We start from the raw sequence: 144179 nt of genomic DNA on the forward strand, positions 1-144179 counted from the left end.
GCAGTTTTTGGCAGGGACGAACGATTTTGAGGGTTTCAGTTTGGCCGTGGTTACCAGCAGGGCCCTCAGAGGGGTTTCTATCAACAACAGCGTGGGGGGCAGCAGGATCCTAACAACCCCACCTTCTACCCCTCTTGATGTGCCAACCCAGACCGCTTCAGGAAGGGCCACTATGGAGGACCCCAAAGAGCCATTCAGGATTCAGGGTCCACAGGTGAGACTGATTCTGTGTTCGTAAGTGGTTTTGGGGGGCAGGATTCAGTTTCTTCTGCAGGCTTGGCAAGCAATCACGCAGGATGCTTGTGTTCTAGAGACAGTGCAGGGCTACAAACTAGAACTTTACAGCTCTCCCAGACAGTTCTCCGTTACCCCTGTAATGTCTTTTTCCCATCAAGAGCAAGATTTTACCTCCTTTGAGATTCACGCCTTCCTGGAAAAAGGGGCTTTAGTCATCCTCTTGGGTTTCTCAGTTGTGTCTTCCTGGTGGAGAAGAAAGGGGGCAACTCTCGACTTGTACTAAATCTCAAAGAATTCAATGGCTAAGTGGTATACCGTCACGTCAAGATGGAAGTCATCCATCTGTTGTGAGATCGTCTCCGAAATGGAGATTGGATGGTCTGACTGGATTTAAAGGACGCTTTTCTTTCCGTACCCATTTTCCCGCTTTACCAACGCTTTCTGCAATTCATGTGGCAAGACATCTGCTACGAGTAAAAAGTCCTCCCCTTTGGCCTTTCCTCTGCTCCTCGGTGCTTCACAAAGCTCCCACGACTGGTAGTAGAGTCATTGAGGTGCTCGGGTGTCCGGCTGATTGTTTACCTGGATGACATCATTATCATGGTGCAATGCCTCGTCTGGTTGACACTCACCTGGAATGGTCGCTCTCCCTGTTCCAGGAGTTGGGATTCATTGTGAACTCACAAAAGGCGATTCTGATGCCTTCCCAAAGCATAGAGTTTCTGGGATTTCAGAACAATTCTCTCAGCAGCCAACTGATTCTCCCACCTCAGAAGGTCAAGAATATCAAGAAGGAGTTGAGATAGATTCTGAACAGGCAGACAATAACCTTGTGATCGTTTGCCCGAGTAGTGGGTTTGCTAGCCTCATCGATACAGGCCATCTTTCCTGGCCTCCTGCACTACTGTGCGCTGCAGAGACTCAAAATTCATGCTTGTTTCTGGTTCAAGGAAGAACTGGCTTGGCAGTTTGGGCTGGACTGTTCCCATGAGGCACAGAGTCAAGACTGATTTGCATATAGCTGGGTCTGAACTGAGGTGGCAAAGTGAGCTAAAGAACAATGATGGATTCAACCCAGATCTGTGACTGGGGGTGAGTGTCTGAAATGTTTCAGCGCTCCGTCCATCATCTCCTTGTGTTTGCTTTGAGACTCAAAATTCAGCATCTGCAGAAAGCCCTCAGCTATGCCGAACAGATTTTCCTCTCAGAGGAAGCGATGTCAGAGATGTCGTGGTGGTTGGATCACATGGAGGCCTGGAACGGCAGTGTGATCTTTGGCTCAACTCCGGAAATTGTGATCAAGTCGGATGCCAGCCGTTGGGGATGGGGAGCCAGGTGCGGCTCACTTTCCACAGGGGGCCGCTGGTTTCAGGATGAACTCTCCCTGCACATCAAATGCTTGGAGCTCCTGGCAGGCTCCTTTGCACTTCACAGTCTCTCACTGGTGAAGACGGATTGCTGCATCTTGCTGCGCATGGACAATGTCTCAGCGGTTTGCTATGTGAACCAGCTGGGTGGGACAAAATCTCACATTCTGGTGGAGATTGCCAAGGATTTTGGGCACTTTTGCCTTCAGCACCGAATCTCAGTGGTGGCAGAATATCTCCGGGGCCAGAGCAACACAGTTGCAGATTGGCAGTCCCGACATCTTCTGGATTTCAGTGACTGGAGGCTACAATCCAGAGTTGACCATGCATTGAATCGTCTCTGGGGCCCTTGCATGATAGACCTGATCATCAGATTTAAACATTCTTCAGTTGGTGCACAGATCCAGAAACCCTGGCCATGGATGCATTTCTTCAGGACTGGACTACCAGTCTGTGTTATGGGTTTCCTCCGGTTGGCATATGTGCCATCAACGAATGGAACTGGTGTTGGTGACGTCCTTTTGGAGAGCACAGGCCTGGTTCCCAGTTCTCCTGGAATTGACTTCTGCTTGTCCGATCCTGATTCCACTTCATTGGAATCTCCTTCTGGATCTAGGGAGATCTCCACATTCGTTGATCTTGTCACGACACCTCTCCCTGGTGGCTTGGAGGGTTTCTGGGACAGATGGAGTGTCCCAGGGTGTTAGAAGGCGACCTCAGAGGAGCCCGGAGGGGGCCCTGACTATCCTGAGACCAACCCTCGAGGTATCGTAGCCGGGCACTGGCGGGAGACTCCTCAGGGGAGGAATCTTGTATCTAGGATCGTACATTCGGCACCACACGACAAAGCGACACCACACCGTGAGTTCTTAAGAACAAATCTTTATCAGATCGGAGTCGTAGGATCTTTATGATCAGCAAGGCAAATATATACAAGTAGAGCACGGGCTCACAGAGTCTCGGGGGGGTAGGAGGTAGCGGGACAGTCTTTGGGGATATGGATCAAATGCAGCGGCGTACCCGGCGCGCAGCTCACAATCCTCGAGCTGGGGGATACGCTGTCGTCGTCGGGGTCCGGCGGGACCAGGAGAGTCTGTGGGAGCCGCGAGTCACTCAGCAGGGCTCAAGCACAAGTTCGGAGGTCTTACGATCTTTCGGGGAGCCGCGAGTCACTCAGCAGGGCTCAAGCACAAGTTCGGAGGTCTTACGATCTTCAGGGAGCCGCGAGTCACTCAGCAGGGCTCAAGCACAAGTTCGGAGGTCTTACGATCTTCAGGGAGCCGCGAGTCACTCAGCAGGGCTCAAGCACAAGTTCGAAGGTTTTACGATCTTCAGGGAGCCGCGAGTCACTCAGCAGGGCTCAGGTGTTTCCAAAGGCGAATCTGCCGGATAGTCCCAGAGCACCCCTTGTTATAGGACGACTCCTCTTTGATGTCCGGAGTCTGTGGAGGCAGGGGTCTTGTCACCTGGGGGTCGCTTGTCGGGGTTTCCTGCCATTGTCTTTTGATCCTTTCAGGGCCGGGAGGAGTCCCAGACACCCAGCAGGCGTGGAGCCAGCCCTCGGGGAGGCCGGAGGGCCGATCGAAACCCACCTTCCCAGGGGAGCTCAGAGGTGCGATGGAAACTGCTCCTCCCTCTCTCATCCCAATGGGAGCGCGATGTCCTCCAGCCGGAGTGGCGCCTCTAGGCCAGGGTCGCGCTGGGGCCAGGCGGCCATCATGGTGCATGAAGTGGGCACGCGGGCCCGGTGTGGCCGAAAGGAGGAAGGCCACGGACAGGGAAGTCCGGGTCGGGTGTGTGTGTTCTGGTGGGAAGGATCGGCTAGGCCGTGTGCTCGGGGGCTGCATGAGGTGCGTGGGTCAGGTTATGTGGCGCGGGGACAGGGATGGCCATGCCACGAGGCCGGGTCTAACACGCGTCCCCCCCAGCTGAAAGCCGGAGAGAACTACCCATCTTCATGGGGGTTCTCTTCGCTGAGGCGGAAGAACCGGGAGAGGCCATCGGCGTTGGCGTGGTCAGTACCAGGGCGATGTTCCACGGTGAAATCCATCCCCTGGAGGGAGATTGACCACCGCAGTAGTTTGGGGTTTTCTCCTCGCATCTGCATGAGCCATCGCAAGGGGCGATGGTCAGTTTGGACTTTGAAATGGGTGCCGAACAGATAGGGGCGTAACTTCTTGAGGGCCCAGACTACGGCGAACGCCTCGCGCTCGATGGTGCTCCATCTCTGTTCTCTGGGCAACAGCCTTCGGCTGAGGAAGGCTACGGGCTGGTCTAGGCCTTGGTCATTCACCTGGGACAGGACGGCCCCAATTCCATGCTCAGAGGCGTCCGTTTGTACCACAAACTCCTTGATGTAGTCGGGGGCCTGGAGGACGGGGGCAGTGCACATGGCCGCTTTCAGGGCATCGAACGCCTCTTGGCAGGCAGAGGTCCACTGCACTCTCTTGGGTTGTTTCTTGGACGTGAGTTCCGTGAGGGGACTGACTAGGCTGCCGTACCCCCGGATGAATCTCCGGTAGTAGCCCGTGAGGCCCAGAAAGGCTCGGACCTCCGTTTGGTTAGTGGGGGGGTTCCCAGGCTAGGATGGCGTCGATCTTGGGCTGTAGAGGGGCGACCTGGCCTCTTCCGACCTGGTGCCCCAGGTAGACTACCGAACCTTGCCCAATCTGGCACTTGCTGGCTTTCACGGTGAGGCCTGCCTGGCGCAGGGCGGTTAGCACCCTCCGGAGGTGCTGAAGGTGCTCACTCCATTCGGAACTGAAAACTGCGATATCGTCTAGATAGGCAGCGCTGAACTTTTCCAGCCCGGCCAGGACTCTATTTACCAGTCGCTGGAAGGTGGCCGGGGCATTTTTCATCCCGAAGGGCATCACGCGAAAGCGATAGTGCCCATCCGGGGTGGAGAAGGCGGACCGCTCCTTGGCTCCTTCTGTGAGCGCAATTTGCCAGTAGCCGCAGGTGAGATCGAAGGTGCTGAGGAACCGAGCAGCCCCGAGTCGGTCAATGAGCTCGTCGGCTCGGGGAATGGGGTGGGCATCGGCTCGGGTGACTTCATTGAGTCCCCGGTAGTCCACGCAGAAGCGGAGTTCTGGGGCGACACCGGGGGCAGCTGCTTTCGGGACCAGGACCACGGGGCTGGCCCAGGGACTGTCTGAGGGTTCAATCACTCCCAAGGTCAACATCTTCGAGACCTCGGCTTGAATGCAGGACCGGACCCGATCAGGGACTCGGTAGGCTCGGTGTTTCACCGGTGGGCTGTCTCCGGTGTCCACGTCATGGACCCACCAGTCGGTGACTTGGGGGACCAGAGAGAATAGGTCGGAAAACTGCCCTAGGAGCTGGCGGCAATCCTCACGTTGATGGGAAGTGAGGGATGGGGAGAGGTTCACTCCCTCTACGGAACCATCCTTCTCTTTGGTACACAGGAGATCAGGGAGGGGATCCGACTCCTCTTCGGCCCCGTCATCGGTGGCCAGCAGGAGGCTCAGTTCCGTCCGCACAAAGTGAGGCTTGAGGCGGTTCACGTGGAGGACCCGGAGGGGGTCCCGTGGTGACTGGACGTCCACCAAGTACGTGACCTGGCTCTTCCGCTCAATCACTTTGAAGGGCCCGGTCCATTTATCCTGGAGGGCGCAAGGTTTCACGGGGGCCATGACCCATACCTGCTGGCCCGGCTGGAACTCGACCAGAGTGGCATTCTGGTCGTACCAGCGCTTCATCTCTTCCTGGCTCCCCTCCAGGTTGGCCTCGGCCAGCTCTCGGAACTTCCTAGTCTGGTTTCAGAGGGTCAGGACGTATCGGAACACATCTCGGGGGGGGGCCTTGGGGCACCGCCTCCCACCCTTCCTTGACCAGGCTGAGGGGCCCCCGGACGGGGTGCCCGTAGAGTAACTCAAAGGGGCTGAACCCCAAGGATTTCTGGGGAACTTCCCGGTAGGCGAACAGGAGGCAGGGGAGCAGGACGTCCCACTTACGCCGGAGGGGCTCTTCCAGGCCCGCGATCATCCCCTTCAGAGTCCGGTTAAACCGCTCTACCAGGCCATTTCCTTGGGGGTGGTACGGGGTGGTGAACTTATAGGACACTCCACATTGTTGCCACAGGGACGTCATGTATCTGGAGATGAAGCTCGTACCGCGATCGCTCACGACCTCGCGGGGAAAACCCATACGGGAAAAAATTCCCATCAACGCCCGGCCCACCACGGGGGCTGTGACGGTGCGCAGGGGTATGGCTTCAGGGTATCGGGTGGCATGATCCACCAGGACGAGGATAAAGCGGTGACCATGGGAGGTTGGGGGGTCCAGGGGCCCCACGATGTCGATCCCGACCCGTTCAAAAGGGGTACTGACGACAGGGAAGGGTTGGAGGGGAGCCTTGCGCTTTCCTCCGCTCTTCCCACTAGCCTGGCACGTGGGACAGGACTTGCAGTGGGCTTCTACATCCGCTTTCATTCTGGGCCAGTAGAAGTGAGTCACGAGGCGACTGTAGGTTTTGTCCTGACCCAAGTGGCCTGCGAGGGGGACGTCGTGGGCCAAGCCCAGGAGGAGGTCTCGGAAGCGTAGGGGTACCACCAGCACCCGGGCAGATCCTAGCTCCACCGACTTCTGCTCGCTGTACAAAAGGTCATTCTCCCAATACACCCGGTGCGTTCCAGTTTGGTCGCCCGCGGCCTGGGCCTCTGCTTGTTGCCAGGGCCCGACCAGGGAAGGACAGGTAGCCTGCTCCCGGCAGAACTCCTCTCGGGAGGGGCCCCCCTCGTGGCGCCACTGGGCCAACTCGGGCAGATCGCCTAACTCGGTGACCTGTGCGGAGTCGGAAGGTGGGGGTTCGTCGCTGGCGACCGACCCTCCTTGTGGGGGGATGTGGGGACCCTCGGCGGGGACCATCCTGTCTTCTGTGGTCGGGGCGTCTTCGACTTCCCCAAGGGGGGTCAGTCGGGCTGCCATAGATCGGGTGGTGGCGCACACCCACTCAGGGAGACCCATCATCCCTAGGTGGGTCTTGCGCTCGACTTGTTTCCAGGGGGAACTTTCCAGGTCGTTCCCCAGGAGACAGTCGACTGGCTGGGAGGTTCTCACTGCGACTTTCAGTTTACCGACCACCCCTCCCCATTCAAAAGGCACCAGGGCTACCTTACACAGACTTTCCGTATTGTCAGCGGAAATTACCGGGCAAAAGACGTTGGGGAGGACCTGGTCTTCGTTGACTAAATGACTGAGGACACCGGTGATGCTGGCCCCGGTGTCACGAAGGGCCTCTACTTGGTGGCCATTGATCGTTACGAGCTGCCCATATTTCTTCGTGTTGGAGGGCAGGAGGCTTCCAGGGACCATTTCTCTATCTCCTAATGATACTAGGGCCATGGCTGCGGGTTCCCACTCTACGGTCTCCTCAACCTCCTCCCCCAGGGCTACATTGGCTATCTGTCTAGTGGGGGGTGCTGTCGGGGTGATGTGTGGGGCCATGGGGCATTCAGGGTCGTTGGCGTAATGCCCGGGCTTCTGACAACGGAAACAAGTGATGGTCACCCGGTGCCCCCGTCTCACGGGGGGGCCGGATACAGCTGGTGGGGGTGCCGGGAAAGGCGGAGGTTGGGTTTTCGGGGGACTGGACTGGGACTCTCTCTGCCCTCCCTGGTTCCCCCCCCCTCTCTGGTGGGGTGGTCCCTGACTGGCTCGGGGGTACTCTCCTACAGGGCCCCGGGAGACCCGGGTGTTGGTCCAGCGATCCGCCACGACAGCCAGCTTTCTCGGATCCGTGAGCTTGCTGTCGAGCAGATGCTGGCGCAGTTCCACAAAGCAGTTCGCAGCCAGGTGTTCCCACAACATGAGGTCGGTTAGTTCTTCTAGGGTGGTTACCTTGCTGCCCTTGATCCTCCCATCGAATGCACGGCTGAAGAAGTTTACATACTCCACCCAGGTGGTGCCCGGGATCTTCCTGCAGTCCCGGAACCGCTGGCGGTACATCTCCGGGGTGAGGCCGTACCTTGTGAGGAGGGCCTCTTTCATGTGGTTGTAGGAGGTCTGCATGGAGGTTGGTAGGTCGAGCAGGGTGTCTCTCCCTTCGCTCAGAAATCGTCCCCACAACCCGGCCCCCCAATCCTTCTGCGGGACCCGATGGGAGGTCATGGCGACCTCGTATGCCCTGAACCACTGTTGGATGTCATCGTTTTTGTAATATTCTTTGACCACATCCTTGGGAATGTGGACCTTCTGCTCCACCGGGGAGGCCGCCTCTCGGTTTCCCGGGGGCCGCGCTTCTTCGCTTTTTGCTTTTAACTCGATTTCCTTCAAGCTGCGTTCGTGCTCCAGTTGAAGTCTCCTTCCTTCGTGTTCCCGTTGGAGTTTCTTCTCTTCTAGTTCTCCTTGCACTCGCATCTGTTCCACTGCTAACTTTTTCTCGGCTAATTTCAACTCGCCCTCGATTTTAAGTTTGGCCAATTCGAGTTCGTGATGGCGACTTCTTTCTCTGTCTGCGAGTTCCTCCGGGGATAGGCCCCCGTCTGATACGAAGCTTCGCACCTGGTTGCTGCTGCGTTCTCCTTGGGAGGGTCCAGCTTCGTCGTGGGTCTCCACCGCTCCTTCTGGGCGGGGGGCTCCAGAATCCACCCAAGCTTTCAGTGCCTTCTGCATATCTTCTTTGGTGTTGAGACCAGTGGTAGCGATTTTGAGTTCTTTGCAGAATTGCTTCAGTTCTCTGTGTGTGTACTCTTCCAGTTGTTCCGCCTGGAACACGGTACTGGTGTAGTTTTCTGTGAGAATCACGGCGTTTCCTTCTGCCATCTTTGTCGGTAGTGCGTCAGCAGTTCACGGTACGATCTCTAGATTATGGGCCCGAATCCCGTCGCTTGCCACCAATGTTAGAAGGCGACCTCAGAGGAGCCCGGAGGGGGCCCTGACTATCCTGAGACCAACCCTCGAGGTATCGTAGCCGGGCACTGGCGGGAGACTCCTCAGGGGAGGAATCTTGTATCTAGGATCGTACACTCGGCACCACACGACAAAGCGATACCTCACCGTGAGTTCTTAAGAACAAATCTTTATCAGATCGGAGTCGTAGGATCTTTATGATCAGCAAGGCAAATATATACAAGTAGAGCACGGGCTCACAGAGTCTCGGGGGGGTAGGAGGTAGCGGGACAGTCTTTGGGGATATGGATCAAATGCAGGGGCGTACCCGGCGCGCAGCTCACAATCCTCGAGCTGGGGGATATGCTGTCGTCGTCGGGGTCCGGCGGGACCAGGAGAGTCTGTGGGAGCCGCGAGTCACTCAGCAGGGCTCAAGCACAAGTTCGGAGGTCTTACGATCTTTCGGGGAGCCGCGAGTCACTCAGCAGGGCTCAAGCACAAGTTCGGAGGTCTTACGATCTTCAGGGAGCCGCGAGTCACTTAGCAGGGCTCAAGCACAAGTTCGGAGGTCTTACGATCTTCAGGGAGCCGTGAGTCACTCAGCAGGGCTCAAGCACAAGTTCGGAGGTTTTACGATCTTCAGGGAGCCGCGAGTCACTCAGCAGGGCTCAGGTGTTTCCAAAGGCGAATCTGCCGGATAGTCCCAGAGCACCCCTTGTTATAGGACGACTCCTCTTTGATGTCCGAAGTCTGTGCAGGCAGGGGTCTTGTCACCTGGGGGTCGCTTGTCGGGGTTTCCTGCCATTGTCTTTTGATCCTTTCAGGGCCGGGTCGAGAGGAGTCCCAGACACCCAGCAGGCGTGGAGCCAGCCCTCGGGGAGGCCGGAGGGCCGATCGAAACCCACCTTCCCAGGGGAGCTCAGAGGTGCGATGGAAACTGCTCCTCCCTCTCTCATCCCAATGGGAGCGCGATGTCCTCCAGCCGGAGTGGCGCCTCTAGGCCAGGGTCGCGCTGGGGCCAGGCGGCCATCATGGTGCATGAAGTGGGCACGCGGGCCCGGTGTGGCCGAAAGGAGGAAGGCCACGGACGGGGAAGTCCGGGTCGGGTGTGTGTGTTCTGGTGGGAAGGATCGGCTAGGCCGTGTGCTCGGGGGCTGCATGAGGTGCGTGAGTCAGGTTATATGGCGCGGGGACAGGGATGGCCATGCCACGAGGCCGGGTCTAACACAGGGCTTTTGCAAGAAGCTAACAACTTCATCAGTCAGGCCTGGTCTGCCAACACCCACAAACGATATTCCTCCGCTTGGAAACACTGGTGAAGTTGGTGCCGTGAACGGGATGCTGATGCTGTTGGAGCAGATAACTCTTTGGCGATTAATTTTCTGTCTTCCCTCATCTCTGCAGGTATAGCATACAGGACGGTTAAAACTTAGGGTCAACCATTTCGGCAGGTCGTGTTCCGGTTGATGGTAAACCAATAAGGGAACATCCCATAGTGTGCAAGCTTTTGAGGGGCATCCGTACGGTCAGTCCGCCTCGTCCTAAGTACTCGGTGTTGTGGGATGTGTCCATTATCCTATGCTTTTTAGAGTTGTGACCGGACAGTAAGCATCTGTCACAGGAGCAGCTGTTAGCCAAGCTTACTATGCTGCTCTGACTCGTTTCATGTAAAAGAGTGTCTCACGTCTGAGCCTTGGATTTGGCGGGCAGCACTTTCTCCCCTGAAGCGGTCACCTTCTCCATTTCTAGACGCACCAAATGCAATACTTATTCCGTTTTTTATCCTAATTTTCCGGATAATCCCAAAAAGTGTGTGGTACAATGTTTGAAGGTGTATAAGGGGAGTACTACTGAGTTTCGTTCTGACATGTAGGGGCAATAGTTGATCACCTTGCAGAAACCCTTTTTCCCGGTGACCACAGTCACGCTTGACGAGATGGGTGCGTTGGCTTGTGGGTGAAGCAGGCATTGATGTGTCCATGTTTGGGTCCATTCAGCACAAAAATATTTTGACTTAAGCTCTACCCTCTCTGACATTCTGAAAGCGGCCGACTGGCTGGCAGAGTTGATTTTTAAAACATTCTATTGTAAACCTATTGTTGATGTGGCTTCTGCTGTGGTGTCTAAGATTTAAACAAGCAAAATCGGAGCCTCCGGTCCTGACATAGAATTCAAAATTTTTCCATTTTCTTAAGGACACGAAGGCGAGGATTCTCCCATCCAAACTATATGTTTTACAGTTCATTTATCTAATGGATCTGTTTCCTAATAGTCCCTCCCTGATTTACTGTCCTGGCATTGTGCGCTGTGTTGTGAGGTTAGTTTTACTGCTTTCTTTTTTCCTTTCTCAGGTTCTGATTGTAAATGATCTCTGGGGTGGCAGAGGTTCTTGGGCTATTGGATCCCTGGTTTGGCGAAGAGCTGTCCGCCGTGGAGATGTTCAGATCAATTTGCGGATGTTCATCGGTTCCCGCTAGACGGAGTTACGAAGTGGACCTAGGTTGGGTCTCAAGTTTGCTGTACCTAAGAAGGGATTCCCTGTCGTTACAAGATCCTGATTTTGGATGTTTCCACCGTTGGCTAGTTTCGAATTGCATTAACTGTTTCTTCCGAGATCTTTACAAAGAAAAAGGATACTATGATGTGGTGAAGATGTTATATAGGGCACTGGCTCTTTGGATGGTCACATGATAGTAGAGTATCATGGAATATGTAGTATTTTACAAAATGTTATTGTGATTGGCTGCTGTAATAAAGTAGCAAAGAAAAGAGAAGCATAATCCTTGCCTCCTTGTCCTTAACAGAATTGAAAATTCTTGTCACAAATGTTTGCAAATTTTGAATTGAGCAGCATGACTGGCGTTGGGCACAGGCCGGATGCGGACGAGCACAGATGGGCTTGCATTTGGCGCACCCACTGCGTGAGTGCGGTGCACATCTGTGGTGCTGTTTCTAAGGGTAGAATACATCCCGTCCCATGCAACTAGACTACTGCCTTCCAAGATGGTGGGGCTTGGTGGCGTAGAAATGGCTGATCCAAGAAAACACTTCCCCACTAAAAACCCACTTATAGGCTAGACCAGGTTCATGCAAGTCAGATTCGAGCAATTCATTAAACAAATGCAGTTAAGTTAAAAACGTGTGCAGTTCAGTTAATAACTTGTGCGAAAATGCAAAATTAGGGTCTAAGGGCCAGATGTGTCAACATTGTATTTTGCGAGTCCTTAATAGCGAATTTTACCGCTTCGCTATTATGGACTCGCGCAATGTATGTAATTTCGCAAATAAAATTGCGATTCCCTATTTTGTGATTGCCTTTCGGGATGATACATCCCAAAAGGCTTTTTTCCCGTTTGCAAACAGCCGATTCTTTGGGAAAACGCTTAACAGCCCTGTGAATGGAGAGAGTGCAGGCAGTGTATAAAGAAGTCCTTCGACAATGAACTTTAAAAACAGGGCCTAAGTCTTCCAGCTGAGCATTGCATGAACCTGTCAATGAGCAGGTTAAGCTTTGCGGCTGCCTGTATATAGTGCTTGTCGGATTAGGGCGCTTACTACAAGAGTGTAGGCATCTGTTTAGTTTGTGCGCTTGCCAAAACCCAAGCAACGTGTCCTTCAGCAAGAACTGAACCTGCATTACAGATTCTATCAGCTGTCAAACACACAGCTCCACAGCCTGAAACAATATGTGCTGCGGTTCACGTGAGCAAACATGGCCCGAATGTACATGAAATCTGTGATAACAAAGATCTCGAGTCAATATTTTATTAACCATAGGAAATTGGCTGCTTCAGCCCCATAGTAATCTTTCCTGGGAAAGTGAAGCTTCTACAAAGCGTTAGAGGCAGAGGATGAAAGTGAAATAAGTGGAAGTACAAACATAGCTTTGCAAGGAGGACACTAGTGAGCCAGAAAGGCATTTGCCACACGTGTCAGAATTATTCCACTGATGTTTTAAGAAGCAGAGCGCACGATGTGATGTTACATCTTTATCCAAAATAGCTGGAAGGTTACCAAGACTAGACTATAATCTTTTCTATTTTTAATAACCCAGTCATGAATATTCATTATTCATTTGCATAACTCTAATAATTATAAACTGTAGAAGCATGTGGTGCTTATGTGATGTTGGTGGAAATATACGTTCCTTAAGAAAAATTGTTAATTTAATTTCCCTTATTTTGAAATGATGGTATCAAGACAATTCAAAGAGTAAACCAAACATATCAGACTGCACCAGATGAATATGACTCGTTACAACGCGAGTCATCACAATGCGTACCATAAAAACACGGTCGTTACAACGACCGCGTTGTTACCACGCTAAGCCATTACTATGCAAGTCATTATATCGACTTTCAGTTGATGGCGTGCTGGCATTAGAAATGTATAATTTACTATTCCAACTCCAGCCTACGTAACAGTAGGGAAGGTGTTGGAATAGTAAACTGTACTTTTTCTAATGTTAGCACGCCAGCTACTTCAAGTCGATGTAATGACTTGCGTAGTAATGGCAGTGAGTGGTAACAACGCGGTCGTTGTAACGACCGTGTTGTGAGGGCATCGCGATGTGATGCCCACGTTGCAGTGGCTGTTTCCCACACCAGACAGATCACTGAACATTTCTCCTTTCAGTTAAGGACTTTTAGTTGATGCTCTTGGCAGCTGGGAAAGAATCAGGTTAATTGCCACCCATGCTTTACAGTCCAAAATGCCCACACCTCCCATTGTTTTACACACTGCATTCATTTCTTTTGTCTGCATCATTGCGGATTCACCAACTGACCAGTAAACCTGGAACTAAATTTTAGATTTCCTTAATAGAACTTTCCAGTTGAAAGGACTTTAGCTGTGTGAATTAATAACTGGGATAGCAGTCCATAAAAACCCATAGAGTTCACCACTGGGCCAATGGTGAAATTTAAATTTGGCGGACAACCAATCACAATAAATTGATGGACAAAAAGTAAAGATAGGGTGACCGATGTAAAGTCCTCCGCCAACCTGAATGCCTGTACTTTGTCGGCCGAACTCTAAATCGGGGCCATAGTTCTTGACAGCGTAAACTCAAATGAGCCCCCATTTTACTGCCATGTTGGTGTCTGTTTGAAGAGGCAATTTATTTATTAGTTTTCTTTAGCACAAACAAGACTCTGGAACATTAGAGTGCTTTACATATGAAAGTAGATGGACAACAGGTGTATGTAGAAAAAGCAAACAAATGCCCATTAGACCCTAATAAAATGGGATTTGCAGTAAACTTCCTACTTAAGGTTTTAAGCGTACAGCAAATGTTTAAACAAAGATTAATGTACAATCAGGTTCAAAATAAAATGATTGAGGTTAGCCCAGCCTACAAAGATACAGAAGTCATGGGATGTGGGAGATGGACATTAGGGTAGCAAAGCCTTTGAGTGTGGATTGTAAAGGCTAATCAGCATATCCAGATTGAGGGTCAGTTGATTAGAGTGTTAGGTGGCATTTGAACATAAGGTTTTTTTGGTGTGTTTTGAGTCAATGTAGGTATCTCTGGGGAAATGGAGTTCCACAGTCTGGGGGCTTTCACCAAAGAAGGATTGCTCAGCAGAGTTTCCTTGCTTCATCTTCAGAATTTCAAGGTGGAGGGAATCCATACTCCTCAGTCATCTCTGACCTTCTGAGACGGGTGGTTCCCTGGTAAGGTAGTTGGGGGCCATCATGCATTGCCTTGTGCATATTGCAAGCCAGATTGAAACTGGATCTTACCTTTGCAGGAAAGCAGATTAATGAGAGCAGGAGGGGGAAATGTGTTCCCATGTCCTGGTGCCCAAGACAATCTGGCGGCATCATGCATTGCTGCTTTGATGGGGGCCAATTGGATTTCTGAAATTCTAGCTAGGGTGTAGTTACTGCAATCCAATCTTGAAGGGATAAGGATCCGTGTGATTTGTTTGAAATCTTGATCTGGGATGTATTGTGTCATCACTCTAGAAAGTCTATCTATTAGGATAGTCAGAAGGGAGTCATAATTTACTGTGTCTAAGGCAGCTGACATGTCTAGGAGGACCAGATGGAAGGGCCCTCTTTCGTCTAAAATTTGGACAATGTAGTCAATTATCTTCAGAGTGGTATTTCACTGCATCAACGAGTTTGGAACCCTGACTGGAGCTCATCTACTAGTTAGTTTTCATATAAGAAGTGTTTAGTTTGGGAAACTGCCTTTACTACGTGGGCTGAGCCATGCGTGCCGTTTCCCCGCAAGCTAAACAACGCTTGCCTTAACCACGGATATGCCTTAACCACGGCTAAGGCAGTGCTCTGTCTAGCTTTCCAGATGGGCGGGGAGACTGAGAGGATGCATCAGGACAGGAAACATCAGAACGGGCAGCAGACAGGAACAGAACAGGTAAGTGGGGCTGGGGCGGGTCAGTTTTAAAGGGTTGGGGGTCACTTTTAGGGCTCAGGGCGGGGGAGGCGGACTGATTTTTGGAAGGGGTCGGAGTTTTCGGTTTTAGGGCTCAGGGTTGGGCTAGTTTTGAGGGCTGGGGCTGGGGCTGGATTGGGGGGGGGGTTTAGGGGTGAGGGTAGGTTTTAGTGCTCAGGGTGAGGGGTGTTGGGGTAGTCCTAAAGGCTGGGGCTGGGTTTTGGGGGTTTAGGGGTGAGGGTATGTTTTAGGGCTCAGGGTGAGGGGGTCAGGTTCGTTTTTTAAAAGTGTTAAAGGCCCCAGGGTGGGGGAAGGGGTAGCGGCAGTTTTACAGGCAGCGCAGGGGTAATTTTAGGCCTCAGGGTGGAGGGAGGGTCAGGTTAGTTTCTTTTAAAGGGGGCAGGGTTTAAGACATCAGGGCGGTGGGAGGGGAAGGGGTAGTTTTAAGGGCAGGACGAGGAAGGTTTTAGGACTCAGTGCGGGGTGGGGGATCGAGGTAGGTGTGATAATATTTTAAGGCTTAGGGCAGGAGGGGTTCAGGGTAGTGGCAAACTGAACCACGCATATCCCCTTACCAAACATGCATTTACAACAAAATTGTGTAGTAAAGGCATGCATGCATGATAAAGGACTGTGTGGTTAAGACGCATTCTTGGTTTGGGCTGTGTTGTAGAGGCACGCGTGGTTTAGCCATGCATGCCTCTGTCATACAACCGTTTAGGTTGCATTTTAACACAGCACTCTAGTAACTTGGGTAAGAAGGGGACAGTGGTTACAGGGCTGGAGTTGTTTAGGTATTCAGTATCAGAGCTATGATTTTAATACGAGAGCGACTTGATACATTTTAAGCAAATCTGGGACAGTTCCTTGGCTTGAAGATGAGTTGATGATGCTCAGCCCAGTAGGAGCTGTTGATACTCTGAATTCTTTCAGAAAGGTGGAAGAATTGGGTTCCCAATGGTGTGAGCAAGGTTTGACTTTGTTGATGATGTTTATAAAGGTCTAGGAAGTCCACATTCTTGAAAGATATTATGCTCTGTTTCGTATGTTGTGGTTAGTATAAAGTTGTTTTGGGCAAGCTATGAGTTGATCCCAGAGCATTCTATCAGTTTTATTGTTTCGTGTAAGAATTTTGAGGCATTGTTTATCATTAGTTTTGATGGTGATATGGCATTTTTCATTATCTCGAAAAGGTTTCTGTGGCAGTTCTTTGCTCCATTGAGTTCTTTTCTGATGACCTGGGATTTGTCTTTGACAATGAGTTGTTCATAGTTTTTACTAGCTGATCTCACTGTAGTAAAGGCATTGAAAAAAGGGGTTTGCTGCAATTTTCTTTTAGTGTGCTAAAGCGCTCTCATTTTTTCTTTCGTTATGCTCATTTGCAGATTTTTTGGTCAGTATAAAGTTGTTTTGGGCATGCTATGAGTTGATCCCAGAGTGTTCTATCAGTTTTATTTTTCCTGGAAAGCTTTTCAGAAATCTGAGGCAGGGCTGCCCTCGAGGCCACTCCTCAACCTCTCCTCCTCTTCCTCGCTTCATCGTCTGGCCAAGCTCTAAACAACCCCGATTAAAAGAAAGAGAATACACACCAACCAGTGCACGTAGCACAACGCAACATGCACTAGGGCGGGCGACTAAAGAATTGTGGCGGAGTCTGTGACATCGGCGACTGCGGAGGTCATCTTGTGCAGCTCATTCCTGCTACAGCCTGAGGACACCAGGCGAGTCCCTGGAGTGTGCGGCATCGGAGACGTGATCCCCACTCCCCCTGGGTCAGCAAAGTGATTGGCTAAGCACAAAGGTGCTTCGCACCAGCAGCAGGATGTGCCTTGTGGGAGCTCGAGATCCTGAACACAGCTGCTATGCGGAGCCCAGAGGATCAGACGGCTGGCGTTGGAGCAGCCATCAGCCCGGTGAGTGAATCTCCAATCCCTATAACAGTGCCCTCATTGCAGGCCGAGGGCCTCTGGACAGAGGAGAGCGGATTCACGCGGGCACTCAAAAACTTAAGTCTGCCAGCTGAGTGAAGCTCCCGGTGGTCCTCCCGGCTCAAGAAACGCTGAGAGAGGGAACCTGGCGGCTGTGTGGAACCAGGCCTTTGAATCGGCCCCATACGAAGAGCGATCGGAAAGCAAAACAGAGGCACTGCGGCCCACAATGTGCGGGAGAGGTCCTCCGGAATAACGCTGCCCCCGGCTCTACCCCTGGGGGTGGATAAGAGGTCTCTGCATGGATTTGCCTGACCCTAAAATGGCGGAGGTCAGGCGGACTCGGGCTTAGAAGACGGCCTCGTGGCTGAGCATGGAACCGAGCTGATTACCTCTGTTTGCTGTGTGGGCATCACTTTCCCTAAGGTCTATTCTGGTGCATGGCCACGCCCAGGAATTCTGCCGATTTTCTGTGCTTTTTGCAGTAGACCATCCAGGCACCTACTGGCTCCCATGGTCAAGATGGCCGACATGTGAGGATCTCCGGCCCGGAGTCCCCTGGTGAGGGAATACCTTTCCGGCTCTCAACCCCCGTGTCTTACCCTCTCCCTTGAAGAACCAGAACCTATTGGGTCTGGCGGCGCAGGGCACGCCCTAGTCTCCGGAGTTCTCCTGCTTAGCTACACAGAGACACAGGACACTCTGTCGGCGTTAGAAGATCAGATTTATTTAGCTGCAGCCAGTACAGTTATCCTAGAAGTACACAAAGTAGGTTCTCAGGAGACTGCCACTTCACTCTGTGGCGCATCAGGTTAAATACCATACAATGTTCATAATCATTAATAAAATGTACTCCCAGAGTATACAAGAAGGAGCCAATAAGGAAAGTTGGAAAACAAGGTGGAACCAATAAGAAAGGTTTGAAAACAGAAGTGTCGGATAACTCGAAAAGACCTCTCCTCCAACTGTGTTTGTCACCCCTCCCTCAAGCTAATTTATTAACAGATTCATAACTAACTTGCAGGTGGCGAGATACGTTTGTGTGTGTGGGAGGACAGTTGTGAAACAAGAGAATGCTAGCAGGAGACAGTGAAGGCCAGTCGATAAGATAAGGTCAGGAAAGAATAGTGTGAGCCAACAGATAGTTGAGACGCGGATTAGAAAAGCCAGACAGGGATTAGTGTACTCGGCTAGTTCCAACACCAACTTTGCAAATAGAGGCCGAAGGAGTATTTTGACACCAGGCTACAGAAAAAGGCAGAATAGACTTTGTTCGCCGTGCTTCCTGAGTGATGGCAACACAAAATGGCGGCGGACCACAAAATGGCGGGTCGATTTGATCGTGATCGAAAATCGAAGTTCCTCAGACCCTCCTTTTGCCAAAACTCAGGCAAGGATAGACTCATGTTAATCTGAGTCCACGTCAATAGCCATGAGGTCGTCGAGCTGTTGCTGTAACATCATTCGGATGTTCTCGGTTACTTGTGGCTTGGGTTTTGGGATGCACATAGTAGCACAGAGATCACAGATAGCGGGACCACAGTGCATACAAAGGCAACAGGAGAAAATAATGGTCAAGATTATACTAAGAAACGTCAATGCTTTCCAACCCCATTTAGACAGTAGTCCCCAAAACCATTCCGTTAAAGACCAATCTCCTTCTTCCTGATGAATAGACTCAGAGATTATGTGCAATTTAGAAATGGCTTGGTATACTGTCGGAGCGTCATTAGGTATGAAAATACAGCAACTTGATCCGATCAATTTGCATACTCCACCACGGTCGGCAAGAACAAAGTCTAAGGCAACTCGATTTTTTAATGTCATAAGACGATCAGCCTGTAGTTCTGCCGTGATGTTACTCAAGGCTCCTACAGTGATGCCTATCGTAGTCTCTACGATACGAACCAATTGCCTTATATTTCTGCTGTTAGCCATTGGACCCCAGAAGGGAAGAAATCCCTTCAGGAAATCTCCTCCCTCTTGTCCTGCAGTGTCCTTTGAGTCGATAATCCCTCTGCCGTATCTGGTTCGGTGATAACTTGCGGAGGCGGTGTAAGTAGGGGGAAGAAGGAAGGCTATGTAACAAGTACCAGAGAAACCTGTGGGTAACCAGGTATAAGCTCTATTATAGCAGATGAAATAGGTGCCCTGAGACGGAACTAGAGGAGGCGAGTTCTGAGAGGAATAAACGTACGTGTAGGAGCAGTTATTCCTTGGTGTAGTGTCAGGAGAGTGATCATTTATCTGTAAGCAGAAGTTACCCTGATGTGGTATGGTCCAAATCGGCGAGGACTTTCCTTTCTTAACTTTATCACTAAGACTGGACATATATTGGGTGATATTCCAGTTAGTGTATGCCTTTCTTTCATCAATGGCGATTTTACTATTTTCCATGATTTTAGCCATAACTACCATACCTTTAATCAAAGAACTATGACTAAAATCCGGATAATTGATATGTGAACTAACAGATCGTCTGAACTTACTTTGATAAGCATTAGAGAAAATGACGAAGTAAGCCCAAGCTGAACCCTCATAAGAAAAAGGGAGAACTAGATATGGCATTCCTTTCTCTGTGGTGTGTGGCATAAGTCCACACACCCAACAATCAGTTGTATTAACCACTAATTGGTGCTGGTGTAATAGTTGGATAAAGGAATTGTTATAATACTCAGTTCTTCTAACAAGTTCATGTGAAGGAAGAGTATGGAAGAGGTGTGGAGAGACAGTAGAAGAAGGCAAAGAGGAAGAAGGGGAGACATTTTTTGGTTGCAAAGCATAAATCATCCAACTAACAAATGCCAAAATAATACACAATAATATAGTAACACATAAAGTTATGCTGAAACGACTGTACATTATTTTACAGGATGCTTTCTTCATTTCATCTTTTCTTTCTTTGTTACCTAGTGTAGTTTCCATCTTACTAAAGGATGCTCACGGCATTCTTCCTCAATCACTTAAGTCACGATGTACTACCGTCCTATGACACTGAAGATCCTGCAGGCCTATTGCCACTTACTCAGGTCGTGACTCAGACTCCTACCGTGACCCTGCAACCGGGACAGAATACTACACAAGAGAAAAGAGTTTAAATGTTCTTTGATCTAGGTCTCAAGTAATAACGTTCTTTTCCTGGAACATTCTGGTCTTGGAACAATGTTCGTGGTTCAGTCGTATCCAAGCGACGATGTGATGGAATGGCTTCCTGTAAAATGTCGTCGTCCTTTTTTTCAGACAGTGTCCCACTCAGGTGTGCATCGCTGAAGGGTACAAATCGTGGAACCTTTTCGTTTTCACAGTCACCAACACCTCTGCGTACCCATTGATCGTAGGGCAAAGGCAAAGGCACTTTCTTACAATGCACACCGTGAATCCAATTCTTCTTTCCTTCGACCTTAACTGCTGTCCTCGTGGTCAACAGGACCATCCGGGGCTCCCGCCATCTGGGTTCCAAATTGCTGGACCTTCTGGAAATTCTTCACGCAGACCCAGTCACCTGGACGGATGGAGTGACCTGGTTCTGTGGAAGCCTCCGGCAGAGTACTCTGAACCTGTTGATGAAGAACACGCAATTTAGTCGTAAGGTCATGCAGATAGTCAATTAACATTGGATATGGCAAGTCTGAGTATTTCTTGGGACGAGGGATTCCCCATGCGTTAGCCGGACGGCCAAACACCACTTCGTATGGGCTAATTCCCAAACGAGAGTGTACAGCAGTTCTGGTGGATAGCAGAGCTAATGGCAAAGCATCGGGCCAATTGAGTTCTGTACTTGCTTGAACTTTTGCCAATTTCAATTTCAAAGTTCCATTGTAGCATTCTACTAAACCTGCTGACTGTGGATGATTTGCCGCATGGAACTTTTGCTTGATACCAAGACCTGCACAAACTTTCTGCATAACTTGGCCAACAAATTCGCTCCCATTGTCACTCCAGACAATGCGTGGCAAACCAAACCTAGGGAAGAATTCTTTCAAAAGGATTTTAGCTGTGGATAGGGCTGTATTATCCTTTAGAGGGTATGCTTCTATTCATCTTGAAAAGGTGCATACTACCACCAGAACATATTTGAGGTTATTGCATCGTTCCATATGAATATAATCGATTTGCAACACCTCAAATGGATATGTCGGAGGAGCAAAGTGACCTGCCGGAGTTGGGGTTTCCTTTCCCGGGTTGTACATTAAACAAATAATACAGTGCTTCACTACATTATCTGCACATTTTGGGATACCCTCATTTTGCCATACTGGGGCCAGAAGCTTACAGATGCCTTTTGCACTTAAGTGGGCTGGACCATGTGCCATAGTAACCACTGGGAGGACATAGGCATCTGGTAACAGCCAACGTTGATGTTCGGATAATTCCACCCAACCACCCATCTCATCTAACATTCCCGTACTTTCTTTCCACTTGCTCATTTCCCTCTCTGAAGCCTCTTTCTGAATCTCTTTCACGCTTTCTATTGTATTCTCATACATTCCTCTTTCTTTAACCGAACTCGCAGGTCCAGCCACATACATTCGACTTGTTGAATCTCTCGCTGTCCTCTTTGCTATTTCGTCTGCAAACGCATTTCCTCGACCAACATCATCCTTTTTGTGTGCACTACACTTCACGATCGCTATTTGAGTGGGTAAGGCAAGGGAATCGAGGAGATCAGTCACTAACTGACCATGTTGGAGTTTGGTGCCATGTGAGGTGAGAAAACCCCTCTCCCTCCAGAGTCGCCCAAAGTTGAACGCTACACCGAAAGCGTATTGGCTGTCAGTGTACACGTTCACTCTCTTTCCTTTTGACAATACACAGGCTCTTGTTAAAGCTATCAGTTCTGCTGCTTGTGCTGAATTATGTCTAATACGTGCAGTTTCCACTATTGTGTGCAAAGTAGTCACAGCATAGGCTGAAACTGTATCTCCATTAGGCATTTTAAAACAAGAACCGTCTACCCATAGAGTTCCATCCGGATTCTCTAGCGGTGTGTCTCTCAAGTCAATTCTTCCTTTTGTCTCTTCCTCAGTACGGAAGAAACAGTCATGCTGGTCCTGAACACTTTCCTCATTTGGAAGGGGCAACAAAGTAGCTGGATTTAGGGTATTGCATCGTTTAATGTGTATGTGACTAGCCAACAGCGTCAGCTCATATCCCGTTAAACGTGCACTCGTAAGATGCTGTGTTTTAGTTCTGTTTAGTAAGGTATCCACTGCATGTGGCACCATGACAATAAGAGTGTTATCTAACACTATTCCAGCCGACTGTCGGATAGAAATTGCTGCTGCTGCTGTCGCTTTGAGACAACTGGGCAATGCTTTAGCTACAGGATCTAGCGTAGCCGAAAAATAGGCACATGGCCACTGTTTGTCTCCAAATTGCTGTGTTAGAACTGACAATGCACAACCTTCTCTCTCATGAACATAGAGCATAAATGGCTTAGTGTAATCGGGGGTACCCAATACAGGAGCAGAACACAGAACGGTACGTAAGTCAGTGAAACTCTTTTGGCACTCATCAGTCCATGGAAGGGGCTGAGGCGTATCCTTTAAAGTGAGTGCCAACAAAGGTTTGGCAATTAGTGAGAAGTTAGAGATCCACTGTCTACAATAAGAAGTGATACCCAGAAAGGCACGTACCTCCCTCTGTGTGGTTGGTACAGACATTCGCACAATCGCCTGAATTCGTTCTGGTGTCAATCGTCGTCCCTCCTTTGATAGGAGATGACCCAAATAGGTAACCTCTCGACAGACATATTGTAATTTGGAAGGTGAAATCTTGTGTTTCAGTTTAAACATATGGTGTAACAATGCAACAGTGACATTTTTACAAATTTCTGCTGAATCAGCGGCTACCAGTAGGTCGTCCATATACTGGATGAGAGCAGCACCTGACAGCAAATGAAAAGTATCAAGATGACATTTTAGAGCTTGGCTGTAAATAGAGGGACTTTCACAATAGCCTTGGGGTGCGCGCTTAAACCGGAAGCTTCGGCCTCCAAGAGAAAAGCCAAAAATATCCCTACTCTCTTCTGCAATGGGGATGCTAAAGAAGGCATTCTTCAGATCAATAACAGGGAACTAGGTCGCTGTGGAAGGTATCATTGTCAACAAAGCAGTGATATCTGGAACAATAGGAAACTGTGGGACAACAATTTTGTTTACCTCCTGCAGATCAATTACAAAACGGTACACAGGAGGCTGAGAAGGATCGGTGCGTTTGAGAACAGGAAGAATAGGACTATTGCATGTGTTACCTCTTGTTTCTTCAACCACACCCTTCCGAATCAAGTCATGAATTATTTCCAAAAGCGCTTTCTCACCTTCAGCAGAAATTCTATATTGTGGGATGCGTGGTAATTCAACATTAGGCTTGAGAGTGATAACATAAGGCGGAATCTCAAGACAACCCACATCATTCGGACCCGTGGCCCAAAGCGCTGTTGGAAGAGAAAGTAATTTAGGTGGAAATTGATCTTTAGACAAATACATTGGAGAGACCAATTTCTGTCCCAAAGTAAGATGTACACCAGAAGGAGAACAATATATCGTGGCATGCATTCTTTTCAATAGATCTAGACCCAACAGATTCTCACCGCAACCATTCGTTAACAGAAGTGGAGCTTCTAAATCATAGGGACCAACTGAAATAGGCAAAGGACAAGAAATTGGATTGCGGACAGGGGCGCCAGAAAATCCTACAGAAACATTTGTTAAGCCAGACAAAGGTGCCCCAGGGAGTTTAGAATGAATGATAGAACTTCTCATTGCCCCAGTATCTAGGAGAAATGGCTCTGAAACACCCATCGTAGTGACGTTAACATAAGGTCCATTCTGATCCACTGGGATTGGCACAACTCCCTTACTTTGTCCATGGCTGTCCTAGTTGGCAAGAAGACTCTCATTTCCATTTTCAACATAATAATCTTCATTATAATTTTGCGTAGACCTAACATTCTGTTGATCAAAACAGTTCGCGGAATTGGGAGAAGGAAGGGCACGCTGTTCTTGAGTCAACACACCTCGACCTCTACCTCTGTTTGCTGACTGGAGGCCAGCACGACCTCGTGGAGCAGATAACGCTCCATTGCGCTGCAATAAAACCGGACAACTATTCTTAAAATGACCTTCCTCTCTACAATAGGCACATTGATTAGGACCTAACAAAGGTCGCGGAATGTATGGCTCAGGTTTTTGATATAACCTCTGAAACTGTGGGGGCTGCTGAATTTGAGGCTGAACATAACGTGGCGGATAGGCTTGTTGCAAAAGAACCTTTGTTTTTAATTCTTTCGTCTTTTTCTCTTGCTTTTCTTTTTCTTCTTTATCTCTATTCTCATAATATTGTGCAGTAGCCAATATCTGGGCCGAAGAAGAAACAGCCCATGAAGTTTCAGAATCTTTTAATTTGTGTGACAGCTCGGGAAGCAAATTGAATACAAATTTGTCCACAAACAATCGCTGTCCACCCTCTGTAGCCATGTCTTGACCACTGTGGTCAATAAAGGTCTCTTCAAAACGAGTGAAGACATCAGAAACACTTTCATCTTTCTTTTGCTTGCATGCTGCTAATTTATCCCAATTAACTCTCAGTGCAGGCATCATAGTTTTCATTAACGTAATAATCCTACCAGGGAGTTCCGAAATCAGAACGTCAGGCTTTGCGCCACCCACTTGGTCTCTATCCGTATCAGTTATAACATTCCAAGTAGCACCTAGTTCCTGCGCATGATCCTCTCTTCGAATTTTAGCCCATATTGTCTGTGGGACTACATTTCCCATTAGCATGTCAATATCTGCTAGATTCATGATGCAGGCGTCAACTGTCTGCGTTAGTTCTTTATAATAACCTGCAGGGTTCTTACGGGGATCTGGTAGAGTTTGCTTAAGGGCCAAGACTTCAGATCTTTTCCAAGGGACATGTACCCATATACGCTGGAAATGAGCAGGAATGGGTGGATTACCACCTACTCCCGCAACCTCTTCTTTCCATATGGGAGGAACCTCTCTCATAGGATAATTTTTCGACGTTAGTTTAACCGACAGATCGGAATCAGGGAAAATTTGAGAAAACAATAGGGATCTATTAGAGATGAGCGTCCTCATAGCTTCCTCAACCTTGGAACCCACAATAAGACCTTTTTCAAAATCAATCTGAACATTTAACAGATCTTGTGGAATCGGTCTCAAACTCACATCTTCCCATTCTTTAATAAGAATGTCGCACATTACATTGAAAGCATATCTTTGCGTAGGCGCATTCCATTGCAAAAGGGTAGGCATAATATCAAGCACACTGTATTGTGGACCCTTCTTAATCCATTTTCGTGCCAAAGAGTCTAACTTCTCTCGTTCCTCAAAATCTGGGAACTGACTACGAGACTGTCTTCGAGCAAAAGCCAGAGACACACTTAAAGCTCCAAAGAAAGGAGATAGAATACCAGTGACCGTGTCCGTGAGACGCTTACGCACAGACGGAGAATGAGACATAAGAATTGGGGATAAAGTATTAGGGAAACTGACAGAGGAAGAATCGATAGTTGCAGGAGGAGCTGAAGGCAAAGGAGATCTAGGATCAGGAGATGAGGGTAAAGAAGTTGAGACTAACGGTGAAACCGGCAAAGGCGGTAATACTGGAGGAAGCAAATGCAGAGGAGCCGGAACAGGCGGAAGTACCACTGGAGGCTGAACAGGCTGTAATAGCTGAGGTACATTGGCATTTTGCACATAAGGCGGAGGCAATCTTAATAAATGGGACATTAGGGGATCTTCTTCTATATCTTTCTTATTATCAGAAGGAGAAACAGGCAACACAGGATAGCATTTATCTATCGCCATACGATGCTGTCTTTCTGAAATCTCAGTCGCATTATCAATTTCATTGTCTTTGAACTGTTGGGCAGCCTGTATAATCGTCATACCCTGTGCCTTCCTATCTCGTTTTGCTTGTTTAATTTCTTTCTGTTTGGCTTCCTTTTGCCAAAGGGTCCATGTCTCGTTAAAGGCAATGGGGCCGATACCATGTTTTGAATAGAGCTCATATGTGGGAGTTCCGACCGAAGGAATCGGACAAGAGTCCTCAAGTCGGGAATCCCTATTACAACCAAGACAACAAATTCCTCCAAACTTAGTCAGACCAGGCATCTCACGATCTTTCCTGTCTGTTCACAAACTTCAAGGGAGTAAAACTCAGTTTACGCAGCACAAATGCACTTACCCTCGGCTTTGGCTGTTGCAACAGTCAAAGACTAAGGTCTACAAATACTAAGAAAACAAAGGACAAAAATTGTGGGCGCGACCCACGAAGATACTTAACTAAGGACGTCTTCTCACACCAACAGAGGCCCGTCTATCGTCTCGCCTTACCATACATCATCAAAGGAAGGGCCAAAGCAGGGCGGCAATCAGGGCAGCGGTCGTCAGTAGCCGTCAGGAAGGAGTAACTACGCTGCAAAAGACCTTCGGACCACTTTCGACATACAGGGGTCGCTTAATGTGGCTCGCGAACCCTCCGGAATTTTCTTGCGGGGTTCCTCACGACCTTCAGGCAGAACCGGTACCACTGAAGCCGCCCCACGTTGGGCGCCAGTTGAAGAACCAGAAACTTTTGGGTCTGGCGGCGCAGGGCACGCCCTAGTCTCCGGAGTTCTCCTGCTTAGCTACACAGAGACACAGGACACTCTGTCGGCGTTAGAAGATCAGATTTATTTAGCTGCAGCCAGTACAGTTATCCTAGAAGTACACAAAGTAGGTTCTCAGGAGACTGCCACTTCACTCTGTGGCGCATCAGGTTAAATACCATACAATGTTCATAGTCATTAATAAAATGTACTCCCAGAGTATACAAGAAGGAGCCAATAAGGAAAGTTGGAAAACAAGGTGGAACCAATAAGAAAGGTTTGAAAACAGAAGTGTCGGATAACTCGAAAAGACCTCTCCTCCAACTGTGTTTGTCACCCCTCCCTCAAGCTAATTTATTAACAGATTCATAACTAACTCGCAGGTGGCGAGATACGTTTGTGTGTGTGGGAGGACAGTTGTGAAACAAGAGAATGCTAGCAGGAGACAGTGAAGGCCAGTCGATAAGATAAGGTCAGGAAAGAATAGTGTGAGCCAACAGATAGTTGAGACGCGTATTAGAAAAGCCAGACAGGGATTAGTGTACTCGGCTAGTTCCAACACCAGCTTTGCAAATAGAGGCCGAAGGAGTATTTTGACACCAGGCTACAGAAAAAGACAGAATAGACTTTGGTCGCCGTGCTGCCTGAGTGATGGCAACACAAAATGGCGGCGGACCACAAAATGGCGGGTTGATTCGATCGTGATCGAAAATCGAAGTTCCTCACTCTGAAGCTTTGGACTCACCTGAGGCTATTTGTTGATGGTGGCCCTTCAACTCTCCTTTTCCCGCGATTTTTGGTTCATGATCTGCAAAGCCATGCAATGTTTGTTACCCTATCGCCCGATGCCCGGTGGAGCTGTCCTATGCAGCTATAGAGGAGTCTGGCTCAGGTTCTCCCCCTCGGCCGTCACCTACCCAGCCGAACATCTGACATTGTTTTCCCCATCTCCCTGTGGTGTTTCCTTCCTTCCCCCTCCTCCTCCTTCCTTGATTCTTAGGCTCTCCGCCGGATTCAATCTGTATCCCTCCCTCCTGTTTACCTATTCCCCCTCTACCCTCCATAACCCTTAAGACATGTTCTCCTGGCTATTTTACACAATAATAACTCGTATTATTGTATAACCTCATGTTTTCTCTCATATGTCTATACTTGGAACTTGTTACTATTGTAACAATGTAACCTCATGTAAAGCGCTCTGATACTGCCAGGTCTAGCCAGCGCTATATAAAACTTATCAAATAAAATAAAATAAAAAATAAAATAAATTAGTTATGATGGTGATGTGACATTTTTCATTATCCCGAACAGGTTTCTGGCCAGTTCTTTACTCCATTTAGTTCTTTTCTGATGAGCTGGGGTTTGCCTTTGATGATGAGTTGTTTATAGTTCCTTCTAGCTGATCTCACAGTAGCAAGGACATTGATCAGAGGGTTTTGCTACAATTTTCTTTTAGTGTGCTAAAATACTCTACTTTTTTCTTTCAGTTCTCTCGAGAACCAAGAATCTGAAGATCTATTTTTGTCTCCTCAGGAGACAGGATGAGGTTCTCCTTAACAAAGCTTCCTCTTTACCGTGAGGTTGTTTCTCATAGCAAGTTCATAGTAAGCATTATGGGTGACTAAGGGTTTTGGAAAATTATTTTATTAATGCAGTGAGGTGTCTCAGTTTGGAGTCCGTTTCTAATGTGCTAATGAGATGTTGTTCAGGAGGTGTAGAGGGTGAAAGGGGCGAAGAGGGAAGAATTTGTGGGAGAAGAATACTTTTTCATAGAGGGTACAATAGGGATAAAAATATGTGTGTGTACAATTTGAGTAAAAGTGGATGTTGTGAATTTGAGTAAGAGTGGATGTTGATGAACTTGAAGCATTACTTGAGAATAGGCTCTTTGAAGTGTGATGGGATTTTGAAGATTAGTGTGTAAGTGCTGGGATGATGATAAGAGAGTGGGAGTTGGGTGCTTTGGGTGGGGAGTCCCATGACTTTAGAGAGGGGACAGTGACCAAAGGTGCTGTTGTATTAGGAAGTAAGAGAAATAGTGAGTACTTAGAGACTGTGTGTGTTTGGGATAATGAGTTCTGGGGTGTATGAGACTCTGATGTAGGGGATACTGAGTGGAGTGCAGTGTGAAGAGAGGTACAGAGATGTGGAAGAGGTGGGTTGAGAACTTAGAAGAGTATAGTGGAATGTTAGAATGGGAGAATCATAGTACAAATACCGTGACAGTATGCTATGGGATTCTGAGTGATTAGGAGGTTCTCTCACGATGACTCTGTGAATGAGTAATTCCTAATTCCTGAATTTTTCCTGATGTTCAGAAACATTTTAAAGTGTGAGTTAGAGAATTTCAGTATATTGTCCGAAGCCTGAATCAAGGATTTCCTGTTGCTGTAGATTAATATGTTAAGAACTGAATTAGGCTTGGGCAAGGAGGGATGTTTTTTTTCTACCATATGAGATTTTCCTGTATTGTATTGTATTGTATTGTTAAGAGTGTAGGAAGATTCCTAGCCATAGAGGGGTGTTGTGGGTGAAGAAAAGGAGATAATGTTATTAAGCCACATTTAATGCAGTGACATGGATCAAATCTCAGGAAATTCCATCAGAGTGTGGTGGTTAAAGGACTTGTTGCTATTTTTCATCATGTTCATGGGGAATAGGATTTTATATGAGTTTGCTCTCCATATTTTGAGTTCATCTGATTGTGCCATGATAGATGGTGATAGTGGTAGTTTTTGTATGGGAGATCGTCGAGTAGATAGGCTGAGGTGCAAAAGACCTAGAGATTCAGTGGTTGTAGAGATCATATCAAAACCTTGTGGCTAAAGCAACTAATTGCTGGGAACTGCAGTGGTGCAAGAGACCACCATGACGAAAGCCTTGTCTTCTGCTGCATGATCTGCCTGCCGCTTACCGCAAGATACTTTTACCGGTTGACATTGGCAGTAGGGCTGAGGCAGCGGCACAAGTATTGGGGCTTTTGGAGGGGGCTCTGCATTCTTTCTCCTCCCCTGGCGCTGATCCAGGAAACAATTGTCATTCGCTGAAGCTCAGTTAATGGAGTGCAACATGTGACCCTCTTTATGCTTCCCTTATCTATTGGGGGCTGCCTGCCCTCTTATATTGCCACATCGCTGTTGGGTGGATGCAGCCCATGGCCTGAACTGGTGCCCAATTGGCTCACCTGATAAGAGGCTGCGTGCGCAGTGGAGGGGCAATCTTGATGTTCCTGTCCTGGTCATTTCACCAACTGCTACCCGCATTATCTGGTTGCCGCACTACTCCAGCTCTGCTGCTTCCTCCTACCTACTCGTGCTGCAACTCCTCATATGGAGGTAGGATCCCTGGGACCTGGACGGGTGCTTCTCAGCTTCTTACTGGTGCATGCAGTAGAGGGGGTTGATGCTGAGGCGGCACCTGGTCTTCCTCATGGCTGCGGGCCCCTGCCTCTTAGGACTGCTGAACTGCATGAGCCCCAACACATACTCTGTCTCCTGACTGCTCGAGCAGCCATGCCTCCTAGGGGGTAAGCGAGTTGGGTGATGTGGCACTGAGTGTCTCCTCCTAAGGAAATTGCTGATTGGAACACAGGGAAGGATAAGACCAACTAGGCCCACCCGGCCCAAACCTGTATTGACAAATTCAGCACAGGGCCAGTAGGTGGTCCTGTACAATCTGGAGAGGGTTTGTGGTCAGGCCCAGAATCTGGAGATTTGTCCACTATCCTGCAGGCTATTCAAGTGTCACAAACAGCAGTGGAAAATCAACTTTCCGGGTCTGATGGCTCAGTGGACTAATTCATTCGCTGCAGGGGCGTGTGTTTAACTTCATGGTCACAGATTCAAATCTTGGTGGATCCACTCAGCCTTTCATCCTTTCTGAGGTTGTTAAAATGAGTACCATTCAGTTGGGTAACAATAAACATCTGTTATTCAGTGCCAAGATGCCCCTTGGGGGGTGAACGTGCGCTTTACAAATACACGTTATGTTTTGTTAAATTGTAGAGGTTCTCGTCAATGTAGCGCTATTGTGCCAGGATTTGCTCAATGTCCCTGGAAGAGTCAGGGAGGTGGAGAATCGAATATTGGTGGCTGAGGATGATATTGCGGGACTGAAGAAAGAGGTCTCCAAACTAATGAATCAGACAACAGAACTACAGGACTGGGCCAAAGATGGCAAAAACCGATCCAGACATAACAATCTTCGGTTTATTGGCTTCTAGGAAAACTCTGAAGTGTCAGGCCCAACGATGTTCCTGGAAGAGTGGCTAAAATCCTAAATACCATTGGCTAAGCTTTCAACCTGGTTTGTGGGGGAGCGAGTGCACAGTACGCTGATGCATAAACCACCTCCATGGGGCCCGAACATACCTATGTTCATACCTACCACAACCTGAATTTCTATGACAGGAACGCTACCCTCAACAAACCTTGGCAGGCCAAATATCTGCGCTTTCAAAACTCCAAGATAATGGTATTTACCGACTATACCATGGAGGTCCAAAATAAGCAGAGGTCATATGCGGCAGTCAAGCAAGAACTAAAAGCCATGAGCCTACAATATATGCTTGTGTTTCCTGCACGTCTGAAGGTCATCTACAATGGTAAAACATTGACACACCAGAACTTACATGGGATTGCTAACTGAAGATAGATTCCCAGGATGAACCTTCTGAAAGGGGGCTGGAGAATGGCCTTCCGCATCAGAGGATAAGGACTCACTCCGTCAGGGGCCGTGGATGGAACGCAGCCAGCTTGCTTTCACCTGGGTCTGAAATACCTGCATCGCAGCTGCAGACTCTGAAATGCCCAGCACTGGATGCTGCAGTATCCTTTGTCCCCGCGACATCCATAGAAGTCTCAGGAGATCTGCTTCCTCCTCACTCCTAAGAGACATGAGCTGGAGATTTTTGACAGACTGAAGCCTCTACTGCAGGTCTCTCCATTTTAAATGGTGGTTGAAGACCAGGTGATCTTGTTATGATGGTCCACCACTCCACGCCTAGTCTGTAAGTGTTCAAGGTTTGTGTTTTTGTTATGAGTGCAACAGATACTTCAGGGGTGGAAGTATGGGGTGGGGGTTTGCTAGGGGGCTTGTTTTGCTCGAGTGGGTGGTTTTCTTGTATGTTGTTGCAACAAACCACCAGACTGCGCTAATACCTGAGGGTGACTGTACTCTCTTGCTGGTGCTGCCGCAAGTGTCTATCATTGCTGCCAACCTTACAATGTGTAAGGTGGTGCCATCCCCTTTCTTACGTTTCTGCTCTTGTCTGACATGAAGGAAACCAATATTATGTCAAGGGAATGTTAATTGGCTGTTAGACTGCATTTAGTAATCTGCAGTTTTGTGTTATGCACGGCGCTTCCTTTCCGCTGTCCTGATGTTTCAGGTAACACACCTGCTAGGCACCCACTTTCCCTTCCTGCTCTGGTATGGGTAAGACAGGGTTTTCCAGGCTGGTTTTTCACAGCGTACCCATGGGGTGGCAATCCTTCGCACCTTCCCTATGGTGGTCTCCCAGGTCCTCACTGACACCAACAGCAGATATGTAGCCATGAACGGGCAGGCCAAGGAGCAGGTCCTCAATTTGCTCTGTGTCTACGTTCATCTCCTGGCCAGTGAATCTCTTTTTCAAGCCCTGACGAACTTCGTCCTAGAATTTCTGCAAGGTGCCACGCTAGTGGAGGGGACATTAATGCTCTCACTGATCCCAGCAATGGATTCTACAGGCACCCCATTAGGAAGTAAATGAACTCGGGCCTGTCAACTATCTAAATGGGTAGACACCCTTGGCCTCTGCGATGCATGGGCACTCTAGTATCCGCAAGAAACGCAATACACGCACACATCTGCAGCCCATGGTTACCATGCCCACATAGACCTTCTGCTTCTATCTGCTACTGACTTTCTACATGTTTCTGATGTGCAGATCCAGCCTAGGGGAATTTCAGACCACTCTCCCATACTATCCCACCATGGCTCAGAGGCTTCCCTCCAGTGGCCCATCTGGCACCTCAACACCTGGCACCTTTAAGATAAAGCTTGCTCCCGTGTGCTAGCAGATGAGTCAAAGGTCTACATGCAAGTTAACCAGGGCACGGTTGGAGAAAAACTCTGGTGCCTGACCCTGTTGAAGGCACAACATACTGCACATGGAAATGCAACTTCAAGGCGGCATCAAGTCCTACGAACAATGAGAGTGAATTGGAATCAGATTTCTAGGTACAGTTGTGAATCAAACAGAAATCTCAAAAGCTGACTCTACATTAACCTCCTCTTAACAGTGAATAGTGAATATGAACATAAAATTCAGGGCAATAACCTTAAAAACATCTAAGAAACGGTACCAAACAATGTTTTAGTTTGTTGCTGGTATTTCCCCTATGATCAGGAGTATCTTGTCAGTGGTACCCAGAACCTCAATATAAACATGGCACATGTCTAAAAAACTGGGAGTTATATCTTGCCCACATATAGTGGGGCGGGTCCTCCCAAGGAACACTCATTACCCCAGGCCTGCTGAAGGATACTCGTGTGGGTCCTAACAACGGCAAGTAAATTGACAGTGGTTTTACAAAGGTGGCACTTTGGTCAAAGCATAACACGGAAATCACATTCAAAGGCAGGCCGAAGTGCAGTATAAGACTCACCCCCCATAAGTGTGCCAGGCCATCAGTAGGCAAGGATTAACCAGCAAACCTTTGGGAAGGTTGAGTGCATGCTAGCCCATCAACCCATGGTAACTGATGTTAAAACGTGGTTCACCTCTGCAAAATGTAACAAGCATTTGCAATGCAATAGGTCTCGCATTTGCGAGAGTTTGAGCTACTGGCATTGTAAATGACAATGCCTTTTATTTATCTGTTTTCATAATTAACACATAAATAAAAGGCGTTGTCATTTACAATGCCAATAGCTCAAACTCTTGCGAATGCTTTCACACTAGCAGATTTCAGGAGATGAACGTAAATTTACATCTGGATGTGAATTTGGCGCAAACAGCATTTGTGTCCTTGCACAAAGAAGGAGAAAGCAGATTTCTGTTACAACTGCATATAGTACAATAATACACAGCTTTGCTCGATTTTTTAAGCTTCGAGTGTAATGTTTAAGGGGATCATCCCTACAAACTGTGGAGAGCAAATAAAGTGCAAGAAAACGAAGGCTTTTTCATACGTTTCTGATGACTGACTAGCTTATAATTTTTCTCATATTGAAACAATATCCGTTATCGATATTTGAAACAAATTCACACATGCAAAATGCAGGAACACTAACTTCGCAGATTTGTTGCTGTCAACTGACCATGTGATACTTACTTCCAGTCCGTGCATGATTTTTTGGAGCCAACACAAGTTTGCATTTTGGAACTTGTTGTTTTCTTTTAACCGGAAGTAGTATTGACTTAAAAATACCAGCATGAGAAATGCTGTTTGCTCAAAAAGCAGGAATGTTTGAAGGTGCTACGCAAGACGCTGAGTCACTTGGGAACTGAAGAATAAACTAAATTTAAAGTACCAGTATGCGCTGTGACAGCTCGTGGTTACCCCAGAAAACGTAGGCTTGCATGTCCTTTTCAGAATGAACGCTACACGTGTTGAAGGACTCCACTGTGTGAGGAGAGGCGTGCAGGCACAAAGCTGCATGCCTGTAGCCGCTCAGCACATCCTTGAGGGGGAGCAAGTATGGACAAGTGAAGTATGGACAAAACTGTCCAAACATCGCAATGAATTATTAAACAAGGGGGCCCTGTCTTTGCTTGATTCAGTTCAGTTTTTGAAAGCACCAATTAGGTAGATTACAGGGGAACACGCACTCTCTCCTCTGCCTCCCTCTCCTAGACCAGCGTCCACTTGCAGTTATACTCTTAAGACCGCCTACTTCTAATAGGTTATACATTTGTATTGAGCGCACTCACAGTATAAGCGGTCTCAAACACATATTTTAAATTAAAATGAGTCTCCTTTTAGTGTAAACATACAAATAAAAAATAAAAAAGTCCAACAATTTACACATTGACATTAAATATTGAGAGAAAACTGTGTTTGTAAATTAGAAATGCTTTGTCTTGGTGCTCTACAGAAATCTGCACACACGTGTTCAGTTTCAAATCGCAGGCAGCCGTCATCCGTTCACTGCATGCTGTGAATGTCACCAGTCGGAGAGAGAGACAAGAATGAGCTGAAAACGCTCTTTCTTTTTCTGCAGTACTTTCCAGATAGTTAACACAATCAACCAATCCAGGGACCACTTATCAAAAAGGCCTTACATTCTGCCCTCCAGTTTTTCTCTCACTACTTGGGGATGTTCCTTTACTGATTTGAAATTCTCTGCCACCTCCTAGTCCTAGGACTTTCACACCCTCACTCAAACTCATTCTGAAAACCCTTCCATAATAGTTTTGCATCATCTTTTCCCCCTACCATTGTAACCAGTATGCCAGCCTGTGTAACTTAACTGGTGTATGAGCTTTTTCCTGCAGATCCTTGAGCCCCTTTACCCCCTCCGTTGAAATCTATTGCTGTTAATGTCCCCCCTGTAGTCCCTGAGTTCCACTCATGTTCCCTCCGCAATGCAGTAGTGGCTGTCTTGCTGCACACCTAGAGCACTTGTGAAGAAAGGTACATAAATATCTGTTGCAGAACACCCTGTTGAATGCCCAGCATGCTCTGCCGTGCTGTGCCTGTCCTCTAGCCACTGCTCCCATCCCCCCAATAGGTCTGACATCTTTGACAGGGCCAATAGACAACTGGAATTCTGCTGGCAGTAAAGATTGTGGATGTCAGAATTGTTGGCACCAGTGCGTGAGACCATAGGTCAATGTTCAACGCCCCCTCATTTTCCCTCTACATCTTCCTTCAATCGCACCCTGAACTCCTTGTCATACTGTACTCATACATATCACCCAAAAGGGATGTGTGTCTTCCTAGTAACATTCATATGCTTGAACAGAGCATCGCTTTGCTCCGGGAACTTTTCACAGTCAACCTGGCGTATATGAGAAAAGCCACCGTCCAATTCTATATCATAACCGAAACTATTGGCCTTTTAGTCAACCTATATTCCTCCTCCTTGGACCCCTCCTTAGCCGCAACCTCCCTGTGTAAGATCTTAAATAACTCTACGTACTTGCCCTTTCATATCTGTTCTTTCGTGGATCCCATCAAACAAGCACACAGGGGTTTTGTAATCTCCATGTAAGGCAGGTATTTCACCTGTAGCTCCTTACTCTCGTCCTTGCCTTTCTCCTTAACCTCTTCCGTGTCCCCTTACTTTTCTTTTTGTCTGTCCCCTTACTCGCACTACCTCCCCACACCGCTCCTTGTCCCCCTTCGGCCCCTTTGTTCCCCTTAGTCATGCGCCCTTTCTTACCTGCTCCCCTGTCATTCTCTACTTCCTCCGTCCCCTCTCCCTCCCTTGTCGGCCAAATATATCCTCTGTTGTATCCTTACTTCTGATCCAGCTAGAGCCCCATCTTTCCCCCTCCCCCATTCTCAAGCCCATTTGATGCCATTACTGTAAGAAATTGGATTACTGGTTGATTGGGGTGTCAGCCCTGGTCAAGCAGCAACCATAGTCCTTGTCAGGTTAAGGCACAAGCAAACCCCAAACTAACGTGTGGTCAATCCCCCAGTAGCCAGCACTGAGCAGACAGGCTTAACTTGGAAGCAATTTGTAAAGTATTGGTGCAACACTTCAAATAGTAAACGGCGGCTATCTGGTCATGCTGGACTGGGTCGAAGTCAAAAGTTCAAGCCAATCACAAAGGAGCATGGGTCGGATTCAGTCCCAGATTAGTCGCGATTTAGTTTTACCTTCTCGGCTTTTGTGCCAAGAGTCATGGAGCAAATAGAGCATTGAGAGTGGTTGTCAGTGTGGCGCGAAGAGCAGGCCAGGGGTAGCGGATGGGCGGGCTGGTGGTTCGCGTTGGAGCTCCCCCGCAGGCTGTTGATGCTGCTGTAAAGAGACAGGTTCATTGCGGCTCGCACTGAAGATCAGTGTGAGCAGTGTGGTCTCGGTGCAAACTGGTCCATTCAAGGTCACAAGGAGCTCAAAAGCTTGATTAAAAGCATTTGAGCCCACCAAAAGTCCAGGACCTGAGGGGCACCACTTGGGGATCAGGAACTCGTTGCAGGTGGGTCCAGGAGCTGGTTGGAAAGCCTTTTGTGTTCCTGAGGCTCAGTTCAGGAGGCCGGTACAAAAGGGGGTGGTGATGGACGGAGCATCAGAACCAATCAAACACTCACACCCAGTCAACAGATCTGGGTTTGATCCATCACCGTTCTTTAGCCCACTCTGCCACCCCAGTTCAGACATGGCCATATGCAAATCAGTCTGACCCTGTGCCTCATGGGAACAGTCCAGCCCAAACTGCCAAGCCATGCCTTCCCTGGACCGGAAACAAGCTTCCTAGGACCGGTTTCTGGCATTTCAGCCGTCTTCAGCCAGGCTTGCTTGAATCTAGTGGCAGAGTGGGCTAAAGAACGGTGATGGATCAACCCCAGATCTGTTGACTGGGTGTGAGTGTTTGATTGGTTCTGATGCTCCGTCCATCACCACCCCCTTTTGTACCACTTTGTTCGCCATAAGTTGGCAGGGTATGCTCAGACGTGAGTCCCTTGCTCACTTTGCCACTGGATTCAAGCAAGCCTGGCTGAAGATGGCTGAAATGCCAGAAACCGGTCCTAGGAAGCTTGTTTCCGGTCCAGGGAAGGCATGGCTTCGCAGTTCGGGCTGGACTGTTCCCATGAGGCACAGGGTCAGACTGATTTGCATTGGCCATGTCTGAACTGGGGTGGCAGAGTGGGCTAAAGAACGGTGATGGATCAAACCCAGATCTGTTGACTGGGTGTGAGTGTTTGATTGGTTCTGATGCTCCGTCCATCACCACCCCCTTTTGTACCACTCAGTTCAGGAGGCCAGCAGACTTGCCCTTTGAGTCACTCTGGGGTCCTGTGTTCAAGATACATTTGTAGGTCCAGTTCTTCTTCCTCGGGCAAGAGGGCAGCATGTCAGCAGAGCAGAGAAGCATTTCCGTTATAGCAGCAGTCCAGCACAGTGGCAGTCCTTATAGCAGGACGACAAACCTTCTTTCTGTCATTGTATCCACAGGTCCAGAAGTGTATTGAAGAGTTTGTGTCTGAGGTCCACTATTCACACCCAGCTGTGCCTTGGAAGTGGGGATAAGCTTCTAGAGCCATAGTACTCAGAGTATAGCCCGTGGGCTGCCAACGACCTGCAGAAAGCCCAAATCCAATTATCCTGTAAACATACATCACTTTCTTTTTTAAGGTCTCTTGGGCCAGTTTTTACTGTTGATTCGCCTGATATTAAAACTAACATTGCCTGCAGCAAGCTCAAATCGAATTATCTGTAAATATGCCCCACTTTTTGACAGTCTCCTGGGCCAGCTTTTACTGTTGATTTGCCTGATATTAAACTAACATTGGCTGGAGCAAGCTCCATTTCATGCAGTCTTCCATACCTTGCAAAACACTTTCACAGCATGTCTTTGCAGATCATGAAAGTTTTTATCTTGTAAACATGGCCCACTTCTTTATGGTCTCCTGGGCCAGTCTTTGCTGCTGATTTCTCATATTTTTTCCTATGTAAATCACAAATGGGGGTCACTTTTATTTTGGTGCCTGGTCTATTTCTGTCCCAGTCTGACAGCGCTAATGAAAAAGATTGCGGAATGACCAGCGACGCACTCCAGATTTGCAGCCCAATACCCACTATCTTGACTCAGCCTTCACACTTCGTCTACTGCGGACCCCTCCCGGATGATGCTGCGACGTCCTCTAGATCCGCCATTGGGACATGCCAGTAGCGGTGTTGTTTTCCACTCTCGGCTCCACCGACCCACAACTTTGTCCTTGTCCAAAGCACTCCTACTCCCTTGTTGAGGATAGATCCAGCTTCTTTGCCCTGGAGTCTCAGAGACCCCTCTGAGAGAGTCCACAGTGACAAGGGTGACACACTTAGTGGTGGACTGGGACAGATCCCCTTACCACTGGGAACTGTCTTCTACCCTGCCGTACATCGTACACTGCGTCCCTGCTGGGTTTGCCACCCTCTCCCCACCTCTTCCCTCCTTCATACCTCAGAGTGTGCCCGTGACTAAAGCACTCCTCTCCCCTTGTTGGGGAGGGATCCTGCATCTTATGCCATGGAGTCTCAGCGACCCCGCTGAGAGAGTCCACCGTGAATTTGAGAATCATACATAACTGAGGACTGAAAAATTATCCCTGCCCCACCCAACCAGATGTTCAGACACAGTTACTCTCCTTGTTCTCCACGCTGTGTCCCCTACCCCCTCCACCTCCGCTTCCCTCCTTCATCCCTTCCTCTCTCCCCAGAATTCCTCTCCACCTGCTTGCTTTGTCTATCCTTTTGCCTATGCTCCGATAAATTCTCCCTTGCCTCACCCTTTTACTTTACCCCTTACCCCTCTACATGCCATTTTTCTAAAAATGTAACTTGTAACTGTTGTACCTGATGTAACAATGTATAATTTGTAAGCTACGTAACTCTCCTCATGTAAAGCGCTCTGATGCCTCCGGGTCTAGCCAGCACTATATAAAACTCAAGTAAATAAATAATAATGAAGGTGACTTAATTGCCGTGTTTGGGCCTATACAGAGCCTTAAAATTAGTAGCGTCGCACTGGGAGGTGGGTGTCCTTGTGGAGCACTACCAGTAATTGCCTTGACCCCCATCACCTGTCTCACCACCAGCTGCAGTCAATAAAAAAGGACATTGACCTCCCAGCCTGGGTAAAGCCATGTTGTTGTTCTTTTCCTCATTTTATTTACTCTTGAATTCCCTGTGGTTTCTTTTATTGTAGGATGTTCTGTTTCTGTAGTTATTTGCATGTAATATATTACTCTTGTGTGCTGCACTGTGCAAGAAGCTGCCTCCATATCTATGTGTGTTTAGGTTGTGTGCAGGTGTTTATGACGGGGCATATTTGAAAACTGTACAGTACAGGCCTAAGGCACAGAAAACTTCTCACAGTACCCATTAGTGGGTCATAATTTGTTTCAGGACATATGCTCATTCGATCCTTTGAGAGTCTCTGAAGAGCACTTGGAGAGCAATGGTTAGGTGTGCCAAATATAAAGTGTAAGAGATGTAAGTATATGTGTGTGTATATGTATGTATATATATATATATATTCACTGAAAAAACCAAAGGTTTCAGGGGCGTTATAATTAGGAATTGGCATTTAAAAAACCTTAGAAATTCACTAAAAAAACCATAGGTTTCAGGGAAGTTATAGTTAGCTGGACATTTCCCTCATACAAAATCCTAGAAATTCCCCTGTTATAGTTAGTTCAGCAAACTATAACTCGCGCCCCGCAATGCACTGCTGATGACTTCACATATTACATCACTCATGACATGGTCAGTGACATTACTGATGACATCACTGATGACATCTCAAATGACATCACTGATGACGTCATCCAGTGACTGTGTGTTTCTGTAAAGTTTAAATATGTTTTATATATTTATAGTGCAAGGCCTATGGAAGAATGAGTGGGTGTATAAGTGTGTGAATGGGGGATTTTCTAGGTGCATATCTGACTCTATAAGTGAGTCATTAAATGTATCTTTCTGCAGACTAGTGACTAAACTGTGTGAATGTCTGTATGTGTCTGTGTGTTGGTGTATAAGTGGTTGCATGGTTTTGTGAATAGCTATATGAGTGTCTATATGGGTTATTGATTGGTTGTCTGAGAATCTGTATGGGTGCCTGAGTGTTTGTGTGGGTAGGGTGTGTGTGACTCTGTGCATAGATGTGTGAGTGGGTGATTCAGTGGGTGCATGGTTTTAAGAGTGCATCTGTGATGGACTGTATGGTTGGGTGACTGTATGTAAAGGTGTGTTAGTGATTGAATGTATATCTCAGTTGTACATGTGTCAGTAACTACATATGTGAAACACAGTGTATATGTGTGTAAGAGTATATAACTATCTATATGTGAGAGTGTGTGATTTTGGGAGTGGCTGTATGGATGAGTTTGTGCTTGTATCAGTAATTGTATAAGAGCGTCAGAATTTGTTAGTATTTTTATGAGTAAGTGAACTTGAGTGTGTTTAACTGTATAGGTGAGTAAATTGGACTGTGATTAATTATTTGCATGACTGACTAGATGTGTCAGTACCTCAATGGATGATTGGCGGTGTGTGAGTGTCTATATAGGTGTATAAATGCATATGATAGGCCTGTACAGAGTGACTGTAAGTATGAGTGACTGTACAGGTGAGTGAGTGGAGATGTATGTAGACCTAAGAGTCAATGAGTGGGTGTGTAGTTATTGGTATTGGAGTATCTATGGTTTTCAAAATGGCCGTCTGAACGTCATCAGTGATGTCATCAGTGATGTCATTTGAGATGTCATCAGTGATGTCACTGACCATGTCATGAGTGATGTAATATGTGACATCATCAGCAGTGCATTGCGGGGGCATGAGTTATAGTTAGCTGAACTAACTATAACAGGGGAATTTCTAGGGTTTTGTACGAGGGAAATGTCCAGCTAACTATAACGCCACTGAAACCTATGGTCTTTTTAGTGAATTTCTAAGGTTTTTTAAATGCCAATTCCTAACTATAACGCCCTTGAAACCTTTGGTTGTTTCAGTTAATTTCAAAGGTTTTTTAAATGTCAATTCCTAACTATAACGTGCATGAAACCTATGGTTTTTTCAGTGAATTTCAAAGGTTTTTTAAATGCTAATTCCTATCTATAACTTATCTCTAAAGATATCATTTTTAATGATTTTCATTGGATTTCTATATTTTTCAAATTCAGTGTGTCAATTTCATTAATTATGTTTTTTTTAAATTCTTTTTTATCACCATTTTTTAAATTAATCTTTTTAATTAATTCTTTTAAAAACTTTAAAAATATTATTTGTTTTTATTGGGTTTTTCAAACATATTTTTTTATATTTTTAAAAATATTTCTTTAACTATATGTTCAAAACTTTATTTTATAAATTTTTTTTCCATGTTTTTGGATCCGCGCACCCTATGCGCACCGTTCTCGATCCCTACGCGTTAGCATCCACGCATGGTATGCATTGGGTACGTGTTTAGGGCGCGATCGCAATGCGACTGGTACGCGACTCCCAGCCTATACGCGACACGTTCGATGTACGTAACGCGACGTTTACACGCTTCCGCGATGCATCATCTGCGTCTATGACGCGGTAGGTGCGCGGATCCTGCGAAATATTTAACATTTAAAAAAACATATATATATGTATTTCATGTGAATATTAATTGAAGACAAACTCTAAACTAGTCTTAAAACTAATATATTTTTACATGTATTCCTATATTTTCTTTTAATTCAATTTCGTGGATGCGCGCTGGGTGCGTGATGCGTAAGCGCAGGGTACGCGATCCCATGTGACCTGCAAAAAAAGAGATTTGATTGGTTCATTACACTTCCTGTTCTAACTATTGAAAGACCCCACCCAATTCAATCTTTCTTCTTTCACCTTCTTTGGAGGAGCATCTCTTCGCAGAGGAGAAGATTTTTTAGACTAAGTTTACACTTAGCTCTAACTTTTTTCAACTTAAAATGGCTTCAGGGCAGCAGGCATCACTTGCATGTCCTCATTCATCTGAGGATGCATTTTTGGAGGAGGCACCACCCACACCACGTTTTTCATCTGTGGTGTGGACATTTATTACTTTTCCCGAGGGGCAAACAAAGACCAATGCCACCTTGGTCAGGTGCAAGATTTGCAAAAGAGTTCTGTCGTGAGGGGATCCTAACAAGAAATACTCGTACGGCATGGCAAGTATATTGAAACACCTAAGGACCCTTCATCCGAACAATCTTGCACGAGAAGAGTGCAAACGGATGAGAAACACTCCTGCTCCTGCGCCTTTCTGAGTTTCTTTTCTTTTTCTTTTTTTTTCTGGTATGTTTTCTCTATTTTTACGTTGAAAAACAGTATCTGTAAAAAAGAATCACAAATAAATGTATATTAAAAACTTTCAAATTTATACTATTCCATTACTGTACAAACACATTATATATAAAAACGGACTAAGAAACTATAGCCCTGAACCAGAAGTGTGACGATGGTTAAAACACTACATGCATAGTGCATACTACTTTGAAGCAGTTCATGCCCTAAAGCCTACCTCACTAAAAGACTACATGCTAACTGACTGAATGATTAAAGTACTATAAGGAGACACACTGGGTGAGTGACAGGGTGTTTGCTAGAAGTTTATGAATACTGATTGGGGAATTGAAGGTGTGAAAGACATTTGAAGCAGTCTATGTGCTAAGGCCTGGCTCACTGCAAGAGTACTTGGGTACTGACGGAATTATTAGAGTACAGCAAGGAGAGTGGCTGGGTGAATTTATAAGTGGTTGGCTTTTGACACAGTGAATGGATTAGTACTTGGTACTGAATGGGTCACTAGAGGAGTGCAAAGGGAGTGACAGGATGTTTGCCGGACTGTATGGATACTGACTAGGGAATTGAAGGTGTGAAAGACAAGTGTATAGTATGTTAGAAGACTGCATGCATACTGCATAGACATTTGCAGCAGTCTATGTGGTAATGTATGGTTCACAACATGAGTACTTGGAAACTGACTAAATCATCAGACTACTGCTAGGACAGTGCCTGGGTAAAACTTTTAAATTTTCAGTTCTGGCACAGTGAAGAGAATAATACATGGTACTGCACTTTAGTGTCAAACCCTGACTCATTTTATCAATGCATAAGCAAAGAATAGCTTCTAATGCTGCTAAAACTTGACAACATGACCGGTTTTAAAACAGTTATCTGTCAGCAAATACACGATGTTACCAAATGCTTCTATCACAATCCTTACCCAAATGCACACAGACTCACAGTGTGATTTTAGACAAGCAACACTATCCTAGGAGTTTACCAAAACTCATTCACTAGTCTAGAAGAGGTAAGGGTACTACACACAATCTACATATTTAAGTACAGCAAATTAGTGTCAAAGCATGACTCATTTAATCAACGCATAAGCAAAGACTGGCTTCTAATGCTACTAAAACTTGACAACATGACAGGTTTTAAAAGAGTTATCTGTCAGAAAATACACAATGTTACCAAATGCTTCTCTCACAGTGGTTCCCAAATGCACACAGACTCACAGTGTGAGTCTAGACAACAACCACTATACCTAGGAGTTTACCAAAAATCATTCACTACTGTGGAAGTGGTAAGGGAACTGCACACAATCTACATATTTCAGGACTGCACTTTTGTGTCAAAGCATAACTCATTTAATCAACGCATAAGCAAAGACTGGCTTCTAATGCTACTAAAACTTGACAACATGACAGGTTTAAAAAAAGTTATCTGTCAGAAAATACACGATGTTACCAAATGCTTCTCTCACAGTGGTTCCCAAATGCACACAGACTCACAGTGTGATTCTAGACAACAACCACTATACCTAGGAGTTTACCAAAAATCATTCACTACTTTGGAAGTGGTAAGGGAACTGCACACAATCTACATATTTCAGGACTGCACTTTTGTGTCAAACCCTGACTCATTTAATCAAAGCATAAGCAAAAACTGCCTTCTAATGCTACTACAACTTGACAACAAGGCAGGTTTTAAAACAGTTATCTGTCAGCAAATGCACAATGTTACCAAATACTTCCCTCACAGTGGTTCCCAAATGCACACAGACCCACAGTGTGATTCTAGACAAGCAACACTATCCCTAGCGGTTACAAAAACTCATTCACTACTGTGCAAGGGGTAAGGAGACTACACACAATCTACATATTAAAGTACAGCACATTAGTGTCAAAGCATGACTTATTTTATCAATGCATAAGCAAAGACTGGCTTCTAATGCTACTAAAACTTGACAACATGACAGGTTTTAAAACAGTTATCTGTCAGCAAATACACGATGTTACCAAATGCTTCTCTCACAGTGGTTCCCAAATGCACACATACTCACTGTGTGATTCTAGACAAACAACACTATCCCTTGCACTATACCAAATCACATTTCTTCATCTAGAAGGAGTACTACATTTTAGTAAAGAAACATAACTCATTTCACAAATTCATAAACAATGACTGGTTTCTAATTCTGCCAAAATATAAAAACAGCACAGTTATCTGTCTGCAAACACATGAAAAACACTGATGCTTATCACAGAATGGTTTCTACATGCAAACACACTGTCAATAAGATTGTAGAGAAAAAAAGTACTCCCTACACTTTAGCAGGAGAAATACATTAGTCTGATTAAAATCAAAATAGTCTACATACATCCCCTCACAATTAAATAACTCACCTTTCAAGTTGTTTTGTAGATTAAGAAGTATATTGGTCACACACCAGATATCAGTCACACACCAGATTTTCTTATACAGAATCTCTGCACTGTGCACCTCTCAGCAAAAACAAAGAATGGCAAAGTTTCCCTTTCATTTTCCACACCTATACATGTAAACATCAAATCACAATCCTTCACACATAAATTCAAAAGCAAACACACATTTCTATTGGTTAAACATTTCAACCCTTTCCAAATTAAATACATTTCAACCCTTCCCCAATCTGCCTTCTGCCTGTTACCATAGAAACAGGTCATGGAACACTGTACTGAGCACACAGGTCACAAGTTCAGCACACAATGTTGCAAAACAAGACAGCAAGTGTGCTTGACTTTTCAACATATCAGCTTATCATATATAATGTTCCTTACAATCAGTTTTTGTTAACCAATAAGAATCATGCGTTTACAAAACAGAAATATATAACCCTACCTTTCAGTGTAGAAAGTTGTCATACAACCAATGATTTCTTGTCTTTCTTCAATTTTTTTTCCCTTGGATCCGCGCACCCAACGCGAGAGGATCTGTGCACCAAACGCGATAGGATGCGCGCACCCTGCACGCATTTCGCCGTTTTTTTTTTTTTTTTAAAAAGGGGGCCCCAGGGGGTCCTTCTGGGACCCCCTAAGCACCTCTAGAGGGTCAGAGTATTTCCACTCTGCCCCCTTTATATGTTTTACACACTTATTCCCCTTGCTTCTTCAGCCTCGCTTCTACTGAGGCAGAAAATGGCCGCCAACAGTTCCTGGTTTCGAATGTAGACACTCGACAGCCAATTAGCATTCAGCGCACGATCGGGAGGGTGTGCACTCGATTCGGGGAGGGTGCGCTTACGGTGCGGGTAGGGTCCGCTGATCCTCCCCGGCCATAGATATCACTAACTTTTTTACCCTAATTTTCTCAGGAACTAATGAACAGATTCACACCATTTATGCAAAAGGCACGAGTCTGAACTGAGGACTACCTCTTTGCCAAATTTGGTGTCATTCCGTTCAGTGGTTCGGGCTGTAGCTGCGACAACAGATCCTATGGGAAATTGCATGGGGAAAACACGTTTTGGGACCCCCCTTTTTTCTCGGCCCCCGCTTTATGAATCACCACGAAACTTTCAGGGTAGGAGCGGAGCCGAGCTGGCCAAAAGTTTGGATAATTACGCGAGGATTCATCAACCAGCGCCAGATTTATTGGGAATAGAATGAGGCGGATTTCCTATGGTAAATAGGTCCTAACTATAACTATCTACTGGCGACCGCCAGTAGATAATATATATATATATATATATATATATATATATATATATATATATATATATATATATATATATATATATATATATATATATATATTATTCAAGACTTTGCTCCTTCTGTCTCCCCTCGCCCAAGGCAGGCAGGTCGTCCGATGACGGCGGAGCGCGCCGACTTTCAGAATTCCCAAATTAATAATTGCCACGACCACAACAGGGCTTATCTTTCACCAGATCTTCTAATTTTGGTAACGCGTTTTGCCTGACACAACAGGCTTGCTCACACCTATATATATATTCACTTAAAAAAACATAGGTTTCAGGTACGTTATAGTTAGGAATTAGCATTCAAAAAACCTTAGAAATTCACAGAAAAAACCATAGGTTTCAGGGGTGTTATAGTTAGCTGGACATTTCTCTCATACAAAACCATTCAAATTCCCCTGTTATAGTTAGTTCAGCTAACTATAACTCGCGCCCCCGCAATGCACTGCTGATGACGTCACATATTACATCACTCATGACATGGTGAGTGACATCACTGATGACATCCCTGATGACATCTCAAATTACATCACTGATGACATCATCCATGTGATAATTTGATGCATCTTCTCACACCTTAATATAAACTTTGATACACCCACTCTAAATTACAGACTGCCATTCTCAAAACCATAGACACTCAATGGTTTTGTACGAGTGAAATGTCCAGCTAACTATAACACCCCTGAAACCTATGTTTTTTTCTGTGAATTTCTAAGGTTTTTTAAATGCTAATTCCTAACTATAACGTACCTTAAGTGAATACATATATATATATAGTGGAAGACAGCCTTCCGTACCAGATACGGGCTCTATGAGTACACGGTAATGCCCTTCGGCCTGTGCAACGCCCCCGCGGCATTTTAATACTTTGTTAACGAGGTGCTTCGGGAGTTTTTGGACAGGTTTGTGGTGGCATACATAGATGACATCCTAATATATTCCTCCTCAGCAGATGAGCATAAGGCTCTTGTGTGTCTGGTGTTTGAAGCCCTAAGACGAAATAAACTGTACTGCAAACTCAGCAAGTGTGAGTTCCACGTGGAAGAAGTGGAATTCTTAGGAGTTATGCTGATGCCCTCTGGACAGGTCATGTCCGAGAGGAAAATCAGAGCGGTGAAAGACTGGCCACAACCTACCACGGTTAGAGAAATTCAATGTTTTGTCGTATTTGCAAATTTTTATCGCAGATTTATCAACCATTTTTCTACTGTGGTGGCTCCCATTACTAAGCTGTTGAGAAAAAACTAACCTTTTAGTTGGACAACCGAAGCAGAGACTTCCTTTCAGCGGTTAAAGAACGCCTTCGTCACAGCCCCTGTGTTGACACATTCTGATCCTGAGAGCCCTTACATAGTGGAGGCGGATGCCTCCGATGTTGATTTGGGTACTATTCTCTTGCAGAGACATAAGACGACGGGCCAACTCCATCCGGTTGCCTACATGTCGCGTAAACTAAATTTGGCAGAAACCCGGTATACCATAGCTGAAAAGGAGCTAGTAGCCATAAAAGAAGCGTTTAGAGATTGGAGACATCTGCTGTTGGGAGCCAAACACGTGGTGACTGTATATACAGATCACCGCAACCTGCAATTTATGAGGTCCACTCGAATGTTATCTCCTAGACAATTACGCTGGATGCTTCTTTTCTCAGAATTCCATTATCTAGTCACGTATCGACCAGGGGCAGAAAACAAGAAGGCGGATGCCTTGTCCCGCAAAGTCACCCCCGAAAATAATCAGATAGAACGAGTGCATTCAGTTCTGGACCCCCAAAAAGTCATCGGGGCTCTGCAAACCAACACCTTCCTCCACAAAATAACACAAGGGATAAAGAATCGATACTGGAGGAAATGGTGGAACACACGCAGTGGAAGGTGATCAAGGGTCTCCTGATGAAAGGCAAACAATTGCTAGTACCCAATCAAGCCTTACGGAAGGAGGTGCTACAGTGGTGTCACAACACCCACAGTGCTGGACATAATGGTATCAGGAAAACCCTCGATCGGATCTATCGCCAGTTCTGGTGGCCTACGGTGGTGGAAGACACCACAGAAATGATCCACCGGTGTGAGACATGTGTAACAGCTAAAACAGACCATGGAAAACCCAGAGGGCTGTTACAACCCCTACCAACACCGTTGGTACCATGGGAAACCATTTCCATAGACTTCATTGTGGGTCTACCACCTGATCAAGGATGTACAGCCATCGTGGTGGTGGTGGACAGTCTCACCAAGACGGGACATTTCATAGCTTGTGCAAAAGAACCCACGTCTGGACAATTAGCTAAACTACTATTGTTTCACGTGATAAGGCTCCATGGACTTCCGGCCAATATTGTTTCCGACCGGGGCCCTCAATTCACTGCGAGATTTTGGAGGGCGTGGTGCACAGCGCTACATATGAAGACATCAAAAACGACCAGCAATACTTACGGTGCTATGTGGAGAAGAACACAGATGCTTGGGTGGACCTCTTATGCCTGGCAGAAGTGGCCTATAATAGCGCCAAGCATCAATCCACACAGTTCACGCCCTTTTACAGCAACTACGGGTACCATCCCCACTTTATTTCCTTGATCCACCCCGCAAGCACACAGGATGTACCGAAAGTACAGGCCAGAATGAAAAACATTCAACAGATCATAAAAGACACCCGTAGAAACTTGGAAAAAGCGAGGGTATCTACAAAATCATGGCTGATAAACACCGCCAACCCAACCCAGTCTACAAAGTAGGGGATGCAGTGTGGTTATCGACAAAAAACATTCGGTTTCATAGACACAGTGAGTTCAATCCCAAATATATTGATTCCTATAAAATACAAAAAGTGATATCGCCCTTGGCCATGCGGTTAGCACTCTCAAAAACAATGAAGATACATCCAGTTTTTCACGTGTCATTACTGAAACCATCATACACGCCTATAAAGAAAAGACCATCACCCATATGGATTAACCATGAGCTGGAGTATGAAGTTCAAGCAATCCTGGATTCCAAAAGGAGGGGGTCCAAGTTATGGTATCTGGTATCATGGAAAGGATGCGCCATGGAAGAGAATTCGTGGGAACCCGCAGCGGGAATGCATGCTCCCCGGTGCATAAAAGCTTTTCATGCTCGCTACCCCAACAAACCTGGCTCGTGTCAGCGGTCGTTGGGAGAGGGATGTGCTGTCATGTGCCAAGTCTCGCCCGCTGCACACTCCCTAAGGCTAACAAACCACAAAGCCTTTTGGAAAAGGACCGTGGTCTGTCTCTGCAAGATGCAGGAGTTTTGGAGGGCCTACGATCCGAACTACCCTTCCCGGCCTCCGTCGCTACGCGCGCACACAGGAAGTGACGCAGCGCTGGTCCGGCCGGCTACGTAAGCCAGAGACGGCCGAAGGAACGGGGCAGATTATTCCGGACTTGCTGTGGGACGCCAAGGAAACTTCGCAAGACAGCTCCAGAACACCCGGGTGGGGGTAAGGGTGTCGGTGACACCGCCTAGAGTTCTTCCTTGTTATTTCACGATACAGCGCTATTGGCTAATACTGCTGAGCAGAGACCCCAGGTACTTGGAATACGGGTGTCGGTGACACAGCCTAGAGTCAAATTCTGTTATTCAGGACACCAGCGCTAGCGGCTCCTATCGCATCATGAGTCCATAGAAACTTCTGCACACCTTTTGCTAAAGAAAGCGATCTCTCTTGTTTTGGAACATTGAATGCTGGGACTGGTATTTCCCTACCAGGTGGTATATCTAGACTAAACTCCACCAGTACTATGAATAGGTATTGATAATTAAGAAGAGATGCATAACCAATGACTGCAGTAATCAACCCATAAGTGTTTTATGTGTGTATTGTTTCGTCTTAGCAGGGGATATATGAGAGGTGCTGAGGATAAAGCGTAATCTCTTCTTCCCTTGTGAGGTCCACGGTCACACGTTTTATGGTGGGTAAGGTATGCCTTGTAAAGGAGTGTTTCCACAACGGAATGGTGAAGAGCTTGTTTATGTGTATATGTTTATTTGTTCAGAGTTCCTCTTCTGAGTATTACTTGTGTGTGATATGAGTGACAGACAAAAACCAGGAAGCCCTTAGAAGGTCTGATGGCGACACAATCGTCCTTCTTGTTGTAGCTGCCACAAAAGAGTTCTTTTTCTTTACAGGTAGATACACATATGTTGCCTCAAGGAAGGCGTGCGATAAACTGTATTGCTGCCACGCTCATAGTGTCTTAATCATCGTTTTTCTCTACAGGTCTCCCTCCCCGCTGTTCCCTTCCTTTCCTTTCCCCGATTGACCCCCTTTAATGTCCGTGCTTTTATAGCAACTCGGAAATTAAGGTTGTCAATAGGTGGATCCCAATTGAGCAACGAATCGATCCTGAGAGGCCTCCGAGGGACTGTGACACCACCAGCTACCTCCATTAAATGCCACAGAGCTGCGTTGCAGAGAGGTGTAAAAAGGGGCATGGCCTCAGAACACCTCTCTGCAACGCAGCCCCCTGGCGCATACTGGCGGTTCCTGGTGGGCCTGTTGGCCCCCAGAGACCCCCAGTATTTAAGGGGAATTCATTCCCCAACCGCAAATGCGCCAGGGGGCGCGTTTGCAGAGTGCTGAAACGAGGGGGCGTGGCCTCCGGCACGATGCCGGTATTTCTTTTTTTTTTTAAAGGGGGCTGCACAGCCCCCCTTCTTTTTCTTATTTTTTGGCCCTGGGAACCCCATCCCCCAGGGCCTGCCTCCTCTGGCCACAAAAGGCCCCGGGGACCCCATCCCCCGGGGCTGGCCCTGTCCGTTGGGGGCTATGGGGGGGTCCCCAATCCCCCCACGGTCCCGACAGCTCCCTGCCTCCTGCGGGAGCCAGCATTGCTTTTCCACATGGGTAGCTGCTAACATGCAGCTCCCCGTATGGAAAAGCAATTTGGTTTGAAATTTGAAAGAGAGAGCAGGTTTGCCTGTTCTCGCTTTCAAAATTCAAACCAAGTTTGCTATGACAGGGTGGGAACCGCGAGGCTCCCGCCCTGCCATAGCAAACAGCAGTGTCCCGGGGGTGGGCACCACGGGACACTGCAGGAGCCGGCCCTGGGGGGTGGCGGCCCCCAGGGCCATCATTGGCTCCAGGGGGGGGCCACCAATTTAGAAAGCCTCGGGGTGGTTGTCCCCGGGGCTGGGGGGTCCATCATGGACCCCCCAATTTACATATTTAGAGCCTCGGGGATGTGGCAGGCCCTGGGGTGTGTGGGGGGCTTGAGCCCCCCCCACACAGGGTATTTCTTTTTTTTTTAAATACACAAGCCCCAGGGGGTGGCGGTCCCCGGGGCTGCGGGGGGGCCGTGAGCCCCCCACAAATATTTTCACAAAGCCCCGGGGGGTGGTGGTCCCCGGGGCTTGGGGGGGCCTTTGAGCCCCCCAGCCATTCATTTTTAAAGCCCAGGGGGGTGGCAGTCCCCGGGGTTGGGGGGGCTGTGAGCCCCCCCACATATTTCCATAAAGCTCCGGGGTGGCAGTCCCTGGGGCTGGGGGGCCCCTTTGGGCCCCCCAACCCAATACTTGCATAGCCCCTGGGATTTGGCCCTCCCGGGGGCAAATTAGCGACGAAGCACGGGAGTCCGCGCTTCGTGTTTTTTTTTATCGTCAGGATCCGCGCAACCAGCGCGGATTTTGATGATTTTTTTTTTTTTTAAATTCAAAAATTTGGCCCTGGGGGTCCTTGTGGGACCCCCTAAGCAGGCCTAGGGGGTCAGGATGTTTCTACCCTGCCCCTTTTTTGCGTTCTGTGCGTTTTTTCTTCTCTTTTCTTGTGCCTCGGTTCTACCGAGGCACAAGATGGCTGCCAACACATCCTGGTTTGGAGTGTTGACAGCTAATTAGCATACAGCTCGTGCTCGGCAGGGTGCGCGGATCCAGCGCGGCCATAGATACATATGTGATTTTGATTTTGATTTTCTCAGGAACTACTGAACGGATTTACACCATTTAAGCAAAAGGCACGACTTTGAACCAAGGTCTACCTTTCTGCTAAATTTGGTGTAATTCCATTCAGCAGTTCGGGCTGTAGCTGCGACTAACGGTCCCTATGGAAAATTGCATGGGGAAAACAGGTTTTGGGACGCCCCTTTTTTCTCCGCCCCCGCTTGACGAATCACTTTCAGGATAGGAGCGGACCGGAGCGGGACACGAGTTTTGAAAATTTCGCGACGATTCATCAACCGGCGCCAAAGTTATTCCAAATAGAATGTTGCGGATTTCCTATGGATAATAGGGCCTAACTATAACTACCTACTGGTGACCGCCAGTAGGTAATATATATATGTGTGTGTGTATACACACGTTATAGGTTTTATCTGTGCCCCTCTTAGGATAAAAAAATCCAGTATTTTTAACTTACCTATTTTTCAGACGTACTTAAACCTGTGCTGCTTTGGGCTTGTGCTGAATATCCGGCTAATTAGAATTACTATGCAATGCCTTGTAATATTGCTATTGTCTGTATTATCAAAATGGCTTCCATGTAGCTTTGTAGTTACATCTGCATTCGAAATACAGCAGTAATGTTTTTAAAAGGTGGTGATTCGACCGCTCCCACCGATCCTACCCACAGGCCCATGAGTGTAGCCTTTGGCCACAAACCAGACTGTAATTCTGGCCCCTGAGAGAAGGTTTGTGAGTATCCATGCTCTAGAGGTTTCCATATGAAGTCCCCAGGCATCCTGCCTCCCCTGCACTGGGTCTAGACTAACTACAGGGGTTATGCAGCCCTTTTTGTGGAGGTAGGACACAGCCTATTCAGGAGTAAGAGGGGCTGTGCCGAGGTCTTCTCTCCCATACTGTAAGTGATGGCCCATCCAGGCACCCCCTAAGCTCACTATTGTGTGTGGCTGTCTAGGAGGAATACTCAAAACTCAACTGTCAGATTCCTTGTTTGAAATTACAATTTGATTTATGCAACAAAAAGAAAGTTTGTTGAAGCAGACGCTGCTGAATAAAGCATATTGAAGACAAGCATTTGGAAGCAATTTTCATATTAATTATTTTTGTTGATAATTGAAAAAGTTACTGTGTATATTGAATTAACAGTGCCACGTTTATTTATTGCTGATGCTAAAATTTCAATTTAAATTTGGATAAATACACTCATTCAGAGTTATTCCGGGTAGTGCGCTTTCTGTTTAAGACCTTAGTGTTGAATTTTATTTTCAAAGTTGAACAGGTGGAAGGGTGGAACCACCTCAGCAGGCGTACACCAATTTTGATAAAGTTTTGAATTACAGGCAAAAAAGAGTTTATTATTACAAATCCGAGTGCATTACTGCTGCTAATCTACATAATTAAACTTTCTAAAAGCGGCATTTTCAAAACTGCAATTTAAAACCCGACTTTACCATAAGTTAGTATTATAAATCGTAATTCCAGAGACACCAATCATGAACTGGTCATCTCTTCTCATTTGGAAATTACACTTATAAAACGAAATAAGACAACTCAAATGTTATCCTATGACAGAGATCGGCCTTGCAGTAGTGAAGAAATAATGTAATAGTTTTTCACTGCCAGGACATGTACAACTTAAAAATACATGTCCAACTTTTTATATATATTGCCCCTGCCCTCAGGGCTGTCCAGGACTTACCCTAGGGGTGACTAATTTATATTAAATGGGAAGGTTTTGGACTAGTGAAAGGTTTATTTTGCCAGGTCAAAATGGCAGTTTAAAACTGCACACACAGGCTCTGCAATGGCAGGCCTGAAACATGATTAAGGGGCTACTTAAGTGGGCGGCACAAACAGTGCTGCAGACCCACTAGTAGCATTTAATTTACAGGTCCTGGGAACATGTAGTGACACTTTACTAGGGACTTGTAAGTACATTAAATATGCCAAATGGGTGTAAGCCAATGTTACCATGTTTAGAGGCAAACACAAACACTTGATCCCCACTGCCATTTCTCCAGCACCCATCCTCATCATGTTCAATGAATTTCTCTACTTCCATCTCCTCTTTGTTATAATCCAACACCAGTGTCTTACCAGCCTCTACCATCCCACTCTCCTGTCCACTAGGACCTGCCATTTCATCCTCCAATATATTTTGATCCCGCTAGTCTCCTGGTGCATGCCATAATGTTCTCTTGGATAGGCCACTCCAGACCTCCCCACCTCCGAAGCTGGGGAGGCCCCAATAGTCCTACTCCTGACTGTTGCTGTGCTGGCAAGTACCGTCTTCAGATCGGATCCCCAGCACCATGCCAACTCTTCTCATAGGGCCACTGGAACCACCTTCGATTCTCTCAAGTCCAGGTCCACACTGCCCCTAAAACTGAATCACAATCAATAAGACCCAGTGTCCTGGAAATTACCAACTCCCTGAACCTGTCTTCCAGCCTGTCTGGCACCCAAAGCCACTTACCCGAAACACCTAATGTCATCCCCTCTCCATGCTGTCCCATGGTGCTACCAGTTTGTGACCTTCTGGGCATCACTAAATTCTTCCCTTCTCACCCAAACCCCATCCTGCCTGCCCTCCGCTCCCCACCTCTGAAATTCCGCTGTAGCACCAAGGTGCCACCCCATCCCCTCTCTTCCTCGCATATACCTTCAAGGGCTTTCCCTCTGCTCCTCAAGGGCTCAAAAAGTCATCCTCTCCCATTTTCTCCCTTCCCTGTGCCTTGTTCTCTACTTCTGCAGCCCCCTCCTTGTTGCTTCATTGGAGCATTACCACCACTGCGTCGAGGCCCTACCCATCTGCAGCCCTGATGACATACTCCTCTTTACCCCTCGTTGTGTCCCACAACCATAGCCTGGGTGCACACATGCACAGCATCTGCTAACACCGGGCACACTTCTTGGGTGACAAGGTCCCTGCCAGATGAGGCCACTATACCCTGGAGCCCAGAATAAACTTGCACACACTCAGTACTATGTGTGGGCAGCAGACCCTGTGCGGTCGACATCCCTTTATTTTAGAGCCTTTGGCCACCCCAGACTGGAGGATGTGAAAAGCGCATATCTGGGTGAGGGCTCACAGCGGAGGGTCCTGGGTGGCTCACTACATCCCTTCTCAACTTGGTCTGAAATTGTCATTGTTGGATTTGGCATACAAAATCTCTTAGTTGTTGACTGAGTTGCAGATTTGGCTGGAAATCATACTACTTGTGCTGTGAGTGAGCCAGCGTACCCTTTGCAACTCGAGTAGTCTGAGTGTCCTCGGTTCTCTGGTTCTCTCCACCTGCAGGATTCTGATTCTCTCTACCATGGGTGGTCCCATCGCGGGTCTCAGCTTCAGGCAGATCACTTCCTTTGGTTTCTTCTTCTGATTCTTCTTTGGCTAGTGCTTGTTGACTGGGTGTGGCTACTTTCCAGAACCATGAAATGTTGCTCGCAACCGTCTTGCAGCCCTTTTGCACTCTGGCCATAGTGCCATCTACCCTAGTATTGTCCACACCCCTGGTTCGAAAGGCTTCCTGAAATTCCAGACTGGCCTACGGTCTCTGGTGATGAGTTTGTCTCTTGGCAAGATCATTTATGTCTTTGCTTGCCCCTTTTGGCTCATGTGCATGTTGCTTTGAGTGCACCGGGCTTGAGTCTCGCGGGGTTCCAAGGTGGCTGGATCCACCCCGGGTGCACTGTGATGGTGTCTCCCCTAGGTTCATTAAACATCAGGGTCCATGGGATTGTTGGGTGGTACAATGTGGCGTTCTGTGGCATTCGCAGGGAAATTTCTTAGTTTGTGGGTTTGGTCCTTTAGCTACCGCAAACCTGAGTGCCTAGTTCATGTGCGCATTAATCTTTCAGCCTCGCCGTTTGCCTGTGGCCATTGAGAAGTGACACAGTGGTGGTGTATCCCCAAGTGCCTGAGCAGGTCCCTAAATTCTGATCCCTGGAAAAGTGGTCCTTTGCCGGTTTTGATGTCGACTGGCAGGCCAAACATTGTAAAAATCCTTTCCAGCACTGGTGCGACATTCGTGACTGCCGTCGAGTCAATCACCTCGACGACGGGGTATTTGGAGTAGTTGTCTACCATGACCATTGTAATTCTCCCATCTGGGAAACTCCCAAAGTTGAGGCTTATTTTGGACCACTGTGCTGTGCAGAGAGCTGGGGTTTCTTCAGAGCTCGAGTTTGTGAGTTGACATGCAGGACACTGTCACACTAGCTCATCTACTTTGAGCTTGGGTTCAGGGAACCACACTTTCTCCAGCATGCAGGACTTCATCTTTACAATCCCAAGGTGCCAACTGTTGGCCAACACTATCAATTGACTTGTAGGCTAGCAGGGATCGCCAGTCAATGGCCTTGCAGAAGGATGCCGTCTTGAGTGGTTCTGAACCCGTTGCGCACCCTCAACATTTTGATCAACCTCTTTTTGTCTTGTCCTGCCCAGTTGTTGGCATCCTGCAAGATGTCTTGCCAGGAGCCGCTCTGCATGGCATCTTTCACCCTTAGGAGAACTACTTCATCCTTCATGGCTTCCCCAATGTCGTTGAGACTGAGTGCTTTCAGGCAGGCACTTTGTGATATCATATTGATGTAATTCTCCACCGCTGCTGGTTCCTTGTTCAGCTGTTTGCGGAGGGTGGCGTGAGAAGAAGTCCATGGGGTTTTTGGAGCCAGATCGGTATACTACCTCCACGCAGTAGGGCTGCAGCTGGATGGCCCATCTTTTGATTTGTGGTGGAGGATGGGGGCTGAGCCCCAAAAGAGTTGAACTGGTGGTTGGTGGTCCATGACTTTTTTGAATGGCCTCCCACACGGATATACGTGGAAATGTCTGCACGCCCACTTCATCGCCAATGCCTCTCTCTTAATTTGTGCATAGCGTGTCTCAGTTAGGGTTAGCATCTTGCTGGCGAATACCAGTGGGGCCCACCTTCCAGATTCCACCACCTGTGTATGAGCGCCTCCAATGTCCACCGGACTCACATCTACGAACAGTTCCGTCTGCTTCTTGTGGTCATAGCAGGCCCTGGCGGTCTTATTCAGGTGAGCCTCCTTCACCTTCTGGAAAGGGTTCTCTTCTTTCTAGCCCCATGTCCAGCTGGTGTTGACTTTGGTCAGGGCTCTCAGCGGCTCAGCGATGATCACCAAATTTGGAAACAATCTACCATAGTATATGGCCATGCACAGGAAGCTGCGCACTTTGGGGACGGTGGCCAGTGCTCGGGCTTGCTTGATGGCCTGTGATTTTCAGGGTTCGACTTGCACCCCGTCCTCATTGCATACTTAGCCAAAGAACTCAATAGAATTCTGAAAAAATAAATATTTCTCCAAATGTAAAATGATTCCATGCTTGCAGAGGTGCTCCAGGGTAGCTCGTAAGTGCCAATGGTGTTCTTTTTTGCAGTTGCTGAGTGGATGAGGATGCCATCGCTCACATTCATGACACCTTGGATCCCGAACAGTGTCCCTTATCACATCTTAAAAGACTTCTGTTGCCTAGTTGTAGGATATGCAAAGGTTTAGTCACTTATACCTGCGTATCCCCAGATGTGTGGAGAAGGTTGTTATACATCTACTCTCTTCTGAGAGGAGTAGCTGGTGATAAACGGCATTCAGGTCCAGTTTTGAGAACTATCTCGAGTTCTTCAGGTTCGCAATGTCGTCCATTGTGGGCATGATGTGGCGTTCCTGCTTGATGGTACGATTCGGGAGATACATGTCAATACAAAGGGCTTTTTTCCCTGGCTGCTTTGGTTCTTCCACTATGACTATAGGGGACACCCAGGGCATTGGTCCTGACACTTTTTTGATCGCTCCTTGTTTTTCAAGCTTGTCAAGCTCCCACTCTACCAAAGGCCTCAAGTGGAATGGTATGCGATGGTGGCGGACGACCACAGGCTTGACGGAACGATCAATGTGAAACTTGACTGGCAGAGTTTCAGACATTCCAGGCCACTGAATAATTTGGGGGATTGGCTCAGCAGTTCAGCTACCTGGAATGCCTGTGGCATGATTCCCTAGCCTCTTTGTCGACAACATGGAATGTCATTGTGACTTTCTATTCATTGGATCTCACTTGTTCGGTCATGCACCCTCGCTGGGGGGGTGGGGGCTGGCTGCCATACGTAAAGATCTTAGTATGTGACAGGGTGAGCGTTGGCTTGGGTCGGAGGCACTTGTATTCCTTTGGTTCCCATAATGCTCACTGACGCACCTGTGTTGATGAGGGCCTTTACTTCAGATCCTGCAAAATCTAGCAGACACGTGGGCTGCGGTCTCTAGCACCATTTCAGATCGCTCGTGAACGAGATGAGGAAGGCTTCTTCCTCACTATCGTCAGGGGATGAGTCTTCTAGCCGACGACTTTGATGTTGTGAGTTTTGGCGGTTTCTGGTAATACTGGCTCATTCAGGGATATTTGTTGCACCGCTTAGGATAGTGTTCTCTCTTCTCTGGTGCCTCTTCTCCTGATCCCTCCATGGCATACCAATGCAAAATTATTGTTTTTGCCAAAATTGGAGCACGTGGGACCTTGCACAGGGCAATCATCCAGGGAATGTTACTCACGGCCACAGTAGTTGCAGCAAGCCTTGGTAGAAGGGGGCGGCACAGGACGTGGTTCTGTCTGTTTTTCTCCTTGTGCAGAAAGCATTAGCTCGCTCTACCTTGATGGAGGGGGCTTTTTACGGTGCCTGTGTGATGGCCATATCCGTCTTGTTAGCCGTCGCGGCAGACAAGTCATATGACTGTGCTAGGATCAGTATATCGTTCAAACTGATATTCGGTTGCCTCAGGGTGTGGCCTCTAAGAGTCTTGTTACGACATCCTTAGATTATCTGGGCTCTTATCTCCTTCAGTTGGTCATCGACAATACATGTGCAGGTCAACTCGTGTAGGCAGGCGTAGAATGTATCTATGGACTGTCCTTTGCGTTGGCGGGCCTCAATAGTCCCATAGAGTAGCACTGCTTCTTGGTAATGATCCTCTCACAGTACCACTGCTTATGCTGATGGGAGAAAGTTCCAGAAGATGCCCAAGCAGGGGGAGGGGTGTTGCATGCAGAATAGCAGGTGCAGGTCAGATGTGCAGATGAGAGGGCAGACAGTGCAGGAGGGTGGCCTTGGCACTCCTAGTCATAGACTAACCTTGGTATCTGTCATCTGTCAGGGAGCGGTATGGAGCAGCGGCCAGAGCAGCTACTCTGGAGCGTGGGGGCTCTAGGTTCAATCGCTTGTGGCTGCTCAGCTCAGCATCATATGACTCTGGGCAATAGCTCACTTAATCTCCCCGACAGCCCCCAGCGCATTGAGACCCTTAGGGGTGATTAGTTTGCGCTTTACAAATACCGGATTTATTTATTCATGCCTCAGTGCAGGCTCCTCAAGACTGATGCGGGGGATGGTCAGGCCGCAGGACTGATGCACACCCTGTCTGTCAGCAGCGCAGGTGCCTCTGCGTGAGGTGCAATGGCATGATGGGCTGCAACGGGTATGAAGTCTCAGCTGGGCACTCTGACTCAGAGGCCAGCACTGCAGCAGGAGATGGGGCCACTGCAGAACACGCAGCCACCGTTGGGATGTCAGATGGCAGCCCAGTGGAGAGCGCGTGGCAGCATCCGCATGTAGGTGGATGCGGGGCTGCAACAGTGGGTGAGCGGGTGGGAGGTAATTGATTCCTTGCCATGAAGCCAGGGCGCAGGGGGAAGCACACTCATCGCCAGTGTGGCAGAGGACCTTCTTGGGTGACGAGGTCCCTGCTGGATAAGGCCACTATACCCTGGAGCCCGGAACAAACACGCATACACACAGTACTATGGTTCGGGCAGAAAACTCCATTCTGTATACTCCGCTTTATTTTATAGCCTCTGGCCCCACCAGGCCAGAGGATGTGAAAAGTGCATATCCAGGTGAGGGCTCATGCGGGAGGGTCCCAGGTGGCTCACACCAGCACCCACTTTTCCACTGCCATCTCGGGTCACTCCTATCCCATCCTACCAAAACCCCAGTTGCTCCTAGCCCCATCTGTGATGCCATAGTCATCGCAGGCCAGTCCTACTCTTTTCCCTTCCTTGATAGTAAAGGCCCCTCTCCTTATCAATGGCGGACACTGAAGAATGGACGCCTGCCTTTGCTGGGCCACACTCTTTGCCCTGCCCTCTCCTATCATCCTTCGCCTGCAAGACTGTTCGTCAGTGCTTAATTTGAGTCAGTGCTTTCCGGTGCTCGGCACCTGCACTTAATTGCCAGCACCGGCCCTTGGAACAGCTGCTCATTTAAAGATGAGCAGGAAAACATTTATTAATTCAATACATGTTTAAAACAACTAATACCAGCCCCCCCAAACCATTTTCAATGCTTGGGGGCCTTGAACAGTCTGAATCCTCACACTTGTAGCAGTGTGATGGTTAGTAGTTGTGTAAGTTCTTTTATTGGCAGCACTGGCAGGGGAAATGTGTGGTGCAAACTGAGGTGGCCTCATCAGGAAGGCCCAGGCACTTCTTTTGTTTACAAATTAAGCACTGCTGTTCGTGGGAGCCGGGCCTGCCCCTGCAGCCCTCCCTTTGCGTGAAATTATGCGGGAGTCCCCCCTCCGAAAGCACCTGTCAGATGGCTCCATGCCCCCTTGTGCCTCACCTGCATACCTGGCAATCTTGGGGCGTGGCAGCGAGCAGGCAAAGATTTCTGCCGCCACACCTTCCGACGTACGACGGACCGGCCTGGCCCTGCCTCAGCCTAAGCCACCGGCCCTCTCACTTTCAAAAATTAAATGCTCATGCCCTTCCTCCTGAAGGACGGGGGAATCCCTTCAACAATCCTGGTCCACCCACTATTTAACTAAGCTCCAAACTACTCTCCTCACACAAAAAATTTCCTGGCCCTGATGGTTACCAACCAATGTGTCACCTTATCATAAAAAGGTGACAGGTAACTCAAAACCCTCGAACTTAAGGCTAACATCTCTCCCCTTCCCACCAAACAGCCGAACAACATGCTGACAGTCCTTTGGACCGTACCACCTGCCCAAAATGCCCAGGGACCATACCAAAGGTCGGCTGTTTTCCCCCCTAGCCCCTATTGTCAAACAAGCATTTGCAATTCAATAGGTCTCGCATTTACGCGAGTTTAAGCTATTGGCATTGTAAATGACAATGCCTTTTATTTATGTTTTAAAAAACAAAACATAAATAAAAGAAATTGTCATTTACAATCCCAATTGCTTAAACTTGCTAAATGCAAGACCTATTGCATTGCAAATGCTTTTTTTTAGCTTGCCCGGGACGATTTCTAATCCCACTCCAACCCTGCAAGCATGCACAAATTCTGTCCACGTGCCACACCTATTGGCTCTGCCACTGCTTATTGAAAGAAAGTTGTTGCTCACGTGCCACACACATTTGCTCCGATTATTTCCACTCTAAATTAAAAATAAAACCCTAATTTAACTCGTTATGTCACAAGCGCTGGCACCATTCGGGGAGGGCTAATTTTAAGAACACAAAGCCTTTTCCAGGCTAGAAAATTTCAAACCTTTAGTGCGGACTACCGTATGGGTTCTTTTGGTTTGTGTAGCCCCTATGAAATCTGAACTCTTCAAGCCAAATCGGATTAGGCGGGATTTGTTGGTGCACATGGCGGGCACTGGATCTGATTTGGCTGACGAGAAGGGAATGCCCCGACTGAACCAGCAAGAGTAAACAAATAGAGTTTACTTTTGCTACAATCGCAGCACCCACACTTTTTTTTAACATGGTTAAAGGTAAAGAACGGGTGCCGCGATTGCTGCAAAAGTAAAGAAATAGAAAATAAAATCCATTTTTTTACTTTTTCAACAATCGCGGCACCTGCGCTTTACTTTAGTTAATTTTGAAAAAGCAAAGAAACAGATTGAGCACAAAAGAGTGCTTACCCACTAATAAAGGAGATAGTGTAACGCCGCACGTGAAAGACCCAGTCCAGATGGGCTGTCCCAAAAGGAGACAGGGCGGTAACAAGGAGGGACTAATAAGCCTCATTTTCAATCAAAAGCCAGGGTTGAGCATGGACGATGACACAAGCCAATAACAATGACGGGCGGGGCTTCAACTCCACTTCTGAAATCTCCTTGATTACAATAAGCCTCGCAGAGTGAGCAGCACATGCCTGCTGCAACGCAGGTCTGCGAGACTTAAAAAGCATCGGTAGAGTCCCTAAACAAGGTGTGTGAAAGATTATTAGATATTGGGCAAAACGGTGTACCTGCAATAACCCTGGGCATAGTACTACACTACGCTCGCGGAGCGTGCGTAGTTTGCGCTACTACGCACTATGTGAATTGCACGTAGCACAGTGCAAAAACGCGTAGCGTAGCGGGCATTTTTTGCTTGCTCATGGTCCTCAACATCAAGTTGGTGACCGCAAGCGAGCAAAATCAACATCCGGGTGAGACTTTTTCCTCGTTCACGATCAGCAACATCTAAGTTGCAGATCACGAGCATGAGATTCTAAACGCGGGGAGGTCAGGTTTCGCATTGCGAGTGGTCGCGTATGCTTGGTACCGCTCGCGATGAGAAACTTCCAGTCCGGGTTGAGAAAGCTGCCGCTCGAGTACAAATCTACATGAGCGGCAGAAAACGACCGCTTGCACTGTGCAAGATGCCGTTTGCAATGATTGCACAGTGCAGACAAGCATCCGGCACTGTGCAATCAGTGCAAACAGCATTTACCTACCGCACTACGCAGTTCGCGTAGCTACGCGTAGCATGCATAGTGCACTACGCGTAGCTACGCATAGCACTACTACGCAAACTACGCCCAGGGTTCTGCAATTGCTTGACCTCTTTGAATTAAACTTGTATGAGTAAGTCATGTTTTATCCAGCAAAAGGTATTTGAGCACTTAAATCACAAATGGGAGAATTTAGCTAAAAAATGAACGTAGGCCCGAAATTGACCAATCTGCCAAATCCAGCTCCAGGGAGTAGCAAAGAAAATAAAATGCCCTCTACCTTGCACCATTTAATACAAGGCAGTGAGCAAAGTAACTGATGCCGACCCTTTCTACTTAGGAATTGTTCCCAAGAGAAAAAAAAATGATACTGCAAATGTTTGATTTTACCACACAGTCAGTCAGTCAATCCACTTTATTCGATTAATTAAAATCATAAAAGTACAAACAACAAACAACAACACAGATAATATTACCAAACGTATAGACATAATATTTACAACAATATTACAAATTAAAACTTCCTATCAAAATTTTCATAGATTTAAAAAATTCCAACCATCCTAGGATGTCTTGGTAAGGCAAAATTCATCATCAAATTTCTTTTTTTCTTTAACCTCACAGCAGCAACAAGAAAAGATGCAATATTAAAAATATCTCCTGAATTACACAATGACTGTAAAAAGACTAGCGCTGGTCTAACCTGTAAAAAGCCCCTTCCTTTCAAAATAGATTTTACAACACATTTGATTAATGCATTTGGCCAAAAGCTATATTTTTACCAGCCTTTCTTTCTTTTTTCTATCTTTCTTTATTTTGTTCATTCTTTCAATCCTGTTGCTTTCCTTATTATTTCTTCTTTACATCATCAATTATTCTTTTCATCTTTATCTTTTTATTTTCTTCTTTCTTCTTTCCATCTTTCCTACCTTCTTACCATTCTTATTTCATTTTTCTTTTCTTTCCTTCGTTTCATAGTCCATTCTTCTTTCCAATACTCATTTACTTCTGTCCATATTTCTTTTTTCTTTACAGTATTTAATTGTATTTTCCTGTCTCCTTCTTTCTTTCCCTCTTTGCATCTTATTCTCCTATTTCTTTGCTTCTGTCTTCTTTTCTTCTTGCTCCTTTATCTTGAGCCTTTCTTCCTTTCTATCCTATGTCTACCAATCTTGCATTTGTTCCCTGTTTATTTCCGACTTCCTTCTGCTTTCATTCCATCTATTTTCGATTTTCTTTCATTTTTCTATCCTGCTTAATTTATGTCTTTCTGTCTATCCTTAACTTTCATCCCATTTACCTCTCACTTATTTTTTCTTTGCCACTTTGAACATTCTGGGGCATATTCTCAAGGATCTATCACCGAGTTATCGGCACTTTATCGCAGCCAAAGTTACGATAAATTTACCACCCCATTCACAAGCTGGTGCTAACAGCTGATAACACCAGTTTACCTGCGATAGCAGCCGCAAAAAACATCTCCACAGATGAGCCCGGCAATTTTCGCTAATGAGATGCCAAGTAGGCGTTCCCATGCAAAAAGCCACGACAACACCACTCCGCGACATTCTCAACGACCAGCCAGATCGGCGATAAGATCTCAAAACCTGCGATAAGGCATGTTAGCAGCAGGAATCTAACACCTGCTCTGACCTGGTGTAAAGTCGGACGACAACCTGCACCATCAAAGAGATCCCAGCCCAGAGCCACACATGAAGAACAACAGATGCCATTAAGCCACTGACCATGCATCCCGGAGCCGCAAGATGGCAACAACACCTACCGCCACCACCCCAAGGACCCCACCCCTTCCCCCCAGGCCCCACTCCGGGCACCCCCACCCACCCGCGGACAAAGATATGTCACATCAACGTTACGAAATCATGAACAAAACAATGTGCCTGATGTCGCACAATTACAACACCTAACATATATGTGTGGTCCGAAAAATGAGAATCATACATTCATCTTAGAATTTCCAAATAATTTGTTTCATTCAGAATAAACACAAAACAACAATTTCGAAGAGTCATGGCGGGTCCTCTCAGAACAATCTGTAAGTCACAGGCTGCAAAACAAAGTTCTATATAAGAAGGTGTGTCATGCGCTCATCAAAGGACAGAGAGAGTGAGCGAAAAAAAGAGAGAGAGAGATAGAGAGAGTGAGAGAAAGAGAGGGAGAGAGAGAGAAAGAGAAAGAGAGAGATTGTACAAGGAGCGCAAGGCCAATCAGGCTCTTGTCTCATACATGCCAACTGTTGTGTGTATCGCTATTGGTGCACACTAAGTCAAAGGCCTGGCATCAATTGCAACGCCAAGGCCACATCACATTTAAAAAAAGGAAATATGTAGTCAGACTAACATTGACACATAAGTAAAAAACAACCCATACGTTCAAACGTAGCACACAAATACGACTCATTGCTCCGAGCAGTGGCATATCATCCACATAACTGCCGCCTGTCAGAAGAGTGACAGTGCTACGAGACCAACAAAGGCAATGACTGGCAATCCCGGGCACATGCACAACCCCTGTCATGTGGAACTGTACCGTGCACGAATGCTGCATCTGTTGGGATCACTGCCACTGGCCGTGTTGTGCATCAGTTACTGTCTGAGTTTCCTTCTTGCGTACATCACCTGCGTCCACTGTTGATCATGCACAAAATTCAGTGGCCCATGGATGTCTGCCTATCCAACACGATGGTAGCTGAACTGGATTATGACTTGTGTGTGCGCCCCCTGTTGGCCCACCAATAGGAGTTCAACCGTGATACCCATGCACGGGATGCCTTGATATTTGGCGTATGTGCAGGCAGTTGGGCATGGGAGATTGCGCAACTGCTCGTGTGCAGTGACCACATTGAGGCGCTCCCCTATTGGGCTGTGTCGCGGATTGGTAAAACGGCATGGACGGAGCACAGCTACCCAGACCAGTTAATGGATTGGCTCGCCCTCGTGTTCCTTGAACTCGACAATGATGTACTCTTGGAACAGATTGCCCATTAAGCTGCGCTCGCATTCATTGATGAGTAACTACGTTCCTGCAGCCACAACTGATTGTCACCCACAGCACATGTCCCCACACCTTGTAGCATCTTGGTGGAATGGTCACATATCCCACCACAACAGTGGACATGTCTGCCTTCGCCTGGATTCAGAATGCATAAGCGTGTACCTACTCGTGTGTACACACACCTGTGCAAGGTGGTGCAGTCCCATGGGCGGAGCTGAACAGCGTCGTTAGGCAATGTTCCAAAATTGAATTAACTGCTGGGGGGAGAGTACGCACATGGCAATGTAGTACGACATGTGATCTTGTAGGACCCTTTCACCTGCTCACTGTCAGCAGAGCACACAGTCGGCGCAGTCCGGTGGTACAGCACTATGCAGATTCCATGGGCTGTGAGTTGTGTCCCCTGACACGGGGCAATGAGCAGACGCCAAACATCACATGAATCGTCCAGCAAGGCAAGGTGGGCTGAGACCGTTGACATCCGTACTGATTTGTGCTCATTTTTGCCACCCCATTTCTTGCACCTCGACATGTTCTTAAGCTGCCTGTAAGTGTCTTAAACATTGGTCTGCATGTTGTGGCCCTTGCCTTGCCCGTACTGACAAGCACATGCTAATAAAGTCTACGCAACTTCACTAGTGTACAACTGTGATGAGTGTTGATTATAATGACAAATCATGTGCCCCCATGAGCATTGTCCGTACACAGGGAGGGATTGACTGACGCTTGTAAATTGGGCGTGAGTCCCTATTGACAGCTCCACCTCTGTGAGCCAGACATTGTGGTTGGGATAGTTGCTGGCAGACCTGTGTTCTTACATGTCTCCAGCAATGTGAATATGTGGTGTGTGCTTCTTGCTGTGTGGTCTGTGCAGGGTGTGGGGTCACCGCGATGCAGCTGGGCTGCCCTGCTCCTGGAGGTGGGGTGCGGAGGCTGTCCATTAGCCGTTGGAAGTTGTCTGAGCAAATGTGCAGGGTCTCCTCTTCATTATCACTGAAGGATGTGCGGTCTGCTCTGCAGGAGGTGTTGATTGTCCCGTTGCAATGTAAAGGGTGCAGGTTGCAGATTAACAGTGTGTTCCATGTATGTTGGCGCATTGTAGATGTTTACATTCAGACTGCATGACAATGTACATTGTGACTGTTTTGGGAAAACTGGCTGTTTGATGGGATACAGTGGACATTTCGACTATAGGACGGATGTGTGGTTGTACTCGTAAATTATCATCTCACAGTGTCATGCAATGCCAGATGTGATTGGCCAGTTCTACGCACGAGCGGCACCAGTTGTGTCCTCTGTCCTGTGGTGTAAGGGTTGCACTTTGTACCACATTGTCGTCAATGTTGATGTACTGTGATTGCTATGTGTGTGTGCTGCATTGTTGGCGAGTCGCCCCTGCAGCTCTGATTTGGCGGCCCCTTATCCCTTTGAGTTGGTGTGCCTTTGACTTGTGTGCTTTTCGGATGCTGGGATGTTTGCGACTTGGGTCATTTGTACTGAAAAATGATGTACTATTGTGCATTGTTTGTCTGCAGATGTGTTTTTGACATCATGGGTTGTAGGTGCACGTAGATGTGTCAGAGTGTGACCTACTCCTTTACGGATGTGGTCCACACTCAGCCACCTCAATGTCGTCTCATGCACCATGTCATGTATTGTGACTGTAGCCATGCTATCTGTCATGCAGTATCACTTGTATTGTCAGTGGGGCTCACAGAGCCGCTGCTTTTCTGGATTCAGCACATGTGCATGAGTAGGTTGTGGCATTGGTGATATGGAGGGGGGCCCATCTGTGCACATTGTGGACTGGGGCCTACTTGGTGTTTCTATGTGCGCTGCAGTGTTCCAAGGGCATCAGGGACATGTTCCACACTCATTGTGGGTGTGCAGTGTGCTGTACATGATTGTGCATGTGTGCCATTGTGTCCATCTCCCTGGTGGTTCCCCACCCTGTTGCTGTTGGGTCAGGTCATATCGAGCTGTGTCCAGACCTCCAACTCCTTGCACCGTCTCCACACTGATGACTGTGGCCACCATTTCCTCCAGCTCATCTAGCTCCTCCTGTGGCGCAGGACTACCACCTCCAGTCGCCTTTGCTGCCTTCCTGTTGGCAGCAAGTTTCTGTTTGGTTTGGCTGTGCACTTCATGCCTGCGCCTCTTAACTTCCTCCATTGACCTCCTCGACACTCTGACTGCATTCACGTTGGTGATGAAGGACTGCCATATTTCCGTTTGTGTTGCCAATGACGCAGTGGAGGTGACGAACAGTTGTTGGTAGTGCTCTATCACCTCCGTGACGATGAGCCGGTCTTTCTGCGGACTGAACCCCGTCTTCCTCTTCCTCTTCTCCTTGCCCTTCCCCGAACACGGGGTTCCTGGCTGGTCCTCCTTCGTGCTTGTGGGGTTCGTGTTGTCCTCTGCACTCGGTCCGGCTGCATCCATGGTGCTACGCAGTTTGATTTGGTTTTGGTGTGATTTTTTTGTTTCTATTATAGTGCATTTTCCTGCATGATGAGTGGGAATTGCAGGCGTGTCGCTGGTTGTTGCTGGTTTTTGTTTCGCGATTTGGGGCATCACAAGTTTTTTCACGTTCGTGTTTCGCATTCTGTCGTTGTCGCGTTAATTTTTAGGCGGTCATTTGGCACGTTATCCTGCTACTATGGCATGGTGCCGCCGGGTTGGGAATACAACGTTAACACAGTGTTATTTTGTCGTGATAGACTGCGGTGTGTAGAGTTGCGTTAAGCTAATTTTGCGATGCTTTATCACACGTTCTTGAGAATATGCCCCTCTGTTTCTCTCTTTCACTTGTCTGTCCCCTTTGTGCCCCTAGACTAACGCACGTACCTGTATCATGGAGTCATCTTTCAATTAAAAAAAAAAATACTCCGCCCAGTGACACTCCGATGAACCTGGTATAGCCTGTACTTCATTACGCCCTTGCTTCATCTTCAAAGGGATTATTCGAGAAGGGCAGATGTTTGTGGGTGTTGTCTGTGAATGGTTTGTAGGTTGTAAGCAGGAGCTCAATCTTCAACATTTGCCCACTCAACTGTCTGTGTATAGTTTGCACCAATCATTGGGATGTAAATGCACCCAACTTTCACCTCCCAGGCACTAACAAGTTAATGTATAAACCTGATAGTTCGAGCAACTAGATGGGAGAAGGGGTTAGGGCAAGCGGCTGGACAAATATGGAGGCTGTATTTCGGAAAAGACAATATAATTTCTGATCACCTGAGGAACACGCAAACATTCTACTAACATATAACACTGGTGGAGGCCTTTACATGCCGGTGAGTGGTTAGGAGTTCTGTAGATATCCTTTCGGTGTGCACCAAAGATGTTTTGTAGATGGGGATCCAGAAATCCCTGGATATGATCTGTATTGAAAGTACTTAAAGTCTGAACTTTGTTCGGCACCTTGAGTGCCAGAATAAAAAGTATGTACATTTTTGCTTGGAATAACAATACAAATACGGTTTTTCATAGTAGCTATCTCATAAACCTTATAATCACTGTAGTTCCACGGTTAAGTAGTCTCATCCAATGCCTGTTAAAAAGTATTGCTTTACTTTGGGTTCTAGATTTCTAGAAGGGAGGAACTCTGTGAGTGCTGAGTAAACAGTGCTGGCACTTCCATCATGACTTACTAAATATTTTGAGCTGCAACTGAATCAGAGAAGATTTCTGTGGCTCAGAATGAACAAACGTCTATGCTGAATAATCGGTGGTGGCTGAAACAAACGTGGGGGCATATTAACAATGGCAGTATCGCCGCTTTAGCGGCACTTTTTGCCACTAAAAGCGGCGATATTTTTATCGCCCTATCTACAAGGTGGTGCTAACATGCATTAGCGCATGTTAGCACCCGTTTTCCCGACGCCTCGCTTGACATCACTAATGAGATGCAAAGTGGGCGTCACTGGGCGTACCCCTTACAGACTACCTTGTAAAATATCGCTAAATGTACATTGCGATATTTACAAGGTGGCCCACGCATTTTAGCAGACGTTAGTTTTGGGCAAAAACTGCGGTTTTTGCCAAAAACTAACATCTGCTAAAATGCTGACTTACCTCTACCTAACACTGGGGGTGGATTATGCTGATACGACCACATGTTCGTATCAGCAAGGTTATCGCCTGTTCCACCTGCGCAACCTCTCCACAGCACAAAACTCAATCAGTAACGGTCCATGGGTTGTGGTGCACTGAGTCAGTGGCACCTGGAGTGCTGAGCAGGGGATCAGGCAGATGATGGCATCCACGACAGGTCTGAGCAACTCCATTAGCCTGCCAGTACCACTGTTTCGACTCTGGCAGATGGTGGTTGGAGTTGGCCTTAGCGATGGTGGCGTGTGCCTCCTGCGGTGATGCGACGTCCAAGCCTGTCAGAACTCGATTTGATGTGTAAGCCATGGTGGTCCGCAGTTGAGGCCGGAGGCAGTAGACAGCGCAGGGTTACATGCACATGGCGTCGATGACCCCAAGACCACCGTCACAGAGGTCATCCAATATTCATTCAGACAGGATCCCTGACTTCAGCTGCACAAAGTTAGTGGCCCCAGATGCACAGCGGCTGGCACAGGCACACCGCCACGGGAGGGTGACTTGCGGTCCACTGAGGCAGGGCCATGCAGACTGAGCAGGTCCTCGTCGATGTCGAAGGTGAATGTGGCAGAGGGTTGCGGGGGACAGTGGAAGGTGTCCTCCAGGGCATGATGCCGAGGGCAGAAGCTATTCGGAAGCAGCAAATGGAGGAGTGGAAAGCGACAGCCTCATTGCCACCACCAATTCGGTATCAGCAGCATGAGGATGAAAACTACCCCCTAGTCCATAGACTCAGACACCACCAATGTAGGACCAGAGAGTGTCCATGAATGTCGGGGAACAGACTTAGTGGCACCGGGGCTGAGAGGGGATGCAGTCTGCGATGATGCCGGTACACTGATATGAACTCCGGCATTGCCAAATCAAGACTCTGTGACCTACTGGACCACAGTGTATGCCGGAGGCAGTGGTCAGCAGTGGGCCACAGCCACTTGTCGTAGGCTCGAGATGCACCGAGTTAGTGACACCAGGGCAGTTGTCGGTAGTGTTCAATCGCCTCCGTAATGATGATCCTTTTTCCTCCCAAATGCAACGCGTCATCCTCTTACGCCTCTCCTTGCGCGCAATGATATGTACTCTACCTTTGAATAATTGATGTTCAGTTCCAATTCTGTGACCTACTCGAGCGCAGCATAGGCCGAGAGCAGTAGTCCGCGTGGGCCCACAGAATCTTGTGGTTGTGATGTACTACTAAGACCTAGTGGCACCACATCGACGGGTGTATAGTGACATACACTCAGCCATAATTAATGTGCTCTGCCATGGTGTGTCAACGAGAAAGGAGTACTGCAGGCCTGTGTTGCGGAGGCCGGGATGGTATGAGGTGGCTGCCAAGGTTGCAGACCTCGGGCTTGGAGATTGCACCGGCATGAGGTGGGCCCTCTTCGACACACGCCGGTGTCGGCAGGTGGGAATTGAGGCCTGGGTGCGCAGGGGCGGGCAGGACTGGTTCGGGGACGAGCGACCCGGTGTGCAGCAGGTGCACAGGATTACTGGTAACACCGCTCACGGTGTCAGCCTCGTGGCGGGGTGAGAGGCGCCGCCCTGGCAGAGACGTTGGGAATTCCGGAAGAGGACCACGCCCAGAGTTACATGCCTTTTATTCACACCCCTACGCTGGCCTGGCGTACGCCGGGCCAGCCCACTCCACTCAAGCTTACGGGGGGATGTATCAAGCTACATTCCCGCGATCTTCCCCACTGGCTGGGGTGACATGGTTGCGTCCACTGTCCACTACACACCAAACACCAGTGGTGTGTGTCAACATGGATATGTGTGTTGTCTGCATACTGCAGTCTGGCAGGCACATCCACGCCACACTTGGCATTGTGTACAGTCTCATTCATCGGTCACTTGCCTCTTTCACACATGTCTGGTACCCACCTCTTCCGACATTCTACTGTTGTGTGGCCGAGGTGCCATGCCGTTGATGGCTAATGTACATGGCTGGCCCAGGTTCCCACAGTGAGTTGTGCTGTTGTGTCTGTTGGGTGTGCATGTTGTATGTGAGCTTGTGATGTGTGCATTTCCTGTGTTGTGTGTTGCATGATTGTGGAGTTGAGGTGTGTGGTGTGTGCATTTGGTATTGGCTAACGAGCAGTGCATTTCCTTAGGTGCCATCCTGGTGCCGCTGGTTGATGATGGACTGTCGGAAGGTGTAGGAATCATGCACACTGCCTGGGTGGTTTGCGGTGGCGTTGGTGGAAATTCCCCGGAGGTCCACTATTGCCTGCACATTGGTGGGATATGTGCGCTTTCTGTTGCGCTTATTGTGTGCAGTGTCGCCAGGGGCCACTAGTAGGACATGTGTGCAGTCAATTGCCCCCTGACACGTTCGGGAAGCCAGCTGTGGCATACACGCCTTGCTTGGTCTCCAGCTGTTCCTGCGCAGTGTGTGGGAATTATAGATAGTAGGGTACCAAGCTGATGGTGTCATCCATGAACGTTGTGAGGGACTTGGATTGGCCAGGCTGTGTGACTCTTCCATCTCAGGCGAATGTTGGTTGGAGGGTACCAGAGGCCAACACGTGCAGCACGACCAGCAGCTTTGTCTGAGGTGGGATGTTGGTTGTCCGCTGTGTTGGTACCGTCAGCCTGTGGGCAATGGTGGTCAGGATGCGGAGGAGGGTTTTCCCTTTGAGCATGTAGTGGGCAATGACATTCTCTGGTGTTGGGTCTGTGAGGTTGGTGCATTTTTGGATGGTCACTGTCTTTGTCTGCGCTGCCTCAGTGTTGGTCCGGGGGGGGAAGGGGGGGCGGTGGGTGTCCGGGTGGTGGGGGTGGTCCTGGGGGTGGTGGCGGTGGGTGTTGGGGCCCTCTTGGGTGTCCGGCCCGCATGTTCAGTGGCTCCATGGCATCTGTTGTTCTTCAGGTGTGGGTCTGGGCTGGGCTCCCTTTTGTGGTGCAGGCTGCCATCCGACTTTACACCAGCCCAGAGCAGGTGTTAATTTCCTGGTGCTAACGCGCCTTATCGCATGTTTAGTGGTCTTTTCACCAATCTGGCTGGTCGTTAAGAATGTTGCGTTGTGGTGTTGTCGCGGCTTTTGGCTCTGCATCTCATTAGTGATAGTTGCCGGGGTCATCTGCAGCGATGTTTTTGCGGCTGCTATCGCGGGTAAGCTGGTTATATGGGCTGTTAGCATCAGCTTGTGAATGGGGCGATAAATTTATCGCAACTTTGGCTGCTATAAAATGCCGTTAACTTGGCGATAGCTCCTTGAGAATATGCCCCTCTGTGTTTCTACATATTGCCTGAGCCCTTCAACTCAAATGAATTCTTTAGCGGTTTACATCTCATGGTTCTCTTTTTAATACAATTTGGACATTTAAATCCTTTGTTTCTTTCACTTCAGTATTGGGCAGTTGCATTTGTTAAACGGCATAAGTCATACACATGTATCAGGAAAGTTTGTCATGCTACTAAGGCTAAGCTACTGAAAGTAAGCCAGATACCTTATGGAGAAAATAGTTTAGCCTTGTGAGTTCCTTTGTTTAGTCAGTGTTGGACCTCAGTCACAGATCATGATATAGTGGTGACCTCGCTCTCCCATCACTTACCAGTCATATTCCCTAGTGTGATGAATATTCTATAGCTTTACACCACACTATTTCACTACATCAGTGGTTTAAAGCTTAATAGCAGATGATTGGTTATCAAAGAATACGAAGAGAAAGGTGGGTATAGGCCTCAGAAAAAGGGTCTATGAATATCACAGTGCCAAAATCCCCTACTCAAAACTATGAGATGTTTAGAGCCAGGAAGGACATTTGCAACCTTGTCTTTCAACATAATTTTTATGGTCCTGGAAAGTGATGAGAGGATTAAGGAAATGTTTCATGGCGATGCACTAGTATTATTAGTTGCATAGATTCATGTATTTGTTATTTCTTTCTTTTATTTTTCTAGCAGAACCCTAACCACATGTGCAGTGGACAACTTTGCAGACAACTAAGCACAACACTGTATAGATGTAGAAGTAAGTTAGTATGGGAGATGACTTTTGAAAAGGTGAGCTTTCACATCTTCTGAGACATAAATGGTCTGAGTTGAGCCTGATACATTCTGGGATAAGATTCCACCATATCTGAACTAAACAGGAGAAGCTCCGATTTACTTTTTTAGTTTGGGGGATTTCCCAAAAAAGTTGGGGTTTTCTAGTTATGTTTCACTTTGTGTGTTGTCCAGACTACTTTAAAATTAATTCTGACTCTAGGGGGAGGTTATTTTACAATAGGGTTGATGTGATCCGATTTTTTGGTGCCTACAATTAGCAAGTACTGCATGTTGGATTAATTCTCGAAGTGCGATTTATTTTCGCGAGATGACCCAAGGATATTTTGTTTCATTAACTCATTAAGGGCCTCATGTAGGTAGCCAAATACCGGTCGGTAACGGCCGATTTTCGGTAATTATACCGTTACCGACCGGTATTTTGGCTATTGGTATGTAGGGGGACAATTTTTGGTTTCGGAATTTACCGAATCGGTAAAATTACCGAATCGGTAATAATACCGAATCGGTAATGTTACCGAATCGGTAACTTGTCCGATTCGGTAATTTTACCGATTCGGTAAATTCCGAAACCAAAATCGAGATGTAGGGGGAGTGTGTGGGTGTTTTTAAGAGTCGGTATTTACCACCAACTTATAGTTGGTGGTAAATAATTAATGTATGTGTATGGGCATTTTGAAGCGCGTAGCAGTGTGCAATGTGGCATACATACATGCCCTTAGGGCATGTATGTGTGCCACATGTGCACACATGGCCGAATCAGGGGTGCAACAGGGTGTCAATGTGACACCCTGCCACCCTTGCTTGTTCTCCACCATTACCGAATCGGTATTTACCGATTCGGTAATGAGGCATACCTTCCCCTCAATGGGAAGGTATGCCTCATTACCGAATCGGTAAATACCGATTCGGTAATTACCGAATTGTAACGAATCGGTAAAAAATACCGACTCATTACCTACATACGAGTTACCACTTCTAAAATACCGATTCGGTAACGTTCGGTATTTTAGAAGTGGTAACTAGTATGCTACCTACATGAGGCCCTAACTGTGCTCATATTCATTTAGTATAATTTTGTAGCTTTCTGAGGAGAAATTAAATCAATGGCAAAATCATGTTAATATTATCATTCAAAGTTCACACAATCTTACTTAGCTCATTCCCCGTGCTGGTTGTATTACTTCTCACTTCTCACTGTATATTATGAATGAAACCAGTTGCTACATTAACATTGAGACCAAAACTTCAAATAAACAGAAAAACAAATAAAGCCTTGTTCACAAACTGTACTTTCTAGTAAGGTTTGTAATGCTACAAAACGTACTGCAAAGTGCTAGTCACCAAACAGCACTTTAGTAGTAAATTACACTTTTTTCAAGTAAATCACTGCCTCCATTATTTTATATGGAGCTGGGGGTGTTGCAGTACCAGTGGCTGTCCATGTGTGATACTGGACTTACTACGAAAGTGTAAACTGACTCAAAAGTGTTTATTACCTTTGTAAATCAGGCTCTGAAAGTTTAAGATTGTCCTATGTATACTGTAACCTGAGTTAATTTGCAAAATGAGAACAAAAACGGCATAAGCTAAACAAGTATAAATACATTTCTACATCAAATGTAATCCAACAGATATAGTATGCACGCATAAAATTTGATCAAGCATTGAAATATACCAATGCATTATAATAAATAACTGTAGCAAAGTGGGTTATTATATGGTGGGGTATGCCAAATAACAATGCTACTCCACTCTCTACTGGCCCAGTAAGGTTTGTCTTAGTAACCCTGCTCAGTCCTGGGTAACTGTGGCACTGAAGCAGCCTGGCTAACTCAAAGGAACATGTGTAAAGTATTCACCAACACCACAAAACCTCAACATAGTAAATGAGATGACACACTAAAAGGATGACACCCATTTATAAAACAGATTAAATTTTTTTGAATTATTAGACACCTGAAACTTATAAATTGATGAGAGGATTCTGGAGTTACATATTTTAGAACATTTAAAAATGGTTGTATGTGATTTAATTAAAAAACGATTTCATGGAATACCATTGCTGAGAAACCATTTCACCTAAGCTTTTTAATGAAAATTTGCAGAATGAATTGCATATACCATTTCATAGAAACCACTTCATAGAATATTTTTTTTTTAAATTGGATTTTGCATGCTTATTTCTATGATGTGAATTTAATAATTGAAGGTATTACTTTCAGAAAAATCTGTGTAGGGTTTTTTTTATTTCACTGCTTTACTTCTGGGGACATTATTTCAGGTATATATCTTTGACTCTGTCAAACAATTACTTTAAATGCTTAAACTGACTGATTGTGCACCACCTCTAAACACCATCCTTCCCTGACCCTCTCACAGCTCCTAATCACCATCCATTCCTGCCACCTAAAAAAACGTTGCCATGCCTAAATTCCACCCACCCCTGACCTCTAACCTCCACCCATCCCTGAATCCTAAAACCCCTTGCTACCCTTAAACTACTCCCATTACTGAACCCTACAACCCCCTTTCTACAGCTACATCTCATCCATCTCACACTCAAAACCCCTCACCAGCCCAGAACTCCACCCATCCCTGACCCATAAAAACTCCCTCACCACCCCTAAACACCACCCACCCCTTGTCTAAAAAAACCCTACCACTCCCAAACTCCACCCACCCCTGAAACCTAAAAACATTTCTACATGCAAACTTCATCCACCCCTAAACCCTTCAAAGTGCTCAACATCCTAAACTCTAACTTTTCCTGAACCCTAAAACTCTTTCTGCCTGTAGACCCCCCACATTCCTCACCTCTAAAACACCTCACCATCCCTAACCTCCAACAATTCCTGAACCCTAAAAAGTCTTTAGCTCCCCTAGGCTATAGACATCAGTGAACCTTAAAATCCTCACCAGCCCTAAACTCCGCCCATTAGTGAACCCTAAAAACACCATACCACCCCTATACTCCAGCCATCCGTGAACTCAAAAAACCCTCAACACCCCTAAGCTCTACCCATTCCGTTCCCTAAAAAACCCTTATCAACCTAAACGCCACCCATCCCACACCCCTATACATGTCTTTCTACGCCTGACTTCCACCCATCTCCTGCCTTTAAAAACCCCTCATCATCCCGGAATATGACCCATCACTGAACCCCAAAAACATTCACTACCCCTAAACACCACCCAAGTTAAATGTAATTTTGTATATTTCATCAAAATGATCTTACCTTTAAAATGTTCCCTTTAATTTTCGATTTTTTGTATTTCCTTTAAACTGTCTTTCCTTAAAATTGGGTTTCCTTCCTCCAATGTGATTTCTTAGTTTTAATTTTTCTAATAATGCAAATATGTCATTAAAAATTACTTTTGGAATTAAATAAAAATGCTAGATATCTGGTCGCGGTTCCTAAAAGAAATTGGTACCTTGCTCAGTGTGGCCACCAGGTGCACTTTTGGGCCAAAACAAAGGGCGAGCCACAGTCAGGGGGAACTGACCAAGGGGCCCAAATCAGTTACCTGAGTTGCAATGTCAATTCAGTACCAAATCTTCATCCTTTTTGGGCTTGCGACACCACAGTGGTCCTGATGCTGCACTGGCAGTCAGTCCTAGCGAAGCTGGTGATCGACTCTGATAAAGATGCCAGGGGAGTTCTCTGGTGCCCCCTGTGGTTCTTAACGTGCAGGGGGTTCCTCAGTGATGAGACTCGACTTCCCTCTTGCCCTTGATGATATCCAGCTAGTGACCAGTCCCAACTGGTTCACTGGGTCTGCAGATGCTTGGGTGATGAAAATAGAGATACACTACTCTGTTGCTGCCCTTGAGGGTTGGTGCAAGTAGGACAAAATCTCTTACACGCTTCAGGAGTCAAGACTACGTCTCCCACTATGCACTTTGGTCCACCAAGGGTGAGTCCCTCGGCGGGCACAATGGGCATGTGCAGGTCAGCCTTTTGAACCTGTTGTAGGCCTATGGTTTAGACAGGGAGCTGGGACCACTAGTCCTTGGAAGATTATCTGGGGTCCTTTGGCAATTGGAGACACTTCCACTCTTTGGAAGCCTCCCTTAATCCAGTGCAGGCAGAAGTCCTTATTTGTGTCCAGGCGTGTGCATCAGGTGCAGTCCTCTGTGCCACCTCCTTTGTGTGCAGCCCTCGAGTCCTTGCAGTTGGTCCAGCAGATCCTATTTCTGGGGGACATGGTTGGCCCATTTATCCCTAAATCTAATTTGTGATTCCAGTTGGGCTAGTGCGACCCTGGGCAGCCCGTCCCATCTGGTGGCCACCTCCTGGGAAGTGTGGCATCCAGGTATCTCAGACGTCACTGCCAAAAGAAGATGGCAGAGCCCTTCTCGGAGTGTGCAGACCTCACTAGCCCACCCCAGGGGTGTGGCTAACCAGGGCCTTCCCGTCTCTTAGGAAATTTGTTCTACACAGGTTTCACCGCTTCCCAAGTGGTGCCAGACCATCTGGGGCCACAATGGTAGGGGTGTGAGCAGCCTTTCCTCACCAAAGGCGGCTACTTCTGTGAAGCCTGCACTCCGCTGTCCCCCTAGTCACAGGCCATTCTGCCAGGGAGGAGGTGTTACTTCCACCCTGGGCAGCTATTTGTTCTCCCACTGGCATGGTTGTTAGCACCTGGCAGGTGGGAAAACAGCATAGAAACAGGAGTTGTTTACTTGCTAGGCTACTGGACTGGCTCGGGCAACCAAATAGCCACTCCCTAAGAGTGCCATTGGTAATAATTGTACATGGAATCCGATTTCAGAATAAAGTTGTGTTTAATGTGACAATTTCTCTGATGCCAAACAGTAAAGATTTGGCGATCCCATTGCAGAGTTAGCCCAGTGGGGCAACTCTCATGTTATCCAATAGAACTAAACTTGCTAACGCAAAAACTGTTTTTAGGTTGTTTTTGCTGCTGGAATATTACACATACATATCCCATATTTTAATACCTTTCACCCTGTCTGTTGGGCATCATAGCCTTCCTTGGTGGTGACTTACAAGTAACGTAAGGGAAGGTTTGGGCTTTGCCCTTTGTTTAAATGACAAAGTCAAGTTGGGTGTTTAAATCTGCCCTCCCAGGCTGCAATGGCAGTCTGTGAGCAGAGTTTGCTTTTAGCATTGTGGTGGCACAATTTTTTGCAGTCCACAAGCGACACTTAACTTAAAGGCCCTAGGTACACATAGTACCATATACCAGGGGCTTATCAGTTAGGTAGGTCATGCCATTTAGGTGTAACCAATTTAACATGTACATTTTAGGGGTCAAGAGCACTGGCGCTGGGTCTGGTTAGCAGAGCCAAGGGCACCTTCAGAGTAAAAAACCATCAGCAAAAAGAGGGAGTGATCATGAAAAAAAGGCATTTCCTTGCAAAATGTCTGGGCAAAAAATAGTAGCAAAGGAAACTCTTCCCATCAAACATAACTATACATTAAATAATCCCCATAAAATATATCCACATAGAAAGAACCTTGCATAAAAAGTTATTCGATTTGCAAGTTTTCTTTGTATCATCTTGCCTGATGTACAGGGAGATGATCTCAGATTATTAAGACCTTGATGGATGCTTTGTGCAACAACAAAAGGATCCCTGAAGAGTGCTTGAGGGATTCGGTAATACTAATAAAGAAAATAACAAATAGGAATGATTGATACCGAATGATCGAGGTGACAAATAAAGCCTTAGCGGATGGATGCTACATTTTTTAATGGGTGGAGTAAGTGGCAATATGGACACCTGCACATCCTGATCTCGCTAGGATATCTGGATGATAACTATGGACCTAATTCACTCAAATATTGTAAAAGTACATGCAGATAGGTTATACCTCTGCTGGAAAATGTTTTTAGACATTTTTGAAATTAACAAACATGCCAAGTATTACACTTGGAAAGCTGCTTTAGGTGTAGGTGTTCAGGTGTACTTATGAGAATGTAATGTAACAGTCGTACCACTTGCCATAGCCTCAATGCTTAATTGGACATAGTATGCAAGTATGCACTTTTCACAAACAGCCTCAGGGCCATATTTTAGAAAATGCCATTAGGGCGCTATGAATCAGTGCAAACACAAGGGAGTGTTCCAATTCAATTCAATAATCTTTATTCGGATATAAAGTGTCCATAAAAGCACAAACAATTCTCACAAAGTTAATCACTTAAACATTTACATAAAAAAACATCATCTGGATTTATAACATACATCAAAGCTTTAGCTATTTAAAAAAATAAAAAATATAAAAAAAATAAAAAATAAAAACTCGATAAGTCATCACAAAGTTGTCACGGGTGTATCAAGTTATATATATAGCAGCATCATATAATAAAGTGCCAAAGTGCAAGATGCAGATGGTTTTGGGGGGGAATAGCAGCGGGGGGAAATAAGCTATTGAATTGAATTCCAAGCATTAAAACTCCACACATTTGAATATCATTCAGGAACCAAAGAGCATATTTCTTTATCAGCATAAAACCAAGAAATGCGTATAGTACAATTGGGCCCACTTATTAGGGGTTCGTAGAAGTACGTGAACAAATAGCCATTTTCAAATAAGTACAAATACGAAGTGTTAAGTTTTCCCCATTAAGCTGAAGGATAGTCCCGTAGGCAACCTTGCAGTCCGTTATTCCACTGGCCCTAAAAAACTGAATCAAAAGTTGCTTACTGTACCTTTGATAAAAATTACAAAAGAACAGAAAATGCAGCATGGATTGCTTACCTAAATTGCCGCAAGGGCAAGGCAATTCCTCAATGTTAGGCTGAAAGCCTAAGGGGAAACATAACAAATATTTTAATGTGCCAGATCTAAGGCGGAAGAGCAAACTTCGTTCCCAGCGGGTAATATCTCCTAAAAGGTAACTAACTGGTAAATAAGAGGGAGGGCCTCCGTCGTCTACCATTAAAATATAACGTGCGACGGATACTTGTGCATATCTTATGTCCCCATAATATTTATATATAGCTTCTCGAATAGCCTTTTTGTTAATTCCATCTAACTGGTCTGGTTTATGAAAAATGTGTCCAAGATTTACTCTAGTTAAACTTGCCCTCACTTCTGCAAGCCACGGTATATCTCCGCCCTTGTCGCATTTTAAACAGTCGATTATAATTTCCCTGGTTAGTGAGGCTGCCGGATTTTGCCAAACCTTCAACCAGAATAGGGCAGGGCGGGACCTGATATAATCTTCTAGATAAAATAATTTTAGCTCATTATGGCAGACAAAGGATGAAGAAGAGATAGGCATCCCCAAAATTCTCCTGCAAAATCTATTTTCTTCGACCTGGACACTTTTGGAATTTATAAAGCCCCAGATTTCAGCCCCATATGTTATAGTGGGTACACACTGTGTTCTATAGATTTTGAGTAGAGACAACACTACCTCAAATCTTTTTGGTCGGGGGAGATTTAAAATCGAATGAACTGCCTTTAAAAATTTACTCCGACCATAGGCCAAATGGGATGCCCAAGATCCATTGTCTGAAAATTGTAAACCCAAATATGGGAAAGTGCGTGTGCGTAGCAAGGTTTCAGAACCAGAAATAAGAGCATTAATAAGACATTTTTTAGGACCGCAACACATTAAAAAAGATTTCTTAAAATTCGTACAAAGGTTCAGGCCATTCATAAAATCGACAAAACCCCTAACTAATATACGCAGTGCATTGGGTGTACGACCCATTAAAACAGCGTTGTCCGCATATAAAAGGGTGGCCAGTTTATTACCATTAATTATTGGGACATCTGTAGTCAGTTCAGACAGCACATTATGTAGCTCATTGATATATAAAATAAACAAGAGTGGGGCTAAGACACACCTGTTGGACCCGGCCTCATAACATGGCTCTACTGGTCCCCACACCACCTAACCTGGTGCCGGCAGCCCCAATCCCCCGGCCTCACCAAGCCTCTCCACCAGAACACACGCACTCGACCCGGACATCCTCGTCCATGGCCTCTCTCCTTTCGGCCACCCCGGGCCCGCGTGCCCACTTCATGCACCAAGATGGCCGCCCGGCCCCAGCGCGACCCGGGCCTAGAGGCGCCACTCCGGCTGGAGGACATCACGCTTCCAGGGGTGAGAGAGGGAGGAGCAGTTTCTATCGCACCTCTGAACTCCCCTGGGACGATGGGTTTCGATCGGCCCTCCGGCCTCCCTGAAGGCTGGCTCCACGCCTGCTGGGTGTCTGGGACTCCTCCCGACCCGGCCATGAAAAGATCACAAGACAATGGCAGGAAAACCCCGACAAGCGACCCCCAGGTGACAAGACCCCTGCCTGGACAGACTCCGGACATCAAAGAGGGGTCGACCTATAACAAGGGGTGCTCTGGGACTGTCCGGCAGATTCGACGCTGGAACAACGAGAGCCTGCTGACGCGGTCGCGGCTCCTGGAACTTAGAACTACCTGAGCCCTGCTGAGTGACTCGCGGCTCCGCGAAGATCGTAAGACCTCCGAACTTGTACCTGAGCCCTGCTGAGTGACTCGCGGCTCCCCGAAGATCGTAAGACCTCCGAACTTGTACCTGAGCCCTGCTGAGTGACTCGCGGCTCCCCGAAGATCGTAAGACCTCTGCCCTTGTACCTGAGCCCCGCTGAGTGACTCGCGGCTCCCCGAAGCTCGTAAGACCTCCGAACTTGTACCTGAGCCCTGCTGAGTGACTCGCGGCTCCCTGCAGATTGTAAGACCTCCGAACTTGTACCTGAGCCCGCTGAGTGACTCGCGGCTTCCACAGACTCCACTGGTCCCGCCGGACCCCACGACAACCAGCCTACCCCCCAGCTCGAGGATTGTGAGCTGTGCGCCGGGTACATCCTTACCTTGAACTTTTGTGCCAAAGACTGTCCCGCTACCCCCTATCCCTTCCGAGACTCATTGAGCCCGCGCTCTCCTTGTACATATTTGCAGTGCTAACCTATTTGATAAAGATTGGTTCCTGAGAACGCACGGTGTGTTGTTTCTGTGTCGTGTGGTGCCCGAAGTACGATCCTCGATACGAGACTTCTCCTCCTGAGAAGTCCCCCGCCAGTGCCCGGCTACGATACTTGGGGGTGGGTCTCAGGGTAGTCAGGACTCCCTTCCCGGGCTCCTCTGAGGTCTCCGTCTAACATTGGTGGCAAGCGACGGGATTCGGGCCCATCACCCAGAGATCGTACTGTGAACGACGGACGCACTACCAACAAAGATCGCAGAAGGAAACACCGTGATCCCCGCAGAAATCAACGCCAACAGGGTGTTCCAGGTGGAACAACTAGAAGAATACACACACAAAGAACTAAAGCAATTCTGCAAAGAACTTAGAATCGCTACCACCGGTCTCAACACCAAGGAAGATTTGCAGAAAGCACTGAAAGCCTGGGTGGATACCGGGGCCTCCCGCCCGGAAAACACGGGGGAGCGCCCCGACGAGGCCGAACCTCCCCAAGGCGAAAGCAGCAACAATCAGGTGCAAAGCGTCGTACCAGACGGGGGCCTATCCCCGGAGGAACTCGCGGACAGAGAGAGAAGCCGCAATCACGAACTCGAGTTAGCGAAACTCAAAATCGAAGGCGAATTAAAGTTAGCAGAGAAAAAGCTAGCAGTAGAGCAAATGCGCGTGCAAGGCGAGCTAGAAGAGAAGAAGCTCCAACGAGAACACGAAGGAAGAAAGCTCCAACTGGAGCACGAACGCAGCTTGAAGGAAATCGAACTCAAGGCCAGAAGTGAGGAAGGGAGGCCCCCGGGAAACCGAGAGGCGACCTCCCCAGCGGAGCAGAAGGTCCACATCCCCAAGGATGTGGTCAAGGAATATTATAAAAACGATGACATTCAGCAATGGTTCAGGGCCTACGAGGTCGCCATGACCTCCCATCGGGTCCCGCAGAAGGACTGGGGGGCAGGGTTGTGGGGACGGTTTCTGAGCGAAGGAAGAGACACCCTGCTCGACCTACCCCTCTCTCTGCAGACCTCCTACAGCCACATGAAAGAGGCTCTACTCACAAGGTACGGTCTCACCCCCGAGATGTACCGTCAGCGATTCCGGGACTGCAGGAAAATCCCGGGCACCACCTGGGTAGAATATGTAAACTTTTTTAGTCGGGCCTTCGATGGGTGGGTCAAGGGCAGCAAAGTCACCACTCTTGAGGAGCTCACCGACCTCCTATTGTGGGAACACCTGGCTGCGAACTGCTTTGTGGAACTACGCCAGCATCTGCTCGACAGCAAACTCACCGATCCCAGGAAGCTGGCGGCGGAAGCAGACCGCTGGACCAACACCCGGGTCACCCGGGGCATGGTAGGAGAATACCCCCGAGCCAGTCAGGGACCACCCCGCCAGAGAGGAGGGGGGAACCAGGGAGGCCAGAGAGAGTCCCAGCCTAGTCCTCCGAAGACCCAATCTCCACCTTTCCCAGCGCCCCCCCCACCAGTATCCGGACCACCCGGGAGACGGGGACACAGGGTAACCGTCACTTGCTTCCGTTGCCAGAAGCCCGGGCACTACGCCAATGACCCAGAGTGCCCCATGGCCACCCAAAACACCCCTGCAAGACAGATAGCCAACGTAGCTCTGGGGGAGGAGGTTGAGGAAACCGGGGAGTGGGAACCCGCAGCCATGGCCCTAGTATCCCTGGGAGATAGGGAGATGGTCCCTGGTAGCCTCCTGCCCTCCAACACGAAGAAATACGGGCAGCTCGTTAAGATCAATGGCCACCAAACAGAGGCCCTGCGGGACACCGGGGCCAGCATCACCGGTGTCCTCAGGCACTTAGTCCCCGAGGAGCAGATCCTCCCCAACGTCTTTTGCCCAGTCATTTCCGCCGATAATAGAGAGAGTATGTGTCAGGTAGCTCTGGTGCCGTTTGAGTGGGGTGGAGTAGTAGGTAAACTGAGGGTTGCTGTAAGAACCTCCCAGCCGGTCGACTGCCTCCTAGGGAACGACCTGGAGAGTTCGCCCTGGAAGCACGTCGAACGCAAGGCCCACCTAGAGATGATGGGGCTCCCCGAGTGGGTGTGCGCCACCACCCGATCTATGTCAGCCCGACTCACCCCCCTGGGAGAAGTCGAAGACGCCCTGACCGAAGAAGTCAGAGCAGTAACCCCCGAGGGTCCTCCCGTCCCCCCATCGGAGGGGCCCGTCGCCAGCGACGAGCCCTCCCTGTCCGACACCGCCCCGGTCCCTGAGTTAGGCGATCTACCCGAGTTGGCCCAATGGCGCCACGAGGGTGGGCCCACCCGGGAGGAGTTTTGCCGGGAGCAAGCCACCTGTCCTTCCCTGGTAGGACTGCGGCGCCAGGCCGAGGGCCAAGCCGCAGGCGACCAAACTGGCACGCACCGAATTTATTGGGAAAATAGCATTTTGTATAGTGAGCAGAAGTCGGTGAAGCTGGGATCCGGACGGGTGCTGGTGGTACCCCTCCGCTTCCGAGACTTCCTCCTGGGCTTAGCCCACGACGTCCCCCTTGCCGGCCACCTGGGTCAAGACAAGACTTACAGCCGTCTCGTGACCCATTTTTACTGGCCTAAGATGAGAGCAGCCGTAGAAGCCCACTGCAAGTCCTGTCCCACGTGCCAAGCTAGCGGGAAGAGTGGGGGGAAGCGCAAGGCTCCCCTCCAACCCTTCCCGGTCGTCAGTACCCCCTTTGAACGAGTCGGGATCGACATCGTGGGGCCCCTGGACCCCCCTACCTCCCAAGGTCACCGTTTCATCCTGGTCCTGGTGGATCACGCCACCCGATACCCGGAGGCCATCCCCCTACGCACCGTCACGGCCCCCGTAGTGGGCCGGGCCCTGATGGGGATCTTTTCCTGGGTAGGGTTCCCCCGCGAGGTCGTGAGCGATCGCGGAACTAATTTTATCTCGAGGTACATGACGTCCCTGTGGCAACAATGTGGAGTGTCCTACAAATTCACTACCCCGTACCATCCCCAAGGGAACGGCCTAGTAGAGAGGTTTAACCGGACCCTGAAAGGGATGATCACCGGCCTAGAAGAGCCCCTCCGGCGTAAGTGGGACGTCCTGCTCCCCTGCCTCTTGTTCGCTTACCGAGAGGTCCCCCAGAAGTCCCTAGGGTTCAGCCCGTTTGAGTTGCTCTATGGACACCCCGTCCGAGGTCCCCTCAGCTTGGTTAAGGAAGGGTGGGAGGCGGCACCCCAGACCACCCCACGAGATGTGTTCCACTATGTTCTGACCCTCCGGAACCAGACCAGGAAGTTCCGAGCGCTGGCCGAGGCCAACCTGGAGACAAGCCAAGAAGAGATGAAGCGCTGGTACGACCAGAATGCCACTCTGGTCGAGTTCCAGCCGGGCCAACAAGTATGGGTCATGGCTCCTGTGAAGCCAGGCGCCCTCCAGGACAGGTGGACCGGGCCCTACAAGGTGATTGAGCGGAAGAGCCCAGTCACATACTTGGTGGACGTCCAGTCGCCCCGGGATCCCCTCCGGGTCCTTCACGTGAACCGCCTCAAGCCTCACTTCGTGCGGACCGAACTAAGCCTCCTGCTGGCCACCGATGACGGGGCCGAAGATGAGTCCGATCCCCTCCCGGACCTCCTGTGTGTCAAGGAGCAGGATGGCTCCGTGGAGGGAGTGAATCTCTCCCCAGCTCTCACTGCCCAGCAACAAGAGGACTGCCGCCAGCTACTAGGACAATTTGCCGACCTCTTCTCCCTGATCCCCCGAGTTACCGACTGGTGTGTCCATGACGTGGACACCGGGGACAGCCCGCCGGTGAGACACCGAGCCTACCGGGTCCCCGACCGGGTCCGGTCCTGCATTCAAGCTGAAGTCTCAAAGATGTTGACCATGGGAGTGATCGAGCCATCTGACAGTCCCTGGGCCAGCCCCGTGGTCCTGGTCCCGAAGGCAGCGGCCCCCGGTGTCGCCCCTGAGCTCCGGTTCTGTGTGGACTACCGGGGGCTCAATGACATCACCCGAGCCGATGCCCACCCCATTCCACGGGCCGACGAGCTCATTGACTGACTCGGGGCAGCACGGTTCCTTAGCACCTTCGACCTCACCTGCGGATACTGGCAGATTGCGCTCACCGAGGGGGCCAAGGAGCGATCGGCCTTCTCCACCCCAGATGGGCATTACCGCTTCCGCGTAATGCCCTTCGGAATGAAGAATGCCCCGGCCACCTTCCAGCGACTGGTAAATAGAGTCCTGGCCGGGCTAGAACAGTTCAGCGCGGCCTATCTGGACGACATCGCCGTTTTCAGTTCCGGATGGAGTGAGCACCTCCAGCACCTCCGGAGGGTGCTAACCGCCCTGCGCCAGGCAGGCCTGACAGTAAAAGCCAGCAAGTGCCAAATTGGACAAGGATCAGTAGTCTACCTGGGGCACCAGGTCGGGAGTGGCCAGGTCGCCCCTCTACAACCAAAAATCGACGCCATCGTGGCCTGGGAACCCCCCACCACCCAAACGGAGGTCCGAGCCTTTCTGGGCCTCACTGGCTACTACCGCAGATTCATCAAGGGGTATGGCAGCCTTGTCGGCCCCCTCACAGAACTCACATCCAAAAAACAGCCAAAAAGGGTTCAGTGGACAACTGCCTGCCAGGAGGCGTTCGATGCCCTAAAGAAGGCCATGTGCACGGCCCCCGTCCTCCAGGCTCCCGACTACTCCAAGGAGTTTGTAGTCCAGACCGATGCCTCCGAGCATGGCATTGGGGCCGTCCTGTCCCAGATGAATGACCAAGGCCTGGACCAGCCCGTCGCCTTCCTCAGTCGGCGGATGTTGCCCAGAGAACAGCGATGGAGTACCATTGAGCGCGAAGCCTTTGCCGTGGTCTGGGCACTCAAGAAACTACGCCCTTACCTGTTCGGCACACATTTCAAAGTCCAAACCGACCATCGGCCCTTGCGATGGCTCATGCAGATGCGGGGGGAAAACCCCAAGCTACTGCGGTGGTCAATCTCCCTTCAGGGGATGGATTTCACCGTGGAACACCGTCCTGGGATGGACCACGCCAACGCCGATGGCCTCTCCCGGTTCTTCCGCCTCAGCGAAGAGAACCCCCCAAGATGATGGGCAGTTCTCTCCGGCTTTCAGCTGGGGGGGACGCGTGTTGGACCCGGCCTCATAACATGGCTCTACTGGTCCCCACACCACCTAACCTGGTGCCGGCAGCCCCAATCCCCCGGCCTCACCAAGCCTCTCCACCAGAACACACGCACTCGACCCGGACATCCTCGTCCATGGCCTCTCTCCTTTCGGCCACCCCGGGCCTGCGTGCCCACTTCATGCACCAAGATGGCCGCCCGGCCCCAGCGCGACCCGGGCCTAGAGGCGCCACTCCGGCTGGAGGACATCACGCTTCCAGGGGTGAGAGAGGGAGGAGCAGTTTCTATCGCACCTCTGAACTCCCCTGGGACGATGGGTTTCGATCGGCCCTCCGGCCTCCCTGAAGGCTGGCTCCACGCCTGCTGGGTGTCTGGGACTCCTCCCGACCCGGCCATGAAAAGATCACAAGACAATGGCAGGAAAACCCCGACAAGCGACCCCCAGGTGACAAGACCCCTGCCTGGACAGACTCCGGACATCAAAGAGGGGTCGACCTATAACAAGGGGTGCTCTGGGACTGTCCGGCAGATTCGACGCTGGAACAACGAGAGCCTGCTGACGCGGTCGCGGCTCCTGGAACTTAGAACTACCTGAGCCCTGCTGAGTGACTCGCGGCTCCCCGAAGATCGTAAGACCTCCGAACTTGTACCTGAGCCCTGCTGAGTGACTCGCGGCTCCCCGAAGATCGTAAGACCTCCGAACTTGTACCTGAGCCCTGCTGAGTGACTCGCGGCTCCCCGAAGATCGCAAGACCTCTGCCCTTGTACCTGAGCCCCGCTGAGTGACTCGCGGCTCCCCGAAGCTCGTAAGACCTCCGAACTTGTACCTGAGCCCTGCTGAGTGACTCGCGGCTCCCTGCAGATCGTAAGACCTCCGAACTTGTACCTGAGCCCGCTGAGTGACTCGCGGCTTCCACAGACTCCACTGGTCCCGCCGGACCCCACGACAACCAGCCTACCCCCCAGCTCGAGGATTGTGAGCTGTGCGCCGGGTACATCCTTACCTTGAACTTTTGTGCCAAAGACTGTCCCGCTACCCCCTATCCCTTCCGAGACTCATTGAGCCCGCGCTCTCCTTGTACATATTTGCAGTGCTAACCTATTTGATAAAGATTGGTTCCTGAGAACGCACGGTGTGTTGTTTCTGTGTCGTGTGGTGCCCGAAGTACGATCCTCGATACGAGACTTCTCCTCCTGAGAAGTCCCCCGCCAGTGCCCGGCTACGATACTTGGGGGTGGGTCTCAGGGTAGTCAGGACTCCCTTCCCGGGCTCCTCTGAGGTCGCCGTCTAACAACACCCTTGTCTTACGCCTCTTCCGACCACCATGTCCCCTGAAACTGCTCCATCCATGTTTATTCTCACCCGTGCCCTTAGGTCCCTGTGTATATATGCAAAAAAGTGCACTATATCCTCATCCAACCCGTAGTTTAAAAGGCATTTCCAGAGTCGTGATCTATTAACAAAATCAAAGGCCGAGGTGAGGTCCATAAATGATAGGTAGATTGGGCTGTGTCGAGCTATTGTATATTTACCTATGATCAAATTAAGGTTAAGACACTGTTCCACCGTTCCAAGATTGCTTCTGAAACCTAGCTGGCTTCTATTTAAAATGTTTTCCTCCTCGGCCCAGGTTCTGATTTTGTTATATAATACCCTCCCCAAAATCTTAAGGGTATTATCAATTAAAGAGATTGGTCTATAACAACTCGGGTTGGATCTGTCTCCCTTTTTAAAAATTGGAACGATAACAGATGTAGACCATGTATTGGGGATTTCAGTTATTGTCAAATTATTAAAAACATTAAGTAAAAGAGGGGCCCAGAACTCTGACCTAAATTTCATAAGGTCAATGGGGAGCCCATCTGGGCCAGGGGCCTTGTTACCCAGACTTTGATCAATAGCATCCCCAACCTCTGATATTGATATTTGAATTCGGGTGGTAACGAAATTATCGACGGTATCTTTGCACTGGGACATAGCAGCATATATATTGGAAAAGTGGGCTACCCAAGCTTCACTCGTTATGTTACAACTTAACGGAGTGAGTGTATTGCCCAGTGATCTCAGTGACTTGGTCGCTGACCAAAAGCCATTTGAGTTATTAAATCTTGCAGCACCAGCCAAGTTGTTCCATTGTTCTTTTAGGATCTCGTCTTTCCTCTGCTTAGTCACTCTTTTGTAAACATGCCTCAATGATCTAATGAGGTTAGGGTCCCTAGGGGAAACTGAGAGAGCAGCTCTGAGCTCTCTATTTGCCCGAGAGCAAATGCTGTTAAACCACCTAGGGTTAGAGTTGGATGCAAGTGCAGGTCTTGAGATCAATTTTTTAATGCCTGCACATAGCTGAACAAAAGCAGAAACTACCTCTGGGTTAGGATCAACAGGTGAAAGGCAAGTCTCACAGAGTGATCAATAGGTTTTTAAACATTTTTGGAACACACTACTGTTATCAATACCTTTCTATTTGACCCTTAAATTGTCTGTAGAGGATTCTAGGTTACCAGCCCCTATCTCTTTTCTAGGATCAGGTCTGGGAGCAACCCTAAATCAAACTGAAATTGGGTTATGATCCCCAAAAGTGGATGGTTTAACCTCTGCTTTAACTAGGTGATCTTCTAGTGTGGCCATTATAAAAACGTAATCTATTGTTGAGGCGCAGCCATGACCTCTATAAGTGGGTATTGGGCTGTCCCCATTGTTTGTACCTGCGATATCCATTACGTTTGATAGACTACTATTTAATAAATGGTCCAATAACTCAAGCCCCCTTTTGCATGGATTGACCAAAGGGGGACGGAAGGGAATTAAAATGATTCCCCCAGCAATCTTTGCGTTAAAATAACCACCCAGACAAATCCCTGTGAGTCTTTGATTTCCTATAAAATTAGGTATATCTGAAATAAAGTTAAAAAGGTTGACAAAGGGGAGGAGCCAAGATGGCGACCGGGACGGCAGCGTAGGCTCCCGGCTCCGTGAACCTCCGCATCCCGCACAGATATCCTGTATGAGATCCTTCGCCTGCGCTATATGCCCGTGTTGGTGAATGAGAGCGGCAACCGATCGTGTGACTCTGAAGTTTCTGGCGGCAGTATCGCCGGAGAAATGTCCGTTTGAAGATTGCGGCCTGTGCAACCCTGGAACCGGGACCTCGAGTGGATAACATGGCCGGGCGGCAGTTAAACAACAGCGGCCTTTGGTGACTGGGTGGAGTCGGACTAACCGAAGCGGTGCGAATATCGGCCTACATTTCGCCGTGACCGTTCCTACCACTAAGCGTAGCGGAACGAGTGCAGGCCCGAGGTGGCTAATCCAAGATTCCCCGGTGATTGCCTCAGCCTTCGCCGGTGAGCTGCCCGGCCGCCGCCCGTAACTCGCCTTGATTCTTGCGGCCTGCTCCCGGATTTTCGCGGGCGCAGGTCCGTGGTGGGGATGACTGTTGCCTGTGACCACATACCGGATATATTTTTTGCCTGCCCCCGAAACCCTGATTCCAGTGACATGGAACCTGCGGCGCTTGTCCCTGAGTCCTGGTCCCAATCTGGGTTGGACTTACCCGGCGGCCATCTTGACAGGACGAAGTCTACCATCCTGTACACTGGGTCGCAGCACGATTGGAAGTGTGCGACTATGAGGAGCGTAGCGGAGCGAGCGCCGAGAGCTGTGCTGGGGTATGGTGATCTTCTCGAGGCTCTCGGTGCCCTTCATTCCGCCTTGGTTCACGGCGCCTGGGTATTGGGGAGTAAGCTTGATGGGGTGGCATCAGCATCGGAACAGTTGCTGCCTGCCTGTTCCCAGGTACACGGGGACTTCCTACACTGCACACAGGAGGACAGTGTCGTGGCCGGCCCTGTGGATAGTGACCAGCTGGAAACTCCGGACAGTATATTAACGTGTGATCGGCAGGCTGTGGGTCTGGTCTGTTCCGAAGGTCTTGGACCTGAGTGGGGGGTGGTGGCCTTGTCCCGTGCGCGGCCTCCGGCGACCCAGGCAATATTCAAGCAACGGTCGCCTGTTCTGGCTGATCTCGCCTTCTTGGACCTTGTGTGCAGTGCAGATCCTGGGGCAGCACTGGGAAAGACGACTCTCCATACTGCTGACTGTGTTGGTATTCAGAGACTTCCACCCTGCCTGTGTGTGTCGCTTCCTGCTCTTTTTTGGACACTCCTCTTCTTTGTAACATTGGACATGGTACTGGGTCGATGGGTATGCATGGGTAGATTCGCAAAGAGTGGCCAATGATAAGGTTGATCCTTCAGAGGTGGTCATCTAATAGGCGGGCGGGCTCAGGGGTTGCGTGCTCTCACGGCATAACTGGTAGTGTAATAGGCGCATAATGCTCCCCATTCTTCTTTGACATGGTCGATTCTGTGTTGCTTATTGTTTGCTTTGGGGGAAAACATACTGTGCGGGAGGGAGAAGCCGGGGGCATGTTTTGAAGGCCCTCCTCCAGTTTATTAATATTCTCTCTACCCCCCGTCTGGTGGGGTTTCTTTTCTTACTCCTCTTTCTCTGTTTCTTCTATATTTCGGGTCTGGTTCCGGGGCGACAGGCACACTGCTGGGGGGGGGGGCCGTACTCATCTGCAGAGGTGCAGGGTGGGGGGTTGGGGGAGGGCATCCTTTAGTCTTTAACCCTTTTTTTTCCATGGCCTTCTTTTTCTTCTCTTATTCTTCTTTGTCCTTCTTTTCTGGGATCAGCATGGTAAAACTCCTTCGTTGTTAATCGCTGCGTTTTCATGTGTGCCACAATTTCCGTGGTGTTTTCTGGGTTTTAGGGCAGGGGACTGCAGGCGCAAATGGCCGTGATATTCCTCCACATCCTGACTTTCCTGTTTCAGCGCCATTGACTAGATAAATTGCTTTATTGTTGACGTTTATTATTCTGCCTGCCATTTCTTGCTGCTGGGAAACTGTTTGGCACCTGATCCTTCCATCCTCCCTTATTATAAAATGAAAACCTTTTGTATCCTGGTCACCTACTTGGGCTGTTCAGTGGCCGACAGTTTAATAGCATGGAGATTCCGCTCCCCGAGGTGCTGCCTGTGATAAATATTGATTTCTGTTATTCTGACTGCTTAGCGGCCGGCCCCGGGGGTTGTAGGCCCATACTTGTTATTGGTTGAAATGTCAATAAAGGTTTTTCAAAAAAAAAAAAAAAAAGGTTGACAAAATTCATATTAGGTATAGTTAAAAAATCATTATTATAAAAATTAATAAAACAAATCGAAAACCCCCGTGTGTATATCAAGGCTTGGATGTTAGCATTTTTGGTGGAGAGTGTTTTTACACTGCCACCCGACGCGATGCTCACCCAGATGGAAAAACCACCCGAGGGTCTGCCTTGTTTAGGGGGGGGGTGAGGTAATATTAAGACATTCATACCCTTCAAGATATAACTCTATTGTTGCCCAAGTCTCTTGGAACATTGGGATATCATATTTGTTTACCATCTTGACCCAATCATTGCTACTTAATTTGGAAGCCAAGCTGGCGACATTCCAGCTTAGCACATGTAACAATGGGTCATAAGGCTCAGAACCGTCATTTCCTGAGATTGCCTCAGGCTCGGAACCGTCATTTTCTGAGATAGCCAGCATAGATGTCAGTTGGGCAATTTCAGTGGATTTTGGTATAAATGACGGTCAATCTAAGTTATCAGGATCGGAGAGGGCAGAGAACCTATTCGCAAAGAGATATGAAGGGGTAATTGAAGGATGCTGCTCGGAGTTTGGTCCCTTCCCTCAACTGTGTGGTGACGTGGCCTCATGCAAGCAAGAAAGCTTTTTGCCATTGTGTCCACCATGCCTTATCATAGACACATGCTGAATATCAAAGACGCCGCCAGGGGGCGCACTAATTGTGCGCCGCACAGAAGGCAGTACACAGTGTGCCCGAGACAGCTCCTTGGGAGAGGGTCGCAGAGGTCACAGGGACCACCTGAGGCAACCTCCTGCAGGCAGGTGTAGTAACACACTGCACCAACATGTGGGCTGGATATCAAAGACGCAGTCAAGGGGCGCAGCAATTGTGCGCCACACCGCATACTGTGCGCTTGAATAGCTCCTTGGAAGAAGGTCGCAGGGGCCACAGGGACCACCTGAGGCAACCTCCTGCAGGCAGGTGCAGTAACACATTGCACCCGCCTGTGGGGATATGCTTGTTCCTTCTTGAAACTGAGGCTTGTTCAATTCCAGTCAAAGACAAACCGCGGCTCTCTTTTTACTAATGCGCTCTCCTTAGTACAGGCATGAAATGTCAGTGTTCACATTTGCTCTGAGTAAAGTGCCTTTTATTTTGGCTGGGATTTTCCCATGAATATATATTTACAACAAATAAAGATAGATAATAGAGGGCACTCCTGTATGCTGGTAAAAAAAAAACTTTAACACCCTTAAAGAAATAGCATTCAATGCAGACATCATGTGCAAAGACAGGAGGACACGTGTTGTGGAAGAAGGCGAAAGAAGGCAAACTTTACAGTGGAGCTCATGGCCGCAGACAGCACACAATGTACCTGGCCACGCTGTGGAATTTTTACACTTTGATTTTTCATAAGGTTGCATTGTCTGTTGTTTGTTACACTTTGGACTTAAAAGGACATTTGGCAAGGTCCAATGAGTACCCTGGTGATTTACAGTGATCAAGCATGCCATTGCCTGTTCAGTTTCTGAAGCACATAGAGGAGTAACGAAGAAATAAAGCGATTAACTCAACACACAATATATGATTGTCATTCAGGTTAAAACAAGTTTGTCATTTTTTCCAGGTTTTAAATGAGTTAAAAGGTTCAGTCTACATTTTACGACTAAAGGCCGCATTCCATAAAGCTTGCACTAGTTCAGTCAATATAAACAGGATAATGGTGCTGAAGAAACAGGTGGTGTCACTGAGTTTGAGATCCTGTGATCAATCCGGTGGTCTACGGCAGAACAAAACTCATGCTTAACTTTATACATAATCAATTGAATTGCAGAGTTATTTCCAAGTAGTTCTGATATCATGGCCTCCTGCAGTGCAGCATGAAGTGTCAAGTTGGATACAGATGTATATTTACTCCTGATTTGAGAGTCCTGCGTAAATACTGTCTGGACCTGCTCGATTTCTGAATGCAAATTTTGACAGACATTAGTTTCCCGGCATATTTTGCTGAGAGAGAGAGGGATACGATGCCCTGTTTTCCAATGATGCAATTTTGCCATACAAGGAAATGAATGTTATCTCCCATTCCAGCCAGTGGAACCCAGAATGTAGAGGTAAGACTTCACACAGGAGGCTCCAGAGGTGGACGGAATAGGTCATTTTCCCTGTGAGCTCCATGACTGTCAGCCCTGTCAATCTACGTCCTTCATGCCCTCAAGACTACACTGATCAGTGCACAGAAGGGCTGCACCCATCCACCCTCAGATTTGAGTGGGGACAGCGTCTGTTGACGAGGGATCCCCAACTGAGGCAGATTGCCTTTTACTCAAGGATTAGCACCAGAGACTTTATGGTACCCACCACTCTGTCATGACTGTAAGTGGAGGCCCTACCCTAGGTGCGCATGATGACTGCGGTGGCTACGGGGGCTGGCACTTGGAATGCGCAGACACTGTCTCCTTCCAGCACAAAAACTATGCTTTACAGGACACAGACACCCTTGCATAACGGCCAAAAGAGTTCCTGAGCAATTAGAGAGCAGAACAGCGCCACATCCTAGCTGATAGGAACCTGCTCTGCTCTCTCCCTTTCATGCAATGCAGTGCAGCAACTTTACTCAGTTTTTTCAGTGACACAAAGGGAAAATAAAATGATAATAACGTTATTATCATTTTATTTTCTCCTACTTCCGCCCGCTTTGCATTAGGGGGTGGGGGCAGGGGAAGAGTGGTAGCTCCCTCCTCATGTGAACAGTGACTGCTTGGCCTGCCCTCTCGGGCCACCCAAAACAGTCTTGCGCACTTTGCATGTTATCCATGTGTGGCTGCATGACAGCCTATGTGGAAACAGTGCCCAGGCCCACTGGCAGCGTCTGGGCACCAAAACACGGCGTCCTCCCCCTCTTCTGCCGGTCCCAACTCCGATCAGTGCCAGCCACCGCTGACTTAGCTTGCTACAGTGCATTGTGTGAATTACATGTAAATCTGGGTCCCAATGCAGAACAGATGTGTTCTGAAAATGAACTCGAGATAATGAATAAATCAGATTTGTTTGTACCAGTTAAAATCTTTTATTCCAGGGACTCTATAGCACGTGCCCCATGTTATATCTCTGAATTAGCTCAAGCCAAAAGGCACTATAAACAACTCAACACAATCGGGGGGAGGGGGGATTATAATCCAAAAACAAAGAAAGATACACCACAGCACTTAAAACAAACAAGCATTTGCAATGCAATAGGTCTTGCATTTGCGAGAATTTGAGCTATTGGCATTGTAAATGACCATGCCTTTTATATATGCGTTCCTGAATCTGCAAGCGGTGCGTAGTTTAGAAGTAAGGCTCAGCACGCCACATCATGCATGCTAAAACACTTCGCAACATGAAGACACCAACTGAGGAGAAAGCAAGCAACATATTACTGTCCTTTATCTTTTAAAACCCTGATTAATACTGTGTCAAACAAACTGCAGCTTAAAGTCACCAAGGGTGCGAGTTAGTTGAAGCATTTTTCACTTGAAAACATAATAGGGGTGTGCAACAGCGATACAAATCAGGCATTCTTATCTAGAAATACATATGAATTAACATTTCAGCGCTGAAATGTAATCTGGTGCATATTTAAAGCCCTTGGGCAAAGTCCGCGCTGTAGAAAGACTGCAAAAATAATAAATACATAAACGTGTCTTTAGCAGAAACAAATATTGTTAAAGGCAAATATTTAATAGAACTAGTACTGTCCGAGCTGTTCTGATGAAATGTCTGCTAGTACAGAAATACCGAAAATCACTTGGCCGTACATTTGCATGGGTGGCCTCTGCAGTCAATGGGTTTGATATTGCAGAGTAGAGCGTGAAAAGGCCAGCAGAGGGCATCCGTACAACAAACAAAAGCTCAAAACTCGCACCTATCATAGTAGCCACACGGAGCATGAACCGTGCCTTGTAACGGTGCGACCGTTTCAACACGCTGGGCTAAGATTGTAGGGACAGTAAAGGCTATTCCCACACGGTCTGCCTTGTCACTCACCAGCCTAGGAAGTCTGTCACCTCACCAGCCCGAGAGGTGCGTCTCACAACCTCGCAGCTCCCGTAGCTCGATGCTGGCTCAACAACGCCCCGGTATTTCATTTAAATGGGGGGACAGGGAAGGCGCGCTCGGTATCAGGGAACGCAAGAGGCACATTTCACAGTTTAAATTAACAACGCAGGAAGTGCACCTCAACGGAAGACGATTTCTTGAGAGGTTTCAGAACACTTCGGCGAGATGTTATCAATGTGTATATGGTTATTTGATTTTCATTTGTCTAAGTCGTCTCAGGTACTTTTCCGCCTTAATCAGTACTGCGTACTTTAAAACAAGAATCTCAATGAGGCTAAATCAGTCTGTCATTGTACCACGCTAAAACAAGCAACACTGGTTAATGTGAAAAAACGTGTTTTTGGACGGAACACGAACGCTAAGACTTTGCTGCAGAACGACCAGAAAGATCGCCGTTTTCGGGTACAAAACAGAGAGCCGACGAGGTGAGCCGCAGGGGAGAAATGGTGTGTTGGTGGAGTGCGAGGTGTGTCGTGGTGAGAGGTGGCACCAGTCTCTTTGTGCACTTTGTGCACAACCAGGCATGCAGCTACTCCAAACACAAGCAGTCGTGTTACGTCCCAAAGCTCATGTTAACAAGAGAAGCCCGGCGGAGCGTGGCGCGCGCGCTCGGCGGGGGCGGGGGAGCGGACCCTTTGAAGTGCTCCCAAAAAGCGGATTGCATGGCGGCACGATGCGCGTGATTGTGCGCGTGCTAGCCATGCAATCCGCTTTTTGGGAGCACTTTAAAAACCCGCTTACAATAGTCTCGCTTACGCGATCGCTTACGCGATAGCAAGGCGAGACCTAAAACAGTTTAATTGAGACATGCTCATGTTACTTAGCAAAGGCCATGCAGGAGACCCAGAGTTTCACCAAAACAATTTTTCAAGTAATCTACCCTTTTTAATCTAGAATGCAATAAAAGGATTCTCCCTTAGTTATAAACAATTTGCAGTTTTATGAGCAATATTTTCTTTGACGAAATAAAAAGAAAATTTACTCCTTTCAACAGTAGAACAACTTTTCTGTATTTTGTTTGACATAGCAAACACTAACAACGTAATTAATCATGTAGAATAGAACATGACCTCTTTTGAACCATTCACTCCACAATTTATGGCATCTACGTTACAATCTATTCAGTCCTGTGCCCCCTGGAGGCGTGTCCCTCAAGGATTCTACATTTAGCACCAGACTAGTTTAGTAACATTCTGAAACTCATTCCAAATGTCACATGGGAGATAACTTCAGTGCCTCTGGATAGGAACCATGTGATAGTCATGTCTTTATTAAAATAACCTACAGTGGATCGGCTCATTGTGAGCAATTATTATCCAGTCTCTTAACTGCCAGTTGCAATAAAATTAAATCAGACATTAACAAACAAAGCACCGCTTTCTTGATGAATAAAAACATTTTTCACCTTCCAGTTTGGTTTTAAAGCTATGCTTACCATAGAACCTAATCTCAATAGCCGACAGTAGTCGCTGGGTGGTGGATGAAGGCGGCAGAGCTTAACAAGCATTTGCAATGCAATAGGTCTTGCATTGATCTACATGTGAGCCATTGCGTTGCAGATGCTAATAGTTTTTTACTGTTTTAAATTATGCCAGCAGTAGCATAGTAAGCAAAGACATTTCTTTCACGAAGGAATGGGCGGGGTACCACAGGCTGTTACTAGGCGTCCCTGTGACACCTATTAAAAGAAAGTTTAGGGACACCTAGTAACAGCCTATGGTACTGCACTCTTTTATTCGTAAGTAGTGTGTCCATGTACCAGTGAAGTGACAAACATAAACACAAGTAGAGGAAGAAAAGCCCACACAAGCAGACAAATAAAAAGCAAGCTAATGAGAGTGGCAATAAAACCAGCCAATGGTAAGCAGTTGGTGGACTCAAAGCACACTGTAAACTGAACACAAGCTCTTTCCCCAACAGAAAGCTTGCACTGTCTGTTAGTCCAGACCTTCAAAGAAACCAACCAACTCTCTATCTTTTGGCACCCACTGATGGTTCTATGTTGTAGGGAGTGCATGGTCTGGGTTAGTGTTGCCTGTAAATCTTTTTTTTGTTGTCATGTTACGATTGGCTCCAGTTTCTTCTTTTTAACTCTTCCATAACTGTGCGTAATAACGGTTGCCCTAGTTATTTATAGTGCTGCAAAATTACATAGCTAGTGCTACTTTGCGAAACGTCAATTATGAATATCATTAGACTCCACAAAATGACAACATATATCGGCCTCTCGAAGCAGAGACCACTAAGAAGTCTACATTTCTTGCCAGTTTTCTTTAACTCTACCTGTGCCATTTGTTCAGATTATTCTGCATACAAACCTATACTAGACTACCACCTTTCTGGGGCAGTCTTGGAAGAGAGAGTGTATGAATGAGTAGTAACGAATAAAAAAGAGACAGACAGTTTAAATTACAGCTGAGATGATGCTACATGAATGGGTGAGGTATGATGCTTTTCCAGTGGTACATGCCACCAACTTCACTGCACAATAAATCAGATGGCCAACCACAAAAAAGGAACAAAGGCAGAACAAGCATTAACAGAGCCAATAGGTTTAGCTTATGTGAGATCGTTTCTGTGGTTACCCCCTACAACAACGCATCACATGTGTCCAGCGCTTTAGCTGTGAGCATCCTCTGGTTTCCTTGGTTACCGCGTGGAGGGGTCTATGCAACGTGTTCACGCACGAGTTACCAGAGTGTGTTACCTGGGTTGCTGTGCAGCGCGTCAGAGGTTGGTGTGCGTCTTTTGACTATGGAGCAAAGCGTCAGCAGGATTGCTGTGCAGCGCATCAGAGGTTGGTGCGCGTCCTTTATCTACGGAGCAACGCATCAGCAGTGCGCGTCTCTTTCCCTGTTTCTACTTGGTTCTGTCAAGAAAAGCGTTTGTATTTCATGAACTGAACTGAACACGGCGGTGTGTGTGCTGTGAGGAAGTGAAAGTCAAAGCATTACGGGAATCTTTTTGGTCTGTGACATTTTTGCATAAGAAACTGAGACCCATATTTGTGAAGGCAAGATGTGTGTGTACTTTTGTTTTTTTTAACACATTGTTTGTTTTTGCCTATCGTTCATTTGAAGTTATTGAATACTTCAGGAACAAGTGTGTCACACGGTGGAATGACAAGTATCTCACAACTTTTGGGATAGTTTTTCAGTCAATTTGAAATTGCTGTTTTATTTGCTGTTAATTGTTGTTTATCATTGCAGGTGGATTATTTAGTTACCTATTGTTGGTTATCAAAAATAATGTTTTTTTCCACAGGTGGTCTTCAAACGTAGTGATTTATCCTTGTTTTTGTCACCATGCAACATGTACAGCCTCCTCCTCCCTTTTTACAGCTTCCAGGTGATCCACCAGTCGAGTGGAAAGTGTGGTACAGACCTTTCGTGAAGTATTTAGGTGCTATGGGGGGTTCGAGGTTTAGCGGATTAAGGCAACGTTTCATCCTAGAACATAATCTGGGGTTTGAGGGTCAAGCTGTTTTGGAACATCTTCCTCCTTTGATTGTAGTTGAGGGTGAAGAGGAATTAAATGTTTATGATCAAGCTGTGGGTATGCTAGAGAAACAGTTTGGTGTAGAAAGCAGCATAGTTGTTGCTAGGCCCAAGTTTTTTACAAGAAAACAAGAGTGTGAAGAGAGCATTGTGTCCTATGTTGCCGGTTTGCTCATTCTCGCTTTTGAATGTGAATTTGAACATTTAACATCCCACTTAATACTAGACCATATTGTTGTGCATTGTTGGAAGAAGAAAGTTCAAGAGAAATTACTTACCTTAAAGAACCCTTCTTTAGATGAGACAATTACGATTGTCAAGAGTATTGAACTTTCTCAGAAAGCATCTAAAGAACTTAAAGCAGAGAAGAATATTGTAGCTGTAGCTAAAGATCAAAAATATTTTAGTGAAAAGAATCAGCTAGACAAAGCTAAACCGCAATCTGAACATAGAAGTATCAGATTTCTGTCTAACAAGGTTGAGAAGAAATCATATTCAAAGACTGTATGTAATAAGCGTGCGCTTCCTTCACATTTTCCCAATCCAAAGGTGTGTCCGGCTAAGAATGCTTCTTGTCGTAAATGTGGGAAACAAGGTCATTTTGCCAAAATGTGTGGTTTTCAGGGGAGTATAAATGTTGTATATTCTGAGGAACCTAAGAATGATTCTATGTGTGAAGTTGTTAGTTCTCTTTCTAATTTTGAAATGGTTGTTAAGGATGATTCTGAAGATTGTGTTGATCCCATTGTAGATGTATTGGTTAATGGGCAGTGTCTGCACCTATTGGTGGATTCGGGGGCACGGATGACAATGATTACGGATGAGCTATTTGAGAGTACTTGGGGGAACAGACCTCTCTATCCTCCTGACAGAAGTCCTGTCTCTTATGAAGGGAGAAAAATTGATTTGACAGGTTTCTTTGAGACTTCCTTGGTTTTTAAGGACAGGCACATCCAAGGGAAGGTTTATGTGACCAAAAAGGGGCTCAACATCCTGGGTTGGTATAACCAGGGGTTGTTCGGAATGACTCTTAGGCCTGGCACTTCTGAACAGGTTTCTGTGGTGGGTGAACAACCCAAAGGAGAAAGTTTAGTTTCTTGGTCCATGTAGTTTCCCAAAGTCTTTGGGGATAAACTTGGTTGTGTTAAAGGGTTCAAACACTTTATCAAGGTCAAGGAGGGGGCTCTTCCGATCAAACACAAATTACGTAATGTGCCTATCAGCATCAGGGATGATCTCTCACTCGAACTTAGGAAAATGTGTGAGTCTGGAGTTATTGAACCCATTGAGTCTTCACTCAGGTTATACCCTTTGGTGGTCGTGCGGAAAACAAATGGGACTCTTAGGGTTTGTATTGACTTGCGCAGCCTCAATAGGGAGATTTGGGTGGATTCCCACCCTCTTCCACGTATTGATGACATACTTACAAAATTTGCAGGTGCTAAGTATTTCTGCAAAATTGACTTAGCATCAGAATACCACCAGGTAGAGCTCGACCCTTCTTGCAAGCATTTAACTGCTTTTGCATCACCGGTTGGTACTTTCCAATTTAGGAGGATGCCTTTCAGGCTATCCTCGGCAGCCTCAGTTTTTCAGTGCATGATGGAGAAGGTGTTGGAGGGCGTTTCTGCTACAGTTGTCTTCCAAGACGATATTTTGGTGGCTGGATAGAACAAGGAGTCGCATGACAGCAATCTTGCAAATGTTTTGGGAAGATTGGAAAGTAATGGCATTGTTGCTAACAAGCTCAAGTGCGTATTTGGTGTTGATTCTATTGAATATCTGGGACATCGCATTTCTGGGGATGGTATTGTGCCAAGGGAAGGTCTCATTGATACTATTTCTAACGCTCCTTGTCCTACTTCGAAGGAACAGGTATCTTCTTTCTTAGGGTTGTGTGAATTTTACACAAAATTTATTTCTAATTTTGCTGCAAAGACTGTCCATATGAGGGAGCTTCTCAAGAAAAAAATCTGTTTTTCTCTGGGATGATTCTTGTCAGCAAGAGTTTGTGCAGATCAAAAAACATTCTCATCCCGTTTGATCCCCTTTTTTCATGTACGGTGTCTGTTGATGCGAGCCTTGATGGTCTTGGTGGTATGATCTCTCAGGTCAAACATGGAAAGGAGTTCACTTTGGGTTTTGCTTAACGAGCATTACGCCAGAGTGAGAACAATTATTCTGTCATTGAACGAGAATTGCTTGCATGCTGCTGGGCTGTTGAACAATTCAAGTGTTTCTTGTGGGGGAAGAATTTTACACTTCTTACTGACCACAAGCCCCTCATTCCTATTTTAGAGGGTAAGATTGTCAAAGACCATACTCCCAGGATTGCTAGGATAAGCTCGAAATTATTGCAATACAATTTTGGGGTAGCACATATTCCTGGTGGGCGTAACACACAAGCTGATTATCTCTCTAGGTCTCCCCTACCCTTAGGGAAATTTGAACATGACAATGATGCTGATTAAGACTGCTTGATAGCTGCAGTTGATGTTTGTGGAGTGAGTTGTTTCACTGAACGTGATTGGTTTTGTGCTATGGAGTTAGATCCTCTGCTTAAGAGTGTGAAAGAGTTTATTGTTTCTGGTTGGCCTAAGGAAAAGCATCTGGACATGATTTACATGCTTTTGCCAAGGTATCTGATGAGCTTACATTAGAGCGTGGAGATATAATCATGCGTGGGGATAAATGTGTTCCTCCTGAATCTCTTAGGGGTCGTATCATTGACTTTGGTCATGAGGGACACCTTGGACAGACGAATACTAAGAAAAGGATTTGCAGTGTTTACTGGTGGCCTTCCATGGACCGTCAAATCAATGATGTGGTGGAGAGGTGTCTTAAATGTTCTACAAGTGATAAGGTTATAAAAATAGTTTCACTTCCAGTACAACAAGTTGAGGCACCAGATGGTCCCCGGTTGAGGTTGGTTATCAACTTTGTGGGACCTTACAAGTTCGCTCTTATTTCAGCAAGTGGTGGGAGGTTCATTTCATGACAGATCCCAACTCACAGGAGGTTATCAGGTTCCTCCAGAGTTTGCTTTCCCGAGAGGGTTTTCCCAAGGAGATCATATCCGACAATGGGGTACAATGTCTGTTTTTCTGTCTCAGTGTGGCATCACCCACCGGCGTGTGGCTTTGTATCAACCACAGGCCAATGGTTTCATTGAGCGCAACAACCGCATTCGTGTTGAGTGTGTTCAGTGGGATGTTTCTTCTTGCATTGACATCAAAGAAGCTGTCTAGAGTATGTTGTGGGCACACCGCACTACCCCTAGTTCCACCACGGGTTCTAGTCCTTTTGCTTTACTCAGGGGTAGAGAAGCTTCTTTTCACATGTGTCCTGCTTGGATGAAAAAGTGGGGTTTAGTGTCAAGGTGCCGGGAGATACAGGGAGGCAAAGACATACAATCTTTTCCCACGGTCCCGTTACAGCCCGTTGCTCCGGATGTGACTAATTTTAAGTCCCTGGTCTCTATGAGGGATTGGGTGAGGATTAAGTCTCCTCTTAATGTTCCTAAGGGGCTTTCTAAGCTTGGTCCCCCTGTTGGGGTGGATGCCATCTCTCGATTTGCTGTTAAAGTCAATGGGAATAATTGGTGGAATCTTTCTAGGATATATAAGATTCCGAACAAGGTGGTTCTTCAATTGGGTCTTGAAACAAACAACACCGTCGGGTCTGATTCTGTTCCAAAAAGGTTTAATGTACATGAGAATATGCATCACTCTTCTCAGGTCGAGAAGTCCTCCTTGAGATATGTTCCTCGGGGAGGAGTGGTAGGACGAGTGTTCCGCCAAAACGATTAAATCTTCAAGTCCAAAATGTTCATATTTTTAGTTTATGTTTTATATGTACAGCAGTAATTTTTGCTTGTCAATGTTTTTTAGATATGTTTCACAGCAGCCCAGGCTGCTGGGCAACATGGCTCAAAGTAAAAAATAGAAAATAAAGGGCTTTGATTCGTCAGAATGGTAATATTTATGAAGGAGGGGATGGGAGGGATGTGGCAAGCAACAAGGTCACGGGAAGGGCTGGGAGTGACGTGGATTGCTTCCTCCACAGCCCCCGGAACCAGTAATTATTTTAGATCTGACATTGAGACTTATCATGGATTAAATTACGCTACAAAGGTGAAAAGTGGCACCGACCAAGCCTTAGACTTTCACCTTTGTAGCGTAATTTAATCCATGATAAGCCTGTTATATAAAAGTCCCTACATCGTAAGTGTATTGTCTTTTCTATTGCCCCGACCCAAAGGCTGTTGTTGGTCGGTTGCAGCAGTTGAATTTCTAAATTAGCTAGGTTCAGTTTACTCAACCCCTTTTCCTTCTTTATTTTTAGGTGCTTTGGATTGTTTTCGCATACCTTCTCCCAAAAACAAGTATCGAAAAAAACATATAAACTGCTCAAAAAATGTATAAAAAATCGTATCTTGGGGTAAATTCTTTACACCCTGCATTTTCTTTCCCCAATAAGCAGCAATCATCATATTTGTGTTTCTTTGTCCTTAAGAAGACCTTGAATTACGAAGGTCGAAACGCCATTGCCTTTCACCAGCCCGATTGGAATTGCTAATTATGCTATGATTATTTAATGTTTATTAAATCAATGCTCATGCATAATGTCTACATTGAATACCTTCCAATCTATATGCTGGTTCTCGTTGCTTCTTTATGTGTTTCATCTGTGACGTTTAATCACTTTTTTCACGAGCACTATGTGTTACTTTCACTTTAAACACACTTTAAGAAATTCAATGATGCTGTATATAAAAAGTATTTAAGCAATAATTTCTTTTTGATAAAATACAAACTTTTGAACAGAAGAAAGTGTTATTATGTGTTGTTTGTGTAATAATTTACTGTTATAATCTGTACCTTTTTCTATTGACTCCCATTGAGACACTGTTGCATGATATTGTACTCACACAGGTCTCAACTGGGGTTATGGGTCTATCTCCTGTTGTTTTTTCAATATTTTAAGCCAGGTAACTACCTCCGACTGGAAACAACCATTGGTAAAACCAATAGGTTTTGTCTATGCAAGAGATATTGTCTTTGCCAATGTGATTTAGCCATGTTATACACCAGTGTGGATACTGTTCAGCATGGCCAAAATGTAGGGGTTTAATTACAAGAACGTGTGATAACTACTGCAAGAGTAGCGTAACGCAACTCTCAACATCGCAGCCTATCCCGGGAAAATAACCCTGTGTCAACGTAGAATTCACAACAAGGCGGTAGTTTGCCGAAACCGCGGCCAATGCCCGCGATACAACCACCTCGACAGAGATAAAAACACAAACCCCAATGCCAAAAAACCTACGATGGGCCAAAGCGCGATGAGTAAATCAGCGATAAGCAGCACCAGACCTGCAACACAAACGTGCAGGTGGGAAAAATCACCATAAAAGTAGGAAGAACACCCAAAAACAAACTGACCAACACCCAAGCACCATGGAGGCAGCCGGAGCAGGCGCAGAGGACGAGCGCAACCCCACAATCACCCCGGACGATCAGCCCTGGACCTCGGGGACAGGGTAGGGCAAGGACAAGAAGAAGAGGAAGACAAAGTTCAGTCCGCAGGCAAACAGGATCATAGTCACGGAGGTGATGGAATACCATCAAAAACTGTTCGTCACCTCCAACGTGCCATTGGGTACCAAAACTGGAATATGGCGGGACAACGTGGACAAGGTGAATGCCATCGGAGAGCACAAGAGGTCAATGGATGAGCTCAAGAGGCGATGGAATGAAATCAAGAGAAAGACCAAGGAGAAACTCACAGCCAACCAGAAGGCAGCAATGCAGACTGGAGGTGGGGGTCCAGCGCCACAGCTCGTGCTGGATGACCTGGAGGAGCTGGTGTCGACAGTCATCAGTGTGGATACTGTGGCCGGAGTCGGGGGACCGGACACTGCTCAACAGGACACAATACATCCGCAACAGGGTGAGTGACCACCAGGTACTAGGGGGACGGGTGGAGATGGCCACGATGGCACACATGCACAATCAAGCAGAGCAAAGTGCACACCCTCAATGACTCTGGGTCATTGCCCAGATCTATAGACTGTCACAATGTACAATGCCATGTTGTCTGAATGTCAACATGTACCATGCGGCTACATACATGTGGACACATTGCAATTAACCTTCTCCCCTTCACATTGCAGGGCCACCGTCAACACCCCCTGCAGAGCAGTCCCAGCCACTCTTCACTGATGACGAGGAGGACAACCCCAGCATCGACGCACAAGCCCTCCTAGACATCATTGACATCATCCGCGACTCACCTCCAGGATCAGGGCTTACCAGCTGCATCGAGGAGAACCCACCCACCACCCAAACCACCCAACAGGAGGCACCCACGGCCCCAGCAGTCTCCCAAGACCCCCAGGAACAACAAACGGCCTTACAACACTGTGTGCTGGAGGCCCAGAGGGAGACGGCTGAGCGGGTGCGGGTGGGATTCGACCTCATGGCCACCAAACTGAACACCATCCATGGGTGTCTAGGCCCGCTAAATGGGCTCCAACGAGCCCTGACTGACATCGCTGGAGTCCTGACGCGCAGAGAAGAACACCTGTCCACTCAGAGGGGCACCAGAGATACCAGCCATGAGCTGGCACACATGCGGAGGCTCATCGAGGACATGGTGCAGATGGAGGCGGAAAGGATGGCAGCCACCGCTGTCCATCAGCAAAATGTAGCTGGAATCTACCATGCCCTGCAGATCATCATCATGGCATTGCTGCCACAAGGCGTGGCGTAGATGAATGCTGCTGCCCCCACACCATCCGCATCTCCGCCCCCTGGTGTGCCATTGCCTCACAGTGCGGCAGACCTATCCACTCCGGCACCTGATGTGTCAGTGGCACACGGTGCCTCAGCCGGTACTGTAACACCCACAGGTGATGGGTTTGTGATCAGGAAGCACTAGCATTAATTTCCGCCACCTGGCCCGTTTCTGCTTGATGCCGCACATGGCCTCATGACCTGCCACTGACCCCCGATATACTCCGATGCACTCACCTTGGACAGCGACATGGACTGCCATATCCTATTTGATGACCAATGACATGGCGAACAGACTGCGGACTATACCCTACCTCTTCCGCGGTACTTGTCATCCCCGGATGGACTCTGGCTGGCCCTCCACGGGCCCATGTTGTGTAGTGTGCTCGGCATTGCCCTGTACCGCTCCAGCTGCAGAACTGCACTGGATGTGCAATAAACATCCAGTGACGCACTGTTGTGTCATGTCTTTCATCATTCACATATGAATTTGTGGATGAATGTAGGGACAGTGATTTCCCTTGCATCAATGATGCTCATCCTGTGGGATGCCAGTCAGAGGTTGCCACATTGCATATTGTGTACCGGGTCCCGTGAACACTACAACAGGGACACACGCATCAGTCACTTCCATGTCCGGATATGGACTGAACCACGCTCAGAGCCCACAAGTCATTTTTGAGGGTCCTGCGCTGATCCGACGTACGGCAGGCCAGACCACTCCGCTTACGCTCCAAAGGGGGGCCCTCATTGCCACCCGTCGCAGACGTACATGCTGGTGGTGTGCAGGTCACTGGTCTAGTTGCCCTCATGTCACAGCCACTCCCTGAGGGCAGGTTTGCACGCACACCACACCCATCCGGCACAGGCGTCACAGGCCATGTGACTCCACCAACATAAGGGGCCGACGACGTCACATTCCCCTCTGCCAGTGTTGACTGGATGATGGACGCTCCACGGTTCTCAATCATAAAGTCCACATGAGTTGTTGCGCACAGGGTTAGTGGCACCCGAGGCCTTGCGGCCGTCATGGGCCTACCACCACGTGGCGCTGACTGACTTTGCACAGGGTTAGTGGCACCCGAGGCCTTGTGGTTGGCATGGGCCTACCACCACGTGGTGCTGACTGGCATTGCATAGGGTTAGTAGCACCTGAAGCATTGCCGCCGGCACAGGCACCCCGCCAGGGGATGGTGACTTTGGGTGCACTGAGTCAGTGGCACCTTAAGCTGCTGAGCGGGTGTGCAGCCTGCGATGATGCCCCGTCCCGGCTGTCCGGACAGCTCAGGTTTTGTCTTCCCTGCTGGACCACGGTGTAGGACAGAGCCAGCGGGCAGCACTGGCCTACCGCCACGTGGCGTTGCATCCGGGTTCCCTGAGTTAGTGATGATGCCAGGTGCACTGCTATGTCCTATGCCATGGAGTAATCAAGACCCAGCACCAAACGTGATACCTGGTGGCCTGCGGAGCGGGGCTGCATGGTGTTGAGGGTGCCATGTCTGCTTGTGACTTGCAGTGGCATGTGGTGGGACCTCCTGTCTATGCGCCAGTGGCGGAAGGTGAGCAGTGAGGCCTGGGTGTGCATGGCTGGCCATGCTCCGATGGGCGGCGGGAGGGGTTGTGGTGCCTCTGCCTGGGTGTGCATGGGTAGGCAGGCAATTTTGTCTTGTGCAATTGTGTGTACTTTGACAATCATGTATCTGGACTCTGTTTCAGATGACGGGTCTGTCTCAGATGTGTGACCTGGTGTACTGCTATACATACCGGCAAGTGGTTGGAGACACACCGGTGGCAGCAGGTGAGCAGTGGTGGCACTCTCTCTCTCTCTCTCTCCCTCTCTTCTTCTCTCTCTCTCTCCCCCTATTCTTCTCTCTCTCTCTCTCTCCCCCTCTCTTCTTCTCTCTCTCTCTCTCCCTCTCTTCTTCTCTCTCTCTCTATCTCTCTCTCTCCCCCTCTCTTCTTCCCTCTCTCTCCCCCTCTTCTTCTCTCTCTCTCTCTCTCTCTCTGCCTCTCTTCTTCTCTCTCTCCCCCTCTCTTCTTCTCTCTCCCTCTCTCCCCCTCTCTTCTTTTCTCTCTCTCTCTCTCTCTCTCTCTCTCTCTCTCCCTCTCTTCTTCTCTCTCTCCCTCTCTTCTTCTCTCTCTCTCTCTCCCCCTCTCTTCTCCTCTCTCTCTCCCCCTCTCTTCTTCTCTCTCTCTCTCTCCCCCTCTCTTCCTCTCTCTCTCCTTCGCTCTCTCTCTGACCTTTGATGTATGCAGGACACACCTTGTCATCATGATTTTTGTCTTGCAGGCTGTGACCTACGGATTGTCCCGAGGGGAGCCACCATGTGTCTTCATTTCATTTCAGTGTTCATGTTAATAAAGTTTCATTTGTTGCTTCGAAAGTGAATGTGTGCTGCTCATTTTTGTGACGACACATGCATGTCACCTGTTGTGATTGTGCGACATCAAGCAGATTATTTTGGACCTGTTTAGGTGTAGCTGATGTGGCATGTCTTTTGTCGGGGGTGCCGGGGAGGGGGGTTCCTGGGGTTGGTGGCGGCGGGTGTCATTGCCCTTTCGGGCTTCCGGGCTGCATGTTCCTTTGCCCGTGTGCATCTGTTGCCCTTCCGGTGTGGCTGTGGGCTGTGCTCCCTTTTGTGGTGCAGGCTGTGGTCCGACTTTGCACCAGGTCAGAGGAGGTGTTATTTTCCTGCTGCTAACGCGCCTTATCGCCTGTTTTGTGCCTGTTTTGTGTTCTGATCGCCGTTCTGTCTGGTCGTTGTGAATGTTGTGGAGTGGTGTTGTCATGGCTTTTGGCACGGTAATGCCTACTCTGCATCTCATTACCGATAGTTGCGGGGGTCATCGGTGGCGATGTTTTTTGCGGCTGCTATCGCGGGTAAATTCGTGATGTGGGCTGTTTGCACTGGCTTGTGAATGGGGAGGTAAATTTATCACGACTTTGGCTGCGCTAAAGTGCCATTAAATCGGAGATAAATCCTTGTGAATATCCCCCTTAGTGGCTTAAAGGAGAGTGACATGGAGTAGAGTGGATTGTCATGGAGTGGTGTGGAATGAAGTGGAGTGCTGTGGAGTGGCGTAAAGTATTGTTGTGTGTCATGGAGGGAGCAGAGTGTCGTAGAGTTGCGTGGTATAGAGGGTGTAGAGTTTCATTGATTGGAGTAGAGTTTTGTAGAGTGGAGTAGAGTTTCATAGAGTGATGTGTAGTAGAGTAGAGTGGAGTGGCATAGACTGGAGTAAAGAAAAGTGGAGCGGCATGGAGGGCATTGCATAGAGTGCCATTGAGAGAAGTAGAGTGTCGCAGAGTGGCATATAGTGGAGTAGAGTGTCAGAGTGGAGTAGCATGGAGTGCCGTAGTGTAGAGTACAGTGGAGTAGGGTAAAGTGTCTTAGAGTAGAGAGGAGGTGCGTAGAGGGGTGGCACTTTGTGGGGGCATTGAGTGGAGGGCATAGAGTTAGTGTAGTAGAGTGCTGTAGAATGGGGTAGGGTTTAATGGAGTAGACTGTCAAAGTGTAATATTGTGGAGTGTAATATTGTGGAGTGGAGTGCCATAGAGTGGGGTAGAGAGGCCTAGAGTGCAGTGGCACAGAGTTTTGCAGAGTAGAGTATAGTTCCATACAGTGCAGTGGTGCAGAGTAGACAGGCATAAAGTGCAGTGGTGTTGAATGCATTGGCCTAGAGTGCAGGGGCATAGAGTAGAGTGGCATAGTGTGGAGTAGCATAGTGTGTAATTGCATAGCATGGAGAGACGCAGATTGGAGTAGACTTATGCAGAGTGCATTGGCGTAGAGTAGATTGTTTCAGAGTAGAGTGAAGTAGTGTGGAGTGGTGCAGGGCAGAGTGGAGTCTTGCAGGGTAGAGTGTAGTGGTGTAGAGTAGAGTGGCACAGAGTGCAGTGGTGCAGATTATATCAGAGTGGCATGAGTGGATTGGCCTATAGTGCAGCGGTGTAGAGTTGAGTAACGTAGATTGTAGTAGAGTGGAGTAGAGTAGAGTGGTGCTGAATAGAGTGTTGTAGCATATAAAACAGTGGTGCAGAGTCGAGTGGAGTAGAGTTCAGTGGCTGAGTGTGCAGTGTTGCAGAGTAGAGTGGCATACAGTGCATTAGAATTGAATGCATTGGCGTAGAGTGCAGCAGCGTACAATAGAGAGGCATAGAATAGAGTGGCACAGAGAATGGAGTGGCATAGAGTACATTGACGTAGAGTGCAATGGTGTAGAGTAGAGTGGTGTAGAATGCAGTGGTGTAGAGTAGAGTATTGCAGGATAGAGTATAGTGGCATAGAGTGCAATGGTGCAGAGTAGATTGGCATAGAGTGCAATAATTTTAAGTAAAGTGGTGTAGAGTGCATTGGTGCAGAGTGCAGTGGCATAGAGTGGAGTGGTGCACAGTAGAGTTGTGTAGATTAGAGTGGTGCAACATAGACTGCAGTGGCCTAGAGTGCAATGGCATAGAGTGCAGTTGCATGGAGTGGTGCAGAGTTCAGAAGCACAGAGTGCAGTGACGTAGAGTAGATTGTATCAGAGTAGAGTGGTGCAAGGCAGAGTGGAGAGGTGCGTGGTAGAGTGGAGTGGTCCAGGGTAGAATGCAGTGGCATAGAGTTGTGTAGAGTAGAGTGGTGTAGAGTGCAGTGCCATAAAGCACAGTGGTGCAGAGGAGATTAGAGTGTCATAGAGTGCAGTGTTGTAGAGTGCAGTGGTGTAGAGTGGAGTGATGCAAAGTAGATTGGCGTAGAGTGTAATGGTGTAGAGTGCATTTGCGTAGAGTGGTGCAGAATAGAGTGGTGCAGAGTAGAGTGCAGGACCTTAGAGTGCAGTGGTGCAGAGTAGAGTGGCGGCGAGTTCAGTGGTGAGAGTGCAGTGTTGCAGAGTAGAGTGTCCTAGAGTGCAGTGGTGTCGAGTAGAGTGGTGTCTAGCAGAGTGGCATAGAGTAGAGTGGCGTAGAATGCAGTGACAGAGTGATTTGGTTTTGAGTAAATTTGTGTAGAGTGCATTGGCGTAGGGTACGGTGGTGTAATGTGTAGTGGTTTAGAGTAGAGTGGGGTAGAGTAGAGTGGTGCAGACTAGAGTGGCGTGAAGTAGAGTGGCGCAGCATAGACTGCAGTGGTGTAGAGTGGCGTTGAGTGGAGTGGCACAGAGTAGGCTGGTATAGAGTAAGGGTGGGTGTAGTGGGCGTAGTGGGGCTACGTGAAGCAGCGCGTAGTGTGCCCAAATCTACGCACACTACGTGCTCCGCGTAGCCCCACTACGCGCCACCCGCCTCCCGCCCACCCTCCTTTTAAAACATACCCTAATTGTAAATTAAATAACAGTAAAGACACTTACCTGAAGCGCGGCGTCTCCGGGGCTCTCTCTTCCTGGTTTCCAACTTCTTCTGACAAATGCGCATGCGCGGACGCCCGCGCATGCGCATTTCTTGCGAGAAATGCGCATGCACGGGCGTCCGCGCATGCGCATTTGTCAGAAGAAGTTGGAAACCAGGAAGAGGGAGCCCCGGAGACGCCGCGCTTCAGGGTAAGTGTCTTTACTTTTATTTAATTTACAATTAGGGTATGTTTTAAAAGGAGGGCGGGCGGGAGGTGGGTGGTGGGTGGCAGGCAGCCACGCTTCGCCCTGGCGTGTGCGTACCGCTGCCTGCTTCGCCTACTTCAAAAACTGTGAAGCAGGCAGCGCTACGTACACTACGTGGGCGAAGCGTAGTGTCACGCCCAGGGTTAGTATAGAGTGCAATGTCGTGCAGTGGCTTAGATTAGGTTGTCTCTGAGTAGAGTGAAGTGACATGAAGTGGGGTGGAGTAGTGCAGGGTAGATTGCAATGTTGTAGAATAGAGCAGCGTAGAGTGCAGTGGCATACAGTAGCATGGTGTAGAGTGTAGTGTTGCAGGATGCAGTGGTGCAGAATAGAGTGGCTTACAGTGGATTGGTGTAGAGTGCAGTGGCGTAGAGTGGAATGGAGTACAATGCATTGGTGTAGACTACAGTAGAGTGGTGTAGAGTCTTGCAGAGTAGAGTGCAGTGGCGTACAGTGCAGTGGTATAGAGAAGAGTGGTGATGAGTTCAGAGGGGAAGAGTGTAGTTTTGCAGAGTAGAGTGCCGTACAGTGGAGTGGTGTAGAGTAGAGTGGCGTAGAGTGCATTGGAGTATAGTGAGGTGGTATAGAGTAGAGTGGTGTAGAAAACAGTGGCATAGAGTACAGTGGTGCAGAGTACAATAGAATGGCATAGAGTACAGTGGCAAAGAGTAGAGTGTTGCAGAGTAAAGTATAGTGGCACAGAGTACAGTGGTGTAGAGTAAATTGCTGCAGTGTGCACCAGCGTAAAGTGCATTGATTTTGAGTTAAGTGGTGTAGAGTGCATTGGCATAGAATGCTGTGGCATATAGCACAGTGTTTAGAGTAGAGTGGCATAAAGTGCATTGGCATAGAGTGGTACAGAGTGGAGTGGAGTATAGTGGAGTGGTGCACTGTTGATTGCAGTGATGTAGAGTTAAGTAGGGTAGAGCAGAATGGCATAGAGTGGAGTGATGCAGAGTGGAGTAGAGTGGCATAGAGTGCGGTGGCGTAGAATGCAGTAGCATAGAGTAGATGGAAGTAGAGCAGAGTGGTGTGGTTCAGGGTAGATTGGTGTGTTGCAGGGTAGATTGCAGTGGCATAGAGTAGCATAGAATGCAGTGGCGTAGAGTAGAATGGAAAGAATACCATGGGGCTGAGTAAATTAGAGTGGCATAAAATGAATTGGCAAAGAGTGCATTGGCGTAGAGTGGAGTGGTACAGAGTAGAGTGTATTGGCCTAGACTGGAGTGGTGTAGATTGCAGTGGCAAAGAATGCAGCGGTGCACAGTAGAGCAGAGTGTCGTAGACTGCATTGGCATAGAGTAGAGTGGTGTAGAGAAGAGAGGTGTAGAGTACAGTGGCGTACAGTAGAGTGGTGAAGAGGAGAGGGGTGCAGAGTAGAGTGCAGTGAGGTGGAGTGGCATAAAGTGGAGCATGATAGTGTGCCAGCGCACTGCTATTACAGATAACACATTTTCAATTGAAATGACTATTGCATTTGCACAGACATAAAGTTTTACTGATAAAACTATACAGCGCACAATCAATAATGTGTGGAAATGTCATCACCTAGTGTATCGATTTTTTGGGATCATATTAAAGTCATTGTTTCTACCGCACGTCAGAATTATCATTTGTGATTTCCTATTTTAGAAAAATACTGTAATATCTGCACAGTTCATTTACAGACATTTACATGTTATCACATAAATCCTCTCACTTTGAAGTCAGAGGAAGAAAAGCAAACACCAAAGTCCCTCAGAAGACACAGCCTAAATGAGACAAGATAGGAACAAGATTTTTAGGCCTGTTTACAGAAAGGAGCTCTGGTGGAAAAATGCAAAGGGCCTTGGTAAACAAGCTGTGCTCCAAGGAAGGGACGAACTCAAGCTGGACAGCTCAAAACAAATAAAACCAGAAAATAGAAAGCAAGCAAATCTGAGTTAGGAACCACAAAGACAATGGTACGCAATGACCCAATGCATTCCCAGAGAAGCTTACTTTGGCAAACCAGCTAGCATCACTGTCTGGTAGGCATCGACCAAAAAATGTGAACCACAGCAATACATAGCAGGAAACCTTTTTTTTATGTTTGAAAAGCTTTACTTGGTAATCAATAAAAAATACAACACACCAGCAATACAGAATTAAAATGTAAAAGTAGAGGTATAACAAAACAATTGGCTAGTACATGAAGAGAAGAGTAAAAGCAATTTATGAAATTTTATATGAGGTAGGGAGGGGAGAAGAACAGGGAGGGGGGAGGGAGTTTAACACAATGGCATAAAAGGAAATTGCATATTACATTGTATATTGCATATAAATGTGAGTGAGTTATTGATCAATTAAATCTATATATTAAGTCAACATGGGTAGAAAAATAGAGCACAGAGATGACATCTTTCAAGGGGGTTTGAAATTTTCAGAGGATAGAGAAGAATTATTTTTTAAAACAATCTGATTTAAATAGGTAGTAAGGGGTAGCCAGAAGAGATCTCTATTGACCGTTGGTTTACAGGAGGAAGTGAAGGCATCATCAAGTCTATGAAAGTGACAAAGGCTATTCCACCAGTGTTATGTAGAGAGTTTTGTGAGGGTTTTCCAATAGAGAGAAATATGTTGGAAGGCTAGAGCAAGCATGAGATCAAGGAGACCGTGATCATGTGAGGGAAGGTCTAGGGAATCAGAGAGGCTACCAGCGAAGAGGAGGGGTATAGAATATGAGATGGAGATCTTAAACAGGTGGGAGATATATGACCAGACCTTCCCCAAAAAGTTGGAAACTGAAGGACAGAGGAAAAGAAGATGTATGAGATCAGCACTGGAAGAACCACAAGTCCAACAGTTAGAATCAATAGAAGAGGAAAAACGGACTATAGAGGCAGGGGTAAGATAAAGTCTGTGATAAAGAAAGAACATAGATTGGGTAAGGGAAGCGGAACGAGAGATTTTCAAAGATCTAGACCAAAGTTTATCCCAGAAATTGATAGACCATTTGCATCCCAGATTTGATTCCCAAGAGAGTTCCAATTTAGATTTATTTCGGTCTGGATTACGGGCTAAGAAATATTTGTATATAAGGGAGGCTTTGGGTAGAGAAAGAAGTATTTTAAGAAGAGAGTTTTGAACTTTAGAAGAGGATGAAGAGGGAAGGGAGTAATACGCATCAAGAATAATCGCCATAAGAATAGTACATTTCTGTAAAAAGGAATGGGGGCAATGGAATAAAGCTTGAAATTGAGGAAAGGAACATGGTGAAAGACCATTGAAAAGATGTTTAACCCAAATAATACCTTTTAATCTCCACGCTTTCCAAAAGATAGGCCTATTATTAAGGAGAATAAGAGAGTTATGCCAAATAGAGGAATCTTAGAAGGATTCCCGAAAAATAGAGTTAGGTGGAACCAAAGGTTTCAAAAGGGAGCAAGTGTGTTTAAATAGAGGGAGGGAGGTATGAGGGGTTTGGGCAGAAAAAGCCATAACTTCCTTGAAAGAAAAGGATATAATAAAATTTGTTCAATGGAGAGCCAGAGGAGGGTAAGAGGGGAGAGATCAGGTATGAGCCATTTGTGGCCTGACAGAGGGAAAAAGATTTGTGATAAAGACGAAAGTCTGGGAAGTTTACACCACCATTAGATTTTGTTTTGCGAAGAGAAGACAAGGCGAATCTGGCCTGTTTATTTTTCCAAAGAAATTTAGAGAGGCAGGAATAAACACGCTTAAAGTAGAGGGAAGGAATATGAATGGGGAGCATGGAGAGTGTATAAATTAAGATCGGAGCAATCATAATTTTAATTTAATCTAACCGGCCCCACCAAGAAAGGAAAAGGGGGTTCCAAGAAGAGAGCAATTTTTCAATTCGGGCAGAACTGCGGACATATTTAGTTTAACTGAAGAAGCAAAGGAATTGGAAAACCATATACCTAGATATTTAATTTTGGAACTATTCCAAGTGAACCCAGTGGAGGAAAAGGAATGGGGAAGGCAAAATTTTGTGAGGGGGAGAATTTCTGTTTTATATGAATTCATTTTGTAGCCAGAGACATATGAAAAGGAGTCAAATTCAAGTAATAAAGGGGGGATAGAGGATTTAGGATCAGAAATAAATAAAAGAATATCATCCGCGTAAGCAGAAAGTTTCAGTTGTTGGTCACCATAAGGAAAACCGGAGATGGAGTCATTTTTACGAATAGAGGACAGAAAGGGTTCAAGAGCTAGAATGAAAAGAAGAGGGGATAATGGGCATCCTTGATGGATGCCACATTGAAGAGGAAAATAAGATGAGACTCGACCATTGACTAATACCGAAGCTTTAAGAGTGGAGTATAGTAAGGAGATAAGGGAGAACAATTTAGGACCGAAACCGTGCCATTGAAGTGAGGCAAAAAGGAAGGACCAATCTACTCTGTCAAAAGCTTTCTCCGCATCAACAGAAACAGCTGCAAGAGAAATGGAAAGGGAAGGAATTTTATTTAAAACATTAAGGAAAAGACGGGAATTGTCAGAGGTAAGTCTACCCTTGACAAAACAGCATTGCGCCTTACCGATAAGATGAGGCATGAGGGGGTCTAAACGTAAAGCAAGCGATTTAGCAAATCATTTATAATCAACATTAACCAAGGATATCGGGCGATAATTCTTACAAAATGTAGGGTCTCGACCTTCTCTATGAATGAGGCAGATTATGGCTTCTTGAAAGGTGCCATCTGTCTTACCAGCTAAGTAAAATGAATGGAAAAGTGCTAAGAGTTTCGGGAGTAGTAACTCCGAAAAATGTAAATAAAATTCAACAGAAATACCATCTCTGCTGGGAGTTTTCCCTTTAGTGAGAGTATTTAAGGCAGTGGATAATTAATTAGGGATAGATCAGCTTCTAGATCAAAAAGATTGAGATGGGAATTAGAAGGAGGAGGGAGTTTATCAAGGTGGGCCTTAATGAGAGAAGAGGAGGGAGGGGACTCTGGAGTATAAAGATTTTGATAAAAAAGTTTAAATTCATTAAGTATTTCTTGATCTTTATGCAAAAGGGAATCATTAGAAGAATACATAGAGTCTATGAGGGTACGATCTTTACATGTTTTGAGATAATTTGCCAAGAGTTTCCCTGCTTCTATGACTCCCATAGTAACAGGCACTACTACGAAGGAGCACAGAGGAAGCATTGTCAGTGGTAATTTTATTAAAAGCGAGTTTAGCTCGTATTAAATCAGGTGAGATTGAATCTTTCGAAGAAGTATAAAATTCATGTTCTAGGAGCTTAATATGTGCTAAAGTAGCTTTCCGTTGCTGAAGAAAACGTTTCTTCGTTTTTTTTTAGACAAAGTCTAAAATAAAGCCTCTCACAGTAGCCTTAAAAGAGTCCCAAATGATATGAGGGGATAAATTAGGATCACAGTTAAGTTCAAAGAATTTATTAGCAAAGGAGAGAAAGGAGGAAGAGAAAAGAGGGTCTGAGAGAAGAGAATTATTAAAACGCCATCGAGAAGATTTGGGATGTGGAGGGAGCAAATCAAGATTGGGGGATGATCAGAAATAACTATAGGTTCAATAGAGGAAGATAGCAGATTTTGAGACAAGGGTTGAGAGAGAAAGATATAGTCTAGGTGAGAAAGGGATGCATGAGCAGGAGAGAAATAAGAGAAATCCAGAGTGTCGGGGTGAGAGAGTCTACAAGAGTCAATGAATGTGTCTGAGATATAGTATCGAGGAAGTGTTTGTGGGTCTTATGGGGGACGAAGCGGACCTGGGATTGACGATCAAGAAAGGGATCTACAACTTGATTGCAATCACCTCCTAGTATGAAGAGATCATCTTGAAACTGGATACACTTTTTCGTAATCAGAGGCCAGAAGGAACAATCAGGGTGTGTAGGACCATAAATATTAAAAACAGTTAAAGAAACATTATTAATGAACAATTTAACTAATATCCATCTGCCTTCTGTGTCAATTTCTTGCGATAACACTTTACAGTTTAATTTCTTATAACGTAAAATTACAACACCATTTTTCTTATTAGTAGAAGGAGAAAATAAAACTGTACCCACCCAGCTTCTTTTTAATTTTAACACCTCAATTTCTGTGAGATGGGTCTCTTGTAGGAGAACCAGATCAGGGTTATAAGAGGTGAGATGGGAAAGGATTCTCTATCTTTTGATTGGATTAATAAAACCTTTCACATTCCAGGCGATAACTCTGAATGCAAAAACATTAAAAATGTATGCAGAACGAAATATGCAGTATGCAGTGATAGGAGAATGAAAGAAGATACCAAAGGAAAAAGTGACAAGGAGATAGGAAAGGAGGAGGGAAAGACAGAAGGAAGAGGAAGACTATAAGGAGAGACAGTACATATCCAAAAAGGACGACTGAAAAGACATACCTGAGGGGGACAAGGACAAAATAAGACTGGGGCAATGGCGACGTACGGAAAATGAACACCCGAACCAGGAAGTCCGGACCACACCAGAACAAATAGAAATATGTAGACGGACCAAATAAGTTTAAAAAATGAAAGAGACGGACGAACCTGTGAAATGTAAAGAGAGGAATTATTAAGAGAACTTAGAAAAAGAAAATAAAGAATTAGAAGATACACATTTGACAAAATAGAAACGCAAAGACAAATATAAGTTATAGAACATAACAATTAACCGTGAAAAATGTTGATATTAACTATATTATGGCGGAGAAATAGTACAAATAAATGCTCCTTATTAATAAATACAAAAAAAGGGTACGGAAGATAAAAACAGGAGTAGAGATAAACATATCCAGATCATACATTAACAGTATGAAAACTGTGAACAGAATACAAAGATAAATATAACGTATCAACCGTTAGAAGGACCAGCAGTATCCATGTGGTTGAAGTATGAGAGTGTATGAACTCCCTAAGATCTGCAGGGTCTTCAAAGGATAGAGTACGATTTTTGGAAGGTCACTTTGAAAATGGAGGGATAAAAGAGGCCATAGCGGGCTCCCAATGAGTGAAGAGGTGGTCGAACACTAAGGAACTCTTTGCGCCTGGCTGCTGTAACATTGGAGACATCTTGAGATAAAAAAACTTTCTGACCAAGCCAAGAAATTTGCCGTTTAGCTCTGGCTCCAGAAAGGACTGCGAGTAGGTCAGTAAATTTAAAAAAGAGGATAATGACTCCCTGGGGTCTGACCGAGGGTGAAGAAAGTGAAAGACGAGGGCCAAGTCTGTGGGCTCTCTGAATATTGAGAGATGTTGATGTAGGCATATCCAGTAATTTCGGTAGGAAAGAGGTGAACAAGGCGACAGGATCTTCCCCTTCCAAAGCTTCAGGTAATCCATAAATTCGTAGGTTATTCCTCCTTTTGCGATTTTCCAAATCTTCAGTGTGTTGCTGGAGTTTACGAACCTCTTTCTCCTGAGAGGAAAGTCTTTGAGTGTCCCCTTGAACAGCCGAAATTTGTTGCTCCACTGTAGAGATCCTACCCTCCATAGAAGACCATTTTTCCTCCAGAAACTGCATTTTACTGTTCATCTCCTCCACAAACGGGCGTAAGGCACGGATTTCATCCAATAGCAGCTCCAAGGTAATGGTAGGAGATGTCTTATCTGGAGACGGAGGGTCTTGTTTCAGTCTTTTAGGTGTTGAGATAGGCAGAGAAGATTTATGCAGAGTTGACAGCGACGATTGATTGCGAGCAGAAGTCACTCCAGCCATATCTGTAGTTGATGAAGAAGTAGTAAGTGTAGAGGATACAGGAGGTGTAGGCGTCGCTGTGGAAGAAGCTTTAGGAACAAAGACAAATTAAGGTTTGCGTATTCTACCCATATACAAACGTCAATCCAGTAAAAAATGCGTGTTGTAATAGAGGAGAAAAACCAACTGTAGGAGTAATGTTCCAAGAAGCAAATTCCCCAGAAAAATAGTCCAAAGGTGTTAAATGGTAGCGGCAGTTTCAGTCGATAACCCTTCAAGTATTGCCCGGCGGTAATCGCCTCTCATACCATTCGATAATTTACCAATGAAAGAGGCAGGCGCCGGAGACTGGAAGGCAGGAAACAAAGTTTTATTCCGTTGGAGCAGAACACATCAGATCAGACAGCAAGGTATCGTCACGAGGTGCTCTAACTGCATCTCTGAGGCCTGGCCTCTTATACACAGGTTTATGACTTTATTGCAGGTTTATTGTACATGGCACATTCTTGAGATTACTTTGATGTATAAAAGAACGTCTTCGGAATCCCCACTTCGAACTCGTTCCCACACATATCTACAGTGGAAGTCCCCACCCCATCTACAGTAGGAGATGGCTATCACACAGCTGGACATTCCGCCAATTCCCGGGGGTGTGTGCAACCGGCCGGGTCTCAGGGGGTAGGGGCTTTGATCCACTGTAATCCCTTTGATGCGGGGTGTTTCCCTTACAGTAGGGGCAATAAACTGCATCCGCAGGGCTAGGTGATGGCCTGGGATCGGTTCGGACAAGGGGGCGCAGAGGAAGGGTGTTGTCAAAGAGAGGCATGACCATGTATGGGATGTCGGTCAGGCGTGGGATGTGGTTCCATGGCAGGGTCGCGCAGAATGAGGGGGTTTATGGCCCGTGTATGAGAGAGCGGGGGTGGCCAGCGCGCGGGGGATGCTCGCAGCGCCAGGGGAACGCGCTGGCGATCGAGAATGAGCGGGGAGAGAGTGGGGTGCCTAAAATGGCGGCCGTGCGTTCGCTGTGCGTGGCGCTGGGGAGAGGCAAGATGGCGCAGATAATGTTCAGTTACAAGCTAAATTTCCACAGTCCTCCCTTTTAACATATCTCGCCAGCTTGCCTGGTCGACGTTTACCTTCGTTAACCTTCAGCTATAATATCGCTAATGTTTTTCTTACATTCCTTAAAGATACAGAGTTTTTAGGGCAGGCAGGAGTAATCTGACACATTTGTACATAGTTACATACAGGTGGTAAAGTAGGCGAGGAGGTAGTACATACAAAGTTACATCAGCTGCGCCGCATGTCAGGCCCAGGGGTAGGAAGAGGTGAGCTTGTTTGAGCACAAATAGGATACTGTAAAGCAAAAAAAATGTTTCTGGCAAAGCAAGGGATATTCCGTACATTATATAAGGCCCAGACTTCGTGTGGATCAAAGAGATAGTCAGTATAGTCGTGTGCATGGCTGGTGTTGTATGAATGTCATTCTACAAAGTTAGATTTTCTAAACTTCTCAGTGTGCAGTCGGAAGTGACTGATGCAACATCATGAAAACTCGATAAGAAGATAGTTAATATAAAAAGGTGGTTGGGAGAGGATTTTCGACTTAACATGGGTTCTTCTTTCCAGTGTCCTTTTATAAAGAGTCATCACTGGTAAGCTCTTATTGTTGTTCTTCTTTCGTTGGCACTGTTGAGCACCGGCGGTGGAGCTAAGGTCCAGCTCAAATCCAATTTCTCACGTGGCAGGGTGTGACCATTCGCTGTTCTCCGATCACAGTCCTGTTCCTTAACACAGTTCATCATAGGTACTTTGAGACAGGGTACCTGCTTTTTGTTCTTCTGTAGTTAAGTCAAATTCATAATCCATATAAAAGGGGGGGGGAGAGGGAGAGAGAAGGGTGTGACGTGCTTCGGGATGCCGAGGGAAGAGGGGGTGGAGTGGGATCGGATCAAAATACGGACCAAGGAGAGCAGAATCTTCCAGCACTGGGCCCATCAATCGGGCCCGATGGGTTGGGACTTCAGGCACGCTGGTCAGTGAGCAGGGGGCCTTGATATAGCCCTTTGTTCTATCACTTATCATCCTGATATTGGTGCCTCGTCTCACGCCCTTTTTGCTTCGATGCTTCCCCCTTGGTCGATGCCATAGATGTTCCATGGTCCGCAGCCAGGCTGTGCGTCACGTCCGACCCCTCTCTTCCGATGGCCGTAGGTTATCTTTGAATGGGTACAAGAAACAAAAATCTTAGAGAGTTGGCAGGGAAGACATTTACATACTTCATCCTCTCTCCCAACCACCGAGTAGTTGCGGAAATGCTTTTATCGGTTGCTGTATGATTGGTGTCTATTGACTCTGATGTTTGTGTGCGTGTTACCAATCTATTAATCATTGCTGTGGTGCAGGTTTCTGTGGGTGTCCCTGTCCATCGTCTGGCCTTCTAGGTGTCGATTTCTGCGCCCTATAATCGTTGCAGGAAGCCTGACATCTGTCAACCTTCTGGTCTAGTAAAAATTCGAACCGGCTTCTCCGGTAGAGACTCGTTCATCCTAACACAAGTTTTGTTAATACACATTTTCCTCCGAGGACTGCTAAGTTTAAGAAAAGAAAGTGCGAGGTGCTACTGTCACGGGTTCACGAGTATCCATTTCGGGGAAAAACATAAGCTAAGCATTATTTTTGCTGGCGACAATAGGCAACCCTTTATCAGTTTAGGCGATGTATTATTAGAGAATAAGGTCATCAGCTGTTTCGTTCGAAACACTCTGAGGCGGCTAGTATAGGGCTGGGGTTATTTTGGGAGAACGGGGTGCTTTAGACATTCTATTTCGGGGTAATTGGGCGGGGGTAATTATGGGCGGTGGAGATGGTGTCTTCTAAAAACAAAAACCACTGACATATAGTCCCCGTGATGAGGGCCAGATTGGGAGACATCAGTCGTCTTACCTGTCCCTTCTTTCTCAGCTAATTAAGCTCAACATTTGCAGAAAGGAGAGGTAGTAACGTGGTAAAGTATGGTCGTTTTGTTTCTGTCAATTTGTTCGAACACCACCGTGTTTCAGGCCAATTATACACTTACCGCAGAGGTATGTGTCGTTAATTTATTCAAAAAGAAAAGAGGGCAAGAAAGCCTTTAGTGAAGGAGGGGGAGAGAGAGAGAGAGAGAGAGAGAGAGAGAGAGAGAGAGAGAGAGAGAGAGAGTGAGAGAGAGAGAGAGAGAGAGAGAGAGAGAGAGAGAGAGAGAGAGAGAGAGACGTGTGCATCAAGTAGGCTATTTGGCATATGTACGACACAAAACGAGAGAGAGAGAGAGACATGGGTATGATAATAGGCCACTTGGTGCACACACAACATGGAGTGGCATGGGTCGGTTCTATGTAAGAAAACACCAGCGGGAAAAAGACATAAATTCGGTGATCACGTACACACAAATACCGGATAGGGTGTGACAGTACATGCATCAAGCGCAGAAACTTAAGACGGAGACTCAGGGCTACGCTGAGTATGGGGACCTCTCCTTTCCTGTCCTCTTTCCTAAGCATGCTGCGTATTTTCAGTATTTTTGTAGTTTATCTTGGGGGGGTGTTGGACCTTTTACTCTCCTCCCTTTTGGTCGATGGACGAGCACTTCAATCATACGGTGACGCTCTCTTCAAGTGACCCAAGCATGAAATGCATACACAGTCATACCGTATAATCGTAGCACACACGCACAGTCATATCATACAGTTTTTCATGTTCCCAATGGTGGTCTGCACTTTACGCACTACCCCACAACGTTTGTCTATGTTTTTCCTGATATCGAACGCGGTGCGGTCCATGTCCACTCCATTCTTTAGTCGGAACTTCGTCGTGACCTATAGAGGGGAGAAAAGAGGGGAGGGGATGTGCAGTATTCAAAGTACCTTAGCGCGCGTAGGCACGAAAAAGTTCTACTTACCACGTACCAGGCTAGCCGCAGGAGTGGGTAATACCACAGACCTATTATTCTTTTTGTCCGAGGCAAAGATGCTCTATTTCATTCGTCTCCTAAATTCGGGTTCCCTGGTCGCGCATGCCTTTCTCAATCGGTCGTGTATTATGGTGCAAGATATCATACCTTGCGTTCGGCCTACACCTTAAGCTATAGTTGACCATCGATTTGACAACTCTTGGAAAAGGACAGGTGTGATGGGTACAAATTCCATTAATCAAAAAGATTCAGGCAAATGGGGTCTGCATTATCTGTATTCTTTTGCTTGGGAGTAACAATCATTTATTCAAAAGAAAAATCTTTATCAACCTATATGATTTGTCATGACACTGATTCAGTAATCCTTTCAAGAAGCCCTTTATTTAAAACAATGTCAGTATACGAATACGGGCCTACAACCGTTCAGGCCGGCCACGGCGTGAGAGGCGTCGAATATCATGAGCAATACTATCTTAGCTAAAAATAAAAATGGGTAGGTCAGCAATCAGTAAGGTTGTACGTATGCTCGGTCAGTACCCTTCCCGTCCCTCTGCTCATCATGTGTGGGAACATCACATTCATATCCTTTTAACACAAATGCCACGTGACTGGAACGCCACAAGGAGTTGTAGGCCTCTCCTACATCGGCGCCATTTTGGGGCGAGGTCGGGCCAGTGTACAGTCTAAGTCTTTCCATGAATTAGCTGTTGGACCAGAATTCCTTTCGGTAGTTCGAGAACTTTCGTTAGCGTCAGCTTGCGTCAGCATGGCGTCACCGCGATCTTGTAGCAATGCCATGGTCCGTTCTTGGGGCGGGGCAGCAGGCGGGTTCTTCCGCCGACGCCTTGAATCAGTCTTTCTCACTGCACCAAGCGGAGGCAAGGTGGCTGCCGCCCGGGGCAAAGAACAATGGCGGCGGTTTGTCCTTACCGGAAGTCCGCGGGAGTCGAGTGCCAATGACTCCAGCAGATTCTGCAAAGCTGAGGGGAGCGTTTTGTCAAAGGTGGGGCCCACGCCCAAGCAGACAAGCTTTCGAGTCCAGAATCGCCTCACGGAGGGCTAGGTCTGGATCCGAAGAACCGACCGCCGGAGTCCAAAGGCAGCAGCAGTAGCAGCTCTTCGGTACAGCCACCGGAGATGGGCCAGCAGCAGCAACGACAGCAGTTCGGATGGTATCGCCACCGGGGTGATTCCAGTAGCAGCAACAACAGCAGTTTGGATGGTATCGCCACCGGGGTGGGTCCCCGATTACTTGGCTGCGGGGGCCCACTCCTCGCGTCGGGCGCTAGTGGCGATCCTGGTGAACCCGTGCTTGGGTGGCCGTCCGGCGGTCGAGCGCAGGGGGCGCCAACTTAGCTGGCCGGTGAAAAGAGACGGTTGGGGTGCCCTCATCTGCTGGTGAGCCTCCACCTGGGGAGGTGGGGGAAGCCCGTCCACGTCGCTTCCCCCCGCCAGGGCACCCTTCGTTATTGAAGGAAGAAGAAGAAAATGGGAAGATCCGCACGGCGTGGCAGGCTCCGCCTTGGCGCTGCCAGAGCTTCGGCGCTTCGTGCAGCCTCCGGCCTATTCGTACAGTCGTCCGCCACTGATGTCAATGGATTTTTGCATGGCTTTTATAGCCGAAAACCGACTAAAAGGACCGCCCAAAACAGGCCAATGTTGCAACTTCGAGGAAGGAGAGGCGAGGACGGTGTCACGTGGACGTGGATGCTTTGGGATGCAGGTCGCAGCAGACTGTCATGTAAATAGTTGTTTAATATGTGTTTTAACCTGTTTACCCTGTTGGTGTGTTTGTTATACCTATAAGTTATTAAAATGTTATAACTATACTACTTCGTTGGAGTGTTTGTACATATTTGTAATCTGGCGACGAGCACAAGGATGCTACTGCGTAATCGGAAAAATAACATAGCCCAATTCGGTGACGTCGATGGTGGGTATCAGCAGGCTTCCGTTTGTGCAGGATTTGGTCATGCTTATTGGGCGGGGTGGGTAGTAGGGCAGACATGTTTAGGTAGCGAGAGCGATGGAGTCGGGCTACCTCGTGGCCGTCTCGACCGTGAGCCTGGCTCCTTCCCTTAGTTCCATATATCCCACAAAGGGCTATTTCCTAGCATTACTTTAGTTTTGTAGGGTCAAAAAGGATTCTGCCAGTGGCCACTGATTCTCGGGGTCCCCCTTTGTATATTTTATGCCATAGCTTGCTATAAACTACGGCGATTAGTTCGTATTTTAGTGAACATGTCCTTATTAGGGGTGCCTTCCAGAGGAGCCGGATGGTTCACCTCTAATAAGCGGTCCGGGCAGAACCAACTACCAATCAGTGGGGAGAAGATAGGCATGACGGGTTTCAATGGGGACAAAAGTCAGCACTACCTATCTTTTCACTGCTTGCAAAGACTAGACAGAATATCTCTATTCCTCGTTATTAGTAAGCAGAGAATACCTCCAAAGAACCAATATCGAACAACTAGTGTTCGGACAATCAATCAATCAATCAATGGGGAGATAAAGATAGGCACGACGGGTTACAACGGGGACAAAAGTCTGCGTTACCTACCCTTCACTATTTGCAAAGACTAGACAGAATATTTCTATTCTACGTTATTTGCAAACAGAGAATATCTCAAAGAGCACTATTCTTCAAAACAATCAATGTTCGGACAATCAATCAGTGGGGAGATAAAGATAGGCACGACGGGTTTCAACGGGGACAAAAGTCTGCGTTACCTACCCTTCACTATCTGCAAAGGGAGAGAGAGAGAGAGAGTATTTCTACTCCTCCCCGTTTGTAGACAGCGAATATCTCAAAGAGAACAATCAATGAGCAATACTAGTATTTCAAAACTTCAAACAATCAATCAATTATTTTGCAATTTGTCGTGTATCACGACCTTACCCGGACCGCGTGGACAGTTTCTCGTCTTCTGCCTCCATCGCCCGATCGTCCTCTACTCTCCGTATTTGCCGCGGCACTCCTGATGGTTCCCAGTCAGGACCGTAGATCACTCGAGAGAGGTCTGCTCGGAACCAGTGAAGTTCGGATGATCGGCTGCCAGACGAGGGTCTATTGGGCAGGAGCTCTCCCGATCGTTGCAGTCGTTCACTCTGTCGTCAGGACCTCTCCCACTGGATCCACGTGTCTCTGATGGGCCCCACGCTTGGGACACCAATTGTTAAATGGTAGCGGCAGTTTCAGTCGATAACCCTTCAAGTATTGCCTGGCGGTACCATTCGATAATTTACCAATGAAAGAGGCAGGCGCCGGAGACTGGAAGGCAGGAAACAAAGTTTTATTCCGTCGGAGCAGAACACATCAGATCAGACAGCAAGGTATCGTCACGAGGTGCTCTAACTGCATCTCTGAGGCCTGGCCTCTTATACACAGGTTTATGACTTTATTGCAGGTTTATTGTACATGGCACATTCTTGAGATTACTTTGATGTATAAAAGAACGTCTTCGGAATCCCCACTTCGAACTCGTTCCAACACATATCTACAGTGGAAGTCCCCACCCCATCTACAGTAGGAGATGGCTATCACACAGCTGGACATTCCGCCAATTCCCAGGGGTGTGTGCAACCGGCCGGGTCTCAGGGGGTAGGGGCTATGATCCACTGTAATCCCTTTGATGCGGGGTGTTTCCCTTACAGTAGGGGCAATAAACTGCATCCGCAGGGCTAGGTGATGGCCTGGGATCGGTTCGGACAAGGGGGCGCAGAGGAAGGGGGTTATCAAAGAGAGGCATGACCATGTATGGGATGTCGGTCAGGCGTGGGATGTGGTTCCATGGCAGGGTCGCGCAGAATGAGGGGGTTTATGGCCCGTGTATGAGAGAGCGGGGGTGGCCAGCGCGCGGGGGATGCTCGCAGCGCCAGGGGAACGCGCTGGCGATCGAGAATGAGCGGGGAGAGAGTGGGGTGCCTAAAATGGCGGCCGTGCGTTCGCTGTGCGTGGCGCTGGGGAGAGGCAAGATGGCGCAGATAATGTTCAGTTACAAGCTAAATTTCCACAAAGGTGTAAATTAAGGAGAGGAGGAGACCAGTTAGGTGATGCTGAGCCTTCATGAAAGAAATCACCACAGTAGATATATCAGAGTGAGAACTCCGCTAAAATGATGAAAAAAAGGTATGGTTGGAGCATAAAAACACACAGGCAGGACATGTTGTGCTCTTCCAAGTTCCAAAATAACCTCAAAGTTTAGCAACCATTAAGAAAATGCATAGTCAGCAGCAGTTGTGAGGGGAGAGATTATGAGGCATCAATAGACAAAATGGCAGCCGCTCTGCAAGATTTAATGAGAAGCGCGATGCGCTTCAAAACGAAGAACGGCTCTCCATGCTCTGGAGGTGTTCCGCCATTGATAGCACTGAGGACCGTGTAGCAGAGGTGCGAGGAAATGCACCTAAATGATTGCAGCGGCGTCCGGTGGAGCCGAGCTTCCTAATCAGGCGGCCATCTCGCTCGGCGCCGTAACCACGCCCCCATAGCAGGAAACTTTGATTTGATTTGAAACACTGGTACCACAGCACTGAGCCAAGCCCTTCTTAACCAATACAACTTGGCAAGTGGTGTTTCTTTGCTTTTACTTACTGTGAGACATCTAGAACTACATGTCCCAGAATGCAAAGCGTGGTTCCTTAAAAGTGAATCGATGCAGGGTATCACACAGCATAAGGCTGCATAGTTGGCAGTTGTACGCAATTTTCATTAGATTAGGAAAAAGAAACTCAAGTAAATTGTTTAAAAACACGCCTTTCAGGAAAAACATGACATTGTGATAAAAAATAAAAAAAAGAGAGAGACAAAGTCCCCCACATAACGTGAGGAATGTCTTGTGTACAGCAGGAAGAACAGAGAATCACGAACCGTTTGACCTTTTGCTCTCTGTGGGACTGATCAAGAAAGCTATAACTTAGAAGCGACATCCTGCTGATAAATCCTTGCTTGCCCCACCCAGCTGTCAGCGAATGAGAGTGTTGTAATTCATGGGCCCATTTTCATCTCTTGTCCTCCCAGGACCATTCGTTCATTCTATCAGGGACTCCCTTTGACATCACCAAGGAAGAACTACTCACACTTAATGTGATCAGATGAATTCATGCTAATAGAAGCCTCATGTTTCCAGCCCTGAGCTTTCATTTAACACAATGCACTCTGGGAGCTGTAGTCTTAGTTTACTTCGATAGACTCCCTTGGATTAAAGCACTAGGCAAGGGTAGACTGCCAGAAGAACAGAAACTCGATGGTGTCGTGATCACCACCAGCCAATCAAAAACCGACCACAGCGGTTCCATTACCCTCTAAAGTCTCAGTAAATTCAAAGCCTATTAATTCCTAGGAGCCCCGGGCAGAATAGGAACATGTGAGACCTCACAGGAAGATGTGACATCACAAGAAGATGTGACATCACAGGAAGGGGCATCAATTGAACATTAATATTCTGGTATTGTTGAAGCAGCTTTGCAAGAGACTAATTACCTAGTGTGGATATCACTAAAATGGCTAAAAATATAAATAATAAACCTACTAAAATAAGTATACATATTGTAAAGCTTTATTACGCAGAAATGCATTACATTAATCAAGCTGGCTAAGAAAGGTAGCCTAGGTCTCTCCAAAACTGATGATTGCTACAATATTCACAAACTGTTTCCAGATTAGCACATGATTGAAATTCCAACTCAAATTGACGCAGAACTTTGCACCAGAAATTCAAGTGACTCCCAAGCCCTGCCTTTACAGTAGTGGAGTTTATGATAAGGCATTTGCTTTTCAGCAGGCATAGGGGATCAACACAGCAGATACATGCATGATCGGGTGAGTGACCTGCAAGAGCTGCAGCAAACAACAGAAAGCAGATTCTAAAAAAATAAGAAGAGGAGACAGCACAAATATCATACACATAGGGGTAAAACAGAGCGTCTTTTTTTTGGTATAAGATCAGACAAGCCCTGGCAGTCCTTTTGGCCGGAGGGTGCTACCCCTTCATTAAGCCACACTAGCTCTGTCAAAAATCTGTGCATAAAGTTTGATGGGGAGCTTTCTTGTCACAGGTTGCTGCAGTAGTAGGGACATGCTATGGTCTGCTACGGGTGCTTAGGAAGTTCCTCCATTTTCAGACTCTTTCTGCTAGGAAGCTGGTAGTATAGGCTTTGATAACATCTAGGCTTGAGTACGACAATGCACTGTATTTGGGCCTGTCTGATTACCTGCACAGAAAGGTGCAGGTGGTCCAAAATGCAGCAGTTTACACGCTTCTCGGCTTGTCACTGAGAACTCATGTATCCCCCTATCTTAGAGAGCTGCATTGGCTTCCCATTAGAAAGAGGATCCTTTTCGAGACCTTGCTACTGGTTCACAGGGCTCTTCATCAGTCTGGGACAGGGTACTTCAGAGCAAAAATGTGCTGAGACGTTCACGCTCAGCCAACCTCTATCGGGCCCAGATCCCTAGGATTCGATGATCCAGAATGGGGGGGCAGGTCCTATTCATTTTTGGGACCTTCGCTTTGGAACAAACTCCCTTCGGAGTTAAGGTACATTTCATTTACGGAAGAAACTGAAAACATGGCTTTTAAAGCAAGGTTAGTGTTGTGAATCCTGCAGTACACCCTGCTTTACATTCACGCAGGGACATGGCTCACTTCACACATAACGGCACTTCAAGTTCCCATCTAATGGCTGTTATGCAGATGCAGTGATTAGATTCCTGAAGCCCTTTCAGCCCATAGCTGCAAGGACCAGGGTTGGGTGACCCCCTTACATTGAGCTACCTCAGCTCTGCACCACTGCTGCTCCCTGGGCCTCGAAAATACTAACATTTTCGAAAGGCAATGTGGGGCCCCTTAGTTGGGAGCGTGGCCCTGGGCAGCTGCCCACATTGCCCATGCCAAGCACTGGCCCTGCCTATATGGCACTTGGTTATTTTTAGTTCCTGGTAGTGAGAAAAACAAGCACAGCTCAAAGGAGCTTGTCGCTGCACAAACATATGGCGAGCACTTTGGAGAAATGCTGATTTAAAAACACATTTATGTTAGAAGCTGCTGTCTCTGTGTGTCAAATCTAAAGAGGTGACCCCAAAATCCTCTCAAAGCCATCTGGAGCAGCCAGAAAAACTATACCAGTTATCCCTAATAAAAGAAAAGAAAAAAACAAGCATTGGCATTTATTCTTTTTAGGTGCGCTTTGATTAAGTGATGCTGAAGCCTCCCTTGTTTATTCATTATTTCCCTGCTTGCATGCTTGCCTCTTCCTGTCGTCCTTCTCCTCTCAGAGCTCTAATTTCAAAGCACATTCATGGGAGCTCCCCAGGGTCCGTGAGACATTTTTTATTATATAATGTGAAATTGAGCGACCCTAAGGTGTTGGAGCACTTTACATGAGCTCTATTTACATTACACAAGGTCAGATTATTTTTGTGGGCTTTTTGATAGAACGCAAACTCAACTGACCCAAAGGTATTGGAGTGCTTTACAAAGCGCCAGTTACATTGCACAAGGTCAGGTTAATGTTTTTGTTTTTAGGTGCGCGGAGATTAAGTGATGCAGACGCCGTTCCTGTTCATTCATTATTTTACCTCTACCTGAAAAATAGGTGCACTTTTTGTTGTTGCTATGCACACTGCTCCTATTCCCAATCAGGCTAGGACAGACGGTGGGGCCGGGGGCTTGCTCCTAGATTTTGAGGCAGGCTGATAGAGGAATGGTTGCTGGAAGAGATACTTTAAAATAGGGAAACGATCTGTAGCCTTTTGGCTGATAGGTATAGGAACATTTACAGAGCTGACTAATAGTGTATAATCTTTATAATATACCAACTTTATGTATGCACTGATTTTGTTGGTTTTGGATGGCCCCCCTTATCTTAGACTTGCAATAGAAACAACTTCTCTGACAGGTTTTTGGGATTTAAGTACCCCTAACTTTCATGAGCATTGCTCAGAGGGAGGAGTGGGAAACACCTGTCTGTTTTCCTTTTCTCTGCAAAGGGCACAGAGGGCTAGGAAGTCTATTTGGTGTGACCCCTGAATTATTGAGATTCTCACACTACTTTTCCAGCCTGTTCTACACAGGGGAATCAGAAAGGCTAAAAGCAAGAGGAGCTCTATAATAGGGAAGAGAGAGGAGCAGCAAATAAGACTGGCTTATAAAGGAGACTCAATGGTGTTTTCCGGCTCTATCCATGTGCATAAAAATATCCATTCTATTTACTATGTAATATTCTATGAAGACTATATTCACAATTATTTTTAAATGTGGCCTACAAGGTATTTCTTAGGCCATCCTCAATAAGGTTCCATATGCATTGACATATGCATCTAGCATGCATGTACAATACACATCAGCCAGCAGAGATTGTCTCACTTAACTTTGTAAGTATATAACAACTGTCTCAAACTTTGACTCAGAAGCTACAGCTTACATTTTGAAATATGTTAACACTACTGCCTCACACAATGTAGGATGACATTTACAAACTACAGACTAATGGTGTTCGGGATGGTTGTCAAGTGTAATCACCAAGAAGTACATACACAATTTTACTGACCCCTTTGTCCTTGCTTCTAAGGCCACCTTTTCATGCCAAAACTGGGCAAAGTTTAGGAAACATTCCCTAATGCTCCTGATTTCCTGGAAAATATTTATGTCCCAAGGAGACCTTCTTTCAATATTCCAGCAGCAGCAATTTCTGGTGAATGAGTCATTGGTTCTCAACCTCAATCATGTGCCATCAGTCTACCAGGGAGTTCATATCTGTCAAATTGCCCGTATTTGGATTTTACCCTCTTTTTACTGCTTTTCAACCACCTAACCAACAAAATGCCTCCATGGACTTTAACGGGGGTCACCCCTTTTTAAAGCTTAAACACATTCCAAAAATGGCTTTTTTTGCTAGGAGGAGGTGAAGGAGGTCTGAGGCCTCCTTGCGGTGACTTGAGTGACTCCAGCATTGCCGCTCTGGTGGGATGCTAGGCTCTCAGCTAGATGCAGTTAGTGAAGTTGAGGCCTCAGCCACTAAGGGGGTGGAGGGGGCTGTGGGTGTTAAGTGCTGGCCTGGATGTTCGGGACGGTTTTGTTTGGAAACACTGCCTATGGGTCTGGGATTTTCAAGCCGTTCTTGTTGAGGAATGTTGGGTGTGTTGTTGAATGAAGTTGACTCTATCGAACATGGATGTGGTGAATCATATGGTGCATGAGTGGGGGGGTGTATGAGTGGTATGCCGTGGGCCTGCATGTTCATGTTCAACTGGAATGGTGGCCACTGCCATCATTCCAGTTTCAGTTCAGTTCCAGACACAGAGTTTACTCCTACCTGAGGTGCTATGCGGTTTCCGTGGCATTCTTGCAGGAAACACACACATGGGGGATTTTATCAAACAATTGAGATGGAGGTGGTGGGGTCAAACTTTTGTGAACTCCTATTCTAGCTATTCCAGAGGGGCCCTGATTTGGGTCATGCCTGGAACCCCCTTTGAGGCCAGAGGCGTGAAACTAGATCCTGAAGGGATGTCTTGGGTGCGCTAGATGCTAGAGGCAAATGTTTGGTGAATGTGTATGCCCCTAACGTGGATGATGTTGGGTGCCGCTGTGGACTTTAACGGGGGTCAACCCTTTCTAAAGCTTAAACACATTCCAAAAATAGTTTGAACTCTATTCACCTTCACAGGACCACCTCTTAAAAACTTCACATGACCCACAATTGTAAGTCAAGAGGTTGACAGGTATTCATTTGCCCCTTAGAAGACACCTTCTATCAGGCCTACTGGACAACTCTCTGTTCTTTGGTAAAAATACACTACACACATTCCAGAGATGTGAACAATGACATAACAACTTAGAGTAGTGCTTACAATCATAGTGTAGGTTTAACAGCATGTCAGTGGGTCACCCCTAAATTCGACATTATTCAGTAATCTGCAATGCCTCAAAATCTTCAGGGAAGTTCTTGAAGTAAATACTTGCACCTTATGAACATTCATGGTACACAGAATTACAACTAATTAACATGGGCTTGTGCCTCGACTTCCACTGGTGGATAATCTATTGGCAGCAGAATATTTGGCCTTTCTCACAGATTTTTTACAACAGGTTTTGGCTTTCAGCCACAACCTACTTTGAAACCCGCTTCTGCAACCCATATCAGGTAGACTCTGCCTTTACTTTCTTTAACATTGAGTACTATTTACACCCCAAACAGTTGTGGGTTGCAAATGGTGCACCATGTAACTTGCAACATGCGCAAGCTCCCTTGCCTCCAGGGCTTAGACTATTTCCATTCTATGCACCAACACCTGTATGCAGAGTAACTCTATCCTATATATGACTATGGGCCCTTTAGTAGCAACTTTCTGTAAATGATGAAAGGGTTTATGGAGTAATGTGAAGAGCAATATCATTGATGATGTCATTTGAGATGTTATCAGTGAAGGCATCAATAATGCCATTGAAGATGTCATGAGTGATGTCATCAATGATGTAATTTAACATCTAATGAGGAATGTAAGATGTGAGGTCACAAGCAGTGCATGACGGGGTGCAAGTAATAATTAGTTCAGTAAACTATAACTGGTGAGTTTTAGTGTTTTTTCCATTTTAAACCCTTTAGTTAAAAGTTCTTCTCTCATTTCAATTGCTAACCATACAATCTCTCAACCACTGGCGTTTCCATTGAATTTCTTATGTAAGCAAAGATCTTGTTACTATACCTAACTATAATGCTACTTTCACTTTTTGGCTTTTTCAGTGAATGTATGTGTTTTTTAAAATTATATTTAAAGTTGAGCATACGTCCAACCCACCCCCTCCCCCACTGCGCATGGCTGAACCTTCTTTAAAAACATTAAATGTTGGTACCACAGTACTGTGGTATGGCACTCAGAACCATGGTACAAGGCAATGGTATCATGGTACTTGTGACCTAAAACTTTAAACAAGTTTTTACCTAAAAGGAGGCTGGGTTCCTACTGAAAAATGGCCCTTTCTGAAGGGTCACCCCAAACTTTTTGCCTTCGTCCTCCTCTTTTTCTGACCTTGTGTTTGTTGGCTTTAGAGCTCTGAGCACTTTACCACTGTTGACGAGTGCTAACGTGCATGTGCTCTCTCCTTCAAACATGATAACTATGATTCATACCCAATTGGCACAGATAGTTTATTTGTAAGTCCCTTTTAAAGACCCTTCTTTGAAGTCACCCCCACTTCAAAGGCACAGTTGGGTATGAGTACTGGGTCTCTGACCCCACCAAATTAGACAGTTTTGGACCTACAACTGGACTCTGTCAGAAGAACTGCTGTGCTGCATCAAGGGCTGATGCTCTGCTGGACTTCTAACATGGAAGACCTGCTTTTCTCTTGTGCTTCCCTGCTGCCTGCTGCTGTCTGACTCTGCTGAATGGAGGTGTACTCTGCCTTGCACTGAAGGGCTGTTGTGGCCTTGAATCCTGTTACTTGAGCCTCAAGGATATTAAAGTCTCTACCCCTGCTCCTGTGCCTGTACCCAGATACTTTCATCACGGAAATGGACACAACTCCCATCTGTGTGTAGCAGAATCAGCGCATCGACACGGTTGCAGAAGTAGAAACAGCACATTGGTCTCGGAACCAACGCATTGTCTTGAGAGCCCAACGCATTGTTGCCATAATAGTGTGGAGAGATCGACACATCGAATGACTGCGTAGAGAAACCTGATGCATCACACATTGGAAGCAACGCATCTCTGTGCTTCGTCTACGGAACCGACACGTCGTCATCACTGTGGGATCAACATCGATCCATCAGTCGACTGCACCCTGCATCTCGCAGTTGCAACCAGGGTAAGGTATTTTGTTCACTAGGGCCTGCATGGGTCCTATAGCCAGGCTGTGCTACATTACGGTAGGCCCAAACTATTGACTTTGCTCCAGTCCAGCTCAACCAGATAACCCCCATTGGCGCTCATTGCTTCAAAGTGTTAGAACACTTTTATTCTTTTAACATTCCTACCTAAACTTCTACTTATTGGATTTTTATAATTTTGGTCTTGATTTATTTTTACAATTATTTCTATTTTTCTAAACCTATATGGAGTGTTTTTAGGTGTTTTCATTGTGTTACTGTTTTGTGTGTGTTGCACAAATACTTTACAGACTCCCTCTTTAGATAAGCCTGACTGATCTGTGCCAAGCTACTTGAGGGTGAGCACAGGTTATGTTTTAGTGTATATCTAGCTAACCCTGACTAGAGTGGTGGTTCCTGCCTGGACAGGGTGCATACCACTGCAAACTAGAAACCCCAGTTCTAACAGTCCCCCACATGTACCTTGTGTGCTTCCCCTGTTCCCTTATGCAGCTTTTATGTTTTTTCAGGACGTAGAGACTGAATCTTGCAATGGCTGTACATTTCCACGGTATGGCAAGCCAATAGAGATCCACTATGAATGGACCAATCAGAGCATATCTGGGACCATCAGTTTAGTTAGCTCTAAATTATTTACACTAAATAACACAAACAAATTACTAAGGACATTTCTAACTTTTTTGACAAATTTTGTGTAATTCTGTTCAGCCTTTTTTCTGTTTTGGAGAGCAAACGTTCCTGGTGATTAAAATGGAAAATCACACTTTTGGGACCCCACCTTCTTTTTCTTGGTCCCCACTTGATGGATTGTCAGAAAACATCTCATGAAGTAACCAAAGTGGTTGATCTGCTTTTTGGGAAAGTTTTGTGCAGATTTGTCAAACTGCACCAAAGTAATTAAAGAAACAAAAAGTGCCTTTCCTATGGGAACTCTGACCAAATCTATCTATCTATCCATCCATCCATCCATCCATCTATCTATCTATCTATCCTTCACAATATTGTGGTAGCCGATATTATAGTTGCAATATTTTTTCAGTTTAACATTTTTGCACATGATATTCTAACATTGACCAAAGGGGTACTTTGTGATTTAAATGTCAGCTTAGAGACTAAAGTTTGTTGGTGCTTCCTCAATTAACTGGTTAAAAATGTACATACCTAATTTGGGAGTAAAGTGTTGAGTAAATGGAACAGAACCATATCCACTTGCAGTAAACACATTGCTAACGCTGCTTTTGTGTTACTACTCTCTAGTATTACATTTGGGTCTCCATTGCTTGTGACTGATGTGCTGTCTCTGGGATTCCACTTGCTAGTGTTCTGGAGTACCACCCTCCTCTACTACTTTTGGGCCTGTTCGCTTTCTGGTGTTCTGAGGAACGGCTTATTGACACTACACCTTGGGCTGCTTTCTCGTGTGTCCTTCCTCTTTGCTAATAATGTTGCCTTCGGGATTCTACTTACTAGCTCTGCTGTTTGAACTATGTTGGCCATGCTAGGTCTGCCTCTGGCCTTCTGCTTGCAAGGCTTTCTCTTCGAGGCAACTTTGTTGTAGCTGCCTCTGGATCTCTGCCATCAATCACAAATCTGCGCTGCATTACAAAAAACCTCCAAAAAAAAGGCTCAAACCCTAAATTAAACATGGCCCTCACTTGAGCAAGCAGAAGGAAAGTTAACAGTAGAGTTTAAAGTTTTTCTCCTGCACTGTCTGCTTTATGCGGAAGGTTACCCAGTGTGGTATCTACATTTTATGGGGTCCTGAGTGGAGTTTTCCAGTCCATCCCATTCCCTCCCAACTCATACATCTAATCAAACATGATGTTGTGTACTTTTGTTTCTGAGTACACCCTTGTTTTTTGGGCCTACAAAATGTTTTTTTTTAAATAAAATTACTGTCATCCACCCAAGTGACATGCTTCATCATCAAGTCTTGCTCCATGTTGGATGGGGTGTGCAATCTCCAGCGGGCTCCACCAGGAACTCTTTTTTGCAGATCTCTTCTTATTGTAGGAGCCCCGATGTTCTTGGTTGTGGCACGTTGTCGCATTGAACCGCGTTGGTCTATGTTGCATAAAAAGACCTATCAGACAATACTAATGTAATATGTGTTTGGCTATTCTTTAGTCGTTTAATTGCATCATGAATGGGACAGTTTTAAATGAATAATCACTGACCACTGGTGAACACAGCACACATCACCCACAGCACCTAAGTGGAATAAAGCAAAGCCAACGATTCGACAAAGTTTGAAATCTCCGGTATGTGCAAATATATTGGGTCAATAAATAGTGCAAATCATGAGCATAGAGGTCAACTAATTATGGCTGTAAATTGTATTTTTAAATGGAGGGCATCATCACCCGTGTGCACAAAATAATCATGCAAGCTCATCATACTTTCATTCTATATAACCTGTGTAATAATGTTTGACGCAACTTCCTATGTACGTCTCAGTGGCGTAACATAGGCCCCCGCAGCCCCCGCGGTGCGGGGGACCCCGAGCTGCAGGGTGCCCCCTCACCACAATACTCTAGCCTAAGAGCTCCTGATTAAATCCGGAGCAGGGGCCCCTCCATGTACCTTGCAAGGGGGCCCCCTCAAGTTTCGTTACGCCGCTGGTAAGTCTTAATAAAATAATAGTATTACTAGAAACTTCCATCCAATGAGCTGGAGATGGTCTATTCACCCGTGTACACAGCACAGCATCCATGAATAAACAGGTTCGATTAGAATGGAAGTGTGTTGAGCTTACATGCCTCTATTGTCATAAATAATGTAATAAATTATGACTACACCCCTCTACCACTGGTCATTTTAGATATATTTTACACATAATTTACACAATAGGATTACCTTAACATTGGGGGTTCCTGCAGTTGGGAAATATCTCCAAAAAAGAGCTCCTTCTTGAGTCCATGGGGTATTCATGAACGTCGATTCACTACAACACCAGGGGTAGCGGAAGTGACCGCACAACTCAATGACATCACGCAAGTGACATCATATGACGTTTGACTCTGAATCTTAGTTGACATTTCTGAAGCCAGTTATTTGTAAGAGACTATATATCATATGTGGGCTAATACGGAAGATAAGGGTAACGGCTCTGTTCAAAGACTTTTTTTCAAGTTTCCACAGAAACGGACCATGGCAACAATCTAGTGTTACACATTATTTTTAATGTGAATTATTTTATTTAATTGTTTAATTTTATTTGCTTTATCAAAAGTGCTCATCCTTCTTTTGAGTTTATAATTATCCAAATTAAAAATAATCTCCCAGCGGGATCTGCAGAGGTAAACAGTGTTCATCAAAAAATCGTTTGCCTTCTGCGCTTTGTACTGCTTTCGTCACCAGGGGTCGCAAAAGCAGTTGCCGGGGGCAAGCCTGGGGTTGCAGCTGCGACCCTTGGTGAACCCTATACGATGCCCATGGGGATATTGCACACCTCACCCAACCCAGCCCAGCGCAAGACCCGATGATGAAGCACACCTCTTAGGTGGATGAGTGTCAGTGCATCCAAAAAATAAACATGATATAGAGCTAAGAGACAAGGGTGCACATCTAGAAACAAACATGATTCTGGGCTATTTGTCATTAGAACTGCACATGTGCCATGAGGAGGATACTTTAGACCTGGCATCCTTGGAGTGTTTATCCCCCTAACCTTTTGCCTTCCACTCTCCTATTTTGCAGACTTTGTTTTTGCTGACTTTAGGACTCTGCACACTTGATCACTGCTAATCAGTGCTAAAGTTCTTGTGACCTCCCCCTTACTCATGGTAGATGTGGCTTATACCCAATTGGCATAATTAATGGAGTTGGCTCTATCGAACATGGATGTGGTGAATCATATGGTGCATGAGTGGGGGGGTGTATGAGTGGTATGCCGTGGGTCTGCATGTTCATTTTCAACTGGAATGGTGGCCACTGCCATCATTCCAGTTTCAGTTCAGTTCCAGACACAGAGTTTACTCCTACCTGAGGTGCTATGCAGTTTCCGTGGCATTCTTGCAGGAAACACACACATGGGGGATTTTATCAAACAATTGAGATGGAGGTGGTGGGGTCAAACTTTTGTGAACTCCTATTCTAGCTATTCCAGAGGGGCCCTGATTTGGGTCATGCCTGGAACCCCCTTTGTGGCCAGAGGCGTGAAACTAGATCCTGAAGGGATGTCTTGGGTGCGCTAGATGCTAGAGACAAATGTTTGGTGAATGTGTAGGCTCCTAACGTGGATGATGTTGGGTGCCGCCGTGGACCACATTGGTCCGGAGGTACTATTGGCTGGTGATCTGAATTGTGTGCTGGATGGTACCTTGGACCGTGTCCCCCGAGGGCTGACACCACACCCGCAATGACGCGCGCACTGAGGAGGCTTATGGGAAGTGTGGGTTGCAAGATGTGCGGAGGATTCGTTTTTCTTAGGGCAAAACATATTCTTGCTTTGTGCCTGCAATGGGTATGCATAGCCAATAGATTATTGTTTGCTGTTTGATGCCCTGATCCAGTTTGCAGTTAATGTTTCTTATCTGGTGTGCTATTTTCCCGACCAATCCCCCCCTGTTTGTTTAATTTCTGTGGGCAAAGAGGCCCATAGAGTGCCGCTATGGAGGCTGAAGTTCGAGGCGCTGTCGGACCCAGTCTTTGCACATGTGGTGACTGAGGTACAGGAACATTATTTTGATGAGAACTGGGGCAGTACGACGGCCAGAGCCAAGTAATGGGATGCTGTGAAGGTGATTTTGCATGGGGAGTGTCTGTAGGTGTTATTTGATGTTAAGCAACAACAATCCAGATCACTAGATGACCAAGAAAATGAAATTAGTTGCCGAGTTGGCGATGCAGCGAGCACAAGGTAAATAGCTTTATTTATTTATTTACTTACTTTGCTCATGGCCGTCCTATGTCCGACTTCACTACCCCCCCCCCACCTTGCCCCTCCCCGCCCTACCGCCTCGCAGCCCTCCCACTACGAGCTGCCACTGTGCAGCAGTTCCTAATCTGTGGTCCGTAGTCCCCTGGGGGTCGGCAACGCGTAACCAGGGAGTCTGCGACTGTTTAGAAAATTAAATAATATTAGCAAATTAATCAAGTGTATATAAATAAAAAACAAAAAGTAAAGTTGAAGTTTTTAAAACAAATTGTAAATATTGAGGAATTGGAAATTGGAGGCCAAAAATTATGTTGGTATACTACGATTAATTCACAGGAGCATTGCAAGTGCAACATACAGAATACAGTATGTACGATGGGTGGTGTCAATTGAATCTAGAAAACCTCCAACTTTTTCATTAAAATTAATATTTCAAGGTTTTTTCATTTTTTTGTGAATTAAATAAAATACTGCATCATTTATGTATTTGTTTGATGAATGCTTGTTCCAATATTTTGGTGTATTGTTTTGAGGTTCAAATCATCAAAATTGCTTAATGAGGGGGTCCCCTGCTTCCAGTAATGACTAATTTGGGGGGGGGGGGCTCATCTCCCAATAATGATGCAGTGGGGTCCCTGGATTTGTGACATGATTAAGTGGGAGTTCACAGAGGTCAAAAGGTTAAGAATTACTGATAATAGTGTATGGCAGTCTGTTGGAACTGGATTACAGAGTTCAGCATGTGAGAAGGAATTGGGTGGGTCTAAGTGCTTTGAACAATACTAGACAGTACATTGTACAGTTCTTTTTTGTTTGCCTTTTCATCACACTCATTTACATTTTAAGTGATTTGCTTAAAATCGTACATATAATTACGTCAAGGGCTGAAAAGAAGATTAGAATATATGTATCTACGTTCCACATGAGGTGTCTACTCTTGAGGTTATAGCTATCATTTATTTATACATTTTTAAAACTGTTGTTGTTTAATATTTGTAAGGAAGGGGGTTACTTTCATTTTTCGCCTCAAAATAATAAAATATAGCTGTATAGCTTCTAGAAGTATATTGAGTATTGTAAGCACTCCAATTTTTGCACACTACTAAAAGCAACTAAAGCTGCTGAAACTGAATGGTACATCAAGCACTGACCTTTAGTGGACATGCTCCCTCCACAGTACAGCTCTGCCTTGTAGCTGCTGCTGCCCCCGCTACTGCAGCTGACCTGCTGGCCAGGAGTTTGAGGCCTCCTCCACCCGCAGGCTCCTGCCTGTGCCTCATCCCTTGTGGTCTAGTGGCAGAGAGTCACTGCTCTGCTGCTAGGGCTGCCACTCTGTCTCTCTTTTCTGCTTGTTCTGTTGTGCCTTTATTTCTGCTCTTTTTTCTTTTTTGCCCCTCCGATCCCCCACGGCCTGCCCCCCTCCAGTGACCCATTCCATGTTTCCCGCCTCCCAACTCGCCAGCCCCCGCAGCACTACTTAATGGCAGTCGTGAGGCTGGCGTGCCAAAGGCAAGCCCATCTGTGCCGGTCCGCGCCTGGACCATGCTCAGTGCCAGGGACCTTCTATCGGTATGACACCAGCACTCACCTCGCCCTCAACTCAGAATGCCACGCTGCCTGCCACCTCGCGTCGCCAAAGGAGACCCATGGACCCTTCCCCTGCTGGAACTGCAGCCACACCTTCACCCATGCCAACACACCTGCCTCTCTCGCTGCCCAGCTGACCGACAGCACTCCCGACTAGCTCACCTGCATCATCTTCAATGTACAATCCCGCTCAAACACGCCCCAGAAATCTGGGATCTCCTTGACCCCGGCTCTCCCGACATCACCTTCTTCACGGAAACCTGGACCAACCCCTGTTGTGGACCGGACATCGCCATCGCCATCCCCGATGGCTACAAAATCACCCGCAATGACTGCCACGACCGACCAGGAAGAGGCATTGCCATCATCCACAAGAACATCCTCCGACTGACCACGCACATAAATGACCCAACGACAACCCTGGAACACCTCCGGCTACACATCCAGATCCAGACCAACTCCAACACCACTCTCCACGGCACCCTCATCTCTAGCCCCCCGACCCCTGCCTGCCCTTCAACAAGGCCATTGTAGACCTCATCACACCCCAGGCTCTCGCATCCACCGATGATATCCTGCTCGGAGACCTCAACTTCCACCTGGACAACCTCAGTGACCAGAACACCACCTCCTTACTGGAGAACCTTACCAACATTGGACTCAAGCAGCTAGTCACCGCACCGACCCACACAGAAGGATGCTCTACCCCATTTTTTATGCCAGTGGGAACTTCACCTACAATTCACCACCGAACTCCTCTGGACCGACCACCACTGAGTGCATCTCGCCTTCACCACGCCCACCGTATACCACCACCCTCACCACCCCCATTGCAGCTGCAACACGGCCACTGAAGAACTTCTCGCCGACTTCCTCAGCACGACCACTCCACCAACACCAACAGACGCCTACAACACAGCGCACAACCTTCACCGATGAATCTCCAACTGCGCCGACACTCTGGCACCCCTCAAGAAGACACCAGGCAAGCAACACTCTAAGATAGCCAGCTGGTTCACTCCCACCCTCCACAAGTCCAGATGCACCTGCAGACGACCCGAGAAGAGATGGAGGAACAACAAAACCCTGGAAACCCATGAAAGCTTCAAATCCGCCGTCAACGCGCACCATCTTCTCCTCAAAACAACAAAGAAAATTACCTTCCGAGACAGAATCAACGCCAATGCACACAGTAGCAAAGAACTCTTCCCCATCGTCAAGGAGTTTGTCAGGCCCAAAAGTGAGACCACAGACGTCCCACC

The sequence above is a fragment of the Triturus cristatus genome, chromosome 6 (assembly GCF_964204655.1).
Source record: "Triturus cristatus chromosome 6, aTriCri1.1, whole genome shotgun sequence".
In the NCBI taxonomy this organism is placed as follows: Eukaryota; Metazoa; Chordata; class Amphibia; order Caudata; family Salamandridae; genus Triturus; species Triturus cristatus.